The sequence below is a fragment of the Castor canadensis genome, chromosome 5 (assembly GCF_047511655.1).
Source record: "Castor canadensis chromosome 5, mCasCan1.hap1v2, whole genome shotgun sequence".
Classification (NCBI taxonomy): domain Eukaryota; kingdom Metazoa; phylum Chordata; class Mammalia; order Rodentia; family Castoridae; genus Castor; species Castor canadensis.
Genome location: NC_133390.1, coordinates 136,055,022 through 136,199,200, shown reverse-complemented (window position 1 = coordinate 136,199,200; position 144,179 = coordinate 136,055,022). Strand labels below are relative to the sequence as shown.

The following is a 144,179-nucleotide window of genomic DNA, read 5'->3' as shown; positions in this document are numbered from 1 at the left end:
GCCTGTTCTCTCACTGTATCATGGCATTTGAACCCACAGGCTAGGGGTTCAGAGTGCCAAAGTTTCAACTCTCCCTCGTGCGTCACCTCCGCCAAGTGTGGCTCCAGAGTCTCAGCAAGGTCCCTGATTCATGAAGCTCACACTGTCTGCATCTGTGCCCCAGTAGCCATTTTAGATGGAATCCAACTAATTGTTTTTTGGTGGAACTGGGGTTTGAACTTAGGGCTTCACATTTGCAAAGCAGGTGCTTTACCACTTGAGCCACACCTCTATTCCATTTTGCTCTGGCTGTTTCAGAGATGGAGTCTTGAGAACTGTTTGCCCTGAGTGGCCTCAAACTGTGATCCTCCTGATCTCAGCCTCCCATGGTAGCTAGGATTACAGGGGTGGAGCTACTAGTGTCCAGCCAAGGTCAACTAATTTTTAACAAGCGTAACAAGACTATTCAATGGTTAAAGAATAAATAATGCTGGGACAACTGGGTAGCTACCCGTAAGTGAAGGAATTTGGATCCTTATGTCATACTGTATACAAAAATTTAAAACAGATCAAGAACCTAAATGAACTAAAAGTATAAAACTCTTAGAAGAAGTAGGTGTAAATCTTCATAACCTTGGATTAGGCAGTGGTTTCTTAATTATGACTTCAAAAGCACTAACAAGAGGCTGTACTTCAAACCTCCCCATCCCCTTCACCACCTTTTTTTTGGGGGGGGGGAAGCACAAGAGAAAAATAGATAAATTAGACTCGACAAAAATTAAACCTTTTTGCTGCAAAGGAAAGCATCAAGAAAATGAAAGGATAATAATCTACAGAATAGGAGAAAATATTTGCAAATTATATATCTAAAAAGGGACTTGCATTTAGAATAGTAAGGCACTCTTCAACTCAGTAATAAGAGAATCCAATTCAAAACTGGCCAAAGGATCCAAATAGATACGCAAATGGCTAGTAAGCATATGGAAAGATGCTTGATGTCATTAGTCTTCAGGATAATCAAAACCACAGTGAGGGCGCTCGTACCCTCAAGGATGCCTAGAATCAAAAAGACAGATAATCCAAGTAGTGGTGGTACGCTGTTGACAGTGGTGTGAAAATGATGCCGCAACTTCGAAACAGTTCTCAAAGGGTTTAAACATAAGCCAAGTGCATAACTCATGCCTGTAATCCTAGGTACTACAGAGGCAGATATCTAGAGGATGGAGATTCCAGGCCAGCCTGGGCAAAAAGTTTGAGAGATCCCATCTCAAAAAAAAAAAAGCCTGAGGTTGCTCATGCCATCCCTGCTACTCTGGAAGCATGAATAGGAAGATCCAGGTCCCAGGCCAACTAAACATAAACATAAGACACCACCTCAAAAAAAAAAAAAAAAAGCAAAAAGGATTGGGGCTGTGGCTCAAGTGGTGGAACACCTGCCTAGCAAGTGCAAGGTCCTGAGTTCAAACCCAGGGATCACACACACACACAAAGGAAAGGTTAAACATAGAGTTACCACATGATCTAACAATTCTACTCCAAGTAAATGTATCTGTATATCTAACAAAAACTTGTACAGGAATGTTCATAATAAGTAAAAAGTGGAAACAACTCAAAAGACCACATACTTTATGTACCTGTAATCCTAGCATTTGGGAGACTGAGGCAGAAATGATCAAAAGTTCAAGGCCAAGCCTGGGCTACATAGCAAGACTCTGTCTTTAAAAAATAAATAAATGAAAAAGAAATATCCAGGATGGGAAAAATCCTTAGGGAGGAAAAGCAGATCGATGGTTGTCTAGACTGGGGTTGGGAGGAAAGAGGAGTGACTGCTAATGGAAATCAGGAATTGGGGCAGAGATGATGAAATGTTCTAAAATTGTGATGATAATGACACAATTGAATATGCTAAAACATTATATACTTTAAATAGATGAGTTGTAGTCATGTGGTATGTGAATTACATACAAGTCTCATTTGGAAAAAGGATATTGGTAATGAATATATTTTGATGTCGAATGAGTTGCCATGGCCAGCCCTCCCTTTCTTTTTAATAGCCAGGAGAATCATCAGAAGTTAACTATGCACAGCTGTGAAGCCTAGGGCTTCTGGTTGGCCATGTGAGTGCTCTGGCTTTCTTTCAGCCCTCCACTTCTCTGAAATTGTAACAATTTTAAAAGCATTATGCATACTCTTTATCTCTTGCTTGTTACTCACCCTGGTTCAAAAGCTGGGAGTTACCTTTGACTTTCTTCCTTATTCTTCCTTTTTACTCAAATTGCTGAGGCCGTTCCTCTCTCTTCATTACTACCATCACCACCCTCATCTGAGTTTCTGCTGTAGCTGCCTTGATATTTCCTTTGGCAACTTAGGAAGAAATACTTCCATGTGTTTCCTTTTTATTCCTTTCTTTCTTTTACAAAAGGTATAATTTGTTTTATAAGTTTTACTCACTAGTTATAAGACGAGATGCTATTTATTGAGCACCACTTTGCTAACACAATATAGTAACCAGCTCAGCCAATCAGATGTAGAGACCAGGAATCTGTATTATTAGGAAGCTCATTATTAGAACAGTTTATCACTGTTCTAAAAGACTGGTATAGAGTGTGGGAAGACAACTCCAACTCTGAAATTTATGGTTTTATCTATTTGCTGGAAGGGAGAGACAAGGAATGTTATAGGAAGTGTTTTTGCATTATTTGTTGTTCTGAGTTAGTTGTTCTAATAAAAAATATTTTATTCTGTGTTTTTTAAAGCATTGTTTTTTCAATATTCCTTCTCTATCCACCATTATGAAAAAGTGAGAGTAGACTCTAATGGTCATTGCTGTAATTTGAATGTTCCTTTTAAAATTTGTGTTGACTATTCACAAGAGCTAAGCTATGGAAACAGCCAAGATGCCCACTGCTGATGACTAGGTTAAGACAATGTGGTATTTATGCACAATGGAATTTTACTCAACCACAAAGAATGAAATTTTGTCATTCACAGGTAAATGCATGGAACTGGAGCACATCATGTAGGCTCAGAAGGACAAAAGCTGAAAGTTCTCCCTCATATGCGGATTATAGACCTAAAACAAATGCAGTAATGTTATATTGGACATGGGTCAGACACTAAGGGGAGACTGTGCACGGGATGGATAGGGCAAGGGAAGGAAACCAAAAAACTAGAATGTGATTGATGTGTTCACTGTAAAGGGCCACCTGATCCTGGATTTGTGAGACAAAGTATCCCCTCTTTACATCATAAGAAGCCTATGTCAGGTATTTTGTTATAGTGACACAAAGCTCACTAATACAAATGAAAGGCTGTGAGTCAAAGGAATCACAATCCTCTCTCAATTAATCCAAAAACTCAATGCTATTTCACTCAATCCCAACAATATTGCAGGAACTTGACAACTGATAATAAAATTCAGATGGGATTTCAAAGGCCATAATGATCATTTTGAAGAATAAAGAGGAAAGGTCTTGCTGCAGCAGAAATCAAGATTTATGAGGAATTGTGATTAGGCTATTTGGTAGTACTGGCTCACACATAAAAACATGAAGCAGAATAGATGCTGTAAAAATATTCTTAGGTGCAAGAATTGGGTACAGGACAGATGTAATACTAGAAATCCGAGAAGTGTTAACAGATTTTTCAATAAATGGTGCCAGACCAATTGATGATCCATATAACAAAATACAAAATTAAATTTCTACTTCAATAGAAATTCTAGCCATGGGGAACCAATGGCTCATGCCTATAGTCCTAGCTACTTGGGAGGTTGAGATCAGGAGGATCTCAGTTTGAGATCAGCCTGGGCAAATAGTCTGAGGGACTCTATCTCCAAAATAACCAGAGTAAAATGGACTGGAAGTGAGGCTCAAGTGGTAAAAGTGCCTGCTTTGCAAGTGCAAAGCAACCACACACACACACATACATACACACACACACAAAATCCCAGCTGGAATACAGAACTAAATGTGAAAAAGAAAACTTAAAAACTTTTAAAGAAAAACAACAAATGCCTTTATGACTTTGGAGCAAGGAAGAATTTCTTAACCAAGACAGAAAAAGTACAAACTCATAAAGGAAAAAATCACGACATTAAAATTTAAAACTTCTATGTGACAAAATTACTGACAATGTGAAAAGAGAAATCATTGGCTACATGGTGACATTTGTAAGATATGTCTACCAAAGACCTGTATCTAGAATCTATAAAAGACAACACAGCTATAAGAAATGTACAGCTCAGGGCTGGTGGAATGGCTCAAGTGGTAGAGTGCCTGCCTAGCATGCACAAAGCCCTGAGTTCAAGCCCCGGTACCACCACCACCAAAAAGAAAGTGTTAAAAAAAAAAAAAAGAAATACACAACTCAGTGGAAAAAAGCATTGAAAAGAGGCAATTCATAGGAAAAGAAACCCAAATGATTAGTATACATGAAAAGGTACTCAAGGGGTGGTGCATGCCTATGTGAATCCCAGCACTCAGGAGGCAGAGGCAGGAAGATTGTGAGTTCAAGGCTAGCCTGGACTATGATACCCTGTCTCAAAAACAAAAACAAAAACAAAAAAACCCCCAAAACCTCAAACTCATAGTATAGCAAACTGCAAAAGAAACATACAACAAGGTGTCTTTCATTTTATACCCAACAAACTGGCAAAGATTAGGAGCCAGACCCCACTGAGTAATGGAAGGGCTTCAGGCAAGGGGACTCTCACACATGTGAAAAGCATATTAATAATATCAAGGGAAATTATGGAGGGACCTGCCTTGCATTCCTAATGATACACTCAAGAACCACACTGTCCTACACAAATGTCACCTGCTGTGTGTGACTTTTGACTGCTTGAAGTGTGGCTATACCCAGATAAGAAAGAAACAGTGGGTTTGAAAGAATCCAGATTTGTATGAGAGAAATAATGGAAAGAATTTCATTACTTTTTGTATGGGCTATACATTGAAAAGAGTATATCGATTATTATTAATATTAATTTCACTAGTTTTCTTTTCCCATCAGTTTCATTTCACAGTTTCTAAGGTAGCTACTAGAAAATTTCCAATTGCATGTGTGACTTGCATTTGGGGTTTTATTATATTTGTATTGGCCAAAGCTGCTATAAAGAATGCTCAAAAGAGACATAATAAAAAACAGGCATAGTAAAGAATTTAATTGTTTTATTGTTTGAAATAGTAAAAATTTGGAAACAGTGCCAAATAACAAGAAAATGATAAGAAACACATGGCTTAAAGGCTTATGTAGTTAGCAAAATATACATAAAATTGAAAAACAAAACAATTTACCGTGTTGTTTACAGGTAGGGAGGAAAGGAGCCAGCATAGTGGCTCACACCTGTAGTCCTAGCTACTCAGGATGCAGGGAAGATAGAGATTTGAGGTCAGGTAGTGGTGGGGTGAGAGAGAACATCTCAACCAATCAAAAGATGGGCATGGTGGCACATACCTGTCATCCCATCTACAGGCAGGAAATGTAAACAGGAGCATCACAGTCCAGGTTGGCCGGTAGGTAAACAGAGACCCTACTTGAAAGACAACTAAAGCGAAAAGAGCTGAAGGCATGGCTCAAGTGGTAGGACACCTGTCTAGCTATGGAAAAGGGCTCATCCATAGTAAAAGTATAAAAACATGATATGATTTGTGAGATCTTTAAGAAAGCAGCTATGGGGAAGAGAAAGGAAAATACGGTGAATGGGATAACAGGCTGAGAGTGCTTGCCCAGCAGGCACAAGGCCCTGTGTTCAATTCCCATCACTGCAAAAAAGTGAAAATAAAAAGAAGGTGGCCAGAGGCGTGGGTCAAGCAGTAGAGCCCCTGCCTAGCAAGCATAAAGCCCTGAGTTCAAACCCCAGTACCACCAAAAAGGAGGGAGGCAACCTAAGGAGAGGGTGATGGGGGTGAATGTGCCCAAGGTACATTATATGTCTGCAAAAAAATAGCATAATGAATTTTTTTTGGCAGTATGGGGTTTGAACTCAGGGCTTCATGCTTGCTAAACAGGTGCTCTAACATTTGAGCCACAATGCCAGTTAAAAATAGCATAATGAAAACTAATAACACCTGTAAATAAAAGAATGGGGAGGTGGGAGTAATAGGGCATAAACTTAACCAAAGTAAATATGCATGTAAGTAAATATCACCATAAACCTTTGTGTACACTAGTTTTGTTTTTTTTTTAAGAAGGTGCAGGAGAATGGGTGTGATAAGAGAACTTTAATGTATTAGTAACAGCTTATTTCTTTCAACTAAAAAGCATATATTCTGGCCAAAATATCCTCTCAACTTCATGTTCTTATGAATGTAGAAAGGCGGAAAAGTCCATATTCTTCACTTATGTCATTGATAACCACGCATTTTCAAACACTATTCCAATGATTCCTTGCTGTAAAGTCGTAAAAATGGGACCAGAAACTTAAGCATATCATTTTTGTTTTTTTTCTTGTAGACATTTTTCCAATGCATATTTTTGGAACAGTTATAATGTGTTGGTCTTATAATTTACCCTGACTTTTAGAAATCTAGTATTATAAATGTTATTTCTGTTAACAATGGTTAAAAAAAATCTAGCCACTACCTGTGGCTCATACCTGTAATACTGGCTACTCAGGAGGCAGAGATCAGGAGGCTTGCAGTTCAAAGCCAGCACTGGACAAATAGTTCCCGAGACCCAACCTTGAAAAAAACCTATCACAAGAAAAGTGCTGATGGACTGAGTCAAGTGGTTGAGTGCCTGCCCAGTAAGTGTGGAAGCCCGGAGTTCAAACCCCAGTGCCGCCAAAAAAAGAAAAAAATATTCCAGACAAATATGGAAAACTTGCCAACTATTTCTCAAATCTGAATGGTAGTTATAGGTTGCTATGTTGTTCTCTGCATTTTTGTGTGTTTAAAATAGTTTGTAAAATGAACCAAGCCTTGTATGCACATATGAATAATAAAAGAAAAATTGAAAAAAAAATAAAATAAAATAGTTTGTAATTTTAAGGAAGAAATAGGTCATGAGCATTTTGTGCTGCTGATAAAGGATTTGGACTTAATTCTGCCAGTCAATGTTTGGAAGCCACTGAAGGATTTTTAATGGGGGGGGGAGGGGAAATTTCCTTTTGGCTGTCTCACCTAGGCTCATCCAGCTCAGAAACTAATAAAAGTCAAGAAAAAATTACTGTACTCACTGTGCCTGGCATTTCTTTATATTTTAACGACTCTTCTGAGTTGAAATGTGTCTTTTGGGCCAAACAGTCATGACATAATTGTCATTGCAGATTGGGTAGTGACTGCTTGGAGGGAAGTCCCAAAGACAATAAAGTGGCCCCTGAAATGCTGAGTCGCTGGTGCACTTCATGGCACTGTGGATGACTTGTGAGTAAAACAGTGACATTGGCCACTCGGAGTCAAACAGTGGTTTACAATAGGCAGGTTCTGTATGTGAAGTTGTTTGGAGAAACCATTAACTTATTTAGTTCCTTTTTTTTTGTGGCTTGAACTCAGGGTCTACACCTTGAGCCACTCCACCAGCCCTTTTTTGTGAAGGGTTTTTTCAAGATTAGGGTCTCAGGGAACTATTTGCCCAGTTTGGCTTGGAACTGTGATCCTTCTGATCTCTGCCTCCTGAGTAGCTAGGATTGCAGGTGTGAGTACAGATGCCTGGCTTCCTTGTGTTTTCTATATATGCACAAGAATGACATAATTTTTTTCTTTTTGAAAGTGTTTTCAAAAATTACAGTAAAATGCACATAATATAAAATTTACCAACTTAACCATCGCTAAGTGTACATCAGTAGTTGCACACACATTGTGGGATGGTCATCACTACCATCCACATCCAAAACTTTTTCATCTTGTACAACTGAAACTCCATACCTATAAACATTAACTCCCATTTCCCCCTTCCTCCAGTCCCTGGCAACTCCTTTCTAACCTTCTAGCTTTATGAATTTGTCTGCTCTGAGTATCACACATAGGTAAAATGTTACAATATTTGTTCTTTTGTGTCTGGCTTATTCCGCTCTGCATAGCATTCAAGGTTCATTCATGTAGCAGAATTTCCTTTCTTTTTAAGGCTGAAGACCATTCCACTGCATGTACATACTATATGTTATTTACACATTTGTCCATGGATGAACACCTTGGTTGCTTCTGTCTTGACTGTTGTGTGTAATGTTACTGTGAACTGGGATGTACAAATGTCTCTTTGAGACCCTCTTTCAATTGGGGGAGGGGGGTTATATACAGAAGTAGGATTGCTAGATCATATAATAATTCTCTTTTCAGTTTTTTGAGGAACTATCACACCATTTTCCATCACAACTGCACCATTTTACATTTCACCAGCAGTGCCCTAGGGTCCCCATTGCTCTATCTCCTGGCCAATGTTGTGATTTTTCTGGTGTTGTTTGTTTCTGGTGCTGGTACAAGCCCAGGGCCTTGTACATGCTAAGAAAGCTACACACTCAGCCTACGTTTATTTGTTTGTTTTAATGGTAGCCACCCTAATAGGTGTGAAGTGGTATCATATTGCGGTTTTTATTTGCATTTCCCCGAATGATTAGTGACGTTTCTTGTGTGCTTATTGGCCATTTTACGTTTCTCAGTTTTGTTTTGTTTGTTTTTTCCCAGTGCTGGAAATGACCCAGGCCTCACCCATGCTAGGCTACTGCCGTACCACTGAGCTACATCCCTAGACTGTTTTGTGCCCCGGCCTGCGTGGGTGTGCTGCATGAGCCTGACTAAGAGCGATGGGGAGTGAGAGATAAAACACACACAAACACACAGACATACAACATAAAACAGAACGCTGGTATCAGGACTGCACGTTCCTGATGGGAAACATGAGCGCCTACCTGAGCCAGAGAATTTATTTTATTAGGTCAGTACAAGGAAAAGACTCAGGTAAATATCAAGCTTTAACAATTCTTGATGCAAGGTAAAAGGAGTGAGGTTTGGCGGGCTAATTTTCCTAAGGCTATAGAAGCTTAATCACAACACATAAGTTCTAGAATCATCAAGGCACACAGGACACCTTATCTAAGGTATTGATGAATCTGGCATCAGGGAGTCTCCTAACAGTTCTGGTACTTTATCTGGTTTTGCATCGGGGGCTGGTATGCAGACACAGTAGGTTGTATTCTTCCAGGAGATTTGAGAACAAAGGTCAAGACACCAGGTGCTGGGAAGAATGAGAGTAGGAGAGACTGTGCAAGGTCCTACCATGGAGAGGCTGTGGAAGCTCCATTATTTCCCAGTCCAGGGTTCATGCCTGGTCCCCAACAGTTTTGCCCACTTTTAAATAAGGATTTTGGATTTCTTTGTGAATGATTTTTTAAATCTATGTCTAAAGGTCTGAAAGAGCCCTTCCAATAAATATAAAACTAATATTCTAAGTGAAAATGCAGCATATTTTTACCTTCTTAACGATACATAACATTGACATTGTAATTCATCTAAAGTATAATACATCATAGATTCAATTAAATAATTAATGAGGGTGACTTAATGAACTATTGTCAAATGAGCAGAAATAATTTTTAAAATAAGATGCTAAACAAATAAGAATGTAGAACTTCAAATGTATTTAAATAGACTATTTTGAGTCCAGATTTTTTTTTGGCAGCACTGGGGTTTGAACTCAGGGCCTCACACTTGCTAGGCAGGCATTCTACCACTTGAGCCAGCCCCCAGTCAAATCTTTGAGTGACAGTAGTCATAGTTTTACTTTAGCAAATAGATGTCTGGGTAAATGCCAAAAACTAGAAAGGGAGACACTATGTCAATATGCATTTTTTAAAGTTAATTAATTAATTAATTAATTGGTGGTACTGGGGTTTGAACTCAGGGCTCATGATTGCTAGTCAGGCCCTCTACCACTTGAGCCACCCACCAGCTAAAGTTATTTTAAAACATCAACAGAGCTGGTCACTGGTGGCTCACGCCTGTAATCCTAGCCACTCAGGAGGCAGAGATCAGGAGGATCTCAGCTTGAAGCCAGCGCAGGCAAATAGTTTGCAAGTCCCAACTCAAAAAAACCCATCACAAAAAAGGACTGGTAGAGTGGCTCAAAATGTTGACCATGAGTTCAAACCCCAGTACTGCAAAAAAACCAAAGCCAAAACAACAACAACAAAAAACCCAGCAACAACAACAACAACAAAACATCCATCGTAGGAAAAGAAAGAGGGGCACTTTCGCCTTGGTGAAAGCAGATCATATACAATTGCATCAGCTTCTCTACTTCTCACCCCAAAGAATAGAATTGATTCTAGCAGAATTGGCTATAGGGGTACAACTTGCTATTGCAGAGAATTCTTGGACTGTCCTCTCTGTCTTTTCTATTCCTTTGTCACTGTTGCCTGAATTTCCTTTCACTGCATAAAAAGTCTCTTGATTCACAATAAGAGATAACATTTAAAATATGATTGCCTGAGTTGCAGACAACAGTGTCTAGTGTCCATTCTTGCTAAGATTAGGCAGAAAAGGATTTCTTGAAGAATATTTAAATACTTCCACATACTCAGGAGAACCAGTCAACAGGCTTCTGTGTACATACAGCCAGTACAATAAAACCAGAAAAAGTGCCCAAGTTACTGTTGTAGTGAAAATATCACAGCCTCCATTGCCTGCCAACTGTGGCATCAGGGCTCTGCCTTGCTTCCTTGAGGAGAACCTGCCACCTCTGCCACTGTGTTTACTGGAAGTCCTGTCCCTCCACACACAGGTATAGGACTGTCCCATGGTTTACTTCTCTATCAGGGTCTTGAAGAGGTGCATTTGACCGAGAGGTTCTAGATCACGTGGCTACCTCGTAGCTGCAAGAGCATCTAAGGGAGGATGGGAATGACCCAGACCCTTACGTGAAGATTTACCTCCTTCCTGACCCTCAGAAAACCACTAAGAGGAAAACCAAAGTGGCCCGGAAGACCTGCAACCCCACCTACAATGAGATGTTGGTGTATGATGGGATCCCAAAGGAGACCTTCAGCAGCGTGAGCTCCAGCTGAGTGTGCTGAGCGAGCAAGGATTCTGGGAAAATGTGCTCCTTGGGGAGGTGCACATCCGCCTGCGCGAGCTGGACCTGGCCCAGGAGAAGACAGGATGGTTTGCACTGGGGTCTCGAAGTCATGGGACCTTGTGAGCCCAGCAGAATCACAACCCAGGACCCTGACTGGCAGCCAGAGCTAAGGGAAAGGATTCTTCCCGTGCTGGACTCTTCATTTCCTCGGGGTGGGGCAGGGCCCTCAGTGGTCCTCCTGGGTCCAAGTGGACCTGGCTCCATGAGAGAAGGCAGGAGAGTCAGCTGGTTTCTGCCACCCCTTCCTGTGCTGATCAGCCCCTTGGAAGCTGAGAGGTTGCAGCAAAGTTTTAAGTTTACCTTGTGTCAAGGGAGCAATGCCTGGTTTGGGGTGTGTGGGGGGTGGGCTGTATGAAGTAGCATTTGTGGGGAAGGTGGGTGGATATCTCTATTTTTATTTTTAAAAAATGAAATAGTAATGTTGTCCTAAGTGGGACAGGAAGCTTTGCGAGAAGGGACATTCATATGCCTCAGAAGGCAAGAGAGGAAGATTATTTGGACTTTTTGTATGATGAAGGTTCTTATTGGACTTTTCCCTAGGATATTTTGGGTTTTGTTTTCTAGCTATAGGAACTATTGAGGAGGGGCCCAGTGGGTCCTCGGTCAAGCCCTCCCTCTCTAGGGTAAGCTGGGGAGAGACAAGGAGGGAGGGTTGCCTGTACTGGACTGAGGCCCCTGCTCCTGGGCCCTTACAATTTTGCCTCCAAAGGAGAGCAACAAGATACCTACGTGTGTAAGGAAGGGCCTTCCGTGTGGGGTTCCACCAAGGACCTGTATCGAGGGACCCATGTTCTTTAGGGAGGAGTTTTTCCTCTTCTCTTCTGTTCTGTTAGGACTTGACCTGCATACTGTCTTCTCCCCCTGCCCCTTCATTCTGGGCCTCAGGTGGGCCATCTGGTCCCTGTGACTACGCTGGGGGTGCTCCCCCCATAGGTCTCTTTTTTCCTGGTGGGACAAAATACTGACCCAACCCTTAGATTTAGTTTCACCCAAGGGCATCATTGCCCTGGACCTAGGCCTATAGGCAACAGATGCCAGTATGACTGCCTCCTGCATAGTTTCTGGACAGTGTAGTTTCTAGAAAGTACCTTCTCCTCTCCACTTTTTTCTGTTGTGTGTTTCTTCTCTCCCAAACTGCCTTTCTGTCACATTTTTTTTTCCTAAGGATTTCCCTCATTCTGTGGGGCCATAAACCTATTTAGTCTGGAACCAAAGGGACGCCCAGTCCACAGCAGACAGGAGTGGGGCTGGGGATTCCAGCAATGCTGCCTTTTCCAGTGCTCTTCCCTGGTTTGGAGGAGGCTGGACTGGAGCCATGATTGCCCCCCTGGAGCTGAGCTCAGGAGCTGAAGGGGAGAGACTGGGTCTCTTTATTCCCTACCAGATGGATTTAAAGTTCACTCTCACCTTTCTCTCCAAAGGGTTGTTTTCCTTCAAGAAAAGAAGACTTTGAATTTAACAATAACCTTTTAAACCTGAATTGCTTGGATGTGTCCCCTAACTGGGAAAGGAGTTAAGGAAAGGAGGGGATGTTCTGTAAACTGTCCCTCACCAGCTTCCTGCCCAACTCCAGGGTTCAGAAATCCCCTTTTTGCTGACTTTTTCCTTTACTAGAAAAAGAAGCTCCAATTTATTAAAGCCATGGGGCAGTCAGGAAATTTAAATTTTTTCTCTTAAATTAAAAATGCAGTCAGATGTGGTGGTACATGTCTATAATCCCTGCTCCAACTACTTTGGAAGCTGGAGGTAAAGGGAAGAGAATAAAAAGTTCTAGGCCAGCCAGGGGGAAGTTAGCAAGATCCTATCTCAAAAACAAAACAAGAACAAAAGGGCTGGGGGCATAGCTCAAGTGGTAGAGCGCTTGCCTGGCATGTGTGAGGCCCTGAGTTCAATCCCTAGTATTACAAAATAAATAAAACTGCCAAGGATAAAGCAGGTTGCTGAGGAGAGGGATTGGGGGGCGTGGGGAAGAAAGGGGTGAAACCTTCCCAGATGTTTGGACCATAGATATGTTACCAGCTTTTGCCTGTAGCATATTTTATTTTGACCCTCTATGCCCTGATTTAGAGGTGTGTGTACTGTACCCACTTCCCAGACCCTTTGTATATTCTACTTTCTCCGGAATTGTATTTTCTAATAAATGACATTTGAGAAAAAAAAAAAAAAAGAGCATCTAAGGAAGGTTAATCTTCACATTCCTATCTCTATGACATAGGAAGGCAAATAAAAGAGGTTGAAATAGGGAATGTGGATTGAGTTGGCAGACTTAACCATTGTTGCCACACCCCTGGACTGAAGCTCGAGCTGAAATCAAAATAATCCACAAGTATAAATAGTTAACTTTTCTGTTTGGTCGGTTGGTTTTGTTTTTGTTTTTTTGTTAGTCGGAGTCTTGCTATATAGCTCAGGGTGGCCTCAAACTCATGATCCTGTTACCTCAGCCTCCCAAATGCTGTGAATGCAGATGTGCACTATCACATCCAGCTAATAGTTAACTTCTTTTCTTGTTCAACTTCAAGAGAACAGAATCCCCAGGGGAGATTAGGGCATCTTTGGGCATCTGAACTGAAAGAATCATCAACCATAGAGGAAGGAAAGGAATCAGACAAGGCAGGGGCTCAAGGATGGAACAGATGAAAACTTCCCAATTCATTGTTTATTATTAGCAAGGCCTGTTTATATTATTTTTCCTGGCAGTACTGTGGTTTGAACTCAGGACCTTACACTTGCTAGGCAGGCATTCTACCTCTTGAGCCACTCCAGCCCAAGGCCTGTTTATCTTTAACAAAATAGGAAAAGTAGGAATAGTTGTTGTCATCAGTTTCAGATTCACACAATCTAAGCCTGTGCAGGTGACTCATGCTTATAATGCTAGCTACTCAAGAGGCAGAGATCAGGAGGACCGTAGTTTGAAGCCAGTCCAAGCAAATAGTTGGTGAGACCCTATCTTGAAAATACCCAACACAAAACAGGGATGGTGGAGTGGGTGAAGTGGTAGAGTCCCTGCCTTGAGAGCATGTAGGCTCTGAGTTCAAACCCCCGTGCTGCCAAAAAAAAAAAAATTCAAGAAATGTTGAATTTGAATTATAAAAGGTTTCCTTCCTAATAATCTCTGATAAATTATAGTGTTTGGGCTCCATGAAGCTAGACATCAAAGATATCTGTAGAAGTCCTTTATACCTACCTTCAAAATCTGGCATGACTTGACTTTCAGAGAGATAGCTGATAAATTTGTTCAAATCAACTTTATTTAGATAAAATTCACATGCACTACAATGCTCCCATATTAAGTACAGGTTTTATTGTTGATATTTTATTGATGATGATGTTTTGGTTTGATTATTTTGAGACAGGATCTTGATATGTATCCCAGCCTGGCTTCGAACTTGCAATCCTCCTGCCTCAGCTCCTGAGTTCTGGGATTACAGGCATGATCTACCATACCCAGCTTAAGTACAGTTTTGATAATGTTGTCACTACTACAATCAACAATAGTTGGGGATGGAGGTGTGGCTACAGTACCTGCCTAGCAAGTAGTGCCAAAACCAAAAATAGTTAATATGGGCTTTTATGAAAGGAAATCCAAAAAAAAATTTTTTTTGGTGGAACTGGGATTTGAACTCAGGGTCTTATGTTTGCTAGGCAGGCATTCTACTTGAGCCTCTACAACAGCCCTTTTTTGTGTTGGGTATTTTTAAGATAGGGTCTCAACTATTTGTGTGAGGCTTGCTTAGAACCACAATCCTGATCTGTGCCTCTGGAGTAGCAATGATTACAGGTATGAGCCACAGGTGCCCCATTTAAGAACAAGCATTTGTAATGTTCACTTTCATTTTTCTAGCCAGCACATAAAATGGATTCACTAAATGAGTATATTAGGTTCAGTAAAGAAAAGCACATGGGCCATCACAGAAATACCATTCACTCACTGCCCTTGCTCTCATTCATACTTGGTAGGTTATCTCCTGTCCATTGTGGGCGTCTCATGTTGCTATCTTGAGCTTACTCCAAGTATGGAAGTCTCAAGGAAGGCTCAATTTCCTGGATTTCTTACGGGGCAGTTCAGTCCTCCAAGAGTGACATTCCAAGAGCCCCAGGCAGAAGCTGCTTATTACCTAGTCTCAGAAGTTCTAGAACATCACATTCACAGTGTTCTAGCCATTCAGCACATCACTCAGGCCAGCAAGGGAGGTGAATTAGACTCTACCTCTTAAAAGGTGGAGTTGCCTGTGTATGCAAAAAGGGAAACCATTGATGGGGGACATCTTTGGCAATTCTCTACTACAAAGACAATTAAATGGCTTAGTGCTGAAAAGGCTGAAGAAAAAGTAGTCACCCATCACAGAACTGGGCCATCAGAGGATCTGTTTATTTTTTCCAAAGAGGAAGCCACTTGACAAACTGGGCAGCTATTCTACAGCTGCCAGCTCCAGAAACATGCCCTTTGCCACAGTGAGGATGCCTCAGTGTGCCACATCCAAAAACCCATCATGATCAAAAATCCCCATTACAGCTGCCAGCTCCTGACCAAACTCCTCTTCTACAATCTAATCCAGCCGAATGGATGTCCTGTATTGTCCTTGATATCCTGGGACTGCCAGTGAGAGTTCTACAAGCCTGGAACATGAGCAGCAGAAGAGCAGAACAGTACAACCCTGCCCACTTGCCACTCTCCAAATCTCATGCAAATACTTGTGTTGATAAAACCTACCTAAATCCCACGAGAACCCTAGCTGCAAGGGAGTCTAGATAGTGTTGTTTTCAGCTTTGCAGGCTCAGCAAAGACACACTAGAAGTGCTGGAGCAAACAAATGTTGAGTACTATCTATCAGTACAAGACCAAGGATACAGTTGAGAAGCATTGTTCTCAACAGAGAAACCAGTGCTCCCTTCAGCAGCACACATACTAACATTGGAACAATACAGAGATTATCCTGGCCACTGTGCAAGGATGACACGCAAATTTGTGAAATAAAAAAAGAGAAACCAAATCTAGAGGTGATTTCTATGAACCTCTAAAATTGACCTCAATGAATCCTGTCCCAAGGGACCCATACTTGGTTCAGGCCTAAATCCTAACAAGCAAGTGTTGGCTGAAGACTTTACACAGATATGTCCCATAAAAATGTCTGTATTTGCTGTTATTGGACGTAGCTATCCTTGAATTTTTCATTTTGATGAATTGTTATTCTAACTTCACATTCTTTTTAAATGATCAATGTGCTGCTTTCTTCCCTGGCTTTCCCATTACCATGTGGTGTGATATGCTCAGTGTTTAGTTGTGTAACTGATTGATGAGATTTATTTAGGCCACAATTCTCTATTTGTGACAGCTTGTGAGCATCTTCCTTCTTTCCCACCACACACACATACACAAAAAATTAGAAAACCAAACAAATCCTAACAGCTTTTATCTAATTCTCAACCTTTCGTCCACTTTCAGTATCCCTGTCACTAATGGCTATGTCCTCAGCAGAAATGCTTCAGTGACAATCAGATTTTGATAGCTCAAACTGGCAAAAACACATTAAAGATGATCACAATAATTCCAACCCCAAGTCCAAGCAGATAAGGATGATATTATTCAAGAACTTACCCAGAGTGACAGAAACTGAACTCATGGAAAGACTCATTAGCATACAGCAGCTAAGATTTCAACTCTAACTGCTTTTGGTAGTGGTTGTAGATATTTATTTCCAAATCATCTGGAAATCTCTTGCTTCTTAACATAGCTCCCTTTAAATCTTTTTAAACGACATGGGTCGTCATTTGCCTCCCTCTGCTGATGTTTTCCATTTCCTCGAGCCAGTCCAGCCATTGACAGAAAGACTAATATTTGATGACAGATGGTTCTGTGGGCTTCTGGTAAGGCCATATCTCACTTTTGGAATGAAAGCGATAACTGAGTTCCTCTAGAGCCTTATTTATTATACTATTATTGTGCACAAACTCATTAGATGTAAAGCATTCTGCCAGTCAACTTGATCCTACTCTTCCCCAGCTGTCATGCTGGCAGCTCAAAGATGACGACAGATGATACCAATGGCCAGTACCACTGCCATCTCCTGCCTCCCCAAATTTAAAGCCACTCAACTGAGAGAACATGTTGGAGAAAAGAGCTAGGGAGCCACTGTGTGACACCCTATGGTTTAATCACCACTAAATGGCACTCATGGAGTGTGCTGGCTAGGCTTCCTATCACTTGCACATACATGTACAGCTATTGAAAGAAATCAGCTGAAGTCAGTCTTTACTCCCCTCCACGCCCCTCCAATCCCACAGGATTCCTGTCAGTTCCACATGTTGTCTGGATTCTTTCTAAGGACCAGTCTTCCTCCCTTTTCAGGTGTGCTTGTAACCAGTCTCAGTGAACAAGAAGTTCTTATAGGCATTTTTGCAATGATAATGAAATAGTCATTTAAGAACTCATTCTATAGGCGCATTCATTCTGGAGGACTTGTTGTGTCCCAGGCACTGTGCCAGGCCATATATAGAGAGAGATGGATTTCACATGCTCTGTGACCTCAGGAACTTTTCTGTCTCAAAGGGAAAAAAATAGATCATCTCAACTTGAATTATACGGAGTGAGGTTTCAGCTGCTATGACAAGTAGGCCCCCAAATACAGTGGCTTGGGGAATATGGAAGTTTGTTTCACAATTATTAATAGCCCCAGGTTTAGCAGGTGGCTCTGTTCCATTGTTCCATACTTTAGAAGCCCAGGTTTTTTTCCATTTTATTCTTCCACCATCCCCAGACTACATCTGGTCTGCACGGCCAAGTTGGGTTACAGTCATTGGAGAAAGGAGAGAGTAGAAATCCTAGGAAAGAGATTTCCTTTTTTAGGAGTGACATGGGAATTTCTCACATTCCATTGGTGAATACTTAGTTATGTGACCAAACCTAGCCATAAAATAGGTTAGGAAATGATCACTAGCTGTGTAGCCATGTTTCTAGGAAGAAGAAGAAAGTAGATTTTGATGGAAAACTAGCAGTCTTGTTGGGTCTGGAGACTTAAGGCAGATGAGTGAGTTCCCATCCCCCATGGAGAGCACTATGATTCCTGCATCCTGAGAGGGAGTTGTAAATCTGCATTTCTGCATCCTGAAGAGGAGATACCAGGTCTGATAGAGCTGCCATAGGGCTGATGAGCAAAATGCTCTCAAGATTGTTTCCCCTCCCCCAATAAGGGGCAAAACAAACCAGTTCACCTAAGAAAGCCAGCAAATCCTTGGCCAATGAAAAGAACACACCTAATCCAGAGTTAAAACGTCCAGAAAAACCCTAGCCTTTACCTGAGCAGGGAGCTACCGCTTTCTGGCTCTGCTACACTGTTCTAGCTGTAGCCTTTCCTTTCTCTCTAATAAATCCTACTTTATAAACCGGCTTTGGCTCATCAATCAGCTGCCTCACGAGCCAGTTCTCTGGCTTGTGAAGGCAAGGACCCTCGACACCGGCCCCCGACACTTCAAACTGGCATGTAACAGTGCTATGTGCTAAATATTATAGAGGAACATCCTCAGAGAGGCTGAGCCATGCAGTGGTCAAAAAGTTGGGTTCAGGAGCCAGACAGCCTATATTTGAAACCCAGTTCTTTGCACATATTAGCAAACAATATTATTATTATTTGCTAATGTGTGAAAATGCACTTAAGGTATTGGATAGACTGCCTGTGAGTGCCTTAAGTAAGAGGATAACCTGTAGCTGGGGGCTGGTGGCTCTCGCCTGTAATCCTAGCTAGTCAGGAGGCAGAGATCAGGAGAATCGCAGTTCAAAGCCAGCCCCAGACAAATAGTTTTCAATACCCTATCTTTAAAAAACCTATCACAAAAAAGGGCTGGTGGAGTGGCTGAAGCGTCTGCTAGTTCAAACCACAGTGCCGCCAAAAAAAAAAGAAGAAGATAACCTTTGAACTGTGTCTCAAAGGGCCAGTGGGAGTTCAGCAAGGGAACAGCTAAGGATTTAGTCATCCTTGGCATGGGTGAGCCCAAGGAGGTGCAAAACCAGGACTTTATTTCTCTGCGAGCAAACAGAATTTTCCGCATACCATGGGAACTCAGATTGGGCTCCTAAGACTCATATTCTGACCCTTGGTGACACTGAACCCCAGCAAACCTCCTTGGGAGGATGTGAGAGGAGAGAAATTATCAACATGCATCATGAGAATCAGGGACAGGTGTCATGGTAGCAGTGAGGACAGCAACAGAACAACCAGCATTGTGATTCCATGTGACACTAATCAGGTGGATCCTTTAAGTCCAAATGTCCCAAATGATAGTCTTTCTAAAAATATTTTTATTAAAAACATATATATATATATATATATATATATATATATATATATATATATATATGGGCTGGTGGAGTGGCTCAAGTGGTAGAGCATCTGTCTAGCAAGTGTGAGGCCCTGAGTTCAAACTCCAGTACTGCACACAATGGTGATAGGTTTGAGAAACACTTTGTATTATACCCCCAACACATGTGAGTCTCTTAAGTTCTCAGAGAGGTCCTGCAACAAGGAAACTCATTTTCCTATTTTTCTTTTTTTTTTTTTTTTGTAATACCGAGGTTTGAACTCAGGGCCTATATATACCTTGAGCCACTACAACAGCCCCCTTTTTTTTGTAATGGGTTTTTTCAAGAAAGGCTCTCACGAACTGCTTGCCTGGGCTGGCTTTGAAGTAGATCCTCCTGGTCTCTGTCTTCTGAGTAGCTAAGATTACAGGCATAAGCTACCTGCACCAGGCTGTTTTCCCATTTTCCAGTAACAGTTTGATCACAACTCTTCAGCTGAGGTGCCCTGGTATTATAGTTTAGATATTATATAGTTTTTATTTATTATTTATTTTTTGAGTCAGGGTCTCACTGTGTAGCCTAGACTTGCCTTGAACTCACAATCCTCCTACCTCAGCCTCCCAACTACTGGTATAATAGGCATGTACCACGATACCCAGCATTTTGGAATTTAAATGTTCCCAAAAGTTCATGTGCTGAAAGTTTGGTCTCCAAAGTGTTCAGGGGTGTAGCTTTTGGAGGTGATTAGATCATGAAGGCTGTGACTTCATGAGTGAGTTAATTCACTTATGGATTCATAACTTAATGGGCTATTGGGAGACTGTGGAAACTTTTGGAGCTGGCACTTAGTTAGAGGAGCAGATCACTGGGGCTTGCCCTTGAACAGTATATTTTATCCTGGGCTCCTTCCTCTCTCCCCCACTTTCATTTCCATCTCTATCTCCAACTATCTCTCTGTTTTCTGTCTTCCATGTTGTGAACAATTTTCCTCTGTCTCATGCTCTGTCATGATGTTCTTCCTTGCCACAGGCCTAAAATAGCAGCTGGGCCAAGCAACCATGTGCTGAAGCCTCTCAAACTGTGAGCCACAATAAATCTTTCTTGTTTTAGGATGTTTTTCTCTGTGATGGAAAGCTGACCAGCACACCTGGTATGGCCCAAAGAGGTGAAGAATTTGGAAACATAGTCACCTTTTGGGTAATCCTATTCCTGTGGTTGCTAACCTACAAGAATTTTCCATTGACCACAACTCCTCCTTCCTATGTGTTTTACCCATTTAGTGACTCCCATGAGCCTCTCCACCTGGTAGTAAAATCCTTTGATGCTGGCGTGAACCCTGGCAGAATTGACCCAGAGCAGCTTCTAGGCCTAAGCCTCATGAAGGTTGGCATCTTCCTCTTTGACACTTTAGGGGAAGTCAGCTGCCATGTAAGAAGTCCAATTACGCTGAGGCCACCATGTTGTGAGGAAACCCAAGCCAACCACATGGAGAGGGAATATAAAGGACAACCAAGGAACCCAGCCAACTTCAAGTTACGCATTTGGCACCCACCACGGGAGCATACACCCACCACACGAAGCAGGGATGAATACCTGCCCAAAGTGCAGACCAGGAGTAAGCAATTGTTGGTGTTGGCCGCCATGTTTTGGATTGGCATAATAATGTAGCAATGCATGTTCAAAACAGTATGTTTTTCATCTGGCCGAGTGCAGTCCTGAGCAAACCAGCCTGGTCCTCTGTTGTCTTCACTTTCTGTGGTCTCTTTTTATTTCCTGATGCCTAAATGCTCCAGCATGTCCAGAATAAGGACATGTCCTACCTAGTGACAATACTGTTATACCCTTTACGATGATAACAATTCAATAATGTTATCTGATATATAGTCCTTCAAATTTCTTATTTGTACAAAAGTGTTCTTGTATAGTATTTTTTAACTCAAAGAGCTGCTTAAATCTTACTATATTTGGTTTTATGGACTCAAAGAATTATTAAAAGGTATTAAGGAAAAAGATTATACCTAGAAATCCCTGTGTAGTTATTACCTGGGCATATTCTACCTACTTCACAGGTTATAGGCATTAGTAAGATCCATCATTTATTTTGGGTGCACACTATTTCAAAACTAGTCCTCTATAGGTTATAAGTGCTCATGTTATTTTCACCTACAGTCACATCTAAACACCTACTCATTATTTGGGCATATTGGCTTCTTTGTGGGCCTTGTCTATGTTCTTATTTTGTGGTGTTTTTGTTTGTTTGTTTTTTGATGTTACTGGGGTTTGAACTCAGGGCTTTTTAGGCTTTGTGCTTGCTAGGCAGGTGCTCTATGGTTTGAACCAAGCCTCCAGCCCTCTATGTTCCTACTTTCTTTCTTGGTGTATAATTTATTTCTCTGAATAGCAATTCCAAGTGGTACGTTTTTCTTATGAAAACATCTGTCTCCTTCAGTGTGCCTTTTTTAGAAGAGACATGTAGGGGGGAGGGCGGGGACATACTTGGAAAGTGTGAGACTTATAGGGGAAGAAGTAAAGAAAAAGATAAAACAGTCTTTGCAATGTGCTGAGGGAGAGACAGAAAGTATGCCCAGGGCTTTGCAGCCTCTGTTGGTGGAGAAGGTGACAGGACAACTCCAGAAACTGCGCCATCAAGGATATGTAGTCTCTAAATCCCAGTCATGACATTCAGGCCAAAGTTTGGGTTTTGTTTGTTTGCTTGCATGAAGAACCAGGCATACTTGTGCTAATACTTCTTGGTTGCCATATTATCTGCTCTAAATCCAAATAAATTCACATGATTTTTACTGATATTTCATGGAAGGATCCTGAAGGTTCCAAATGAGTTTATCCTGCTTTTATATCAAGTGGAGGAGTCATATTTTTATTCTAATAAACATTAAACTATTTACAAGGATGTTCAAAGGTTTACTGTGATATCAATCCTATTGGATTGGGAGTCCTTTCCCTTGAGTCCCCTGTCTGGAGGATAAGGGACTATGACCCTTGGTTTAGACAGCTGCCCTCCTCCCCCTTCTCCCCCCAGGAAACTAAGGAAACAGAAGGCTAGAAAGACCCCCACAGTCTCTAAGTGGGACCTGGGGAGTCAAGTGTTAATGTTTACCTATTTCTTCCCAAGGAAACAGCTGTCAGCCTGGGAAAGGACTTCAGAGAGAGAAAGAAGGCGAAAGGACACATTGCGGTGTCCATCTTTTACACAGCCTCTGGGGAAGAACCATTGATTAAAAACGGAAGGTCAATATTGTTCTCTCTGGGCAAACTTGAGGGCTTGAAGAGCCTCTCAGCTGGGTAGGACTCTCAAACTCTGCTCTGGAGTGTGCAGAAAAGTGACTCAGCCGCTTCCTTTCAAAGGCTGCTCCTGGCCTGAGCTCATGATTAAATAGAAAGTGTTTGGGTCTTCACAGTGCCCTGGTGAGAGCAGCATTCACCACAGTTCTTAGCTTTATCATTTCCTGAAGAAGTATAAGGTTGAAATCACTCCAATTCTCTCTTTTTTGGAAAATGGGAGATGACATTGACCCATGAGTCCCTGTCGGAATAGCACCGGGTCCCTTGGCATGGCTCTTTCACAAGGCTTGTCCATGACCGCCCCTAACCCCTCTGTTATAACTGCATTCATTTGCTGAGCACAACCAGTTCCTTTTCTATGGCAGCAGAAAGCTTTATTCTGATATTTCAAAATGATGTCAAATATTATTTTAGCTGCAGTTTGAGATCGCAGCCATCTTCTCCCATGCTGCATTTCCATTGCAGGGTGGGGGTGAGAGATTGATTGCCATCCAATAGGAGACAAAGAGGACAAGAAGGTCTGGAGGAAGCTCCTTTTGCCCCGCCACTCACCCGCCAGCCTTAAGCCCCTGGACCCTGACCTCCCTACTAGAATGTTCTGCAGGGCTCCTCATTGCTGTTTGAATTCATCACCACCTGTCAGATGCAACTCAACAAGATGAAAAAGCAGCATCCCAAGAAGACTGCCCTGAAAACAATCAGACATCAGGTTGGGGACCCCTGGAGATGGTAAATGTGAACTCATCTCTGCCCTCACTGTGTACTGTGGACTTTCTGTGAACAGACAGAACTCTCTATTTGGTGCTTTTTCCTGCAGGTGCAGGGTCACCTGAACTCCTGGTTCTGTTCAAACCTGGAAGTGTTTGAGCAAGACCTGAAGCAGGGGACAGTCTCTCTACCTCACTCCCACAGTACAAGGTGCTTCCTGGCTTGGCGGCTTGCTGGGAAGCAGCTGGTTTGTTAGCATGTGTAGCTCTGGCCCTCCTCCCTTCCCCCCTACAACAGGGGTTCCGAAACTTGAGTAGCATCAGAATCCCTCGGAGGGCATGTTGATTCCTGGGCCTCACCTCCAGAAATTCAAATATAGAAGTCCAGGAGTGGGAGACACCTGAAACTATGCATTTCTCACCAGTTCCCAGAAGATACTGTTGCTGCCAGTCTGGGGACCACACTTTGAGAACCACTGCTTCAGTGGCATCAGTTAATTCTATCTTCTCTTACTTTTCTTTTTTGTATATCTGCACACTATAGGCTACCTATGTTTCTAAACCATGTGACATGGGAGACTCTTCTGACAGGTATTTTCTGACTGACTCCTGGTAGAATGTGGTAAGGAATACAAGCAAGGACTCGTGTGCTAAAATTGCACCTGCTACAGCTGGGAGACTTGAGCTCTGAATAGATTTCCAAGAAAAGGTAATCATAGATAAATTGATGCAAAGGAATTTCAGGAGTGAGGGAGAATTTATACTTCACCAAATAGTTCAACTGCCTTTGAGCACATCTTATAAAGAGCCTGTCTTTTCAATTAGGCAAGAAGAAGGAATAAAAGGAATACAAATAGGTAAAGAAACTGTCAAAATATCCCTATTTGCAGACAACATGATCCTATACCTTAAAGACCCAAAAAACTCTACTCAGAAGCTTCTAGACATCATCAGTAGCTATAGCAAGGTAGCAGGATATAAAATCAACATAGAAAAATCATTAGCATTTCTATACACTAACAATGAGCAAACGGAAAAAGAATGTATGAAAACAATTCCATTTACAATAGCCTCAAACAAAATCAAATACCTAGGTGTAAACCTAACAAAAGATGTGAAAGACCTCTACAAGGAAAACTATAAACTTCTGAAGAAAGAGATTGAGGAAGACTATAGAAAGTGGAGAGATCTCCCATGCTCATGGATTGGTAGAATCAACATAGTAAAAATGTCGATACTCCCCAAAGTAATCTACATGTTTAATGCAATTCCCATCAAAATTCCAATGACATTCATTAAAGAGATTGAAAAATCTACTGTGAAATTTATATGGAAACACAAGAGGCCACGAATAGCCAAGGCAATACTCAGTCAAAAGAACAATGCAGGAGGTATCACAATACCTGACTTCAAACTATATTACAAAGCAATAACAATAAAAACAGCATGGTACTGGCACAAAAACAGACATGAAGACCAGTGGAACAGAATAGAGGATCCAGATATGAAGCCACACAACTATGAGCAACTTATCTTTGACAAAGGAGCTAAAAATATACGATGGAGAAATAGCAGCCTCTTCAACAAAAACTGCTGGGAAAACTGGTTAGCAGTCTGCAAAAAACTGAAACTAGATCCATGTTTATCACCCTATACCAAGATTAACTCAAAATGGATCAAGGATCTTAATATCAGACCCCAAACTCTTAAGTTGATACAAGAAAGAGTAGGAAATACTCTGGAGTTAGTAGGTATAGGTAAGAACTTTCTCAATGAAACCCCAGCAGCACAGCAACTAAGAGATAGCATAGATAAATGGGACCTCATAAAACTAAAAAGCTTCTGTTCATCAAAAGAAATGGTCTCTAAACTGAAGAGAACACCCACAGAGTGGGAGAAAATATTTGCCAACTATACATCAGACAAAGGACTGATAACCAGAATATACAGGGAACTTAAAAAACTAAATTCTCCTAAAACTAATGAACCAATAAAGAAATGGGCATGTGAACTAAACAGAACTTTCTCAAAAGAAGAAATTCAAATGGCCAGAAAACACATGAAAAAATGCTCACCATCTCTAGCAATAAAGGAAATGCAAATTAAAACCACACTAAGATTCCACCTCACCCCTGTTAGAATAGCCATCATCAGCAACACCACCAACAACAGGTGTTGGCAAGGATGCAGGGAAAAAGGAACCCTCTTACACTGTTGGTGGGAATGTAGACTAGTACAACCACTCTGGAAAAAAATTTGGAGGCTACTTAAAAAGCTGGACATCGATCTACTATTTGATCCAGCAATACCACTCTTGGGGATATACCCAAAAGACTGTTACTCCAGAGGCACCTGCACACCCATGCTTATTGCGGCACTATTCACAATAGCCAAGTTATGGAAACAGCCAAGATGCCCCAGCACTGACGAATGGATTAAGAAAATGTGGTATCTATACACAATGGAATTTTATGCAGCCATGAAGAAGAACGAAATGTTATCATTCGCTGGTAAATGGATGGAATTGGAGAACATCATTCTGAGTGAGGTTAGCCTGGCTCAAAAAACCAAAAATCGTATGTTCTCCCTCATATGTGGACATTAGATCAAGGGCAAACACAACAAGGGGATTGGACTATGAGCACATGATAAAAGCGAGAGCACACAAGGGAGGGGTGAGGATAGGTAAGACACCTAAAAAACTAGCTAGCATTTGTTGCCCTTAATGCAGAGAAACTAAAGCAGATACCTTAAAGCAACTGAGGCCAATAGGAAAAGGGGACCAGGAACTAGAGAAAAGGTTAGATCAAAAAGAATTAACCTAGAAGGTAACACCCACGCACAGGAAATCAATGTGAGTCAATGCCCTGTATAGCTATTCTTATCTCAACCAGCAAAATCCCTTGTTCCTTCCTATTATTGCTTATACTCTCTCTACAACAAAATTAGAGATAAGGGCAAAATAGTTTCTGCTGGGTATTGAGGTGGGGGAGCGGGAGGGGGTGGAGCGGGTGGTAAGGGAGGGGGTGGGGGCAGGGGGGAGAAATGAACCAAGCCTTGTATGCACATATGAATAATAAAAGAAAAATGAAAAAAAAAAAAAGAGCCTGTCTTTCAAAGTTAACTTATAAATTGGTTATTTCACCCATAGGGCACATTTTCTTATGCAAACAAGCATCATACATAATGACCAGGTACATGCCCAGATCAGTTCATAAAAGTTTACTCACCCCGTAATGTGGGTGCAATTATTCATACCTGTAAAAACTACAGGTAGCAAACCATATTGTATTATATTCTAAACTTGACACGACATTTAAACATAGAGTACAAGTCTCTTGTTCATTTATTTTAGATACGAATTTTGACTTCTTATTATGGAAAATGTCAAACATGCATAAAGTCTTGTTTCATTTGTATGTCTTCCCACTACTCCCTATCCTACCTATATTATTTTGAAGCAACTGCAAGACATCATACTATTTTATTATAAATACTTTTGGCATATACACTATAAACAATAGTTCTTTATTTTTTTGGTGCTGGTGGTGGTATTGGGCTTGAACTCAGGGCTGTACATTTGCTAGGCAAGCACTCTACCACTTGAGCCACACCTCCAGTTCATTTTGCTCTTGTTATTTTGGAGATGGGGGTCTCACAAACCATTTGCCTGAGCTGACCTCGAACCTCTACACTCCCAATCTCAGCTTCCCAAAATAACTAGGATTATAGGCATGAGCCACCAGCACCCAGCTCTAATATCATTTTAGAACATATAGACTTACAGGGCAACTTGGAGAAATGGCTGATTCTAGCACTGGAGCAGGGAATGTTAAAGATGAACCTGGAACACCTTATTGTTCCAGAAAGAAAGTGCATACTCTGAAAGTGTTGGAAACATTGAATTAAAATTTTTAAATGATAGCTGGTTGCCAGTTTATAATCCTAGCTACTCAGGAGGATTGTGTTTAGAAGCCAGTCCAGTGAAATAGTTTATGAGATCCTATCTCGAAAAAACCCATCACAAAAAAAGGGCTGGTGGAGTGGCTCGAAGTGTAGGCCCTGAGTTTAAGCCCTAGTACCAAAAATTTTTTTCTTTAAAATTACAGTAATTTTATCAACATAAAAAAATTTTATCACTGGAGTTCTGGCTCCAGTGGTAGAGTACAAGTAGCAAGTACAAGTCCCTGAGCTCAAACCCCAGTACCACCAAAAAGAAAAAAAAACAAACCAGCTGGGTGTGGTGGTACATGCCTACATGCCTATAATCCCAGCACTTGGGAGAGTGAGGCAGGAGGAGCATGGGTTCTGGGCCAATCTGAGCTATATAACAAGACCCTGTCTCAAAAAACCAAGGGCTGCAGATGTAACTTAATAGTACACCACTTGGCTAGGATGCCCAAAACCCTGGGTTCAATCCTTAGCACCTAAATAAATAAGATCTCATTTGTCTATGGTTATTACACATACATACACTCTGTTCATAAATATGTATATGTGACAACTAATAATGTATACTTTATTTGAAGCATAATTTAACATATTTTGTATAAGCATATGTATACATGTTTGTATATAGTAATTAGGCATTGTTAGCTGGCATTCTGTGAAGATCTTCTTCTTTCCTATTTAACTAAACAAAACATGTAGAAGGAATGCTGGGGTTAGAAACATCACCATTCCGCAGTCATCATAACATTGAGTCAGGCAGGAATCATCAATGAGTATTAAAACTAGCATGAACATTTGATTAAGAACAGGATATTTACATATTCTCAAATTATTCACTCTCCAATCACTCATTAATTACCAAGAGAAAAATAGCACCTTTCCAGTGGAGAAGACTGGCGATGCCACTTTAACAAGGAAATGCATGTTTGCATCACCAGCGATGGGACCTACCAGTCTACATTGACCTGAGAAGCCAGCATCACTTCTGTGATATTCCTCCCCAAATGTGTGGTGTAAGTGAACCAGGAAGACACAGAAGACAAGCCCATGCCAAGGTGCGGTCTATAAGGAAAGAGGCTTCTACTTTTTAAAAAATGGCAAGATCACAAAAGACAAAGAAACATAAGGAACACTATCAGACTGAAAGAGACTAAATTATAGTCACAGCAACTCAGTATAAATGTGTGGTTCCAGTTGGATCCTAGACTGGAAAAAAATGATAGAGAGTAAATTTCTCTTTTTAGAAAATTCACTAAGATATTCAGGAGTAAAGGAGCATTATTATATCTCTAGCTTTATTCTAATGGTTTAGAAAAATTGTGTGTGTAAGAAAGAGAGAGAGAAAGAGAGAGAAGGAGGGAAAGGGAGAAAAGAGGAAGATACACTGATCAAGCAAATGTGGCAAAATGTTTACAAGTCATGAGTCTGAATAAAGGGCATATAGAGTTTCTTTGTACTATCTGAGACTACTTCAAAATAAAACAAATTTCTAAAAGCATGGATTCCCATGTGAGTTTTTAAAATTTAAACTATAGTTCCTCAATTACACTAGCTACATTCTAAGTGCCCCACTAGCTATTGGGCAGTCCAGATTATAGGTCGTTTCATCCGTCACACAGAGTTCTATTGGATTTCATGGAAAATGAGGTGAGCTCTAACTAGCCCAAAGACACCTGAAGCATGGGTCAGTTGGTAAAGCACCTGCCTTTCAAGAGTGAAGTCCTGGCTTCAAACGCCAGTACCAAAACAAAACAAAAAGACACAAGTGTAGTTTTTTACATAATAAGCTTAATGACAATGAATTTGCAGCTGGTAATGATGATGCAAGCCTGTAATTCCAGCGCTTGGAAAGCTGAGTCAGGAGGACCACAAGTTTGAGGCCAGTGTAGTAAATTCCAGACCAGTCTGGACTACACAGTGAGACGCTGTCTCGAAAAGAAGGGAGGGAGGGAGGGAGGGAGGAAGGAAGGAAAGAAGGAAAGAAGGAAATAAGGGAGGGAGGAAGGAATTTTCTAGAATATAACAAGACTCTGTTTGAAATTGTGTTGCAAGTGCCAAGTCAGATAAATACCAATCAATTTGCACCTTGAAAAGTAAGGGAAATCTCCAGTGAAGTAAAGGCAAATACAAAAACAAACAAAGCAGAAAGTGATTTTGGAGTTTTCCCCAAGGTTCCATTGTGAAGATAACATTTGCCTCTGATTTTTGACCCTGCTCTGTGTCTCTGTTTCCACAGATTTGACCTCATCTTCTTCCTACAAAAAGAAATTACCAAAATTCTTTTAGAATTTTCTCAAAATTTTTGTTCCATTAAAGAACCTCTTATTTTCCTATGTTATTATGGAAAATAAAAATGATTACATATAAAAGTATTATGTGTATGTCAATAAATATTCTATCAAAATAATTCTAACTAAAAAAATAAAAGCACAGGTTTTCTTTTTTCCTAATGTAGGCTACCACTAACCCTTTTTTTGTCCTCACAGGTCACTGTCAGTATCATCTTACTCCCTAACAGAATAAATCCACAAAAGATTGGATTTAGATGGCAAAGCAATTTGCTTGCCTCCCAGAGGGCATCATTTATGCTCCTTCTGCCTTGAATCTCTCTATCTTTGAGTACCAACTCTCTTCTGATCTCTCAAGATATCTTCCTAATGGTCCCATCCATGATCTTTGGCCTGGAGTGGGAACCAGGTCTTAAAACATGGAAGTTAATGTTCAACCTCAGGTTATGTTCACACTACTCAGAGACACACTCTGGTTTAACACTCTGACCTCTGCCAGGGTCCAAGGTCATTGGACAATTAACCAGAACCAATACAACCAGAGGATAAGGAAACCAGAGATGGGAATGGACCCCAAACTAGTACTAATGGATCCCAAACTAGTACTAATGGATGAGTAAGCAGACCTTGGCCAAGGGAGGACCACATTTTTACTTTTCCTGGCCCCAGAAGATCAGAATTGAGAGAGAGAGAGAGAGAGAGAGAGAGAGAGGAGAGAGAGACAGAGAGAGAGAGAGATCCTTGGGTAGGGGCCAGGAAGTCTATTGGCTTGCCAGCTTGCATTCAGATGAGCAGACAGGCAGAAGTAGAAGAGGGGAGAGGAAGGGAAACTTAGCAGTCTGGCAGTTGGTGGTGATACAACTTCATGCAGATACGAGTAGTGGTATTGGTCAGTCCTGCCTGTGGCAAACAGCTTTGCACTGGAACAAGACTGGTTCTGGCTACAAACTTGTCTGTAGACCCTGCTTCCTCTCTGGATCAAGACAACTGGCTCCACGGAGATGCTTCTAACCACCTAGTTGGATTAGGCTATGGTTCCAATTCTGGGTCTCTAGAAAAGAACAATTCCAGAAGCCCCTCAACTTTTTACTACCCCCACTGCTATGTATAAACTCCCCAGGAAAGATTTATACCCAAGAAGTGTCCAGAACACACTGAGGAGCACTCACTCTGCAATTTCACATATCCTTTAATGAGTACATTCTGGGTTGTTTTTTTGGGAGGGTTGGGGGATTCTGGGGTTTGAACTTAGGGCTTCATACTTGCTAGGCAGGTGCTCTACCACTTGAGCCACTCCACCAGCCCTTTTTTTGTGTTGGGTATTTTTGAAATAGAGTCTTGTGAACTATTTGCCAGGGCTGGCTTCCAAATGCAATCCTCCTTATCTCTGCCTCCCGAGTAGCTAGGATTATAGGAGTAAGCCACCAGCTTTTTTCTTGATCCAGGTGTGACATAGTGTTTTGCTTCCATATGAACACTCATTCTAAAAGTTTACCTAATATAAAAATGAAAATGCAGAGGAAATAAACACCCAAGTCTTACCTCCTGAGTAAGCACTGTAAGTATTTAGCTACATTTCCTTTCCATTCCTCTACAAAGGTCATTTTTAATGGCCAAATAATTCACAAATACATTCTCATCCTATAATAGTCAAATGATGAATTCTCAGATGTTTTGGCATTTACAAATGTACACTTACACTTAGAAATTTAAAGTTTAGTTGTTTTGGCTACAAAGTGCTACTAGTTACAAAATATTACTATCTATAGTCCTAACTTCCTCCTTTAAAATTGCTATAGAGTATTTTTTTTTATTTTATCGTTTTTACATTTACCTACATGTGTATTATTTGGGCCCCCTCCCCTCTCCCCCCCAGAGTATTTCTTTATATCGGTATATCACCTTGACTTAATCATTCTTCCTAAACTATGAGTGCTGCTTTGAACATGTTTCTACCTGCCTTTTTGTGCACATGGATTTCTCTAGATGCAGAGATAGGAATGCTGGTACAATTTCAATAGAAACTGCCATTGCTGCCCTTCAAAATGGCAGTGTCAACTTTTACCTCCAGACTTTAGGAAATTACCCATTTCCCTGTATCTTGCCAACATGAGATAGGACTAATGCCTATAGTTATGTTGATTTTAAAAAAACTGGCATCACCTGTTGGTTTAATTTGTTTCCCCTGATAATTACTAATGTTGAGTCTAGAGCCAAATTTACTCCTAGCAACTAAGTCACTTGCCTTGGGGACAGAAAATGAGGATGGTAGAAGTATTGCCCTTTAGAATTTGTAATGACAGGACTAATATGTCATCCTTACTAATCGTAAGAATGTCTGAAGAGGACGCACATTCTGTTTGTTGAGCACAAAGCCTGGTTTTACTACTTGGATGCCTATTGACATACCTTTTAAGATGGGAGGATGCATTCGGCTTTGGAACGCAGAGGAGGATGTCTCCCTGTGGCCAGCCCACTTCGGTCCTTATTAAGGGTTTAGACCTGATATGATCATCTGAGCCTCAGCTCCTCTCCTCTTTGCTGTTCCAACAAATGGTTTCTAAAGAACTCTAGTGTGAATGTTAAAGAACTCTCGTGTGAACCTGCAGAACTGATTTGCTAATCATCAAAAAGGACAAGATGCTGAAAAACTTTGTTCTCCAAAATCACAGACACTAGAAACTTCACTCTTTGAAACCATATCAGTAAAAATGTGGTATCTTCTTCTTGCCCAGAGGATCTGAACAGTGAGGGTCACTTTGACCCAGAGAAGCAGCCTCCCTTTCAACCTGGTACTATTTTAAGATTTAGCTTCATTTTGTAGATTCCAAGGACAAAGGACTCCCATCCTTTTCTCAGTTTAGCCCTGGTGTTACCTGGCTTTGTTTTGAGCTTGTTAAAAATTCATATTTTACCCAAACTCTACCTTCCTCCAATCCTAGAATGTTTGTCTCTTCCTCTGTCAGCTGAGGAACTCTCTCCCTTATTTACTGTGTTATATGTAGTCAAATGGTTAACTTTCCTTTTTTCATAATTTCCTCTATTTTATTTGTTCTGATACTACAAAAATTTTACTTACAGGTATTTTCTGATTGTCCAATAAACCACTCCAGAACGTAATGGCTTGAAACAATTATCTATTATTATTTCTCACAGTTCTGTGGGTTAACTGGACTTAGCTTGGAGGTGCTTACTTGGATGTTGCAGCCCCATGAAGGATTCTTGACTCTTTTGTCTAGCACCTGGCCCAAGATAGGTAGAATGGACTGGGACAGAAAGAAAAAAGGAAGAAAAGGAGAATGAGAGAAAAAAAGGAAGGAAGGAAGCAAGGAAAGGAGGGAGGAGAAAAATATGGCCATTTTCCATTTGAAAGAAGCACATTAAAAACATCTGAATACAGAATGGTTAAAGAGGATTGAAATGATGTATTTGACAAATATCAAGAGAAAACTAGTAAAGCTATATTAATGTCATATAAAATTTATTTTTATGACAAAGAGTATTTCTCAAGATAAAGTCTTTTCATAAAGATGTAATGATTCTAAATCTGAACGCCTCTAATAACATGATCTCAAAATAAAGAGACCATGTTTTTGTCTCATAAAGAAAAACAAAGCTGACGAAACTATAAAAAAAATACATGGAATCACTGATGTGTTCTTTTAGAGGTAAATAGTGGTCTTTACCTCTGCAATCAAGAGTTGTAGATTGTGATAAAGTACTTGCTTAGCATGTTGCAAGGTCTTGAGTTTGATCCCCAGCAACACACACACACACACACACACACACACACAGTTGTACTATAGTTGTGTACTACCCCCTTGATGCATGTTCTTCTCTTGGCCTCCAGGATACTCTTGAATTTTCTCTCATCTCATTAACAGCTCCTTCTGAGTCTCCTTTGAGATTCTTCCTCATCTTTTTGAGCCCTAAATACTAGAGTACTATATTAGACAGTTTTCTATTGCTGTAACAAATACCTGAGATAAATCAACTTATAAAGAGGAAAGGTTTATTTTGACTCACTCAGAAGTTTCATGGTTGCTTGACTCCAGTGCTTTTGGGCCTGTGACAAACTAATATATCATGGTGAAAGCATGTGGCATGGTAACCCCATGGCAGCCAGGAAGCAAAAAGAGAGGAAGAGGAGGGGTCCAGGTTCCAATATCATCATCAAACGCATGCCCCTATATGACATAACTTCCTCCCACTAAGACCTAATTTTTAAAGGTGCCACAACATCCCAATTGAACCAAGAGCTGAGAGCCTTTTTCTTCTTTTCCTTTTTTAGTGGTACTGGGGTTTGAACTCAGGGCCTCATGCTTGCTAGGCAGATGCTCTACCACTTGAGCCACTCTACTACTCCAGGACCCAACCTTTAACACATGAGCCTTTAGTGAATACCTTAGGGCTCAGTACTTAGAACTCTCCTCTTCAACACTATCCTAAAGTTACCATATACATATTTGTGACTTTAAATACCAGTCCCATGTTGCTGGCTTCCAAAAATGTTCCAAAATTTCTTTCCAGTGGTGACTAGGTTGGCGTTGTTTCTGTTATCAACTGCTGCATAACAAAGTGCCCTCAAGCTTAGTTGCTCAAAACTACTATTTATTGTCTCTCAGGATTTTGTGGGACAAGACACTTGGACAAGGTACAGTGGGGACAGTGTCTTCTGTGATATCTGGGATCTCAGCTAAACATCTTGAAGGCTGAGTGCTGGATCATCCAAAGATTCACTTACTCATGTACTCCTTCACTCATATATTCAGTGATTGATATTGGCTGTTGCCTGGGGCCTCAGCTGGGAATGTTTGTTAATTAGCTTTCTGTCATTATAACATAACAAAATACTTGAAATAATCAACTTCTAAGAAGAAAAACTTTATTTTGGCACACAGTTCAGAGTTTTCGGTCCATGATTGCTTGGCTCTGTTGCTTTAGGTCTGTGGTTGCACAATACATCATGGCAGGAGCATGTGGCACAGGAGGCCTGTTCACCTTCTGGTGGTCAGGAAGCAAAAGAGAAAAGAGAGGAAGGGGCCAGAGCACCAATATCTCTTTCAAGGGCAAGCCCCTAATGACTGAATTTCCTACAAGCAGGCCACCTCTTAAGTGTTCTACTACTTAAGTGTCCAATATCACCATTAGCTGGCAACAAAACCTTTAACACAGGGACCTTTGGGGGACATTTCAGATCCAAACTACAGCAGGCTATCAGTCAGAGCATCTATAAATGGTCTCTCCATGTGGCTGTGCTTTACTCCGTAAAAGCATGGTGAATGGGTTCTGAGGACAAGGACAGATTAGATAGATAGATAGCACCAGATGGAAGCTATATTGTAACAGGGAGGAGGACCAGAAAAGAATCAACAACTCTGTGTTCTAATAATATAGCAGTGAGGAAGGGATGGCATAGCAGAGAGATAAAACTTAAAGAATTTAAATGTGAAGAAGGTCATGTAGCACTGGGGGGGTGGGGTGTGAAGTAGCCAATAGAGTTGCATGCAACCACATATGGGTTAAACTTTGCTTTTTTGCTTCTGTAACCTGGTTGCCAAGGGTATGTAAGGTAAGTAAGCCCTCTTTGTTCTTGGGGTTCAGCCTTTGGACTCGAGTCCACTGAGTCTGTGCCAGCACAATAAAACGTTTCTTCCTGCTGAATTGCCTCAGTGTCCCGTGTCTCTGTTCAAGATTCCCATAACATTTCTGGATGTACATCCAGGATTGCAAATACAGTGGTTTTTCATCTCCTTTGTGTCCAGGGTGCATCCCCTGGTCTGTCAGGAGAAGAGATTCCACCAGGTGCAAACAGACAGTTTGATCTGGAGGAGGAACTTGTCTTCCCAGCCAGTTGGGGTGAGGGCCTCAGATGAACAGTGGAACCTAGTGAGTCACAGGAACCAGTGAGGGAGTGCCGTCTGTCAGACTGGTAAGAACCCAGGCTCAAATATTTGGCCTGCCCCCAAGTGGCAGAAGGGGGAGCTTGATCACCTCCCAGAGTAACCTGAGTGGTTTTGAGTGAAAGCAAAACCATGACTCCTAGGCATTTGGTGCAGGGTGGAGATGTTAGATGCCTGCATGTGAATGTGTGTGAATAAGATGTACAGAGTCCTGATCTGCTGATTTGTGGCGAACTCATATGGTCTAGGGAGAGCCCTAACAGGGCCTTTGGTCCAGGGTTTATATGGACTCACTATGATCAAGAGATGCCTAAATCCCCATGAGGGAAGTGGCCAGAGATGGACAAAGCAAGTGAGGACCCTGTGTAGGTGGTGCAGGTCCTGGTCGGGTGACCATGTCCAGGTCACCAATAAGGGGCACGTGTTGTTTTCCCTTGTGTGTTAGAGAAGAGGTCCTCCCTTTACCTCTCCTCAAAAACTCTTATCCCTCTGTGTCTGTCTTGATGTCTGGTAACAGGAAGAAATAGGTGGAAATCAGAGTAAAAACACTCCCTTGGAGTGTATGGTTAAGGACTTTAAAAAGGGATTTAATGGAGACCATGGAGTTAACGCCTAACAAGCTTAAGGCCCTTTGTGAAGTAGATTGGCCTGCTTTTGGTGTAGGGTGTCTCCTGGAAGGGTCAATAGATAAAACTGTGGTTAATGAAGTTTACAGGGTAATTGTAGGAAATTCTGGACATCCAGATCAGTTTCCCTATATTGACTGCTAGCAGGATGCTATCCTTAGCTGACCCACATGGCTAAAGCCCTGTCTGAAAGAGGCATGTAGGATTATGGTAGCTAGAGTGGCCACAACTTCCAAGTATAGAGAGAAAACAAAGGAGCCTATTCTGGCTGAGGAACTTGAGGAAATACCACTGCCTTATGTGCCACTTTATCCATTTCTACCACCAGTTCCACACCCTCACCTCCAACATTGGATGGGGAAACTTGAGGGACAGGCACACCTGTAAAATCTGGCCTGGAAGCCCCTGGGGGCTGCCCCCAGTCCTATGGACCCTATGCCCACTCTGAGTCCACCAGTTCTCACTCCACGTCTCCCATTCAATTGGGGGCATCCAACCAGTCTCCATGAGGACTCCTCTCTTCAGACTCGCACTGCCCTGCAGATGTCCCTGAGGGAAGCCCAAGTTCCAATGTTTTATGACCAGGATGGTCAAATACAAGGAGAAGGATGGATATTTGTCTACCAGCCCTTTACCTCCAAAGACTTCTTCAACTGGAAGCATCCTACCCTCTCCTTCATGAAAAAGCCTCAGACTCTTATTGGTTTGATGCAGTCTATCATCCACACTCATAAACTTACCTGGACAGACTGTCGACAGCTTCTTCTGACTCTATTTAATATTGAAGAATTACGCCATATAATGTTGGCAGCTCTAAAGTGGTTAGAAGATCATGACCATGAGGGCACTCTCAATGCCCAAACATATGCTCAAGGTCATTTCCCTGAGGAAGACCCTTTTTGGGACCCCAATGGATGACTGAGATTACCAACAACTTGAATGATATTGGGAGGCATGAAGGAAGGTAGGGAAAAGGCCATGAATATTAGCAAAACATCAGAAGTCCTCCAAACTGGCTGGGATAAGAGTCCCAGCCAGTTTTATGAGTGTTTGTGTGAGGCCTTCCATTTATACACCCCCTTGACCTGGAAGCCACTGAAAACCAGTGGATGATTAATGCTGCTTTTGTTGGCCAGGCTCAGAGGGACATAAGGCAAAAATTGCAGAAACTGGAGGGATTTGCTGGAATGAACACTAGCCAGCTTCTGGAGATGGTCACAAAAGTTTTTGTCAATTGAGATCAGGAGGCTAAACAGGAAGATGAAAAGGAAAGTGGACTTCCTTGCAGCAGACTTCGCTGAACAGTCAGGTGGGCCCCAGAGACCTAATCCAGGCAGAGGCAGAGGCAATCCCCAAGGGCAATGACAAATGCCTCTAGGATGCCCCCATCTTAGGGAGGAACTAGAGCAAAATCAATGTGCCTACTGTCATCAGGAAGGGCACTGGAAAAATGAATGCCCCAATAGGCCAGGGACTCCCCAAAGGCCCTCCAGACCAGAGGCAGAGGCCAGGTTGTTGTGGAAAAATATCAGCCCACCAGCAGGGGAGCCAGCCTGTCAGTGTGGCAGGACTGGAAGGCTATGAGGAGGAATACGACAGACCAGGCTCCATTCTTCTGGGCCCCCAGGAGCCTACAGTCTGAATGAAAATAGGGGGCCATCCCATTGATCTCATGGTGGACACGGTGGGCACAGAACATTCAGTTGTGACCCAACCAGTGGGACCTCTTTCAAAAAGGCATACAACTATTACTGGGGCTACAGGGGATGGGCCTACCACCCCTTCTTAGGGTCCAGACAATGCAATCTTAGGAGTCATGAAGTAAGGAATGAATTATTTTATTTCCCTGATGGCCCTGTGGGCCTGATGGGCAGGGAATTATTATGCATACTGAGGGCACAGATAACTTTTGATTTGGATGGTACAGTAGTCTTCAAGTTGAGAGGACCTGAGGCAAAGACTCATGAGGTTGCACAAGAAGAGGAATAGTGGCTCTATGCCCCTGAGGGAAGTCCTCTTGAGATTCCTGAGCTTCCCTTCAAGATTCCAGGTGTATGGGTTGAAGATAACCCCCCCCACCACGTCTGGCCCAAAATGTGCTCTCAGTAGTGGTGGAACTAAAGCTGGGAGCCAGCCCCATCAGCCAAAAACAGTACTTCATCACCCTCAAGGCTCAGGTTGGAATTCAAAAACATTTTGACAGACTCCTAAAATATGGGATCCTCTGACCTTGTCAATCATTCTGGAACACCACCTTATTACCAGTCCAGAAAATGGGGACTGAGGATTTCAGGACAGTTCAGGACCTCCAAGCAGGAAATTCAGCACCTGTCACTTTGCATTCCATAGTCCCAAATTGAAAAACACTTTTAGGCCTTTTCCCAGCTGAGGCAAAGTTTTTTTTACCTGCCTAGATCTTAAGGATGCATTTTCTGCCTGGCCCCACAAAGCCAGCCTATTTTGCCTTCTAGTGGGAAAATCCTAATACTGGAGAAAAGGGGCAACTAGCCTGGATTTGATTGGCTTAAGGTTTCAAAAATTCACCCACTATTTTTGGAACTGCCTTGGTATCAGACCTCAAAGCTGCCTCAGCTAACCAGAATGGCTGCACATTCCTCCAGTATGTAGAACCGCCTGCTGGCTGGACAAACTCAGGAGGACTGTATGGAAGGGACTTGCCTTCGCCTTTCTCTTTTATGGGAGGCAGGATACAAAGTCTCTAGGAAAAAGGCTCAAATTTCCCAAAAAACTGTCAAATACCTTGGCTTTCACCTGTCCCAGGGGCAACCCAGGCTTGGCCCTAAGAGGAAACAGGTTGTCTTTTCCATCCCAGCCCCTAAGACCTGCTGGCAAATTAGAGAGTTTTTGGGAACTGCAGGTTTCTACCGAATCCGGATCCCTAACTACTCCTTGTTGGCCAAACCCCTCTATGAAGACACAAAGTGGGGAGAATGGGAACCTTTGGTATGGGGAAGAGAACAAGAGAAAGCCTTTAAGGAAATCAAGAAGACACTCACAAATGCCCCTGCTCTAGGCCTGCTGGATGTGATGAAGCCCTTTCTCTTGTATGTCCTTGAGCTTTCAAAAGGGAACAGCTACTGGGGTCCTGACTTAGCTACTACACTCCTGGCACCATCCAGTGGCTTACTTGTCAAAACAACTTGATGCCGTTTCCCAAGGCTGGCCATCTTGCCTGTGTGCCCTAGCAGCCACCACTGGCCTGGTGACAGAAGCATACAAACTTACTGTAGGGCAAGAATTCACTGTCTGGGTCCCCACTCTGTCCTGACACTTGGAGGATAAGGGATATTATTGGCTGACTAACTCTTGAATGGTCAAATACCAGAGTATGCTATGTGAAAACCCACACATCCTGCTGGAGGTTAAGATTCTAAACCCAGCCACCCTATTGCCAGTTGACTCGGGCCCCCTAGAGCATGACTACTTAGAGTTTATGGATGAGGCCTTCTCAAGCTGGCCAGATTTAACTGATCAGCCTATCAGCAATCCAGATGTTGAATATTTCACAGATGGCAGCAGCTTTGTCCTGGATGGCATGTGCTTTGCTGGATATGCAGTAGTGACCCTGCGTGCTTTCACTGAAGCACATCTACTGCCAGTTGGGACTATGCACAAAGGCTGAGCTCATTGCTCTCACATGGGCACCCCATCTCATTGCAGGATTGTGGGTAAACATCCATACGGACTCTAAGTATGCATTTACCATTATTCATGTCCATGGAGCCTTATATAAAGAAAGGGGGCTCATTAACTTGGGAGGAAAGAATGTTAACTATGGACAAGAAATCTTGGAATTGCTAGAAGCTGTATGGGCCCCTAAGTGGGTGGCAGTTATACACTGCCAAGGGCACCAAAAAGGGATATGCAACAATTGCCTGAAGGAAACCGGAAAGCTGACAAGGAAGCCAAACAAGTGGTCCTCATGAGCCCCAACTGTCCTGACAGCTGCCTTGTTCCCATGCTCCTTAGCTGAATGGGACCCATGGTACACACCACAAGAACAGGCTTGATTTAAGACTGAGAAGGGAAATTTTCTATCAGACAGATGGTGGAGGTTTGCCAATTGCCACACCTGAGTTGCTGGTCCCTACATTTGTCAAGCAGTGCCACGAAGGAACTCAATTCAGGGCAAACAGCCCTTGAGACCACCCTGGCCCAGCATTTTTATGTCCCCAAGCTCTCCAGTGTAAGTAAGGCAGTATGTGAAAGATGTAGCCAATGTGCCCAAAACAACCCCAGGCACAAAGCGTGGGTGGAACTCCTCTTAAAAACTTGATCATGGACTTCACTGAAATGCTGTGAGCTTGAGGATGCAAATATCTGTTGGTGTTTGTCTGTACCTTCTCAGAACGGGTGGAAGCCTTCCCCATGCAGACTGAAAAGGCCTGGGAGGTGGCCAGATGTCCGCTAAAGGAAATCATCCCTCGGTTTGGAATACCTGTGTCTATTGGGTCAGATAATGGGCCAGCCTTTGTGGCCAAGGTGGTACAGCTGATGACTAAGGACTCAGGAAATCACCTGAAAGTTGCATACAGCTTACTGCTCACAGAGTTCAGGAAACGTGGAACACAAACAGAACCCTAAAATTACAGTTGGGAAAATTTTCAGGAGACCCATTTGCAGTGGGATCAATTACTATCCATAGCATTACTGAGGATTAGGTGTAGTTCCACAAAGTGGACAGGGCTCTCACTCTTTGAAGTCCTTTATGGACTCCCACACACCTTAATCAAGGGCATATGGGGGGACCTCAAAGAAATAGGCAATCTCATCTTGAGGCAACAGATGTAGGCCCTTGGTTCGACTTTCTCAAAGATCAATGACTGGGTCTGGGAGAGACTTCTTGTCAGTCTGACAATTCCCACACAACCTTACAGGCCAGAGGATGCTGTCTGGGTAAAGGAATGGAATGTCCAACCGTTAAAGCCCCATTGGAGAGACCAACTTGTTGTTATTTTGTCTACCCCTACTGCTACTTTAACTAAAGTAGCAGAGATTGCTCTTTGGATCCACTACAGCCGAGTAAAGTCAGCCTCTCTCGAGTGGGAGTGCATCCCTGATCAGGCTTCACTGTGCAAGATCACCCTCCAGAATGCCAGCATCCTTCCTCGACAGGACTGTACTTCCTGGGAGACAACAGGGGACAAAAAATGACAACAGTCCTGCTGTAGTTACTCCGGAAGCTGACTAGTCTACACACAGCAGAAGGTTGAGGAGTCATCTTCTTCCCCCTCCAGGGATGGGTCTCTTCCATGTTTTCCTGTTGTTGAATTTAATCAGTCCCTTGCTGGGGAACCCCTAGATCTCAAACTGTGACCTGTGTATGCATACTACTTGGGCAGGAAGTGATGTCACTAGGACTTTGCTTTTCCATACTTACTATTCTTGTGCAGGAACTGTCATTGAGTCATGCACTCACAACAATACCACCTATTTAGTAATCAGCATATTTGTAATCAGCATATCTGCTTCAAACCCACCTACCACCCTTTGGAGCAATGGTTAGAAATCCAGAGCTTCTGCAACCCTGGGAACCTCATCAGCCGCACCCAGATGTTTAACCCTGATAAACCAGTGATGCATGTGCAGCCGTAGACCAAGGTGGATGTGGAGGTACAGGCTGTGGCTGTGGGAGCCTAGCTTGGGAAAGAGCCTATACGTCAAATAAGAATATGTGATGGGGAGACAACTCTTGGCCATGTGATGATGTGAGCTCCTATCATTGCCCTTATTGGGGTTGTGTTTCATGGGCTACAGGGCAAAGGGCAAAATATGCAGCTCTCCTTCACAAGGGGACAGCAGCCCCTGACTGGCACCTGTAACCCTATAAATTTCACTGTACTTAAGCCATCTGATTGCAAACAGGGACATACCATCAGTATAAGGATAGATGGAAAGGGTCTTGACCCTGGGACTCTGATGCACCTCAAATTAGTAACTGGTATCTATGAGAGTTCCTCATACCAAGTTTTTCACTTCTTTTATGAGGAAATGAGGAGTGAATTTTCTATCTCTACCAAGGGAAAAAACTTGTTCCTCTCACATGTTGAGTCTATACCCCAGACACTGAATGTCACTTTGTGCTATGTTTGTAGGGGGACCAACATGGGAGACCACTGGCCTTGGGAAGCAAGGGAGCTGGACCCACAGGAGAATTTTAATGAGACTGCTCTCCCAAAACACAGGAAAGGCATCTGGCTCCTAAAAACTTCCATCATCGGAAATTACTGTATCTCCTACTCAAAAGGCCAGTTTTCCACTCCAGTGAGGGATTTAACTTGTCTAGGACAAAGGTTTTATAACAATGCTGCCCAAAAGACCCAATGGTAGGGAGCTCCAAACCACACAGAGCCCTAGCCCTAACCACTGGCCAGCTTCTCTAATCTCAGGAAAGCTTGGAACAATCTTAGCACAAACATTGATTGGTGGGCACTGAGGGGGCTATACTGGATCTATGGGAAGTGAGCTTATATGGAGCTACCTAGTAGCTGGCATAGGTCTTGTGTACTGACTTCAATCAGGCCATCCTTCTTCCTGCTTCCCCTTATACAATGTGAAAAACTGGGAGTTTCCATATATGAAGAAAAATTAAGTAGACAAAAACAGGTGCTTACAAATTGGCAATTGGAATGATAATGAATGGCCTCCTGAGCGAATTATCCAGTACTATGGTCCTGCCACTTGGGCAGAAGATGGGTCCTGGGGCTATTGCACCCTGATATATATGCTCAACTGCATCATCAGGTTGCAGGCTGTTGTTGAAATTATAACTAATGAAACAGCAAGAGCTCTCAATTTGCTGGCAAAACAAAGCACTAAATGCTCAATGCTACCTATCAAAACTGCTTAGCTCTAGACTACTTGCTTGCTTCTGAAGGAGGAGTTTGTAGAAAATTGAACCTAAGCAACTGCTGCTTACAGATTGATGATGAAGGAAGGTCATAGAAGAAATCACAGACAGAATGAAGAACATTGTCCATGTCCCCACCCAGACTTGGAGAGGATGGAATCCCAATGACCTGTCTGAAGGATGGTTCTCTGCTTTGGGCGGATTCAAAATCCTGATGGGGCAATGGGCCTTGTCCTGGGAGCATGCTTAATACTACCCTGCCTGGTTCCCCTGGTACTGCGGTCTTCTGGAACTCTATGGGGGCCACTGTAGAAAGGAAAATGGCCGCACATGTAATGATGTTATGGAAATACAAATCCCAAGATCAAGATGATGCTCTTTAACTCTGGGTGGGTCTAAGCATTCATGTAACAGGGACAAGGACCAGAAAAGAAACAGACAAGTCTGTGTTCTGATAATGTAGCATGGGGAGGGGGTGGAGAAGGGATGGCATAGCAGAGAGATAAAACTTAAAAAAATCTAAACATGAAGGTCATGTTGCACTGGGGGTGGGGAAGTAGTTAATAGAGTTGCATGCAACTATATATGGGTTAAATTTTGCTTTTTGTTTCTGTAACCTGCTTGCAAGGGTATATAAGGTGAGACCCCTTTATTCTCAGGACTCAGTCTTTGGACTCAAGTTGAGTCTGTGCTGGCACAATAAAATGTTGCTTCCTGCTGAATTGCCTCTGTGTCCCATGTCTTTGTTCAAGATTCCCATAACAATATTACGATGTCTAACTTACCCTTAGAAACCATATCTCATGCCTTCTGCCACATTTTATGCATTGGTATCATCACTAGGGCCAGGCCAAATCCAAGAGAGGGGGAATGGTGGAGATAGTGTCACATAATTTTCAGAACTGTTTTAAAACCACCACTGTAAAATCATCAAAGCTTACTGACTATAAACATTTAAGCCTCTATCCAGCTACTGCGGAGGCACAGATGGAGGATCCAAGGCTGGCTTAGTTAAACGAGTGAGACCCTATCTGAAAAACAAAACTAAAGCAAAAAGGGCGAGGGACATGACTCAACTGGTAGAGTGCTTGTGTAGCAAGTATGAGGCCTTGAGTTCAAACCCCAGTGCCGCAAAAAAGGAAAAAAAAAAAACAAACCTGTATATCTTACAGTATGTCAATTATACCTCAATTTTTTTAAAAATGGAGAAATGGCTCTCTGTAACATTAAAATAGATTCTACTCCATAAGAAATATCCCTGCTCCTTTTTGGTCATCAAATCTTTTTTTTTTTTTCAGTCACAGGCCAAAGTGCTTTCTGTAAAAGGTAGAGATTTCTAAGCCTAGTCTCCTTAAGCAAACGATTTCATGATAGATAGAAACAGGTTCCTGCCATTCACTGGAAGAAAAGCTTCTTGATCCTTATCTTTGTTACATTTCTGAAAGCACTAATTAATTTAAGGCATTCTCCTATTGTGCGATACTAAATTCTGGAGTGTGAGTAGCTTCTACATTGTGCAGTCTTAAGCCAGATAATGACTTGTTTTTGCATAACACAAGTGTCCAATTCCACGTTTTAGTTCTTATTCAAGATTTTTGAATGATTCTATTTAAGAAACATGTGTTAGGACAAAGAAACACATTAGTTCATGTGGAAGATTCATTTCAGAAAAGAATATAGGGATTTGCAGAATGGTGTAAATCAGGTTTGAAAAACAGAAGAAATAAGAAATGGTGCTTGCACACTGTGGACTAAATTACTAACGTTATTTTCTCTTTCAAATTGAGATCATCTTACTAAGCAAAATTGGCCACTGGTGATTGTTAAGATGCGTAATTTCTCTCACACTCCCCTCCCATCCTTGTTTTAAGCTTTATGATTAGCATTACCTTGAAGAAATTACAAGCTGAGCCCACAAGACATTACCAGTCCAAATCTTGCCTGTGATGATGCTTCTAATAGATCCAGACTGCGTACAATTCAGCATCACCAAATAGATGATTTAAGTTTGTTTGCTTAAGCAATGAATGAATAATAGAACGGGTGTATTTTCCTTTTTTTCTGTAATTGTCAGGAACCATATAAATTTTCCAGTTTGTGCATCAGTGAAAATCGCATCAATGCACTTAGTCACTTCATGCTCTGTAAGAGCCATCTGCTAGGATCCCCCCTTTATGATGGCTGCAGTGACTCTCATCCTACAGAGGCACTGCATGTTCATATCTCTCCACAAAGCTTTACTTACATTTGTTCACTGAATCGGTGAAGACAGAATGTCCTCTGTACTCTTCTTCCTTCAAAAACAAGATTTCTAAAATCTGAGAAACAGGTTTGGTATGGCTTTCCTTAGAGTCAAGTACAATTTCAAGGTTTATGGTATTTGTGAAGTTTGTCTTAAGAATGTGGTGATTGAGTTTTTGGGAGTTTAGTTTTTTGAGCTCCTTGTATATTCTGGTTATCAAACCCTTGTCAGATGTTTAGCTGACAAAGACTTTCTTTCATTCTGTGGGCAGCCACTTCAATTCACAGACCATTTCTTTTGTTGTGCAGAGCTTTGTCAACCTCTCTCTTAGTTGCTGAGCCATTTGAGTTCTATTGAGGAAGTCATTGCCTATGCCTATTGCTTCCAGTGTATTCCCTGCTCTTTCCTGCACTAGCTTCAAAGTTTCAGGTCTTGTATTAAAGTCCTTAATCCACTTTGAGTTGATACTTGCACTAGATTAAAGACATGGATCTTAGTTTCCTTTTTCTGCAGGCAGATATCCACTGTTCCCAGCAACATTTGTTGAAGAAGCTGTCTTTTCTCCATTGTATATCTTTGGTGCCTTTGTCAAAAATTCGGTAGGTGTAGCTGTGTGGATTCGTATCTGGGCCTTCGTATCTGTTTTTGTGCCAGTACCATGCTATTTTTATTGCTATGGGTCTGTAGTATAGTTTGAAGTTGGGTATTGTGATACCTCCAGCATTGCTCTTTTTATTGCCTTGGCTTCTGAAGAACTTTAGGGTTGATTTTTCAATCTCTGTGATGAATGTCATTGGAATTTTGACAAGTGGATTAAGAAAATGTGGTACTTATATACAATGGAATTCCAGTCACAAAGAAGAATGAAATTTTGTCCTTTGCAAGTAAATGGATGGAACTGGAGAACATCATCTTAAATGAAGTTAGCCAGGTTCAGAAGGCCAAAAGCCCCGTGTTCTCTCTCTCCTATGAGGAATATAGACCTAATACATAGCAGTATTATGAAAAACAGGACATGCAAGGAGAGGTCACACATGAGAGGGAGAGGGTAAAGGAAGTTAAGGTGAATATGGTTGCTGTGCTGTCTACACAAGAATGAACATAGAATCTTTAAACTGATCAAAACAACCATAAGAAAGGGACTAAAGTAGAAAGAAAAGTAGAAGAAATGAAACAAATTGGGCTATACATACAGGGAAGTGCCACAAAGAAACTCCCTTTGTAGCTATCTTTTTTTTGTTTTGTTTTGTTTTTTTCCTTTTTCTTTTATTATTCATATGTGCATACAAGGCTTGGGTCATTTCTCCCCCCTGCCCCCACCCCCTCCCTTACCACCCACTCTGCCCCCTTCCTCTCACCCCCCCAATACCCAGCAGAAACTATTTTGCCCTTATTTCTAATTTTGTTGTAGAGAGAGTATAAGCAATAATAGGAAGGAACAAGGGTTTTTGCTGGTTGAGATAAGGATAGCTATACAGGGAGTTGACTCACATTGATTTCCTGTGCATGTGTGTTACCTTCTAGGTTAATTCTTTTTGATCTAACCTTTTCTCTAGTACCTGTTCCCCTTTTCCTATTGGCCTCAGTTGCTTTTAAGGTATCTGCTTTAGTTTCTCTGCATTAAGGGCAACAAATGCTAGCAAGTTTTTTAGGTGTCTTACCTATCCTCACCCCTCTCTTGTATGCTCTCGCTTTTATCATGTGCTCATAGTCTAATCCCATTGTTGTGTTTGCCCTTGATCTAATGTCCACATATGAGGAAGAACATACAATTTTTGGTCTTTTGGGCCAGGCTAACCTCACTCAGAATGATGTTCTCCAATTCCATCCATTTACCAGCGAATGATAATATTTCGTTCTTCTTCATGGCTGCATAAAATTCCATTGTGTATAGATACCACATTTTCTTAATCCATTTGTCAGTGGTGGGGCATCTTGGCTGTTTCCATAACTTGGCTATTGTGAATAGTGCCGCAATAAACATGGGTGTGCAGGTGCCTCTGGAGTAACCTGTGTCACAGTCTTTTGGGTATATCCCCAAGAGTGGTATTGATGGTAGATCGATGTCTAGCTTTTCCTTTGTAGCTATCTTAAACAAACAAAAGTGTTATTTCTTTTCCCTTTCTTTTGCAAAATTGGAGATCAGGAGGGCAGAACAGGTCCTGTCTGGGGATAGGAGTGATACCAGTGGGAGCGGGGAGAAGGTTGGGAAAGGGTACAAGAGGGTGTGGTGCAAATACTGTGTATACATGAATGTAAACAGAAAAAAGATACCAGTTGAAACTGTTCCAGGAACGGGGAGGAGAGGATAAAGGAGAGTGGTGGAGGAGGTGAATTCAAGTAGGATACATTTGAAGTATTATAAGAACCTTTGTAAATGCCACAATGTACCCCTACCCAGCACAACAATAAAAAAAAAAATGTTGTGTGACACACATCAACATCAGTGCCTAACCCTGGTCCTGTTGAGCCCAATTCTGACCCCTGTGGCTGATAACTGTGTGTCATCATCCACATGGACAAACCTGTGGCTAGTGTAAATTCCTTTGCAGCCCTGGGAGCACCATCTCTCAGGAAGGGCTCAGTGGTGGGTGAGCAAGTAGTTCAGTGGTGTGTGAATGAAGTAAGCACATACCAGAACAGCGGAAGGTACAATCTGAAAAGAGAAATAGTGCAGATGGTAGAAAACAAGATCCTAGACTCAGCAGTGTGAATCAAATCTTATAGAAATCAGGGGCTCATTTCTATAATCACCAAGGATATTTAGGTAGTAATTTCTTACAAAGTTAAGCATACACCTACCATGCAACGTTTATTCCGAGATATTTGCTCCAAAGAAATGCAAATATATTCCACAAAGGAATTATCCAAGAATGCTCAGAGCTTTATTTTTAAAAACTGTCCAAATGTCCATCAACAGGCGAATGGGCAAACAAATTTTGGTATGTCTGTACAACATGGTTACATTTCAAGAACATTATATAGAGTAAAAGAAGGCAGGCAAGAGACTATAAATGATATAATTTCATTTATACAAAGTTCTAGAAAAAAACTGATCTTTAGGGACAAAACCCAGACCAACCATTGCCTGAGGCCAGGGGTGGGAAGGGACTTTTTTGGGTGATGGAACTGTTCTATTATCTTGACTGTAGTGGTGATTTCTAAGTGTATATATTTGTCAAACCTATTACACCCTATAGTTAAAACAGATGCCTTTTAACATGTGTAATTTTTACCTCAATAGTTCATTTTTTAAAAAAGAACTATATCTGAATATGGCTCTACACAAGAGAAGAAACGGAAGAGACTCTCCTAAGGTGTTTATGATCTAGGATGAAGCAGAGGGGCAAACCCATACACGAGCCCTACATTAAAGAACAGATTGGCCAAAGAATCATATGGATAAGAAGTAGAGGAGAGGGAAAGGGAAGGAGAGAGGGAGGAGGAAAGGATTGGAGGGGAGTATGTCTTAGAGTTAATGATATACTATTTTAGTGAATAAAGGTCTTTTGTCACTCTTCCATCGAGACCTTCAATCTCACTTCCTTCATAAATTGACTCCCTACTCACATAACCTTTTCTTTCCTTCTTTTAAACCTGCATAGTAAGTTCTACTTATAAACATGGCCTTTTTCTCCTTGAACTGCTACTCAAACTGCTTATTGCTACTTAATTTTAAATATATTGACGCTTTATTATCTAGGACATGAGCTCCTTATGGAATAGTGGACCCTGGATCTCTCATAGTTCCTTTACTATAGAGCTGGGAAGTTCCCGTAGATGTCCTTGATTTAGTTTTGACTCAAGGTTAACAATTTGGGGTAAGAAAAATCTACAATTCTATTATAATTCTACTTAAGAACTAAGTAGGGAGGTACTGAGGTTTGTGAACCCCTTAGCATTCATTTCACTTCTACTTTAATTGAAAGACCATAATTTCTATTACAAATTCAAGACCCTCTTCAGGAATGTCTGTTCTGAGGTGAAATGAAATGGAATTGATATAGTTAGTTACATGATGATTCTATATCTCAATGATTTCTTTTTTCCAATCAGGAATTTCAGCCAGGGGCAGTCACATTTGTATTCGAAGCCTGCCAACTCTGACCAGAAATCAGGTCTCCGTTTAAGACACACCTTGACAAGTGGATTAGATGTTCTAGTGAAAGGCAGATAAATGTCACTCATGTCACCATAAATAAAAGTCTGGACCTGCTTATCAGCTTGTAGGGTTGAGGTCTTACCTTCAACACTTCTCAGAGTGCTTTACACTTTATTATCCTTTAAACAAGGTCTTTTCCAGCGAGCTTCTTTCATTTATACCTCCAGGGGAATTATTACTGTTCAACTCTTTGAAACATGTGGCTTCTGTCAACTTCCTGTCTGTTTCTTTAAGAGACAATACAACTTGTGGCCTTCGTCAGAAATCTGCCAGAATTTTCTCAAATGTCTTATTAGGGAACGAAATGTAGCAGAATCCTTTCCTAATGCTGGATCTAGGACACCCTGTGCCTGCTTTACAGGCGAATCATGTTCTAGTAGGCTTTGACCATTTGGAGTTATGGTTTAGTGCACAGGATTTGTCACCTAAATCCCTGTAATAACAAGTATTAAAAAAAAAAGTATGGATTTAGATCTGTTTTTCATCCCATGGGCTCTCTGAAACCTAGGTACATACTTTTGCTTGCTAAACATGTCAGTAGCAGCATGGCACATTTCTACTACAGCACCATTTCCTAAAACATGTAAGGGATTCAAGGCCCTCTAAGTGCTTTGCAGCAAAAGGATTCTGGTGGCAGAGAAATTTTAGAGATGAGGTAATCAAATCAAAATGGCTTTAAGGTGGCTGCAAAAATGAAGTCTGCTTAGCTCCATTTCACCCAGAATTCCTGAAGTTGTTACACCATAGAATCTTTTTCACACATTTCAGGGTTCATCAGTCATTGCTACATGTCTTGAGCATTGGAGGTACTGCATTTTTTGATTGATTTAAGGTGTAAGCATAGATTGAGACAGTTTAGAATTATTTTTTTTACTATGTCAATGTATTCTTATCAAGGCCTTAAAATGCATCTTATAGTCACTTATATTTCTATATTACATTTCTGTACCTATGTTTCTGAGCTACACTGTAAGAGGACTGCATACAAAGAAACATGTTCTGCATGTTTGCTTATCAAAGTCATGTTTGTTTGTACCTGCGATTTATACTTGGTGATGCCTTCAGATTGTTTTAGGAACAAGGAGCATTTAAGACAGTCTGAATGCATCAGAATCCTAGAAGTTTGAAAAATTAGTTTTGGATGGGTTCTTGTCACTGTCTCAATCATGGTTATTCAGAGAAACAGAATAAGACTTGAGAGTGAGTGAAAGATTTAAGAAATTGGCTAACATGATTGTGGAAACTTGACAAGTCCAGTCTGATGTGGCACATCAGCAGGCTGGAGATTCAGGGAAGAGTTGCAGATCTAGTCCAAGAGCGATCAGTTGGCAGAATATATTCTTGCTCAAGGGAGGCTAGTGTTTTGTTCTATTAAGGACTTTAACTGATTGGAAGAGGCTCACCCACATATGGAAGATAAAATCTATCCATTTAAATGCTAATCTCATTAAAAAAACAGTTTCACAGAAACATCTGGAATAATGTTTGAATGAATACCTGGGCATTGTGGCACAGCCAAGATATCTAAATTAATGCCATCGCACTCAAGATCTGAGGAGAATTTTCTAATTTTTAAAGCCACAAACTCCCTAACAGACAAGACTTCCTTCCTCCCTCCCTTCTTTCCAGTGCTAGGTATTAAACCCAGGGCTTTGTACACAATAGCCAAGCACTTTACTACTTGAGCCATGCCCCCAACCCTTTTGTTTTTATTTTTGTTATTGAGATAGGGTCTCTCTAACTTTGCCTGGCTGTCCTAGAACTCTTGATCTTCCTGCCTTGGTGTCTAAAGTAGTTGATATTACAGGGGTGTACCATCATGCCTAGCTCCAATGTTCATTTCAGACTTGACTTTAGTGACTTGTTACCAAGTCTCTCATCTTCATCAGCATGCAATTTCATAAGGAATAGAGTTCTACTCCCCACTCTAGGCTCAAGGGGGCAAAGACATTTTCTTCTGAAATGTGACCTCATAAAGACAAAGTATTGTCACTAAGAAGTTAAATATACACTGCAGTCCCAGTACTTGGGACAGAGGCAGGACGATCCCAAGTTAAGGCCAACCTGGGCTAGTTTTTTAGGTATCTTACCTATCCTCACCCCTCCCTTGTGTGCTCTCGCTTTTATCATGTGCTCATCGTCCAATCCCCTTGTTGTGTTTGCCCTGGGCTATATAGAAACTTGTCTCAAAAAAAAAAAAAAGTCAAAAGGAGAGAAAAATGATGTGATTGGTTACTTCAACTGTGTATTGCGGATATTAAATTGGAAAAATTAAAATAGAACATTCCTTTTTCATAATTTTTTTGGCTGTACTAGGGTTTGGATTCAGGCTTCATGTTTGTGAAACAGGGGCTCTATCACCTGAGCCACACCCTACCCCATACATTCCTTTTTTGTTAAATCATTTAAACTAGTTTTTTAGGTCAGGCATGTGGCTCACGCCTGTAATCTTAGCTAGTCAGGAGGCAGAGATGTGGAGGCTGGAAGTTCCAAGCCAGCCTGGGCAAATAGTTTGCAAAACCCTATCTCGAAAAACCCCATCACAAAAAAGGGCTGGTTGACTGGCTCAAGGTGTAGGCCCTGAGTTCAAGCCCCAGTACTGCAAAATAAATAGGCTTTTTTTTTTTTTGTGGGACTGGGCTTTGAACTCAAGGCTTTGCAATTGCAAAGTAGGTGGTCTACTGTTTGGGCCACACCTATAGTCCATTTTTCTCTGGTTATTTCAGAGATGAGGTGTTGAATACTATTTGCTCAGTCTGGCCTCAAACTGCGATCCTTTCGATCTCAGCCTCCCGGGCAGGAGGTAGAAGTAAGCCACTGGCATCTGGCTGAAATCTAGATTTTCAGGGGAACTCAAAGTTTTACTGAAAATTTTAAAGAGAACATTAGATTTTTATTCTCATAATATGGCTCAGAAAGGGCAACTTTTAAAAACATGTCTTTATTCAAAAGAATGGAAAGCAGTCATAATGTACGTCGGAACAAAATGAAGAATCCTATTTTTCTGGGCATTAGAGAAGCTGGGGCAAAGCCAAATAATTTGGACAGACTGATCAATGAGCTATCTGGAAGTAGGGTGGGGGATGGAAATGCTAAAAATGATGCCAGTCACGGGACAGATTAATGATGGAGAAGCATCCTGGAGGTGTAACCCCTTCCTCCTCTTTTCATCCTCTCCTTATAAAAAGAGATCTTTGCCTTGCCAGTGGTACACAGCAGCTGCTCAACAGACATTCACAGAGGAAATGACTGAGTAGCAGCAGTTTAAGCGCTGATAAAAATGCAAACCCAGCCCCTATTCCCACATGCTTGAACCTGTGGGAGAATTGGGCTCTGTTGTTTTTGCATGGCTTTATTAATTTTCATTGCTGTATTCTTTTAGTACTGCAATTAATTTATCCATTGTACTATGGAAGACAGTAGCGTGCTTTCTAGTTCTATGCTACTCCGAACAATGGTGCGCTGAAGTCTTCCACACCTCTGTGAGACTCAATTGCTGGGTAGTAGAGTATATGTATATTTAGTTTTAGTAGATCACATTAAACTTTTTTTCCCCAGAAAATCTACCAAGTCAAACATTAAACTTTTTCAAAGAGATTTTACCACTTTACACTTCCACCAGCAGATGAAAGTTCCTATTGTTTTATACCCTCACCTATGTGTGAGGTATTGGGACTTTCTAACTTTTGCTGGTCTCCTGGATTCATTGTGGCTTTAGTTTGCAATTCTGATTGTTTATGAGATTGAGTACTTTTTCACTGCTTCTTATTTAGTGGCCATTTGGATTTCCTCTTTGGAGGAGTTAGGTTTTTTGTTTTTTCAGCACTGAGGATGGGTCTTCCACATCCTAGGCAAGTGCTTTCTCAATGAGTAACAACATCCCAGCCCAACTTGTTTGTATCTTTAGCTTATTTTTCCATTGGGTTTTCTGTCTTGATTTGTACGAGTTCCTTAAATATTCTGCATACTAGTCCTTTGTTAGTTGTATGTGTTACAAATACCTTTTATTGTCTTCATCATGTTTTGTGGACAAGTTCTTAATTGTATTTTATCAATTTTATCAAATCCCTTATGGTTAGTGCTTTTTACATCTCCCCCATCCAGATGTTCTAAAGATATATTCCTATATTATTTTCTAAGAGCTTTATAATTCCACCTCTCATAGTTAAGACTAAATCTAATTATAGCTATTTTTTTATGGCATTGGGGTTTAAACCCAGGGCCTCCCGCTTGCCAGGTAAGCACCTTACCACTTGTGCCATACCGCTAGCTTTTTTTTTTTTTTAAGTTTAGGTTATGATTTGGATCTGGCATGTACTTCAGAAGCTCCTGTGTTGAAGGCCTGGTCCCCAGATGCAGGCATTATTGAGAAGTGACTGGATTATAAGGGCTCTTACCTAATTGATGGATTGATCTGTTGATGGATTCATGATTGGGTGGATTACTGGGAGGTGGTGGAGAGTAGAAAGTGAGGAGGATTGAAGGAAGTGAGTCACTGGGGGAATGTCTTTGAAGTATGTACTTTGTCCCCAGCTCCTTCCTGTCTTTCTTTCTCTGCTTCTCAGCTGCCATGAGGTGAGCATTTCTGCTCTACTAAGCCCTCTCTACCATGATGTTCTGCTTCACCAAAAGCCCACAGCAATGGGGTCATGTAACCATTCACCAAAATCTCTGAAACCATGAACCAAATGAACCTTTCCTTCTTTAAAATTCTCAGTGAGAATTATCACAGTGGTGAAAAACATATCCAAATTCATCTTTTCCATTTAGATAAAGAATTTTTCTAGTATCACTAGTAAAGAAATAAAAAGTATCCCTTCCTTAATTCCCTCCAGTGCAATATCTATCATTTTTCAAATGTTTGCATACACGTGTGGGTCTATTTTGGGGTTTGTTTCTCATTGTTTCCTTTGTCTATTTCTGCACCAATGCTCTTAAGACAATAAAGAGTATTGTTACTGCCTAAGTACAATTTCGTAAGTCTTATTTCCTGACTTACACAGCATCTTTTCACTAATGAAGTGTATTAACTTCAAAGTCCTAATTTTTTAAAACTTTATTAGTATATTATCATTGCACTAGGGTACACTGTGACATTTACAAAAGTGCTTCCAATATATCTTAGTTAGGTTCACCCCCTCCACCATTATGTTTTATCCTCCCTTCTTAGAATAGTTTCAATAGATCTCATTGTTCCCCTAAATTTGTTTTATTTGGATTAAAAGCAAAACTACAAAAAACTCTTCATTCAATGGGGCACAGAGGCTCATACCTGTAATCCTAACTACTTGGTAGGATTGTGGTTCAAGGTCAGCCCAAGCAAAAGTTAGCCAGACTCCCTTCTCAACCAATTGTTGGGCGTGGTGGCACACACCTGTCATCCCAAACCATGTGGGAAGCTAAGATTGGGAGGCACCATTCCAGACCAACCTGGGCAAAAAAAAAAAAAAAAAAAAAAATCATGAGCCTTCATCTCAATGAAAAAAAGCTGGACGTGGTGCTATATACCTGTCAACCCAGTGGTGGAAAAAAGGATAAACAGGAGGATTGCAGTCCTGGCTGGACTGGACAAAAGTGAGACCCTATCTCAAAAAAATAACAAGAGCAAAAGGGTTGAAGGCATGGCTCAAGCAGTAGAGCACCTGCCTAGGAAGCACAAAGCCCAGAATTCAAACCCCAGCACTGTCAAAATCCTCTTTATTCAACTCAAGAAAAACTGATTTAAAATGGGAGCGAAGTTATTGGCAGGTTTACCTCACATGAAATAGCAAAATGAATGTGACAATTTGCAGGCAAATTTATTAGGGTTCTCCAGAGAAACAGAAGCAATAGGATCTATCTACCCACCTACCTGTTTGGAGAGAGAGACTGAGTATAAGGATTTAGCACAAGATTATATTTGTTCTATTCAGACATTCAACTTATTGGATGAAGCCTACTCATGTTATGGAAAGTAATCTGCTTTACTCTACTGATTAAAAATATTAGTCTCTTCCAAAAAATGCATTTACAGAAACATCCATAATGTGTGGCCAAATATCTGGCCACTCCATGACCTGTCAAGTTGATATGTGAAATTCCATCACAACTACTATATAAAATACATCAGGTATTAACAATGAATTTTATAAGGATCAAGAGGGAAAGGTAGCACTTGATACCAATAATAAGCAGAACAAAAACAAAAAAACCCAAAGATTCCTTTTCTATGATAATTACAATGTTAATGGGGTTTAAAATTAATTATGTCTATGAACATTCTGATTGCTATATTTTTTCATATTGTTCTTCACTGAAGTGTAATTCATATGTCAGTTGGGGGCCTTCCTCTGATCCCTTTAAGTCTAGACAAAAATATTTAAAACCTTTGGCTTCTAACCCTGCAGAAGTTTAAGATCTCATTCAATATTTCTGCAAATTCCCAACAATCAAATTCTCATCTCTTCTGCTTCTTAACTCTGCTATCTCTCCAAGCCCTGTGGTTCTACATTACAGTGACTCTAACATGAGACTCATTCTTTTTAATTTGAAAACTGTATTTATTTGAAACCTTACAAACAAAAATTACGCTATTTTACCATACTAATAGTAAGTCCCACAGAAAATGCAATTGGAAATGTTTTTCTTTTTTTTTAGTGGGACTGAGGTTTGAACTCAGGATTTTATGCTTTCAAAGCAGGTACTGTACTGCTTGAGACACACCTCCAGTTCATTTTGCTCTGGTTATTTTGGAGACAGGGTCTCCAACTTTCTGCCCAGGCTGGCCTCAAACCAGGATCCTCCTAATCTCAGCCTCCAAAGGATTACAAGTGTGAGCCACCAGTGTGTGGTGGGAAATGCTTTTTGAGATACACATGTTTAGAAAAACACTGGTCTTTGTAAAGAGACTCATCTCTTTGACTTCTACAAGAAAAACCCATGCCAAGCGTGAGTCTGACAGACTTTACAGGACACATTGGGCCAGGGAAGGCATCACAACACAGTCCACGTCCTCCTGCCACTTTTGGGCTCTTTCTTCTCTCTTCTTTCTGGGTGCCCAACACTCTAATGTTTGTACCTCTTCTGTATCAACCAATTTTACCACTCAGGTGAATGGCTGTGCATGTCCCAAATTTTGTTATGGGCTAGGTAGGGCGGTTTCCTTTGCAAGGGATAGGTACTTGGCTTAAACCAGCTTAGGGCAAAAGACTTATTTTTTTGGCTCATGTACTCAAATGACAAGCTTATCAACAAAATTGCAAGGAGAGAAGGATTTAGCTACTGCAAAAGTCCCTGGAACCAGGTGCTTAAACCTCCTCCTCTCATTGAGACAAGAAGTCTCAATTCTTTTAGCTTTGACCATCTGGGAGGGGCGTTTTACATTCTTTACTGTTCAAAACCATAAAAATGCTGGCTAAGGACTTTGACTGGCTTAACTTGGTCAGCTGCCTGTCTTTGCCCCAGTGGCCTATCATGTGTGTGTTCCTGTAAGAACACAGAACATCCTAAGGGAACCAAATACTCGAGGAGCAGGGGCCTTTTCTAAGCAAAATGAGGAATTTCACCATAGACATAATATTCTGGAATATTTTTGACTATCAAGTAAAATATGGGATAACCACTTCTGAGTCCTATACCAGCACTTTAAACGAAGTGTCACCGGATTTCAGAGGAGGGGGCAATGAATATTGCCTGCTGGGAAGCACGAAGAAATACTTTCAAGACCTCTTGAGATGAGCCTTTAAGGGATTGAGTGTGATTTGCCAAGCCAAGAGGGGATTCAGGGAAGAGAGACTTCCAGGCTTGAGCAAACGGACGTAAGTAACTCCTTTTCCAAACCTCAACTTTCATATGCTGGAAAAAAAAATGCATTTAAGCCATCGAAAACAAAGGATAAAAAAAAAAATCATGTCATTGCAAGGACAGGAGATTAAATCTTTGCTTGAACTGAAACACAAAATGTGTGATTTAACCCCTTTACAACTTGACTTTCTCACCTGTTACACATTGCACGATGATGATGGTGCCTTCAGAAAACTCAGGTGATAGTCAATACCTTAGCATATTCTAAGTGCTCAATACATGCTGGAGAGATTAGCAATTTTTATACACGTAAGTGTAGCTGGGGGTTATTTTGGGTGATAAATGGGGGCTAGATTAACTATTAACTATTTAAAGATATGTAACTCACTGTTTAAAGTGAGTTTTTTAATGCACAGTAGGCGTTATTGTTAAATACTTAAAAAAACTTTTTTCATAGTCTTGGTATATACTGTGGTACAAAAGAGAAAACAAGAAATAACGAGGGATCTTAAGTGTTCCGCTTTAATTCTATATTGACATAAATGAGAAAGGAAGACAAAAAAGGCAAGCCTTTTCTAAGTGATCAAATGGGCAGAGAGCTCCCTCGGGCCTGCAGAGTGGGGGTAGCCGCGGCCAAAGCGTCACCAGGGAGGCCCCGCGACTCACACGAACTCTACACCTCGCGCGGGGACCGGGACCACACACAGCGAACACACCACGCGAGGCCAGCAGCAGCCTTCTCACCTGGTCCGCCGTTGGATCCCGCTTCCCACAGCGGGCCCAGCGACGCACTGTCTCAGAGGCTCTCGCCTAGTAAATGCCCCTTCCCACCGCCCCCCGCGGTGTCGTCGTGACATCACTTCCGGTCTCAGGCGCGCACGTGGGAGGAAGTGCGGGTACCCGCGGCCCGCCGCTCCTGTCTCTTTGGTTACCCTCGTCCGCCGGCCGGACCGTTGCCTCCAACTGTGTTGCCGCTATGGGAGTCCCAGCGTTCTTCCGCTGGCTTAGCCGCAAGTACCCGTCCATCATTGTCAACTGCGTGGAAGAGAAGGTGAGGAGGCACCAGGTGGCCGCTAAGTCGGAGCCGGGGGTGCCGGCGCGTCTAGGCCGCGGCCCTCGGGTTCCGCTGCCTGGCCCAGGGGAGCTTCGCCTGAGTTAGCGTCGCCCTCCCAACTCCTTGGGTAGCCGCGGTTGCGACGTTCGGTTAGACGCGGGTTCAGGGATTCATGCCCGCGGAGCGGCCTGGGCGAGGCAAGCAGGCTGAGCAGGGTCGGAACTGGCGGGAGGACCGCTCCTCCCCTGCCCCGCTTTTCCCGGCACCGGAAGGCTCCGCCCACTGCTTTGTTTCCTCCCGGGACAGCGCAGTTTCGGTCCCGGAAGGGACTCAAAAAGTGTTAAGATAACACTTGCTAGGTGTGCTGCCTTGGCGATGCACGGGTGAAGATCACTGCTTTACAATCTCGTAAACGCCGGCGGCGAGCTTTTTGTTGCTTTGTTGATGTTTAATCACACGCGGAAGGCTGCATGTTAGAAAGGTCTAGGACTGGACGAAGTCTGATACGTACCCTCAGCTATATGTGTTCCGACTGCTGGATAGATGACTGTCGAAAATTTCAAGATTCTTAGGTGCACTCGAATAATATGCTTTTTTGGTATTAGTTTGTTAATATCTTAGACTTTTAGCCGCTCTTGAGCTTTATTTTTGTCGTTTCCGTGATTCTGCCTAAGTTCGATTTTGTACTCAGAATTATGGATTGGGAAGCTTCGGAGCACATGTGTCCCTCCCCTTGGTTTTTGACGTATTTGGATATCGCTATGACTGATTTTCCTTAGAACTTTTTTCTGTTTTGGCACTGGGGTTTGAACTCACGACTTCATGCTTGCTAAGGCAGGCACTCTTACCGCTTGAGCCACTCCACCGGTCTTCCCCCCGCCCACATCTCCCCCATTTTTTTGATTTTTTTTTTTTTTTCCTAGATAGTATCTCGCGAACTATTTACTCTGGCTGCCTTCGAACCGCAATCTTGTTGATCTCTGCCTCCTGAGTAGCTAGGATTACAGGCGAGGCACTGCCGCCCGGCTAGCATTTGCTTAGGTCTTGAGTTTTACTTACTCCTGTTTCTGGAGAATCCAAAAGCCCTATTTTTTGTGTTTTTCTGGGAAGAGTAATTGCTAAGGTGAATGCTTATTTCCTTTGTAAAGCTTTTGTCAAACTTTATATTCTCATGGACTGTACTAAAAAGCAACAGTTCTTGTTCCACTCTTTCCCGATTTGTATCTCCTTTCCAGAGACGTCCACTTACATACTTATATAATTTATTTATTTGTTGGAGGTGCAGAGGTTTGAACTCAGGGCTCCGCTCTTGCTAGGCACGCGCTCTACTACTTGAGCCACTCTGCCAGCCCAACTTTTGTATTTTGGTTCTGTCTCTAAATATCAGAGACAAATATTTTTGTGCTTGATTTATCAGTCTAACTATGATAGAGAAGTTAGTCACTTGTCCACTCCCCCCCCCTTCCTAATGCAAATCACTATTTCTTCCATTGGAAAGCTTTGTAACTTCAAGTTCTACATCTTTTTTTTTTTTTTTTTTTAATTCCATCACCTGTATAAAAGTTAAGTGTTTAGCTTTTCTACCCCTGGCTGTACCCAGGTTTGCCAACTATACTTCCTTGTTGGTATCCAAAATTGTCAGGGATCTGCTTATACATGTTTGTTTTGAAAAGGCTGAGAAAGGAAACAGTATTGTTGGTTGTTGTCCTGTGCAAATTCCTCTCATGTGCTTCTTATTTCTTATGTTACTTTTCTTTTTCCTAGAGCTGCCTTTCTTTTTCACATTTTATACCCTTTCCTTACCCAAATTATTTTATCATTTTTTCAAGTCCTCTTAAACCAAGGTTTTAGACTCCAGGCCCAGACGCCTGGTATTCCACCTGTTAGATACTAGATATGGCCAAGGACAGGGAAAGGGAGGTTTGGCACATGGCATGGGTATGCCATGGGAAGACTGTGTCAACTTCAGCCATCTTTAGGTTTAAATAGACAAAGAATTGGGGACATGTTATTAAACTTCTGGTTACAGGTATGTTCCAGTGGCTCATTTTCTCAGTCTGTTTTGGGAGGGATTCAGGAGAAGTTAACACCACTGATTGCCTGGCAGGTGGTCTGTCCTGAGGAGGCTGTGTTCTTTAGGGGAAGAGTCTATATTGTTCCTTAGGGATAGATCTGCTCCCTTGTCATGAAGTTGTTATCCTGTCAGTCCTGTCCTTCCTGGAACCTAAGGTGATTGTCAAGTGACTGGTTTATAACAAAGATGGATACAAAAGGAGGCAGGAATGCCAGATTTTTCTCCTGCTTTTAGTTAATCCATAAGCCCAAGTAAGGAGCAAGAACAGTTAAGTAGCTGTTAAATTTTTTCTTCAGAGACTCCTTAGAGTCTTTTTTTTTTTTGAAACGGTTTCACCATGTAGGCAAACCCAGTTGGAGGATTGGATGCTGGTCTCCAATTCATAGTCTTCCTGCCTCAGCCTCCTAAGTGCTGGGATTACAGTTATGTGCCTGGCTTTTGGAGTCACTTATTTCTGTTGCAGTCACGGAAGTAATTTCTGGAGCCTTGCTGAAAGGTGCTTCATGAGATTTTTTTTAGTCGTAAGCACTATTTTATGGACCATCATCTTTCTTGGCTAAAATCCTTCCTTGAATTTTATTCTCAGTTGAATTCTTAGGGAAATGTCATTGTGAGATTTTAGTTTTCTGTCATTGCAGGCCCCAAAATATCTTCATTGTATCCTATACACGTGACTGATCGATAGCTAGGCATGGATCTCAAGTTTGAAAAATTAGTTTTCCATACGACTTTGTAGACATTGTTCTTTTGTCACTTGGTATTGTTGACCACAAGTTCATTATTAGTGTGATTTTTATTTAACCAATACTTTTGTAGTACTTACCATGTACCAGTTACTATACAAAGTACCCTGTAGACATTAGCTTAATAAATCTTCATAACTTCTTAACTGTATGATTATTGCTACTTATTATTATTATAGATAAGAAAATCGTGACAGAAAGGCCAAATATCATACTCAGCTAATTTCAGAGCCAGTGTGAAAGCCAGGAGGACCGTGCTCCTAATTTTTATGACCTTCTGCATTTATTCTTTTGCTTTAATCCGTGTTTCTTTCAAGTTTTATTTTATTTGTTTTTTTTGAGACAGCGTCTTGCTGTGTTCCCAGGCTGACTATGAGCTTCTGAACTTCAGCAGTTTTCCTGCCTTAGTTTCCCTCATGATTGGGATTACAGCCACATCCAGCTTTCTGAATTGTAAGCTTTCATAATGATGGGTTTAGGTACAGATTTCATTGTAAATTTAATTTTCTTCTTTTTTTTTTTTTGGTGGTACTGTGGTTTGAACTCAGGACTTCACACTTGCTAGGCAGGTGCTCTGACGCTTGACCCACACCTAGCCTTTTTTTTACACTGCTTATTTTTGGAGCTAGACCCTCACTTTTTTTTTTCCGGCCCAGGCTAGCCTGGACTGTTGTCCTCCTGATTTCATCCTATAGCTTGGGATGACATGTGCATGCCACCATGCTCAGTTTTTTTCATTGAGCTGATATCTCACAAATTTTTTTCTTTTCTTGCCCTGACTGGCCTGGACCGTGATCCTTCCAGTCTCAGCCTCCTGAGTTGCTTGGAATAATAGGCACATACCATGCTTTAGTTATTTTTTGAATAGAGTCTCATTATGTCTCCCTCATAACTGGATGACAGGTACTCACCATCACACCCAGCTTGTTGGTTGAGATAGGGTCTCACCAACATTTTTGCCTGGGCTGGCCTTGAACCTCTGTTCTCTGGATCTCTGCTTCCTGAGCAGCTGAAGTAAGCCACAGTGGTTGGCTTTGTTTTGTTTTCTTGAGAGAGTCTTGCTGTGGCCTTGAACTGTGATCCTCTCAATCTTTGTCTCCCAAGTGGCTATGATTACAGCAGTGAGCTACCATGCCTGGTGTGATTTGCAATACTTCATTTTTTTTGGCTGGATTGGAATTTGAATTCAGGGCTTCATACTTGCAAAGCAGGCAGCCACACCTCCAACCCATTTTGCTCTGGTTATTTTGAAGATGGAGTCTCCTAAATTACTTGCCTGGGCTGGCTTGAACCTTGATCCTCCCATCTCAGCCTCATGAGTCACTGGTGCCTGACAAGATATTTCTTAATGTAAGAATTTGCAGCCATAAACTTCCCTGTGAAATTTAGGTATCGTAAGTTTTAGTATATTGTGTCTTCATTTTCATTGATTTCAAAGCATTATCTGATTTCCCTTTTGACTCCTTTTTTGACCCATGGGTTATTTAGGAGTGAGTTGTTTAATTTCTGCATATTTGTGAATTTGCCAAATTACCTTCTATTACTGATTTTTAAATTTCATTTCATTGTGGTTAGAGAATATACTTTGTATTATTTCTGTGCATTAAAATTTACTGAGAGGCTTTTTCATGTACAGTTGAGAATGTATAATCTGTTAGCTATATTGTTCTACAAATATTTGATAGGTCTAGTTATTTTTGGTGTTTAAGTCATCTGTTTCCATGTTGATTTTGTCTAGTTCTATCCATTGTTGAAAATACAGTTTTGAAGTCTCTAAACTGTCACTGTGGAATTGACTCTCATTTAAAAAAATTTTTATTTAGTGCATTTTGTGTCCTCTTATTAAGTGCATACATTTTTATAATTGTTATATGTTTTAATGGACTGACTTATTACAAAATGTACCTATTTGTCTTTAAGTCTCTTTTGACTAATCTCAGTGTAACCACTCCAGCAGTATAATTATCTTTTCCCATTCATTTAATTTTATTCTACATCTTTGAATACCAACTTTGTCTCCTGTAGATAATATTTTGTTTTTTTTTTTTTTTTTGAGAAAGGGTCTTTCATATTAGCCTGGAACTTTCCATCTTCTTGCCCCAACCTCCTTTAAGTGTTGAAATTACAGGTGTGTGCCACCATGTGAGACAGGATCCTTTTTGAAAATCTACTTTGTCTTTTTGTTGAATAATTTAACTCCCTCACAGTATAATTTTTATGTAGTTAGACATATTTGAATTTATGTCTGTCATTTTACTTTTTCTGTGTTTTTCTTCCTTTATTCCTCTTTTACATTGCGTGAATATTTTTCTAAAATAGCTTTCTAATTTCATTAGTAACTTTTTCCATTGTTTTTTGAGATTTTTTTTCCCCCCCAAATTCATTGCTCTAGAGTTTGAATTATCACATAGGGTCACTTGCTTTCAACCTAAAGAACTTCATTTAGTATTTCATGGAATTTAAGTATGACAACTACTAATTCTCTGTTTCTATTCATAAGAAAAGTCTTTGTTTCACTTTCAGTTTTGAACAGTAGCTTCCTTAGATACAGGTTTTTTGGTTACAGATAATATTTTTTTCTCTTCTAGTTCTTTTTATACCATCCCACTGCTTTGTGCACACCCCCCCCCCCCCCCGCATCCCCCAAAAAAGTCAGGTGCTAATCTTACTGGGATTCCTTTTAAGTAACTCTACGTGTTTTTGTTGGTTGGTTCTTTCAGTATAGTCTCCTTATATTTTACTTTCAGCATTTTTACTGTGATATGTTTGTTGTGAGTCTCTTTGTATTTATCTTACTTGGTATTTATAGAGCTTCCAGGATGTAATTATTACTTTTTAATAAATTTGGGGTTTTTTTTTAGATATTATTTCTTTGAATATTTTTTTCTGCTCCCTTCCTTCTAATGCTCCTCCCATTATGTGTTTGTTTATGCACTGTGTCCCATATCTCTTTCTACCTCTCTTCATTTTTTTTTTCCAGCCACTTCTTTGGCTTGAATAATTTTCATTAATCTGTCAAGTCTGTTAATTCTGTCTTTTGACAATTCCATCTGCTTTTGAGCTAATTTCAGTTATTATAATTTTCAACTGTAGAATTTTTATTTGGTTATTTTTAAATCCTTTTTTTCCCCTTTGTTGCTATTCTTTATTTGATGAATTGTCATGCCTTAACTTTTTGATCATATTTTAGTTCTGTGAGCACATTTAATGGCTTAAGATTTCTTTCTGTTAAATTCAAAGATTTCTTTCTGTTAAATTCAACAGCTGGTCATGCTCACAGGCAGCTTCTTGCCTGCTTTTTCCCTCTGTGTACGTGCCATAGATTTTTATTTGTTTGTTTTAGATTTTGTTGTTGCTTGTTACTGCTTTTGGCATATCTGGTAATTTTTTTGTTGCAAATTGTACATTTTATAGCAATCTTGGGTACTCCTCCCTTCCAGACCCTACCTGGGCTTGTTATAGTTACTTGCTTGTTCATTTGTTTATTGACTGGATGGATTATTTTAGTGAATTGTATTTCTCTTTATTATTCCTCTGAGGTTCCTCAGGAAGATACAGTTTTGGGCATGCTTTACATACACCCTGAGATAACAGTGTAGGTAGCCTCCCTGCCATTCTTTTCTGATTAAACTCCACCACTTGGTTGTTTTCAACAATGTTCTGGGGCATAAATTCCTCTTAATGGCTCATACGTATTAAGTTTCTGAGGGCAGTGATATTTTGCTATACCCTGGAGAGCTCCTCCCGGTAGTCTTTATCTCCCAGTTCTTCCCTGGAAACTAGCTGGCCTAGTCTAGGCTATATCTTTAGTAGACCCACAAATCTTCCAGTTGCTTTTACTACAACTTTGACTATTCTTGAGAGTACCATTAAGTTTAAACTTCAACATACTCTTTTGCAAATGATGATTCAAAATTTTCAAAGGTTTTCTTGATGAGGTTACATTTGCCTTAGAACCATTTCTAAAGGCTTAAATTTTTTTAAAATTGATTTTCATCAGTTTCAATGGGGAGCAGGTGAGTGGAATTCCTCACCCTCTCATAATGGAAGTTGATCTCTCCAATATGTTGTGATGTCTGGAAGGCAAGGATAAATTTTGTATGATTTGTATATTTTGTATCTTCTGTAGTGTTTGCTTTAGTCCTTGGCACATACCATGTTGGGTACAGTGGAATTGTAGTTAAGGTAACATAGCTTATCTTGGTTCTTCAACCTGGCAATACTGTGACCTTGGAGAAGCCACTTAACCCCTCTAAACATTTGAGTTCTCATTTATAAGTGGAATACTCCAGAACTCAGAGGATATTGTGAGGATGGAGTACAATAATCCATGAGTAAAAGCCCTTAGACCTGTGCTGATCACATTTTGGTGCTCCATAAATATTACTGAAAATTATTAGTCCTTGTTTACTAACATCGTATAAAAATGAAGATCTAACTCATACAACTTGAATGTACACTAATCAACTGCAAGTATTCAAATGCCGTATTTGGTAGCTACATCATGATTTATTGCTCAGTGACAGAGTGCTTGCCTAACATTACTGAAGCTATGGGTTTGATCCCCAGCACTGGGGGGAAAAATATGGCCTGAATTTTTAAGCCATAATAATGTAATTTAAAATTTTCACTAGCTTTTGGCTATTTCTCCCCAAAATATCACCCACATTTTTATGTTTCTTTTCTGTAGCTAAAGCAGCTTTTGCTTAGAATGTAAGAGTAGTGATGCTGGCTATTTGGATATGCCAAAGAGAAGCTAAAGTGCTATTTTTCTGTGAAAAGATGGAAAGTTTTGACAAATAAGAAAAAAATCATCTAAGATCTGTGATAAGAATGAAGCATAATATATACAGAGTCCAGTGCTGCTGCAATTTCAGGCATCCACTGGGACCTTTGGAACATATTGTCTGGGGTAAGTGGGGGCTACTGTACAGACATCACTGTTTGTATTACCTGTTTACATTCCTTATTCATCTTAGCTTTTTGTACCTTCATGCAAAAATACAATAATGTTTGAACTGCCTACTTAGGATACATTTATCCCCTCCTTTTCCCATGAAGTAGAGGAGGAATTGGCTTCCTACTAAGTAGACATACCTTGACTTAACTGCCTTCTGGGTAGGGGTGCTTCCTGTTCCTCTGAGGAATTGCTACTCAGCCAGAGCACTATACTGTCCTTCTGACCCAGGCTCCCGTATTTTCTGGGAATGCCTGTCTCAAGTTGCCTGAGGTAGTTGGGCCTGAATGGGTGAAGGAAGAGGATTGGTGCTGATGGGTCATCCAGAAGCTATCTCTTGAACCCTCTCTCTGGTTCTGGACCCTTTTTGTTTTCACTCACCTTTGGCGGCATCTTTCCTATACCATGTTGTAGGTATTGTATTCCACCTTTAGTCAGAGCTATTGGTTCGACATATTACAGACATCTCTCAGAATTTCTCAGCCACAAGATGTTCTGCTTCTGGTTTTCCAGCATGGTTACACTTTTTTTTTTTTTTGTATGGCTGGGGTTTGAACTCATGATTTTGTACGTGCTAGGCAAGAGTCTTAAATTAAAATGTTTGCACAATTTAAAATTTATTTTTATTTATTTATTTATTTATTTATTTTTAACTGGTCTTGCCATGTAGCCCAGGCTCACCTCAAACTTACAATCCTCCTGCTTTACTGCTACTGAGTGCCAGGATTGTAGGCATGTACCTCAACACCCAGCATATGATCTTGGGGTGCAGTGTGTGCTCAGTTTGTCTTTTGGAGAACCCAAAAGATAATGAAAAGTTACTTGAAATGAATTGGTTTGGGGGTTCAGAGTGGTTCTTGTTTTTTTAATTTTTATTTTTTTATTATTCATATGTGCATACAATGCTTGGGTCATTTCTCCCCCTGCCCCCACCCCCTCCCTTACCACCCACTCTGCCCCCTCCCTCTCCCCCCACCCCCTCGATACCGGGCAGAAACTATTTTGCCCTTATCTCTAATTTTGTTGAAGAGAGAGTATAAGCAATAATAGGAAGGAACAAGGGTTTTTGCTGGTTGAGATAAGGATAGCTATACAAGGGAGTTGACTCATATTGATTTCCTGTGCATGTATGTTACCTTCTAGGTTAATTCTTCTTGATCTAACCTTTTCTCTAGTTCCTGGTCCCCTTTTCCTATTGGCCTCAGTTGCTTTTAAGTATCTGCCTTAGTTTCTCTGCATTGAGGGCAACAAATGCTAGCTAATTTTTTAGGTGTCTTACCTATCCTCATATCTCCCTTTTGTGCACTCGCTTTTATTTTGTGATCAAAGTTCAATCCCCTTGTTGTGTTTGCCCTTGATCTAATGTCCACATATGAGGGAGAACATACGATTTTTGGTCTTTTGGGCCAGGCTAACATCACTCAGAATGATGTTCTCCAATTCCATCCATTTACCAGCGAATGATAACATTTCGTTCTTCTTCATGGCTGCATATAATTCCATTGTGTATAAATAACCACATTTTCTTGATCCATTCGTCAGTAGTGAGGCATCTTGTCTGTTTCCATAACTTGGCTATTGTGAATAGTGCTGCAATAAACATGGGTGTGCAGGTGCCTCTGGAGTAACCTGTGTCACAGTCTTTTGGGTACATCCCCAAGAGTGGTATTGCTGGATCAAATGGTAGATCAATGTTTAGCTTTTTGAGTAGCCTCCAAATTTTTTTCCAGAGTGGTTGTACTCGTTTACATTCCCACCAGCAGTGTAAGAGGGTTCCTTTTTCCCCTGCATCCTCTCCAACACCTGTTGTTGGTGGTGTTGCTAATGATGGCTACATCATAAGATGGTGGAATCTTAGTGTGGTTTTAATTTCCATTTCCTTTATGGCTAGAGATAGTGAGCATTTTTTCATGTGTTTTTTTGCCATTTGAATTTCTTCTTTTGAGAAAGTTCTGTTTAGTTCACTTGCCCATTTCTTTATTGGTTCATTAGTTTTGGGAGAATTGAGTTTTTTAAGTTCCCTTTATATTCTGGTTATCAGTCCTTTGTCTGATGTGTAGCTGGCAAATATTTTCTCCCACAGAGTGGTTCTTGTTTTAGCTACCTTTTGATTGCTTAAAGATCTCTCTTAACAGATGATAGTTGGTACTGCTTTTGCCAAGGCTACAATTTGTGGAATGCATTCCCTTGTAGAACACCAAAATCTCTTGAAGAAAGGAGCTCTAAATTTATATAATTCAATGGCTGTGGTGGTATAATCCCATCACTTGGGGAGGCAGAGCAGGAAGATTGGGAGTTCAAGGCCAGCCTGGGTTACATAATGAGACCACGTCTCAAATTTACATAAATGTGTTCAACATGTCTATACTGTTTTTTTGTTTTTTTGTTTTTTTTTTGGTCCTACTAGAGTTTGAACTCAGGGCTTCATGCTTGCTAGGCAGTTGCTCTTCAGTTTGAATCATTCCTCCAGCTCTTTTTACTCTGGCTATTTTTTGTGATAAGGTCTTTTTTTTGTCTAGGCCAGCCAAGACCACCATCCTCTTATTTTAGGCTACCATACCTAAAGAGATGAAATCATCAGAACTTTTTGCCCAGGTTGGCCTTGAGTCATGATCCTCTCACTCTTGGCCTTCGAGGTACCTAGAATTACAGGCCTGGGCCCAGCTCTTCAGAAGAAAATGTTTGGTTCTTATAGTGGGAGTGACTGGAAATTCTCATGCAGTTACATTCAGAATTCATTGAAGAGCTGGAGTATTTCTAGTGCGATCCTAGACAGGGGTTAGCCTGCCAGTGTTTTTATGAAACACAGACATATCTATTCATGTATATATTGATTATGGCTGTTTTCATTCTATGCAAGCAGATTAAGTTTGCTACTGAGATCATATGGCTAATAATATGATGCTGTTTTCTTTGGAAGGCACAAAGAATAGGTCTTAATTTTCCTGAGTGACCATACCAGGCTGTTAGGTGTAGGAAAAAGGAAGATGTAGATTTGGGGGTGTAGAGGTTAGATGGAGAGGCAGAAAACCTCTTGACTAGAGTTTGTTTTTGTTTGGGGGTCATCAAGCTATTATATTCCATAGACCAGAATAATTGACCTCCTTTCTTTGCCACTTCCCCACTTACTGCTTCTGATCAAGATCCCTTTGCTTGATTCACAGTATCTATGTACAGAACACTGCCTAATTTCTTTGTTCTGTCCTTAAATCATTTTAATGTCCTTTCTCCTCAATTAAAATAAAAATGAAAGCTTAGTTCCATGCTCTTCCTTTCCTCACAAAGGTAATCACTCTTGAAATTGGTTTTTCTCCGTGCCTTACTTGTATATGTATTCATTCCTGAACAATATTAATATTATTTTGTCTGTTCTGTAACTTCTGTAAGTGGTATATTGTATATATTCTTCTGGATCTTGCTTTTTGGCTCAGTCATATATTTGTCACCATCCAGCTCTTGTTCTTCAGATATCATTTGTGTTTGGCAATCCAGTATATGGACATACCACAGTTCATTAATAATTTTCTTCTTGATGGATTTTTCGTCCCCCCAATTAAGCTGACCTTTGGTTTTTATTTTTTTTTTAATAGCTTTCTTGAGATAAAACAAATATTAAGTTCACTTGCTTAAAGTATACAATTCAGTAGTTGCTAGTCTACATACAGTTGTGTAATTGTCTTTATTATATAATTTTAGTATACTTTCATCGCGCCCCCAATCAATGCTGTACTCATTAGCAATCACTTCCATTCTTTCTCACCCTTCTTCTGCCCTCAGCTTGAAGCAGCCATTAATCTAGGTTTGCCTATTTAAGACTTTTCATATAAGTGGGATCATACTGTATAGGGTCTTTTATGACTGTCTTTTGTTACTTAGTGTCATGTTTTGAGGTTTATTTGTGATGTAGCTTATACAAGAATGGCTTTTAGATTGTTTCCAGCTTTTTTTGCTATTGCCTTGTATGTGTTTGGGGAATTGTTATTTAAAGTGACTTTTACTTAATAGTAAAAACTGGATCTTATGATCTTAATCTTTTGTTGAAGCTCTGGAAGAAAAAAGACAAAGGTAATATTTACAAAAATAATTGAGTACCTCTGGGAGTGAGTAAGCCCTTTTGAAGAACTCACACTGTAGAATGACAAATATGTAACTATGGAAATGCTATAAGAGAATAAGCAAAATCGTAAGGAAATGCAGCAAGAGGAGACAGTAATTTCTTAGAAGGGGTGTGTGTGTATAAGGTGTTACAAATCGAATGACTATGATCTGAGTCTGGACCCTGGAAAATGAATAAAATTTCAGGAAGTAAGTGTTGATAGGGAGGAAGAAGGCATTGTGAAAGGAGATACATTATGACAAGGCATTGAGAGGTGAAAGGAACTTTTGGGAGATCAAGCATACTTCAACAATATTATGACAGGACAGGAGACTAGTCCAAGTTCACTAGTTAGCACCTGCTATGGGAATCATTGGAAAATTTAGGCAGGATTAAGACACAGACTCAATTGTGTGTTAGAAACAGAATTGACAGTGTGGGCTGGAAATGAGAGGAGTGTACCACTGAAGCAGTCTACAGGAAGGTGGTTGTGACTGTGATAACCTGATGATTCATGATAGTGGGAATAAGGGAGATGAAGTGGGGAGGCATTTTTTTTTAGGTTAAATTGACAGGATTTATTGATTTGTATGGTGAGGGAAATGAATTTTAAGATTAGTCCCATGATAACTGAATGATTTGGGAGTTTGATAAAAATACCCCACTTTGTCAAAATTAACTTGTGTTAGAAGCCATTTACTTTCAGTAGATGAAATATCTGCTTCAGTTTGCTTCAAAGAATAAAATAACTTTCTATCTTATAATTTAAAGGCTATTTAAAGTGTTTCATTTCCAGTTCAGAAATAAAACAGATTGATACTGTGCCTAGGATTTGTCATTTTTAGACCTGAACAAACTACTGTTAATTATTGCTTCCTCATAGCCAAAAGAATGCAATGGTGTAAAGATTCCAGTTGATGCCAGTAAGCCTAATCCAAATGATGTGGAATTTGATAATCTGTATTTGGATATGAATGGAATTATCCACCCCTGCACTCATCCTGAAGACAAGTATGTAACCTGTTTTGTTACTGATAGCACCAATCACAGAGCAAGTACTATATTATATTACGTTGTTTGCATGTCATTATAGACCAGCACCAAAAAATGAAGATGAAATGATGGTTGCAATTTTTGAGTACATTGACAGACTTTTCAATATTGTAAGACCAAGACGGCTTCTCTACATGGCAATAGATGGAGTGGTAAGTGCTAAAATAATTAGAAACCTCTTTTGTTTTTGTTGTGTCTAGAATGAAAGTCATCTAATTAGTGAAAAACTTTGACTGTGGTGAATTTAGAAAGAAAGCCTCATGTTTCATTCATTCATTCGAACATGTTTTAGTGTTTATTTTGTACCAACAGATATTGATGAATGCCATCACTTTTGAAGAGATTACTATCAAAGGGAGGGAGACCATACATAGATCCATAAGTGAGTTCAGTTTCATATAGACCCTAGATGACACATGCAGGGTGTTGAGGGAAGAGGTGGTTAGGGCTACTGTGGGACTTAGGAGACAGAGAAGGTAATTTTTGTCCCATTTTTTTTAAGGATGAAGAATAATTGGAGATTGGTGGGCAGTAGTGGGGCATGGATAGGGGATAAGTATGAAAATAGGCAGGACCTTTCAGGCACTCTGGTACTTTTGGATAACTGCAAGTGGTATGGTTTGAAATGTGGAGCAATTATTTGGGAAGGCCTTATTTGTCACACACAAAAATTTGGATTGTATCCTGTATGTAGTGAGTAGTGATTAAAATGAATATCAAGGTGTAAGAAAATGAAGATAAATCATAATCCTGAACTTATTAACCATAGACAAGTAGATTTTCTTTTCAATTCAGTACATCCTGATAGTCCTGGATTTTGAAAATCCAGAGAACTTTGAATCCAAGATTATTTTTTCTTTGTAATTCTTGTTTTGTTTGTTTCATTCTGGTTTTTTGAGACAAGATCTTGCTTAGGCTGTAGCGCAGGCTGTCCTGGAACTCTGGATCCTCCTGCCTCAGCCTCAGTGTGCTGGGATTATAGGCATGTACCACCATACCTAGTTATGTGGTTCTTTTTACTCAGTGAACAATCATACTTACCCCATAATTATAGTTAACAGTGAAACGAAAAGTAAAAGAGAATAGGAGTATGTCTTGTTGAGAGCATATTCCAATTCAGCTAAATTTCTTGAAGAAAATCTTTGACTTTACTCCAGTATGATTCTGCTTGACATCCTGGGGCTATAATAACTGCTGCTTGAACACTGGCTGAGTCTTTGAGTAAAGTGAGCTTTCCTCCTTTGGTGCCTTAGAGGACCACCCTAACCCAGGGGAACTGGCATTAGAATGTGGCCTTTTGCTGTATGAACTGCTGTGGTTTCATAGGCTGTTGGTTCATTTGTTACATCTCTTGCTCACCTGATCAAGTTCAGATTTTAGGTTCTCGGTGCAATTAAAGTTCTCAGGAACTTAAATTTGCCTGTTATGAAAGTACTATTAGACATAGTACTTCCCCTTTCTTTCATTTTAGTGTACTCCTTTTATAAGAACAGCTGATTGAAAATGATGTACATATTTATTTGTGAATATTTTGAATAGCATGTGAATATGAAATATTTGTTTTCAGGCACCACGTGCTAAAATGAACCAGCAGCGTTCAAGGAGGTTCAGAGCATCAAAGGAAGGAATGGAAGCAGCAGTTGAGAAGCAGCGAGTCAGGGAAGAAATACTGGCAAAAGGTAGAGAATATGTATCTTGAAGCGAACTTTTTACTTTTTACTGCAGCTCCCCAAAGCCTTTAAATTACTGGTGGATACCTAGGTAGGAGCTGATTAAGACTCAGAAAGGAGGAAGGGAAAGTAGAGGGTGCTGATGTTCACTGGGATTGGTTCTCTCCCAACCCACCTGTGCATTAGGTGTGAGGTATGAATGGTTGTAGCAGAGTGATTTATTTAGTATCTGCTACATAAGGCAGTTTAATAGATCAGGAAAGCCACGTTCATTGGGTCAAGATAATTGCACTTTGCAGTTGGAAAAAAGATGCCATAGCCTGCAATTATGATAAATTTTATTACAGTATTTTAATTTGTTGAAAGTGTGCAAGTATATAGTTATTTGAGCCACAGCTTGTAATTAAGAATCTAAAACCTGCTTGTATTTGTGACAGAATGTTATTTCCACGATATCTTCTTTTCTGAAGATGTTGTGAAGTATTTTTGTTTCCTGGAAAGCAGCTAATCAATGATACAGATGGTATTTAAAAATAAGATTTTAATTTCATTAGCGCATAATTCTAATTCTTATAAAAAGTTGTGATAAACTCAGCATCTTGATTTCATTTTCTATGACACCTGTATCTTTACTATTATCAAGTTAAACCTTTAACCCCGGGGGCGGGGGTTATTCTCCTGTTGCAGAGAAACAACTTCATAATTTTTATGTAACATAAAATTATAAAAATGCTATATTGTAACAACACATAGTATTTTTTGTGTACCATATATTGTTTGCCTGTCTTATCAAAGCTTAATTTGAATTTGAAAGGAGGAAAACCTTATTTTCTTCCCCAAAAAGGTGAGCATTATTCTTTAAGAGATAACAGTTTCATTCTTTTGTATTTGAATTTTTCATTGTTACTGTTCTGGCTTAATGTTGATTAATTTGTCTTGCTTATTGGAAAAACCAAACATTGCGTCTTTTCTGTAGGTGGCTTTCTTCCTCCAGAAGAAATAAAAGAAAGGTTTGACAGCAACTGTATTACACCAGTAAGTAGTCTCAGACTTTGCTAGCTATTGCTAACTCTTAAATGATAGGTTAATTTATTTCTTTCTATCATTTTAGGGAACTGAGTTCATGGACAATCTTGCTAAATGCCTTCGCTATTACATAGCTGATCGTTTAAATAATGATCCTGGGTGGAAAAATTTGACGGTAAGTTTCACATTTTTGTACTTCAGAAAGATTAAAGTGATCATTTGAGGCTGCACTTTGATATGTCTGGTATTATTTATCCTTTTTCCCCCCTTATAAAATGCTAGTTAGCTGTCAGAGAAAAGAAAAGCTTCCAAGATTGTTGAAAATGGGGTACCTTGTGTGGTCAGATTTTATGTAGCTGAATTTTCCTTCAATGCCAGTTTTTTCTTACTAGCACTATGAAACCATAAAATGGGATTCATAATTTCTAAAATACATATGTGAATGTTGTTTTTAGATAAATTTCTGTTATTAGATACCAAAATATATGAATGTCTTTCAAAATGGTTATGTTCTCATAAAAATATAAGTAAAATTTAAGTGAACTTTTATTCATAATTGTTTCCCTTTAATTAGGCATGTAAATTATATTTAATTGGTATCTTATTATTCTTGGGGCTTATATGATTTGATGCTATATCCTTAGGTAGTAGTGAAAGTAAAAACTTGTGAGCTGATCAGTGTTTCTGATGACTGAGTCAGACTTAGATATTTCATTCTTTTCTATTCCATGTAGCAAGTTAATCAGTGAAGCAGTTTTGGTACTTATTACCCACCTTATTCAGAGAAATTTCCCCCTAGTAATATTGTAGTAATAGAATTGTCTCTGTTTTTCCTAAGATACTTGGTTATTTCCATTTTTTTTTTGTGCCAGTAGAAAACTGGGGATGAGCTTAAAATATTAACTTTTTTTTTCATTTTTATTAGCATATATTCATTGTATAGGGAGGATTCATTGTACCAATTCCCAGTAGCCTTACATTATACATTGGTTAAATCACCCTCACCATTCCCTCTACTCCCTCTCTGCCCCACTTGAAGCAATTGAAAGAGGTTTCGTTGTTCTATTTCATATATGTATATGAAGCCCATCACTATATGCCCTCACTTCATCTCCTCCATTCACCCATACCCCTCCCACAAGTATCCCCTTTCTCTCTCTCTCTCTCTCTCTCTCTCTCACTCACCCACACACACACACTTTTTCTTACAGTCCTTTCATTTTTAATTTCAAAGTCGGTGTTCAAAGGGGTTTCTTGATGTATCCCAGCTGTGAATATACTTTACCCTGTTCAGTTCAATCCCGTCTGTTACTCTCCCTTACCCGTTCCCTCCCTCCACCTGAATAATTCGGTAGTTCTCAGTACATGTCATCATGTCCTCTACCTGCACAGATGTAACGCATTTCGATATTGTTAACTATCATTTTCTTTTCCTTTCCCTCCTCCCAAGTGCCATATAGTTGTTCCACTATTACAGACATGTTCTACCTGTAAATGTGTATATGATCATGTTTATTTTTGTGTATACATTTATTTTTTGGATCTAATTTCCATATATGAGAAAAAAGCATGCAGCCTTTGTCTTTCTGAATGTGTTAACTTTTTTTAATAGGTTATTTTATCTGATGCTAGTGCTCCTGGTGAAGGAGAACATAAAATCATGGATTACATTAGAAGACAAAGAGGTAAAAATTCACTAATTTATGTTTTATGGAAAAAATAAAAAGACAAGCTAGGCTGAGAGAGGATGTAGCTTAGTGGTAGAGTGCTTGCCTACTAGCATGTGCAAGGCCTTGGGTTTGATCCCCAGTACCGTCTCCCCCAATTCCACCTCCCAAATAAAAGAAGCCACTGACTAGAAAATATTGGCAAGAAGTGATGTTCCTATAAGTGTACGGTGTATTTATATAAACATGTTTCTCTCCTGTTTAGCCCAGCCTAACCATGACCCAAACACTCATCACTGTTTATGTGGAGCTGATGGTAAGTTCCTTTGGAATTTACTTTTCTTGTATGGCTGACCATAATAAATAGTTGAGTTGGTGTGTAGTAATGGGTTAATCCATGATATAGTTGTGCATATTATTACAATGGGAAATTTCCTAACTGTTTAATCCTTAGTGGTTGTCTGTTGTATCTGGTCCGTGTATCTGGAGAATTTCTTGTTGACTGAAAACTGCCAGAAAGTTTTAGGATAAAATTTTGTTTTTGATGTTTCTGTTTCTGCTTATTGAGGCTTTTCCATCTGTTGATGTAGTACTTCTGCTATGGTAAGGATGCTCTCATTGTTCATTGTTTTTATTCTTATTGATTCGTAGCTGATCTCATTATGCTTGGCCTCGCTACACACGAACCCAACTTTACCATTATTCGAGAAGAATTTAAACCAAACAAACCCAAACCGTGTGGTCTTTGTAATCAATTTGGACATGAAGTCAAGGATTGTGAAGGTTTGCCAAGAGAAAAGAAGGGAAAGGTAAGAACTTTAAGATGGTAGTTGCCTCACTTGGGGGAAAAAATTCATTATGGTAAAATATACATAACACAAAATACACTATTTTAACTGTTTTTGAGTATGCACTAAGTATATTCCAGCTGCCTCATTCTTAAAATGCCACCCCTTCGAGATGTGTCTTTTAAAGTATCTTTTTGGGGAGTGTGGAGTAGTACTTGGGGAATGAATTCAGGGCTTCATGCTTGCTAGGCAGGCGTTTTTCCACTTGAGCTGTGACCCTAGCTATTTTTGCTTGGTTATTTTTCAGATAGGGCCTTGCCTTAAACTCAGGCTGCCCTGGATCGTGATCCTCCTGTTTATGCTTTCCCCATAGCTGGAATGACAGGTGTGTACCACCATGCCCAGCTTTTATTGGTTGAGATGGGGTTTCATGAACTTTTTGTCCAGGCTGACCTTGAACCATGATCCTCCCTTTCTCTGCCTCCCAAGTAGCTAGGATTATAGGCTTGAGCCACTGTGCCTGACCTTTTAAAAGCCCTTTAAAATAAATGTGTATTCAAAAGCATGCACACACTTATTTGTTACACTTTGTTTTTTCTAACATAAGCTATGTCTGCATGAGGTAAGTTCTCATAGTTAATACTGCCTGTTACATACCCTTTTTAGAAGTTGTTTCAAATTACAAATCAAATAATGTTAAAACTTCTTGGTACTTTTTAAGTTAGTCCCAGTTTCTAGCATTTTGGGTTCATTTGGTTATATACAGTTGCCTTTAAGTAGGTTTCTATTTTATGAATATGGTATAAAGAGGAAAAATAGAAAACAGATAAGAAATGTAAGATGACTTCAGATACGCAATAGTATATACATGTATCTTTTCATACGTATTCATTAAGAAGGGACTAAAAGTGTACATCAAAATATTAGCATCAGTTGGGTGTAGGTCATGAGTTGACAAACTAACAATCCTCTAGACTTGACCCATGAGCTAAGAGTGATTTTTATGTTTTCAAAGGGTTGTTTAAAAAAAAAAAAAAAAAAGACATGAAAGATTATGCAACAGAGACTATATGTGTCCCCCAAAGGCTTAAATATTTACTTTCTGGTCCTTCAGAGAAAATAATTGCTGATCCTTAGTCTAGGTGTGATTGGATTTATAGATAATTTTTATTTTAGAATGGTTTGGTGAGCTTTTTAAATCTTAGTACTAGTTAACATTAAATGAATCTTGCTTTAGAAAATCCTTAAATTTTCTTGGATGGAAAAAAAATTACAGGATTTAGACTAGACTTGTTTAATCTCCACTCCTATTCTTGCAGCATGATGAACTTGCAGATAGTCTTCCTTGTGCAGAAGGAGAGTTTATCTTCCTCCGGCTGAATGTTCTTCGTGAGGTAAGTATCAGTAGTTATTGGAGTTAACAATCCTAAATCTGAGTCCCTTTTAATAGCATTAATGGTAGTATTCTTTTTTGGTTATAGTATTTGGAAAGAGAACTCACCATGGCCAGCCTACCATTTACATTCGATGTGGAGAGGAGCATTGATGACTGGGTGTTTATGTGCTTCTTTGTAGGAAATGACTTTCTTCCTCACTTGCCATCATTAGAGATTAGGTATGTGCATTCATATGATTTCCCTCCCCCCCTACAAATACTGTTTTAGCTTTCTTTACAGAGTCTACTGGTCCTAATGCATAATATTTGTCTCCTGGTGTCAGGGAAGGTGCAATTGACCGCTTGGTTAACATATACAAAAACGTGGTACACAAAACTGGGGTAAGTTGACTCTTGAATAATTTCAAAACAGAAGTGTTTGCTTTTCTAAGAAGATCATTTTACATGTATTTTATCACTTACAGGGTTACCTTACAGAAAGTGGTTATGTCAATCTGCAAAGAGTACAGATGATCATGTTAGCAGTTGGTGAAGTTGAGGATAGCATTTTTAAAAAGAGAAAGGATGATGAGGTAAAGTGTTTCTATTGCAGTAGCTAAAATTGCCCCTGTCTCTAATAGGCTGTGATGATCCTGTGATTGTACTTTTAACCTCTTTGAGTATGTGAAACTATCATTGTAGTGTATCAACACTAATGTAATTGTGAGCATCGGTGCTTTGATTGCTTTCTCTGTGGAACTGTATTGCACACCATTTGAGTTACATTGTAATTTTTCCTCCTTCATAATTTTAATTAGGATATAAATCCAAGCACCTGTCTAACCAAAAGAATATGAAATGAGGGTTCTAAGCCTAGAAGAATGCTGACATTGAGCCAGTGGCTGTTATGTTTTATAAGGAGTATGTATGCTCTAGAAGACAGTTTAAGACCTAGGAATTGAATGTAGGAGTTTGGGTTTGATTGCTTCAGCTGGGACAAAGGGTTGGAAGAATGTTGAATCTGTAGAAGGTTGCCTGCAGCTCTTAAGTAAGAAATTGAAACATAAAAAGAAGGAACTAAGATAAAAAGGCACTTTGAGGTTGTTTATATGTGGTGAGTGAGTACTCAGGAAAAAGTCCTGGTTTCTGGCTTGGGCAGTTAGGAATTTGCTGATGCCACACACTGAGTTAGCAAGCACTGGGGGGTGGAGGGACTTAGGGCAGGGACGAAGTAGGAATTGGAGATGTTAAGTTTAGGGATTATAGGTTACCTGAGAAGAGAAAAGTATTGAAAAAGAGCTTTGAAAACCTTAGTTATGGGAGGTACTTATAGCTGTGAATGGGAACTTAGAATTCTTTGGGAGCTTGTATGGAGTGAAAGTGCCACCCACAGAGACCTCAGAAAACATGAATCATTAAGGAGAAAGAGAAACCAGTTCTAGAAAGGTGAAAGGAAATCCCTAAAGAGAGGAGAAGCCATTGGTGCTGCCTGAGGGGCCAAAGTGAGATGATCAATTCATGACCAAGAGCGGGAGGCTTTGGGGAGCTGGTGGGAGTACAGGATAGCAGCCTGGAGGGCCATTGAAGGGAGTAGCAGGGGAGGTCCAGATTGGGCAAAATGAGCAGATAGTAGCTTTTTAGATTGATAACTATCCTTTCGTTAGCTGATTTTATAAGAAGTCATATGGATATTTTGAGCAAATAGCAGTATAATTATAATGGTGCATTGCTAATGTCCTAATCTTGTCCTAAAGACAAGATTTTCTTTCTTGTTACTGTAACTCTAGTGATCTTATTTTTAGCACTTTGGTTATCATTTTATGTAACACAGTGAGTCGACTGTGAACATTTTCAAAAGCTTTCAATACTAGGTAGTCTTTCTGTGACAGCAAGAGTTTTCACACATAAAATTCAAATTATAGAACTAGCTTTGGGAATATCAAATGTCTACTGGAGGGCTGGGGATGTAGTTCAGTGGTAGAATGCTTGCCTAGCATGCATGGGGCCCTGGGTTCAATTCCAGGACCAAAAAAATAAAAGACAAAAAAAAAAAACAGTCTATTGGAGCAGCCATTTTTAATTCAGTCTTCAACAATTATAGTGGTTTCACTTGACTTACTGCCGTTTTTGCTTTCCAGAAAACTGCATACTGTTGTATTGCTACTTGCTATGAAAACTATGTTAGAACAGCCCATATATGTGACTTTTCCAGACTATACCATTTAATATTGATGATAATTTAACATTAGAGGGGAAAGTATGGGATTTGATAGCTAATGTAGTGTTTTAGATTTAATTAATATGGTTTCTAACTGATCTGGTGAAGAGGGCATTTTAAAGCTTTGATCTTTTTTGGTGTCCCTGAAGTCATATCATGGTCATTCAGCATGGCTGGGCATCAGGAGAAACCCTCAGAAATTCACTGTGAAAGTTTCTTAGAGTACACACTTTTGTAAAAACACACTTTTGTAAAAAGTGTGTCCATGGCTTTTGACAGATTTCCAGAGGAGCTCATATCACTAAAAAAAAGATGAAAGATTGGTAAGAGCCAAACCTTCCATATGCTGGTCAGCTAATGTATGACTATTAACTCTTATTAAGTAATTATGTAATAGACCACAACAGACTTGGAAAGAAACACATCAATATTTTTTGTTAAAATTGAACAGTTAGGCCAGAAGTATGTTGCTATTTATTATAGGAGCTTTGATGGTTGGTTTTTATCTTAAAAATATGTATTCAACATGTGCCAGTGTTCTGAGTGCTAGTGATATAGCAACAAGCTGGGGGAGATGGACAATGAACACAATAACCAAGTAAATCTTGTAATGTGGTAGAGGCGGTAAGTGCAATGAAGATAAAGCAGCGAGGAAGCATCTGGGAAGGTGGTAATGAGGGAGTTGCAGTTCTAGAAAAGGTAACCAGAGAAGGCCTCATTGACAGATGACTTTGAATAAAGAGCTGAGGGATTTTGAGTGTGCCATGCACATGTTTGAAGGAAGAGCACTGCAAAACAAGAGAATAGCCAGTGGCAAGGCTCTGTACCAGGAGCAAACCCTGTATGTTCACAGAACAGTAAGGAGTGGTATGATAGGAGCAGGGGGAGGTCCAAGGATGGTAGTACAGATGAGGTCAGAAGAATGACCAGGCACTTGTAAGGATTTTAACTTTCATTGTGTTTCATTGAGGGTTTTTAGTAGGAAAGTGACAAGAACTGACATATGTTATAAAAGGATCATGCTGCCATATGTTGACTACCTGTATGGAGGCAAAGGTGGAAGTGGTAAGCCCAAAGAAGGGTCACTGCTTTTTTGCAGCAACCCTGGGAAGTCCAGTTGGTGGCAGTGGAGACATAGAGGTACTAAACATGTTTTGACAGTAAAACCAATGGGGTTGGTTAATGGATTAAAGTTAAAGTGTGATAGAAAAGAAGGTGTCAAAAGTGACTCCAAGGCTCTTTAAGAAGCTGGATAATATTCTGAGCACCCTTAAGAGAAAATCTGGAGGGAGAGCTTAAGGTGGGGGTGGGACATCCATTTTAGACACGTTAAGTTTGAGGTACCCAGATGGAAATGTTGATTGGAGAGAGGTCTTGCTTGGAAAGTTATCAGCATACAAGATAGTGTGTAAAGCCAGGAGACCAAATGATCACTCCCATGGGAGGAGAAAAGTAAAGATGTGGAAGTTCTGGGCCCAAGGGAAAAACACTGTATTAAGAAGTTGGTGCATTAGGTAAAGCATAAGCAGGAGGGAGGGAGGAAAGCACAGTTAGTACAGTGTTCTGGAAGCCAAGTGACAAGAATGATTTGAAGAAAGAATTATGTAGACAAGAACTGAAAGTAGACTAATAGATTTCACAATCTACAAATCATTGATGACCTAGATAAGAGACATTTCATTGAAGAGGTTGGGACAAAGCATAATTAAAGACATCAGTGGGGGCTAAGAGTGTAGTTCAGTTGGTAGAGTACTTGCCTAGCCTGCACAAAGCCCTGGGTTTTATCCCTAGCACTGTAAAACGTACAGACAGCAACAACAAAATCCATAGTGGTTTCTACATCATAGGTAGTAAAATAGTTGGGTCACCTGTGCTCCACTTATGTACCTTTGTGTATCCAGTGTTCAACCCCTTTCCTCACAGAGCAGTGATACCCAGGGAAACTAGAGAGTGGGCTGAGGGGACCTTGGCATGACCCAGAATTAGTGGGAAGCAAGATCAACTCAAAAGTCCTGTCCAGTTGAAATCATTTTCCCCTTGAAAATGAGTGGATGGAAAGAATCAGTTTGGACTGACTCTAATACGAACTAAATTGGACTAGAATAAGCAATGCTTTCCTTTCTTTTGTCTATTGATGGTCTTTTTGGAAACTAGGAGTTAGTGTTTACAGAATCCCACTTCTTTTTTCTGTTGTGCTATTCAGAAGCTACAGTTAGGAAAACTATCAAATCCTTAATAATCTAACAGTCTATTAAATTGTCTTGTAGATTATTTAAAAAAATGATTATCTTATTTATTAACTACATTCAGCTAAAACTTGAGAATTGTTTTCTTATTCATTTGTATCTTCTCCACATTGACAGCTGTCCAGGGTAAAACCAAGGTCTATGGCATAGCACTTGCATTTTCCTGAAATGTCAAAAAAAGAAAAAAGAAAAAACAATTGTATTTAAATTCAGTCTTTCTTCTGATCTAAAGTTCTTATAAGCAGCACTTTGAACATATAGTCCATTGCCTTGTTTAATCATGTACCTAGGTTGTTGGCATCTTCCTTTAACACTTAAATGGTTTCCTGAATCATTCCTGGTAATGTTTAACTCTGACATTTTTTGTGTAATTATTTGACAGACTATGTGGATTTTATACTTTTAGGACAGTTTTAGAAGACGACAGAAAGAAAAAAGAAAGAGAATGAAGGTGAGTTTTAATTAATTTCATGAGATTACCAATAGATGCAATTTTTGAATAAGGTATTCTTTATAGTAACTTTATTCCTTATTCAGTAAAAGGATACTGGCTTTTTTTATTATTGTTAATTAATTTTTTTTTTTTTTTGGTAGTGGTTCTGGGGTTTGAACTCAGGGCCTCAATGCCTGCACTCTACCACTTGAGTCATTCCTCCAACCCTTTTTGTGTTGGGTATTTTTGAGATAGGGTCTCCAGAACTATTTGCCTGAGCTAGCTTTGCCTTCTCTGTCTCTTGAGTAGCTAGAATAACAGACATGAGCCACCAGCACCTGGCCTGGAGTCATTTTTTAAAGAAACTGTTTCTCAGCTATGGAGTCGGGGATGTACTTGATGGGCAGGAATGACACCTAGTTAATTAAGAATAGTCAGGTACTGTTTTTGTAATAAAAGCAGTCAATTCTGTATTCTCTTGTAAGTTACGAGTACATCTTTGTCAGGTTAATCTTTTAGAGCATGATACGCTAAACTTTGAGGTTACCATTCTCTGAAATCATCTCTGACATTAATCCCTTCAGAATCCAGTTCTACCTTAGTTTGGTGCTCAAAGTACTCTGCTGTGGTTTCCTTCGAGCTGTCCAGCTTATATCCTTCTCATACACATGTCTGTGCTGACTCAATATTGCCATCATTTGTTACTGTCATTGGATGAGGGATGGCAAGGGCGGGGGGGTTCTCTTAGTTTCCAGGTTTCCTCATGTGAAAAGCATTTCAAGGTGTCTCGTGACAGGAGAAAGTTTTAGCAAGGATGTAGTAGGGAGAAGTGGGAGAAGAAAGGGAGAAATACTTCCTACTCCCAACTGCAGGAAACAGGAGTAAAGACTCAAAATGATGGTTCTTACCTGTGACCTTCATACTTTCTGAGTTGGAGAACACATGTCAAGTCCTTTAACAGCCACAATCATTAGACAGTGGTTCTGGGTGGCTAGATGGGTGCTGTTTCTTATTTTAAAGCTTGGCAACAATAGGTGAACTTTAGGACTTCCTTTTGCAAGGTATGCTTTTCATTCTTTCTGTTTTTAATCCCTTCACTGAGCCCTGCAGCTTCTTGGTCTCAAAGGGGAAGGCAGATGCAGATAGCCTTTCTGTGTCTGTCTGTCTTTGTAACCTAAAGTCTAAGAGAGGGTGATGGGAGGGAAGCTTGCTGCTGTTTGTTTTTTAGTTTTTACTGCCTGAGTCTAATGACTTAGACCTTAATTTATTAATTAAATATTAATATTTATTAATTTAAATTTCCCTGTCTCATCTATCTATCCTGCCTCACTACTTCCAAATGGATTCCTGTCTTGCCACTCACTCACATCATGCCTTGCCAAAAAGGCCTTTCTTGTTGGTTTTGCTTCTAGTACTATAGAGTGAACAATCCTTTCTCTTAACTCTTCTGCTTCCTGCTGTGATACATGTTTTTGTACTTAATTGCATAATGCTTTATAGTCATTTAACTTCTTTTGTTTTTGTTTTTCTTGTCTTCTCAACTGGATTTACAAAGTTGTGGAGTTTAGGGACTGCCTTTCATTAGAGTTGAGCAATTTCAGGAAACTAGAAATGAGAATAGTTGAGTTGCTTGTTGCGTAGGTTCAAAACTACTTTGAATAGGAGGGGCATATTTGACTTCTACTTTATATATTATTACTTTCTTTTAGTCAGTATCTGTTTTATCAGTCAGCCATGAATATTACCTGTTACAGCTATAATTACAGCTCTCATTAATTGGAAATAGAGTTAAATCTTAGCAAGGTTATGGGTAAATAAAAGTTGTTTTTCCTAAGTGTAAATCACGTTTGACTTTTTTTTTTTTAAAGCAGTACTGAGGATTGAACTCAGGGCCTCACACTTGTTAGGCAAACACTGCCGCTTAAGCCACTCCACCAGCTCTGACATTTTCTTTTTTACCTTTATTATTACATTATTTTCTTTGTCTGACTTTGTGTTTTGAATGTTTTGAAAATTGTAAACAAATAGTGGGCTAGCAATATGAGACTTAAATTGATTCTATATGTTAGAACAGTATATTGTATATACTTTTAAGTAGAGCTATTAAATATTACAGACTATATAGCTTTCAAGTCAAACTGTAGTTTGACTATAATGTTAAATGGAAATCTGTTTGGTCTTTTAGTGAGTTCAGTAGTTTAACACTTAAAATAAGTACTCTGTTCCATTGCCCACTTTTCTTCCTGTCCTCTAACTGTGTTGTTCTGATTTAATTTTAATTTCTACATTTATTTTCCTTTATGTTAGAGAGATCAACCAGCTTTCACTCCTAGTGGAATATTAACCCCTCATGCCTTGGGTGCAAGAAATTCACCAGGTTCTCAAGTAACCAGTAATCCCAGACAAGCAGCCTATGAAATGAGGATGCAGAACAATTCTGTAAGTAGCTCAATTTTATGTGCATTGAAGAGTTAATGAACATTAGATTCCTCTTGGAGTTGCGTGTCTGAATTTTATCACTTAGCCTGGAGTTGTTTTGTTTTATAGTTTTTTTCAATTTTTTTTGCCTTGAGGTATTTTTAACTTTATTAAATCCATCTTTATCAAGGTGAAATACCTAAATGATGTGAAAGAAAAGTATGTGGGATAATCAGTACATAAGATTATAAAGAAATCTTAAGTGGCTGCAGTGTTCCTGTGATGCACATGGTACATAGTGCTTTCCCTTGCCTCAAAGAACTGGATGGTAGATGATGCTAGAAGCATGACTGGGGTATCCCAGTGTCTCACAGCTGAGGCAAGAGAGGAGGGCATATTTTGCTCCCCTAGTTACCTTTCTTCTTAGGGATCTGTTATAGGCATTTTGCAAAATAGTATTCTTTAGGCTATCAAAAGCAGGTACTCTTCACTGCCCAAATACTCCAATTCCGATTCAATTCCAATTCCAATTCAGGCATGGAATAATTCCAAATAAATATTTTAAGGTATCCCTCACTGTCCAAACTCTTGTTGCTTCCTGTTTGTAAATGCAAGACCTGAATGGATTTGCTATGTGTCTCCCTCCTTGCTTTGTAATCTAACCCGCAGTGGGGAAAAAAATCTAGCCAGTCAGCCAAGCTGACCTTGGTCTACCAGCTTTCTGTTATAATAGCAATGGCCATGAGCACCAGGTGTGAGGGAAGAGACAGTTACAGTAGAAGAAGGAAGGATATGGAAGGTTCAGTTTTGTACACTTTTGCTATGCTATATCCAAGGAAATTGCATCAGTTTGGATATTTAAATTTTATTACTCTGATAGTTTTCCTGTTGATGCTTATATCTGTTATTACAGGGCAACTATGCATGTGGAATTTTTGCTATATCAGAACACTGATTCAACTTGTATTCATACAAATCACGCCTAGAAGTTTTAGGATTTTAAATTTGGAATTTGAGAAGTAAAGTTTTGCATCTCTTGAGAGAAGCAACCTGGATTTCTGTTGTATTTGTTGTTCTGTTTGAGTTTTGTTCTTTTATCTCGCCAATAGAGTAGGACATGGTGGGTCAAGGAAAAGAGGTTGCAGTGAGATAGCTGAGTAGAACATAAAAGCTGATATCCCCTATTCAAGATTATATGACTGCATACCTGCAGAGCAGAACTGAGAGTGACTGATTTTCTCAAATACCCGTTGAAGATAGAGTGCTTTTTTCTTAATCTCAGTGAGGTGTGTACGTTTAAACTTTGCCAATTGTAATTGTTTGGAGAAAGATTCCAATATTCATTCTCCATAGGATTAGATCTGTAGGACTAGACTGGTGATCAATAATTGTTTCCTATGGGAGAAGGAATGAGAAGATCAGTAATTAGGTTGCTTATTTTATCCCATCTTAATCCCTCTTAACGTAATTATTTCTGTATTGAAGAGGTATGGAATTAGAGTCTGCGTAGTGGAATTTTCACTTTTAGAATGTGAACTCAAATCACGAAGCCAAATTATCAGTTCATTTAAAGGGAACTTTAAAGTTACAGAAATTTGCAATTTTATTTTTTCTGAGGTGTTGGGCATAGTAGTAGTCTCTAGTACTTCCGTTGATGGTCAGCATTGTTAACATTTTACTAGATAGCTTCATTTCCTCATATGTGGCTTTAAAGTTTACATTCTGAATTATAACTGAGGCCATCTTCTTAATAGGATTTGTGTAATTATAAAACAGCATTTTAAAAAGAAATTTGTTTGAATTTGTGTGAATGTGGTATGTTCAGAAAAGAATACACTTATTGGTTGAGGCAAGGTAGCACAGATTTAGCATTAAATGGCAAACAGCTTCTTTTTTTTCTTAAAAATGTATTATTTTTAAAATCTAAATATGGAGATTATATCTTGTAAGTCAAGAATCAATTTGAGAACGTATAGAACTTCTTTGTACTTAGACTGTTGATAAAGGTATTACCCTTATATTTTAATCAAGTGCATTAGTGTAAGGTTTTAATAGTAATAGTGATGATTTATTTACTGATTAGCTAACCAAACTATATGTGTCAGGCAAGCGGCAGGCTAGTTAATAATCTTTTGCAGATACTACTTCATTTATTCCTTGCAGTAACCTCTAGAGAGATAGAACATTATCATCCCATTTTAAGATGAGACTCACAAAGGCTAAGTTGCCAGCCCATGCATCCAGTAACAGTTGGACTTGTATTTCAGACTGATTATCTGAGTGAAAATAACCTGCCTCATTTTGTAAGTCCAACAGTGCCTTTCTGAGCTAATGTTTTTTTTTTTTTTTGACTGTATTGGGTGTACACTATCTTGAAGAAAATTAACAGTATACATTTTCAAAAGGAAGATGCTTTAAGTTGTATGTGAGATATAACATTGCTTTGTTTTAACTTGGCTTATGGTTGAACTGGCTTCATGCTAAGGTTTTATAGTATCATTAAAATAGCCTTGTGAGCTCTCAATTTTAAGATATTCACTTTACTTGAAATATCTGAAAGGCTGTGAATAAAAGAAGGAAAACTCTACTGTGAAAATGTTCTCTGCCACTTACTGTTTTGGTCATTGGGCCATTTAACTTCACTAAAGTCGCAGAAGATTTTCCTTTAATTTTTAAATTAAATATAGAATATCTTAGGCCCCGTTTTGTTAATTGAATTTTGCGCAAAGGGAAGCTAATCTAAAGTGTCCTCCAAGTCTTTGCAATATTAATAAAAATCTTTTTTCTAAGGTGACTAATACATTTTATTTATACATTGGATTTTTTTGTGTGTGGGTGGGTGGAACTAGGGTTTGAACTCAGGGCTTTGTGTTTCAAAGTCGGCACTCTACTTGCTTGAACCACACCTCCAGTCCATTTTACTCTGGTTATTTTGAAGATGGGGTCTTGAGAACTATTTGCCCAGGCTGGCCTTGAAACACCATCCTCCTGATCTCAGCCTCCCAAGAAGTTAGGATTACAGATGTGAGCCACTGGTGCCTGGCTTATACATTGAATTTTAAAATAGTACATGTAAAACAATTTTAATCGTTATTTGGCACACCCTTGTTAAGCTGTTGCTTTGTAGAATGGTTGTACTTGGTGGAACACTTATTATCTGAATATGTTCTCACTGGCATTGACTTTTATATCTATCATTATTTTTGTATTATTACACATATATGTTTATATATTATGTGTATGTTTGCCTTATAGCTTTGCCTTTTTTTTCTTTTAAGAACTTTACTATTTAATAAGTGGAAAATGATTGTGATAAAAATCATGAGGAAACCACCAAAGGGAAACAAAATTCAAGTCCTACAATTTAAAAATATGTATAAAATTAAAATTTTCTTCTTTCTTCTGAAGCAAGTTTTCTCTTAATAATGTTAAATCTTTGGGGCTTAAGCATAAGAAGCTTGGTATATATTACTCTTTGGGGAGGAAGGGTGGAATGGGGCAAGATTAGTCTGTACTTTCTAAATATACTTACCATATTTATTACTAGCTTTAAAAAAAAAAAAAGTATCCCATGAAGCATGGTAGGTAATGGAAGTTGGATGTACTTTCTTATGTGAAATGTATAACGAAATCCTTCTATAATGTCATAATTGTCTGCAGAGTCCTTCAGTATCTCCTAATACAAGTTTCACATCTGATGGCTCTCCATCTCCAATAGGAGGAATTAAGAGAAAAGCAGAAGACAGTGACAGTGAACCAGAGCCAGAGGATAACGTCAGGTGAAGCCATTTTTTGGTAGCACTCTGTTAGCAAATTGCTGAAATACATGTGGTCTAATTAATGCTATTTAGCTTAGAGCAGCAGTGCCATCAGATGCTTGCCTGTGATCTTTTTATCCACCAGTAATTAATGTGGAGGGTTAGAATAGTCAGTATAAATTCCAGTGAGATGCGTAAGCTATAGCTGTTAGGCCCAAGTATCTAGATTAGTATGCGTGCAGGTTTTCATCTTCCAAGCCACTTTCCCCTCTGAGACCAGGCACTAGATCACAATGCTAACACGAGGTGTTTAGCTCTGATGATGTGATCTGAATGTTACTGTTTAGAGATTAAATTTTCAAGCTGCTCAGCCTAGAAAGTTCAGTTACACTTGGACAGTAAGGTAGCTTGCTTTCATCTTTTTGACTGAAAAGGTTCTTCCTCAAAATGAAATTTGCAAAAATCATTCTAAGAAATAAATATGAATTTAAAAAAAAACCTCACAAACTTGCACATGCACCATTTCATTTCATGATGAGGAATTTCCTTTTAGCTGTATGTGTGAAATTTATAGATTTTTTTTTTTTAAATTGATCCAGAAGTTTGGGATCATTATGCAGTAAAATTAGTAGCGTCTTATATAATTAAGTCTGGGCTCGTAGTGCAAAAGGCCAACAATCTAAAATTTTTTGGTCATTAAGAATTTAAGAGCTAGTTGTGGTAGTACACATCTATAATCTTGGTACTAGGGAAACAGAAGGCAGGAGGATTGAGAGTTAAGAGGCCAGCGTGAGCTACAGAGAGCCTGTCTCAAACCAAGGATTGGGGATGATGCTTAGTGTCAGAGTGCTTGCCTAGAATGTGTAAGATTCTGGGTTTCATCCTCAGTCCTGGGTGGCGAGGGAGATTTAGAAAATGATATTTCTCAGAGTTAGACAGTGGTAGCCTATATAGCTCATGCTCCTTTTGTAGGATATGGAAAGTATGGTTTGTGTTTAGGATTAGAAACTGCACAAGTGTCCTAATGGTTCTGCATTTTTCTAATGTCCTTTGATGTCAAATCCACATGTAGGCCTGTGATCAAACACCTGATCTACATTTAGTTTCTATCTGTACTTCTGTAAGGCTGGATTCCCTCTTAGAGCATGCTTTTGCTTTGTTTATTTAGTAGTTTAATATGTAACTTGATTTGTTTATATTTTATTGTTTAATCGTGGTACCTAGAATAATCAAGGTAGAACTGCTTCTACCAAGAAATGCTTGGCACTCTTAGTATTCATTTCATCAATATTTTGTTTTAAAACAGTGACAATCTATGTTATGGATAGAGGCTGTTTCTCCTAATTCTATAAATCCTTACTGTGTGTGTGGGGGAGGCAGGGATTAAAACTGATAATGGTGTATTCAGAAACATGACTACAATTAATATGAAATCTGGCACATGTTGAAAAGAACCATTAATGGAGAATTATCATGATGTTCTTGATCGGTCCTGATACACTTAAAGCATTCTTTGTCTTTCTCATGTTCTTTGAATGAAATATTTAAGTCTTTTAGAGAATGAAAATAGATGCTTAAAAAAGCATACACTTTAGGTGAAAATGTGGTTCCTCACACTGTATTTTCAGTGATTAATGATAATCGGTGGAGTAGTTGACATGTACTGGGTTTTACCAGTACATACATGAAGGGGAGGGGGAGAGAGAGAGAGAGAGAGAGAGACAGACAGACAGACAGGCAGATAGACACAGACAAAAGCACATACACAGAGGGAGAGAATATAGTGGTGTAGAATGTGTACCTCTCTATATATCAGTCCCCTTCCTTTAATACATCAACAGTTCTTAGCTGAAAGCTGGATGAAGTACAAGCAAGGATAGAGCAGGTATACACATAATTTCTCCTTGGTTCCTGCATTATTTGTAAGCCAATTTTTTACATTTAGAATAATTAACTTTTTTAAAAAAGTAAGTTACTTGACCTTCTTTGTATAGTTTTAACAAAATGAACTTGAATTATATAAAATGTCTTCAGTATTTAATTATTAAAATCTAGGGATTTTTTTCTTTGTTTTTTGCCAGGATTGCAAGGTTCTTAAACCTGCAAAGGGCTCAAGATAGGAATGAACAGACAAGACACATAATTGAGAGGACCAGAAGGCTGATGACCAACTAGCTAAACTTTATTTTTCTCAGCAAGCTTTATATAAAAGAGGAAGAGACTTAAACATCAAAAATACTCTGACCTAGTTACAGCCTTTCTGTTTTGACCACCCTGCATTCTTACTGCCAGTGTCCTTGACTAAGTATAAATTTCTTTTCAGTCAAGGGAAACCATTTAGCGTTCCTTCCCACCGTGATAGAGACATGGTGCACCTGCAGATTCCGACCTTGTTGGAATGCTGCTAAGCTACAGTGACCTTGTCAGACTGTGGTTTTTGGTTCCCAACAGTTTTTTGAGATAGTGTCTTACTATGTAGCCTAGGCTGGCCTTGAACTCTTGATCTCCTGCCTCAATCTCCCACATGCATGCGATTGTAGGGGTACACTACAACGCCCAGCTTTAAAAAGTCATTTCTAATGGCTAAAAGTGAGGCTCAAGTGTGCCTGCCTAGCAAGCAAAAGGCCCTGGGTTCAAACCCCAGCATTGCCAAAAAAGAGTTTAGAGTTGTTGCACATTAAAAAAATCAAAACAAAACATGTACAGCAGTGTTAAAATTGGAGCAAACACGTGTTCTATATGTACTTAACAAATGATTATGCTCTTTTTTTTAAAATGTAGTTTTGTGATGGTCTTACCACAATCAGTTTTTAGGCTTTTTGATGTTTGACTGTCTTTAAGTTTATAAATCCTATGAAATGGACTTTTTAGAAATAATTAAATGAAATCTATGTTAGCATTACTATTCAATTCCTTCCTATTTCTCCTGGATATTAAATACAGTTGATTTTGGGATATAAATCAGTAGACAATATGCTACAGCCAGTGTATTCAACATAACCTGGCTTTGCCTGGTTTTTAGGTTATGGGAAGCTGGTTGGAAGCAACGGTACTACAAGAATAAATTTGATGTCGATGCAGCTGATGAGAAATTCCGTCGTAAGGTGGTACAATCTTATGTTGAAGGACTTTGCTGGGTTCTTCGATATTATTACCAGGTACAAAAAGCTCTTTTCCTCTAATTCTCTAGCTAATCATTTTACAGAGATTCTGGAATTAGTATAATTGAGTTATATTCAATAATGTGTAATATTGTCAGTTGCTAGTGGCTCACACGTGTAGTCCTAGCTACTTGGGAGGCTGAGATTGGGAGGCCAGAGCTTTGAGACTAGCCCAGGCAAATAGCTCTTTTGAGAGACCCTATCTCCAAAAATAGCCAGAGCGAAAGTGAACTGGAGGTATGGCTCAAGCAATAGGGTGCCTGCTTGGCAAGTGCGAAGCCCTGAATTCAAACCCCAGTCCCACTTTAGAAAAAAAAAAAAAGGAGACGACGTAATATTGAATATCCTGAAATAAAACCCAGCTTAATTTTTTTAACGTTTCTATTAAAAAGGAAATTTGTTTCCATAAATAATATTTGTAGACTTGGAAGCTCCTTAGGTATTAATATATGAATGAAGCTAGCTTTTGTTGTGTTAAAGGATTTTCAACATCAAGTAGTATGGTTGACTAAATTTTGTCTTTTAATATGCTTAAGATTTAGTGTGGTTTTTTGTTTGTTTTTTGTTTTGTGGTACTGGGTTTGCACTCAAGTCCTACATCTTGAGCCACTTCACCAGCCCTTCTTTGTGATGACTATTTTCAAGAAAGAGTCTCTTGAACTGTTTGCCCTGGGTTGGCTTGAAACTGTAATCCTCCTGATTTCTGCGTCTTGAGTAGCTAGGATTACACGCATGAGTCACCAGTACCCCACAGTGTTTTTGTTTTTTTGAAGCAGAACATTGAAATAACTGGGTGATTAATTGGCAGTCAATAAATAATTGAGCAAAGGACAAAACCTGGAAGATACCAAATAAGAATTTGAAAGGAATTTTAATAGTAACATCTCTTCCATAATGTAATGATACTGCACAAAGTGAGTTCTAATTAAACTGATTGGCATTTGGCTTAAACATTTTTGCGTCACATTGGTGAGAGATTAGGTAGACATACTAAGGATTATAACACTGTATAATAGCTGGTTCCATGCTCAGAAAGCAAACCAAGTTAAGCTTTGTGTGACTGGGGAGAGATAGTTATTTGGTAAGTAGATAATAAACATAATGTACTAAGTACTGGCTATAAAATATCCTACTTTCATGTTTTACTACTACTTTTGAGATTTTAAAGTACAGATTCAAAAGAGGTCAGAAGGCATGTCTTTCTCATAACTTGTTTTTGTTGTCTTTTTTGTTATGTTTACTCAGATTTTTTGTAGTTCAAAAAAAGTTACCACATGAAAATGTAATAATGTGAATTGTAAAATTAAACATTTGGCTGTTTAACACCCAACCGCTGTTCCAATGATGTCCTCAGTCATCATCTTTCTCAGTAAATGCCGACTGTAGCTGCTCTTGGTTTTATTTGGTAACAGGCAGCTCTAGAGTTGCAGAATGTCATCTAGTATATTTGTGTTTGTGAATCAGTAGTGCTAACTACTAAAGATGTTTTCCAGTATTTTTCAAGTCAAGGTACCACTGATAAGGAACAGAAAGTTCATATTTAATTGAAAATATTTTAAGGACTCCTGGAAAAAACTTAATACAGGGGACTGTATACCAGAAGTCATGTTTTATAAATAGAATATTATAGGTCAGTAGTGGTGTTTTTTTTTTTTTTTTTTTTTTTTTTTTACTGTGTCCATTATTAACATAGGTTTTTGTTGTTTTTAATGATTATAGGGCTGTGCTTCCTGGAAGTGGTATTACCCATTCCATTATGCACCATTTGCTTCAGACTTTGAAGGTATTGCAGACATGCCTTCTGATTTTGAGAAAGGTACAAAACCGGTAAGCTTCATTAGTTAGAGTGGATGAAATAAATAGAAATTTGGATTAGATAATAATTTGTGGGTCTTTAGCTTTTTTCTTTCTTGCAGTTTAAGCCACTAGAACAACTTATGGGAGTTTTTCCTGCGGCAAGTGGTAACTTTCTACCTCCAACATGGCGGAAGCTCATGAGTGATCCTGTGAGTCTTAGTATTTTAAGTGGGTTGGTGGCTAGGTTTTTGTCTTTTATTTTAATACATTAGTCACATCTCATAGTAAAATACTGAAGTACAGAAACAAAGTTATTTGAGTTCTTTCTGTATATATATGCTTTTTATTCTGGGTTTCTTTTGCTCTAAGTATCTTACCTAATAAATAAAATTGATTTCTTTACAGACTACCCTCAAGTCTTTTTTATTTGTTCTATTCATGTATAATGGCTTCTAGAGCTCAAAAGTATGGCTTGCCTAAAATCACCTTTGAGCTTGTTTTGTGTGGTAACTGAAAAAAGTGAAACCCAGCCAGGAAATAGGAATTATTACAGTAATTGAAACTCTTTACTGCCTGTGGCCCACAATTATCAGTTCTAAAATTACTTTTCTTTTTTTTTAAGTGGTACGGGGGTTTGAAGTCAGGGCCTCACGCTTGCTAGGTCACCTATCTACCACTTGAGCCATGCCCCTAGCACTTTTTGCATGTTTTTGTTGTTAGGTTTTAGATAGGCTCTCCTGTTTTGCCTGGACCAGCCATGATCTTCCTATTTGTGTTTCCTGCATAGCTGGAAACAGGCACATTCCACTATGCCCAGCGTATGATTGAGATGAGGTCTTGCTAACTTTTTGCATGGGTTGTCTTCAAACCTCAATTACTCTGATCTCTCCCTCCCAAGTAGCTAGGATTACAGGTGTGAGCCTCCATGCCTGCTTTAACAATTTTATTTAAAAGATAAATAGTGGACAGGTATGACTCATACCTGTAATACCAGGGAAGTAGAGATCAGAAGGATTGAAATTTGAGACGATCCCAGGCAAAAAATTATCAAGACCCCCATCTCTATATAAGTTGAACGTGGGGTGTGTGTTCCCAGCTATGTGGGAAGCCATAGATAGGAAAGTAGAAGGATCACTGTCTGAGTCTGACCCAAGCAAAAAGCAAGACCCTATCTGGAAAACAAACTAAAAATGTAAAAAGGGATGGGGGCATGGCTCAAATGATAGAGTGCTTGCAAATGCAAGGTCCTGAACACAAACTCCAGTACCACAAAAATAAATATGTAAATAAATAATATTATTCATTTTGTTTTACTACATCTACCCATCCACAATTAATGACTTCATATCTCAACATTTTTTCAACCCCCTTGACAGTTTTTAAAAGAAATTTACCTTATTTCCTCATCAGGCCTAATAAATTGAACTGCAGTCATATCAAATTCTTGGTAACAGAGCTGTGTGCCTGTTGTTTTGATTCTTTACTTTTCTCCTTGATACAGGATTCTAGTATAATTGACTTCTACCCTGAAGATTTTGCTATTGATTTAAATGGGAAGAAATATGCATGGCAAGGTAAAATTTAGACATTATTCCTTTTTTGTTAAAAATTTTAGATAAAAGTGAGCAGCCATGACTTATGAGAAGAAACAGTATTTACAGAATTATATGTAAAACATTTATATTTGTTGTCCATCTCACCAGTTAGCAATGATTAATAATTTTAATAGTAGCATTCTGATAAATAGTAACTTGGGTTGAAATACATTAGTAATTATTGCTTTTGTCTCCTTGGGATTAATCGGTGACACTTGTCCCATTCAATCAGTGGTTTGTATCACCTTTCAAAGTTGCTGAGAAAGAAATACGGTCATATCCACACAGAGATTTACTCATACTCCATGGAAACTTGTGAAAAATATACTGGAAACTTTTAGTTAAATACTTGGCATTGGTCATTACCTGTTTTTCTTATTCCTTTTATTAACAGATTTTATAGAAATGGTAGTATAAGATTAGTACTAAATTTGTGGTGCTATTCACCATTCAACAAATGGTGGTGATTGAATGTCAAATATGCTAAAGAAATCTCCCTTGCAGAGAACCAGTAAGCCAGCTGTTGTTTCACACCAGATCTCCTTTTGGCAAATCATTTTAACCTGTTCTTCCACCATAGGTTTTTCTAGGATAGTAAGCACATCTGATAAAACTATGTTTTCACTTTTCTCCTGATTATTCCCTGTTGTGAGGATGACCAACCAGTAAAATGAATTAAAGAGAATCATGAGCCAGAAGGGCATAAATAACAATAATTTACAAATTGGAAAAATTACTATTTTAAGAGGTTTTAAGGTTGGTTTTTGGTGTACATATAGAAGTAATTTCATACTACTTAATGGAACAGTAGTGGGAAATGCACCCCACTGATTGGAGTTACACGAAGTGTCGCATGCTGCAGTCATATTTTATCATATGGAAATGGATTTGAGTCCTAGATAACTTTCAAAGGAGCTTTGTGGAGCTGTTCTGATTAAAGAGAGAGGAAGCACAGAAAAATGGGGGGTAGTAATGCAAAAATAGTACATTAATGAGTAAATACATTGATGTGTTTGTTAAATAAATAAATAATGAAGTCCTTGCTTGGTTTTATGAAATACTTATTCATCAATTATTTTCTTTGTATCAATTGTTGAGAAAACCTTTTCCCCTTGAGTGATCTTGGCTCTCTTGTTGCAAATCAGTTGGTCATATATGTATGTTTATTTCTGGCTCTCTAATCTATTTCATTATTTTATGTCTGTCCTTATGCCAGTACTCTACTATCTTAATACTGTAGCTTTATAGTAAGTTATGTTGTCAGAAATTGTAACTCCCAATTTTATTCTTGCTCAGGATTGTTTTGGCTTTAGAATCCATATGTATTTCATTATACATTTAAAATTTGATCTTTAACATTTTTGTCTTTTACATATTGTATATTAATACTTTCACTTAGGTTCTATAACAAAAAAGTTTTTGAGCTAAAATTTAGTACTATTAGGAAATATAATTATTCTCCCATAAATATTTTAAAAACTTAGTAATTATAGTCATAATACAGTACTTTTTAAGTTCTTTCTGAGTTGAGTACATCTTAAAATGATAGGAAGGTAAAATATAGCTGGGTAGTTTTTCCACATTTTTGAATGTGTATAGTTATCAACATTACATTTAATTCATACCAATATTGTGGTTTTGTAAAGTTTGCCTAGTATATATAGCATAGTAGTTTGGCTTTTTGTTTGTTTGGTGGGACTGGGAGTTTTGAACTCAAGGCATTACAATTGCAGAGCAGGTGCTCTGCTGATTGAGCCATACCTCCAGCCCCTAAACCACAGTAGTTTTCATTTATTATTGTTATTTTTTTTGTGTCACTAGGGTTTGAACTCAGGGCCTCACGCTTCTAGGCAGGCATTCTACCACTTGAGCCACTCTGCCAGCCCTTTTTTGTGATAGGATTTTTTGGAGACAGGACCTCACAAACTCTTTGCCCGGTGCTGGCTTCCAACTGCAATGCTCTTGAGTAGTTAGGATTACTGCTCCCAGCAGCATAGTAGTTTTGATGGCTGTATATTTTATATATGAACAGAGAATTTAAGCAATTTGATCAAAGTCACAATGACAGAGCCAAGATCTGAACCCGTAAGAGTGTGACTGTAGAGCTCACATTTGAAGCTACTGTTTACCCGAACCTAACCTAACTGTCTTTGGATGATCAAGGGGGTTAAGTGAGGTAATTCATGGAACATTTTAAGGGTTCAGAGATCAGTAGCTGCTGTTCTTATTTTTACTATCATCACACTGAAGCACAATTTGTAGCATCTCTGGAAGTAAAGCATTCTTTTCTATCCTGGTCAGCAAGATTGATTTTATTGGTTAATAATTTTATTGCTATTAGTAGCACTGCAAGTTGCTTATTTATGAGATTCAGCTTCTGAGGTTAATATTGTAGGAAAGTCGCAGATAATTTATTTTAGATTCTAAATCTAATAGACAGAAAAATGAAAGCTAGATGTTGTAATTTCTCATTTATCCTAATTATATGACTAAAATAACTTGAGCAACTCCCTAGTTTCCATGGAAGTATTTACGTAATTGAAATAGCCTGACTCAATGATAAATACTAATATTTTTTACATCACTTCTTTTAGACTCTTAAAAATTCATACTAGAACTTAGTGTCTTTCTTTCTTCCTTTCTTTCTTTCTTCCTTTCCTTTTCCCTTTCAACTTAGGGTCTGCACCTTGAGCCACTACACCAGACCCTTTTTTTTGGTGAAGGATTTTTTTCGAGATAGGGTCTCTTTCTTGAACTATATGCCTGGGCTGACTTCAAACCACTATCCTCCTGATCTCTGCCTCCAGAGTAGCTAGGATTACAGGCATGAGCCATCGGCTCCTGGCTCTTAGTTTCTTTTTAACTTAAAAAATTCTAGCTTACTAAGTAGTAAGATTTAAATATTTTCTTATTTGAAAAATACAGTAGTAAATAATTAATGGCAACTTTGGAAGTCTTATAATTTTCAAATGCAGTTTTGAATGACAGTAGTTTCAAAATGATTTTGTTCTACTTAGCATTTAAACTTGTGATTTGTTTTAATTAACCAAACTACTGTTTCTGGTGTATAATAGCAAAATATATTTATGCCTTGACATCTTTGTTTTTCTAGTAACAGGTATTGTATTAGTGATAAAGTTCCTTGAAAATGATGTGTATAGGTCCAAATAAAGTAATCACCTTAATTATAGCATACTCTAGATGATCATTTTCAGCCTTCACATAAATATCCTGTTCTGTTCTTCACCCCTAAGTTATTTAAGCAAGTCTCTTGAGAATTTTTGTGTATAAATTAGTTAGTAGGCCATAAAGTATAAACAGAGTACTATGGAATTTTGGAGCTAGAAGAGACTTTTCCATGGATTCTAGTTGAATCAAACTTCTTAGTATTTTATTTGAATGATCTTATTTTTACAAAAGAAACAAGGCCTAGGAAGATAGCCAGCTTGTTTGAGGACATTTTAATGAGTAAGGCAAGACTATAGATTGGTGGCCATGTGGCCACTTTTTCGTTTCACTGAAAACATATCACTACAAAGACTCAAAAACATGATTTTCCAAATGAGCCATTTTAAGTATGAAAAATGTGGAGATTTTTTTCTTCTACCCCCACATACAAAAATATTTGCATCTAAGTTTTGGCTAAATTGCAAGATGGAGTTCAGTTACAAAATGTCTTAATATCAACAGTGATTGTCTACTAGAAGTGTTTGGAAAATTGGATAATAAGTTGGAATGAGGTGATCTAAAAGCTGGGAGGTGTATATTTTTTGGTTTCCCCAGGTGTTGCTCTGTTGCCGTTTGTGGATGAGCGAAGGCTGCGAGCTGCCCTAGAAGAAGTCTACCCAGACCTCACTCCGGAAGAGAGTAAGAATTATACTGCCACTTAGTCAGCATTAAGTGTGTAACATAAACTTCACATTTTTGTGTAAAATTCAACTTTTTTTCCCATCTCATTGGTCAGGTTTTTCCTAAAGGGGGTATAAATCACTGATTTTACTTCTAGTGAGTAATTTACTTTTAATGTTAACTTTTCTTCTATGATCTGTAATTTGAGTAGTACTCAAAAGTGACATTGCAAGAATGCAAGAATTTCCTTTGACCTTTTTTTAGCACTACTGAGGCTTCACTCAGGGTCTTCGCCTTGAGCCACTCCATCAGCCCTCTTTTGTGTGTGTATGTGTGTGTGTGTGTCTGTGTGTGTCTGTGAAGGGTTTGTTGAGATCGGGTCTCATGAACCGTTTGCCCTGGCTAGCTTCAAACCACAATCCTCCAGATCTCTGTCTCCTGAGTAGCTAAGGATTACAGGCATGAGCCACCAGCACCTGGCTCCTTTGACTTTTTGATTCTTACATGGTGTTCCCAGCTTGGGGGGCATCATTCATTTCCTCTACCTGCCATTTACTTTCTGTTGTCCCCAAATTTAACTTTGCTTGAAAGATTAGGGTGAAACAAGCATTTGTTCTTTTTGAGTGCTAACTTAAAATGTTATTTTACATAAAAAGCAGCATTTTACAATAAATTTTGATGGGGAAGGAAATTGTAATGGTTATCTCTGAGAAAGTTACTTAATAATAATATAAGTGTAAGAAACAAGTTTTCTGTCAGCTGTCTTTATAAAATTCCTTAGGGAATTTTTTTTCTTATATTAAGAAATTGAGCACTTCATAAATAAGAAAACCTTATCCTTTATCTTGTAATATATTTATCTTTCAGTGATACCTCTTTTGATAGTCACTGGTCTTTTGAACTTTGTCGTCAGAATATTTTTCTTCCATGGAGACATGCCATCCTACATTTAATCGTACTGCTTTTAAACTATTTTTCATAAAATTCATACTAAAATTAAGTTTTAAAATATAGATGCATGCCTTTGTTGTATTCCCCTAAAAATGTTTCTTACAGATATAACTGCTTGATGTGTGGTCTTATTCATTCATTACTTTCTCCTCAGACAGAAGAAACAGCCTCGGAGGGGATGTCTTGTTTGTGGGGAAACATCACCCACTCCACGACTTCATTTTAGAGCTATACCAAACTGGTTCCACAGAGGTATGGTGTATGCATGTATGTGTGTATATGTGTGTGTGTGTGTGTGTGTGTGTGTGTGTGTAGATTTTTTTAGTAAAATTCTGTGACAATAAGTATGTTCGTGGTTTTATGCAGCCATCTTCACTATGTCTTGAACTTTTTTTATCTACCCATACAGAAATTCTGTACCCATTAGACATGGTGCTTTCTGTCTCTGAATTTGCCTATTCTTGGTACTGTATGTAAGTGGAATCAAACAATATTTGTCCTTTGTGTCTGGCTTATTTCACTTACAATGCTTTTTTTTTTTTTCTGGTACTGGGACTTGAACTCAGGGCCTACCCCTTGAGCCACTCCACCACCCCCTTTTTGGGAAGGATGTTTTTGAGATAGGACTCACAAACCATTTACCCAGGCTGGCTTTGAACCACGATCCTCCTGATCTCTGCCTCCTGAGAAGCTAGGATTACATGTGTGAGCCACTTAGAATTTGTGGTGTGGCATGTGCCAAAACTTCATTTCTTTTATGACTGAACAATTTGCTATTAATGTGTATATAGCATGTTTTGTTTATCTATTTATCTGTTGATAGAGACTTGGGTAATTTCCACCTTTTGGCTCTTAAGATAATATTCCTATGAATGTAAGTGTACATGATCTTCCATAGGTAATCAGTAATACATTTTTTCACAGCCGGTAGATGTACCCCCTGAATTGTGTCATGGGATTCAAGGAAAATTTTCTTTGGATGAAGAAGCCATTCTTCCAGATCAGTAAGCATCCATTTATTTATAATCAAAGCAAGTGGAAGGAAATTTAGTTAGCATTTTTCATTTGTCTAATGTTTTGTTTCCTAGTAATGATGAGAAGATTATATGTAAAGCACAACCATGCTGAACTAAAAAAGGCTTGGATTCAAAGTCTAGCTCATCAATATATACCAGCCATGTTAACTTGTGTGGGGATTTCTTGGCGTCCCTAAAACTCTTCAGGGCACTCACATGGTCAAAACTATTTTTATAATATTACTGATATTATGGTGTTACTGGCTTTTCTCACTGTTTCTTTCTTGAGTGCACATTGGAGTTTTCAGAGGATGATGTAATATAATGTCTGAAGAGGTGGAATCAGAAGCAAAGAAGAAAATCTAGTTGTAAGATACTAAGCCAGATCTTTACTGTATCAAAAATGTAAAAACAGTGATACTTTTCTCATTTTTCTTTGCTTTGCTTTATAAAGTATAGCTTTTATTCATTAAAATGCATTTATATTACCACACAATAGGTTTGCTTTTGATTTGGTATTTTAAAAATTTTTTAGTTTTAATTTTTAATAGGCAAACATTGACAGTCAACATAAACAAAAGTTCTTTGAGGTTCTCCATTTTAAGAGTGTAAAATGGTTCAGAGACCAGAGTTTGGGAGCTGCTACTCATGGGTACATACTCACAAATGGAATTGGTGGTCATAATGTTTGTGTATCTTCTTCTTTTGTAGATAAATATTGGATGTTTTTCAAAGTGGTTACATTATATTACAATCATATTAGCAGTTTGTGAGAGATCTTGTTCTGTGTTCTAGCAAACCCTTGGGACATTGTCACAGCTTTAATTTTTGTCAATCTGCTGGGTGCTTATTGGCTTCTTGTAGTTTATAGTTGAGTTTCTCTAATTGCTAATAAGGCTAAATATCTTATGGTTAATTATTAATCATTTGGCTTTTCTGATTTCTGAGGAATCAGTTCTGTTTTTATTGGTTAATCCATTTCCTTTCTTTTCCAGATTGGGGGGAAGGTTTTTTATATTTATTTTTATTTGTTTGTTTTGTTAATTGTGACATAAGCCCTTTGCCTATAATTGTTTTCTGTTTATGAGATGCTAAACAAGGAAGTCGGTCATGTTTTGTTTTTGTTAGTGCACTTTAATGATTTTTCTAGAGCCTAGCAAACATAGCAGCATCTTACTTCTATTGAAAGCTTAACATTTAGAAACAGATGTTTCTTCTCTTGTTTTCCTTTAGAATAGTATGTTCTCCTGTTCCCATGTTACGGGATCTGACACAGAACACTGCAATCAGGTAAGTTTTCCAAAATTCATAGCATTTATCTAGCTCACAGCTCAGAATTTACAAATAAATTTTAAACGATCTCTGATTTACAAGGAAATGGCAGTTGTTATTCTACCAATGCTTTGAGAGTCCCTGTGTTGCAGACCTCAGAGCAGAGCCTCTTGACTCTAAATTATGTATATTGTTAAGGCTATTGATCTAATAACATGGTTATCTGTTTTCTGGTTTCCCCTGACAACCTCTAATTCTTCCTGGATTAGGAAAGTGGGAGGTAGAAAGTTGGAGTTTGAAGTAGTTTGCCATATCAGAGCAAATAGATCTTTTTTTTTTTAATTTCCTTTATTCATATGTGCATACAATGATGGGGTCATTACTACCCCTGGAAATAGATCTTTACACCCTTGTGGCTCACACTGCTTTACTGTATCATAACATTATTTAATTATATTTTATAATTGTGGCCCTACAGAGTTTAAAACCAAAAATATTATGTAATATGTTTTAGTCTTCCTTTCCCACCCATTTTTATAACTTTTCTTCCTCTCAGAAAATAGATTTTACTTAGATTTCTCATTGTGAAATATAAGTGTGTTTATTTCATGTTGTTAATGGATTTAGATAGTAACTAATTGCCATTCTAGAAAGGGTTTACTTAAAAAAAAAAACTATTGAGTTGGGAAAATCTTCCCAGATTAGTTGCTTTCATTTATTGTTGCACGTAATTGTTTATTTTTAGACATAATTTGTCCTGATGCTTTGTCTTTGTTAAGTGTGGAGTACAGACTTTGAAGCCATACTGTTAAGCCCATCACAAACAATCTGGCTGTGACACATTCAGCGTGGACACTGTGTAGTAGTAACCATGGGGTCTCTGGCTCACATTGGCCAGTTAATTCTGCCAGTTCTTTTGTATTCTCACATTTTTTGCTTGTGTTCCTCAGTTTTTCTGCATCTTTTCAAGGGTCTTACTGCCTAGCCCCTAGAAATAGTTAATTCTACTTAACTTTCTAATTAGGATAGAGAAGCTTGCCCAGAGGAGAGTTGCAGAATTAATGGACAAGTCCTGTAGTCTTTGTTTGGATGATGATGATGTTGCTGGCTGGTTGTTTCTGAGCCTGAGGGGGCCTTTAATATTTGGTACTCACTGTTTATTAAATCTACAAGACAAATTCCAGATCCAGGTGCATATTCAAGTGTGTATTGAAAACTAATTTGAAAATAAAAAAAATTTTTAGCTAATATCCTAAAGATTTGTGAAAGACCAGTATTAGCTTTTATTTTGTTTTTTTCTGAGGGGCAATGCTGAAACCAAGATCCAGGGTGTTGCAATGCAGTGTTTTCTGTGTTTGTTTCAGGGCTTATTGTGCATCCCAGTGTCTGCTTTATAAATGAAAATCTAAAAATGCAGAGCCTCAGATTGGCTCCTGTCATTTTTTTCCTCTCTCTATTTGGGGTAGAAATTTTTTGTGGTACTGGGGCTTGAACTCAGGGCCTCACACTTGCTACGGTTACTAGTCAGGTGCTTCCTCTCTATTTGGATGCATCCAGTTGTTTCCTTAAGTTGAGTTTGGATTGCTTATTCCCCTCACATTTGGTCTTATCTATAATATTGAGAAAATGTACAGGTTATTGAACTATCTTAAGTTCCTAAAAGGACCCTTAGAGAGTATCTGGGAGATCTTTTTGTTTTCTTTCAATTATGATTTCATGTCACTCAACATATTAATAGCTTAGCTTTGAATAAAACTGGGCTATCTCGCTTAATTTTCATCTTAGTTTTCCTCCACCGTATCTCAGTGTTTGAATCCCCAGCTACTCAAAGACAGGGCATTGCCACACGTGGCTGGTCTCTTCAGCATCCTTTTGACTTCTCCCTTCCTCTCATTGTTTGGAATGTTCTTCCCTTCTTCTTTCTCCCTGCTCATGGCCTATCCTTCATTGCTTTTTTCTTTTAAAACATAGTACATAGATGAGGTATGGTGGTACATACCTGTCACCCTAGCATAGTTTTAGACCGATATAAATGTTCAGTTGCTCATGATTTTGGAACCAGAACTTGCCACATTTTACCAAAAGTCCCACACTTTTTTCTTCACACAGTATTTTTCAAACTTTCTCTATTTACCTTTTGGATAAATCAGGTAAGGAATAGGAATTTTATCTTTTCAAGGAGATTGTTTTTTAATGTGCATATATATGAAGACAGATTTTAAAATGTAACCATTACTGTAGCATTGGTAAGGCTCATGGTTTGCAGGTAGGTAAGTCAAAAGTGAAATACATGCAATCAGCAATAGACTATAGTGTTAAACTACACTAAACACTGCCTTCAGTGCTGTATAGGACACTGAACTGTTAACCTCTCCTGATAGAATGGCACAATTGTATAAAATCTTTGAAGTGTTTTAAAATGTCAAGTATGTGAATCATTAAAATTTCTGTGCAAGAACAGTTTGCATTATGCTGATTTAGCATTAATTACAGAGTGTTATAAGGGAAAGGTAGTATAAGGGAAAATGAAGCTCGATAAAGTTATTTTTGGTAGTCCTGGGGTTTGAATTCAGGGTCTTATGCTTGCTAATCAAGAACTCTACCTATTGAGCCATGCCCCCAGCCCTTTTTGCTTTAGTTTATTTTTCAGATAGGGTTGCGCACTTTTTTCCTAGGGAAGGCCTTAGATTGTGATCCTCTTACCTCTACCTCCCATTTGCTGGGATTACAGGTGGGTACAATCACGCCTGTCCCCTAGAATAATTCATAAAGCAAATTGAATCAGAAAAAGATGGCATTCTCTTCCTTTTCAATAAAACCTTGCTACGAGTAGAACAGATAGAACCACTATTCAGTTTTCTTATTTATAGCCATGTTTTGGTTTCAAGTTTCTATTTATTTTAGTGTTGGTCCATTTATGAAGACAACTAGGTATTTTAAAAGATGGGGAGGTTACCTGTCAAGGAAGGGCTCCATTATGTTTCTCTTGGGGGACTGGCCTAGTAGGTGGAAGTTAATGCTAAGTGAGTCAGCCTATGTGCCTGCATTTAGAAAAAGTAGGTAAAAATACTTCTCTGGTGCACAGAATTAGATGAAATAGTTTAAATCTGAACACAATTAACACAATTCTTTTACCTAGGGTAGGCAGTCTTTTGAGTCCGTAGTCTGTTCTATTCTTTTGTTTGAGGCTTTGAGGCAAGTGCTTTCCCACTAAGCTGTATCCCTAGCTCCTATAGGCTGTTCTGGTAACTACTTGTTTCTTGCCTGGACTCTTAGAGGTTCAGAATGCTCTTCAACCTTTCTCACTGTTACTGCTTTGTCTCCTCATGTGAAACTACACGATGCCTCCCTTGGGTTCTGATGATGGAAATTGCTAAAGGGTAATCTGTAATTTTTCCCCCTTCAGTTTTATAGCCAGAAGAATTTAGGTGGGCTTGGTGACACACAGCTATAAACCCAACACTGTGGGAGGGGCAGATACAGGAATTCCAAGCAAAGCCTAGGCTTCCTAGTGAGACCCTGTCACAAGAAAAGAATTTAGTATATGTGTTACCAAAGTGAGTACACACACACAAGAATTTAAATTTGAATTATAAATTCGAGAAAAAATGAAGGAACTTTGCCTAATAGGATTCTAGCTTGGTCTATTTGTTTCCCTTCAGGAAGTTTGTTTGAGCATCATTGATGTTATTACATTGGAAAAGTACATTTCTAAAAAGAAAAAGACTTGATAGAGTTTCCTATACATCTTTAGGAACAAATCTAAATATTAATAGTCTCTCAACCAGTGGAGGCTGAACTCATTTAAGAAGAGTGTGTCTTCAAATTATTCTCAGAGACCCTAGGAAAAAGAATGCTTTAATCTTTGAGATTATAAATAGTGTCTTTGTCCTTTTTATGGGCACTTCCAAATTTATCTTTAAATACTTCTTTCTCTTAATGGTTTGTACTATGTTTAGTGTATAGATTACTTTCTTGAGTGTGGTGTGGCTTTTTTGTTTGTGTTTTTTTTTTTTTTCAGCACTGGGGTTTGAACTGAACTCAGGGCCTCATGCTTGCTAGGCAGGTGCTCCTATGGCTTGAGCTACTCCAGCCATTGAGTGTGGTTCTGCAGGAAATCACTGGAGATTATTTTTACTTTAGTTTGGGATATCTTCCCTTCCCCCATTCAGAGCTTGAGGGTGAACAAGTGGGAATTTTAAAAACAATTTTATTAAGAAATAGTACATACAATAAATTACACATATTGAGTAAATAAGTAAATAAATGAATTTGTTTTCCCAAATTTTAGTTTCAGCTATCTTAAGTCTGTTGCTGTAACTCTTGTCCTTAAGAAGAAATTATCCCTACAACCCTGGGATTATTTCTTCTCTGGAAGCTTGTTATTTTTGGCTTTTTGCTTATTTTCTTAGTTTCAAGTCTTTCTGGGGGTGACTTGCTATAAATCTTCATCTAAAGCCTTCACCTGAACCTGCTGACCATTGTGATTTAGTCATGTCATTTCCATGTGCTTCTTAATAGTTCTATCCCCAGTGCATGCTGCAGGCTCTCTTGCCTAGTCTGTGACCTCTTCATGGGTATTTCTCTCTACTCTTTTACAGTTGGGTTGGTTGTTCTTTCTGAAGTAGATGTTTGATCACTTTTACCTCCTTCCTGGCCACTTGAAGTAGCCTTACCTTCTAGTCAAATCAGCCCTTTGTAACCATAACCCAGTTAAAGTAGCATTTCTGCTCACTTTTGTTCATATATGTTGCACTCCAGTCTAGTCCTTTTCAACCGAGAAAGTAAACCTTGAGAGTTTAAAAAACCTATAACAAAATTAACTTAGTAACAAATTAACTTGTGTTCTGTACCTGTAGAATAGTGATAGTTACATATTTTCCTTGAGAGAATTGCGAATGTAGTCACTCAAATCATTTTTTGGTATGACTTAACTTCTCTCAGATCCCCATTGAAAAGGGCTGCTCCAATTAAATTGAGCTTTTCATTGGTCCTGGGAACACAACCATGCTTTTGTTCTCTTCTTTAAAAAATTTTAATTAGCATAAGATATTTGTACTTATTTATGGGTTACCATGTTACAATTCAGTACATGTATACAATAGGTAGTGATCAAGTCAGGCTAATTAGCATTTCTGTCTTCACATATTATCATTTCTATGTGTTGGGAACCTTAAATTCTTCTCTAGTTATTTATATAACCCAATAGTGCTATATAATGTTAGAACTAGTTCCCCTCCCTCCACTGTGTTTCGGTACCTGTTATGTATATTCTCACTCTCTCCCTTCCTCCTCTCCTAACCTCTAGTGACCTCCATTCGACTGCACTTTATGATAAACTTTTAAACCTCCACAAATGAGTGCCTTGTTGTCCTTCCTGGGCTTGGCTTATTTCACCTAACAAAATGTCCTTCAGTGTCATCCATGTTATTAGGTTTTAATTCTTTTAATGAGTGAATAATATTCTAGTATGCATATATACCACATTTTTTAAATTCACTTGTCACTGGGTATTTTGGCTGATTCCACATCTTGGCTTTTGTGAATAATGCTGTGATAGGCATGGGCATGCAGTTATCTCTTTGATATAATGGTTTATTTCCTTTGGTTATATATCGATAAGTGGGAGTGCTGGATCATTTGTAATTCTGTTTTCAATTTTTTGAGGAACCTCAGTACTGTTTTCCATAATGACTGTATAATTTACGTTCTCTCTGACTTTGTTTAAGAGTTTGGTTTTGGTGCTCTGGGCCAGGTGTGGTAGTACATACCTGTAATCCTAGCACTTGGGAGACTGAGGCAGAAGGATCACAAATTAGAGGCCAACCTAGGCTACATAGCAAGACTGTATCTCAAAAAAGAAAAAAGAGTAAAGAGTTCCTCTTTCTCTACCTCCAAAAATATTTTTGTTTATTGTCTTTCTGGTAATAACCATTCTAACTAAGGTGAGATGATTTCATTGTAGTTTTGATTTGCATTTCCCTAATTAGTAGGTGGAACTTTTTTTTCACATGTTTATTGGCCATTTTATATATCTTTTGAGAAATGTCTATTCTGATCATTTGCTCATTATAAATCAGATTTATTGGATGGGAACATGGTTCAAGTGGTGAGGCACTAAGTTCACAGTTCCACCAAAAAAAGGAAAGAAAGGAAGAAACTAAATTATTACATATTCTGGATATTAATCCCTTCCTGATCAGTAGTTTGCAAATATTTTCTCCTATTCTGTAGGTTGTGTGTGGGCCTACACCTTGACATTCCACCAGCCCTTTTTTGTGATGGGTTTTTTCAAGATAGGGTCTTGGGAACTTGTACACAGGCTGGCTTTGAACTGTGATTCTCCTGATCTCTGCCTCCTAAGTAGCTAGGATTACAGGTGTGTGTGTGGAGGGGGGTGGTTGTTGTTTTGTTATGAGTGGTACTGGGGTTTGAATTCAGGGTCTCACACTTGCTAGGCAGACACTATACTACTTGAGGTCCACTTCCAGACTCTTTGGCTGTAGTTACTTTTCAAATAGGGTCTGGTGTTTATTTTTGGGCTAGCCTAAACTACAATCCTCCCCTGTGACTAGAATGACAGGTGTGTGTCAGCATGCCCACCTTTTTTGTTGAGGTGTGGTCTTGCTACCTTTTTTTGCCTGAATTGGTCTCCAACCACAGTTCTCCTGTTTTTGCCTCCTGAGCAGCTGGAATTACAGGTGTGAGCCACTTCTTCCAGCCTAAGTTGTCTCTTAACTGATTTTATTTCCTTTGCTGTGCAAAAGCTTCTTCATTGATAATCTCACTGTTCTAGTTTTGTTTTTGTTTTCTGTGGATTTAGGATCTTATCTTTAAAAAACCAAAACAAACATTTGTTTACATGTTTTTTGGGGGGTTTTTTTGCGTGTCTTTTTTTTTTGTGGTACTGAGGTTTGAACTCAGGTCATACGTACACCTTGAACCACTTCACAGACATTTTTTGTGATGAGTTTTTTCAATATAGGGTCTTGCAAACTATTTTCCTTTGCTAGCTTCGAACCTCGATCTACCTGATCTCTGCTTCCTCAGTAGCTAGGATTATAGGCGTGAGCTACTGGCACATGGCCTATGTTTTCTTTTAGTAAGGATCTAGTTTCATTTTTCTGCTTATGTATATGCAGCACCATTTGTTGAAAACACTGTTGTTTCTCCAATGTATGTTTTTGACACCTTTGTCAAAAATCGGTTGGCCTTAAGTACCTGGACTAATTTCCGGGTTTTCTATTCTGTTCTATACTGGGCTTTGTATGTTTTTACCCCTGTATTAAGCTGTTTTAATCAGAACACTATAGTAATCACTACAGATTTGTAATATATTTTGAAGTTGGGTATTGTGATATGTTCAGCTTTGTTTGTTGTTATTTGTTTGTTTTTGCTCAAGATTGCATTAGCTATTTTGGGTCCTTTATGATTCCATATTAATTTTGTGACTGTTTTCTTAATTCTGTGAGGAATGCCATTGGTATTTTGATGGGTATTGTATTAAGTCTGTAAATTGCTTTTGGTAGTATGGACATTTTAACAATATTATTCTTCCAGTCCATGAGCATGGGATGTCTTTCCATTTTGTGTGTTGTGTCTTCTATGATTTCTTTCATCAGTTTTTTTTAAAATAATTTTGATTGTAGACATCTTTCACTTCCTTGGGTAAATTTATTCATAAGCATTTTATTTAAAAATATTGGATATTGTGAATTGGAGTGCTTCTTTAAATTTCTTTTTCAGCCAGTTTTCTATTGGTGAATAAAAATGCTATTTTCTGTGTGTTGACTTTTGCATCATGTAACTTTACTAAGTTTATCAGTCTCAGCAGTTTTTTGGTAGAGTCTAGGGTTTCCTGTGTACAAGATTCAATTATCTGTAAACAAGGATAACTTGATTTCTTTTTTACTTTAAATGCCCTTTATTTCTTTATCTTGTCTTATTGATCTGACAAAGTCTTATATACTATACTGAATAAGAGTCGTGAAAGTGGACATCTTTGTTTGATGCACCTTCAGCTTTTCCCCATTTAGCATGATGTTTGCTCTGATTTTTTCATATGTATGCTTTATTGTGTTCATTATTATTGGTTCATGTATGTTCAGCATCCTTGCATCCCTTGGATAAATCCCACTTGATCATGGTATATGATCTTTTCTGTGTGCTGTAGGGTTTGATTTGATAGTATTTTGTTGATAGTTTTTGCATATATGTTGTATTAATAGTTACTTTTGTGTCACTGTGAGGAAATTTGACAGAAACAACTTAAAAGAGGAAAGAAAAAGAGGGTTCAGTTCATGTTCACTTGGCCCCATGTGCCTGGGGCCAAGCGTTGCATCTTGGTGATGGGAACGTGTGGATAAGGCAGCAGTTTACTTCATGGCAGACGGGAGGCAGGAAGGGGAGGGGTGATGCAGAGAAGGGACCAAGACAATATATAGCCCTAAGGACATGTCCCATTGACCTACTTCTTACTGGTAGGCCCCACCTTCTGAAGTTTCCAGAACCTCCCTAAATAGCACCTCCAGTTGGAGACCAAGAATTTAACACATGAGCTTGTGGGGGTCATTTCACATTCAAACCATAAAATATGTTCTTCTGGAATATTAGTCTGTCGTTTTTGTTGTTGTTGTTAATGTCGTTGGTATCAGGGTAATGTCGGGCTCAGACAAGAACTCAACAGAGTTCTTTTGAGTTTTTTGAGAATAGTTTGAGAAGAATTGGTTTTAGTTCTTAATAAATGTTCTGTAGAATTGAACAGTATCTTTTTTCCATTTATTTTTTCTGCCATCTTGTAGCTAGTCCTGTTTCTCCTTAAACCACAGCCTATCTGGTGTTTTTCTTAACCTCAGGTGAAAGAATTTCTTTCTCCCTCCCCCATACACATACACCTTTAACCCACACTTAAAAGACATATGCATATGGAAAGCATGTGTATGTATATACATGCTTTGACTTAGCATCTGTTCTGACCCTTTTATTGTATTCTGTAATTTTTTTCTTACAAAGCCATTGTCAGACATTTTTAATTTCACTAATTAATAGGGGATGCAAGCTTGGGGCCAGTGTGTGCACCAACTCCCACTGTGAAAATTGTGTTAAATGCAGATGGCACTCTAACAGTTTGATAAACTGCTAAAAAGTCCTGCTGAAACAGTTAACCTGCTTTGAGACATTTCAGTTGGAAGTCTTGTATTACTGATTTTCTCTGTTTTGTATGTGGAAAGCCCTAATAAGCCCAAATACATAACAACCAATTTCTCTGTCAACCTCTGAAACCTTTATCACTGCCTTTCCTATGTTGCCTTATCTATACCACCTTGCCCAGTAAGGAACAATTGAGGGATAGTTGCAAGTACAGGGTGAGTTATAAGAAGAATCAGTTGAGTAAATCAAGTATTGTTCAGCTGTTCTTGAACTTATGATCTTTGTATTGTAAGGGTAAAGCTCTAGTTTTATAACTTACAGTTGAGTCTGATTGTAGAAGCCAGGCTCACACCTATAAGCCCAGCACTATGGAGGCTGAGGCAAGAGGATGAGAGAGTTCAAGGCCAGCCTGAGCTCCATAACAAGACCCTATCTCAAAAAATAAAAAATAAATACATAAATCTGACTGCAATGAAAATTTCTGTATAACAGATCTACTTTAGCTGTTAAAGTGGCAATATTGCGGGGATAGGGAGACAGCATATTTAGCTGTTAGCTGTCTCAAAATGTCAAACAGTTTCTCAGAATTTTTTTTTATATAGACTTAACCATAATCTGTAATCATTGGAAGCATTTTGGAAAATATTTTTTAAAAGATCACAAATAAAGGAGAGACTGTACAGAGAAAATCATTGATAACCTCTTGATAAATATGTTTAATTTGTGTGTATTTGCCCAGTGTAATTAAGTATTCTGTTACTAATTGTTTTTTTAAACTACCATCCGAGGAGTCCATTTTTTAGGAAGAACTCTTTAACCAGATCACTATTATTCACAGACTTAGATTTTATAATCTTTATAATCTTTCAACATTGTGAATAAGGATGTTATAAACATCCTCAAGTATAAACCTGATACATAACTAAACTTGTAGAAGAAGCATTGCTGAGTCAGAAGGAAGACTTGTACATGTACTTCCAACCTTTGGGATAGATACCTATGCCCACTACTACCCAGAAAGGAAATTTGACCCACTTTATATTCAATGCCTGAATGCACAGCTTTGAAAAACAAGCATTTATAGTTTTCATATGGTGTTTCATTATTTAAAAAATGTAATTTAGGGAAAACAGATATAAGATTCCAGCTGGGAAGTTTAGTGAGGTTTTTTTTGCTTGTTTTCCCTCATAAGTTTCTTAGCTATTTGTGTATATTTTTATTTTCTGTTCTAAACATTTTCAACCTGTCCGATATTATACTAAAATGTCTCAAGAGTTGAGGCAATGTCCCTAACTTCTCTGTGACCATTAACAGTTAGCTAGAACATGGCTTTTCCTATAGAGAAAGTTATTTGAAGACTATGTATTAGGAATCAGGCAGTTTGGTGAGGAAGCTAGCCATTTGGCAAAGTCATTGGCTAACATAATATCTAGACACTTTTGAATTTTACTTAGTCTGTTTAAAAATGAAATACTTCAGTGTCCTTGGTAATTATGGTCAGGCTGGTATAATCAAATCATTAAAATTTTTATTGTCTTTCAGTATTAATTTTAAAGATCCGCAGTTTGCTGAAGATTACATTTTTAAAGCTGTAATGCTTCCAGGAGCAAGGTAACAGCAGTAAACTACTTAAGTTTATTTTGTCTGGATTATGTTCATCTCTATAACTAAATATTATATTTTCAAATGGTCAGAAAGCCAGCAGCAGTACTGAAACCTAGTGACTGGGAAAAATCTAGCAATGGACGCCAATGGAAGCCACAGCTTGGTTTTAACCGGGACCGGCGACCTGTCCACTTGGATCAGGCAGCCTTTAGGACTTTGGGGTGAGTCATACATTCCTATTCCTTATATATTTTCCTTTTTCTGAATCATCCCACAGAGAAGTCAGTATTTATGCTAGAAATATTGAAAAGAACATAAAATACAAGTCTTGTAGATAATTACTTTGATACTTCTCTGTTTTTCTCTATTTTTAGAAATTCACTTCTGTTTATGGATTGCTTTGTCTGTTGCGTGAGACAGTTTTTCCATCTTTCTAACACTTATTTCAAAGGAGTAAAATACTCTCTTTACCCTCAAGATAGTTTTAGCTGAATTGATCTATGGCAGAGAATCTGTGTAAAGTATTAACTAATACATTAGTACACAAAGTTACCAACCTCAAATTTTTCTTTACCCCAAGTGCTTAAACAGTGGTATCTATTTTATTGTTGCGTGAATTGGCATCTCCCTGTCTGCTAAGATATATTTGTTGACTTTTATTTCCTTTTTTATGTAAATTTCTGATTTTTATCTTGGCTTTATTAGCTACTGGGTTATCTTTTACCTAGCTACTATATAGAGGGTCCTTAAAGCAATAAAAGATAAAACTGGGATAGAAATATTAATGAGTCATGACTCAAGAATTAATCATAACTCATAAACAGGTTATTTCCAATTAGTGGGAACCTTAAGATTCAAAAAGTGATTTTGGCAGAAAGTTATCATTAACATGTAATTTATATTGTGAATAGTAGGAAGGACAATGTGGCATAAAGGTTGAGAATATGGGCTTTGGAGCTTAATGTCTGGATTCAGTGACATTTCTACCATTTAATATATTTGTGAAAGTTACTGAACTAATTTATGCCTCTGCTTCATTTTGTGTGAAATGGAGACAATAAGTAACACTGACCTCATGAAATTGTCAGAAGTAATGTCCTAATTTAGGAACTTAGGATAATTGCTAATTACTGTCATTCTTTTTGAAAGTCTTCATTCTTAATAGTAAAAGAAATACTAATTTGGAATAGTTTTAAGATATCTTTTTGCATTATTCCAACTATTTTAGGAAGTCATATTGAAATGCCTCTAAATAGGGGCCTATGTCCTGAAGATATTCTTAGTCTTTAATCCAAATTCTTCTTTCTTTGAGTTTTTCCTGAGAAGATAATTTTAAAAGAGCCTAAGTATTTCTGGTACATTGAAATGTATAATACTAGCTTAATGAGAGAAAACGTTTAGTGAATATGAGGCATCAACACAGTAAAATATTATATAGGTATACATATTATGAAGAGTAAAGAAAGATATAGGGCAATGTTTGGTACAGTAAACTGAAAATAAGATACAGAGTAGTAATATGTACAATGATAGTGACAGCATGGGTTCTTGAGGGAAAATCTACAATATGTAGAAAAAATGCTGGTGTTTTTCATAAGTAATTCAGTATTTAAAGAATTACCCAGTTAAGAACCATGGTGTGACAAATGAGCATTTACTATCACCATTGCCATGATGTACAGTTTTGAACTTCAATTATATACTTTGTTAATTATTACTATCAATCAGTTTTAACAGTAAAAAGATGGCTGCTAGCATTTGTTTAATTTGTGTCTACTTGATGTGATAGATTTATTTCTGTATATATTTTGTGTATCTCTCTATTTTTTATGCGTGTGGGGTTTTTTTTACAGCCATGTTATGCCAAGAGGCTCAGGAGCTGGCATTTACAGCAGTGCTGCACCACCACCTGGGACTTACCAGGGAAACTTATACAGGCCACTTTTGAGAGGACAGCAAGCCCAGATCCCAAAACTTATGTCCAGTAAGTTTTTACTAATTGGTTGTTTCATATTTTAAAGTAGGTATCAAGCACATGTAGGTTTCTAATCCTCATTGCTAAGAAGATTTATCGTAGCAGTGCAGAGACAGTGGACTTTAAAATATGTGAGTTGGAAGAATTATAAGACAGTACTTTATGCAAAATCAATTTTTTAAAAACATCTTGACTGTATATAGTTAATTGAATAAGATAAACTGCCTTTCCTCCTTATCTTTACTTATTAATCAGTTTCTTTGTTAACATATGTAGAAAGAAGTTCATGGAGTTCATTGGTGTTTATTCCATTATACAGGTATTGAATACTTATCAGGTGCAATAGATATGAAATTTCAACCACTTAGATACTAAAAGACTAAAGTATTCCTTTCTTGATCCAAATTGTATTGCAGTACTACCTAAGATAAAGCCAGGCATTGGTTTAGGTGTGAATGTACCACTTCTGTGAAGACCTTGGCCTTTCTTTAACACCTTACAACTTGTAGGTATTTCAGATTGCTAACCACAAAAATAACTAACATGTTTTTATTGTAATGTGAAAGGCAGAAAATAGTTGAATATCCACCCTGATTTTAATTATATTACCATTTATGTTATTTTTGAACTCCCTGGCTGTGCCCACTTATCAAGGAAGTATAAGTCATGTGTCAAGTTCTCAAAAACCACTGTCTTTATGAAGTCATTTTACTGGTTATCTGATTACTAACCAACCACAGGAGGGCAATACAGTGGAGAAAACACAGTGTGGCAAGATTCTAATATTTATTAAGTCTGAGAGTCATATGACTTTCAATCTGTTTTCTGCATGTTTGAAAGATTTTTATTAAAATTATATTTCAGAAAGGTGTGTGTGTGTGTGTGTGTGTGTGTGTGTTGGTGTGTGTGTCTGAGGATATGGATCAGTGGTAGAGCACTTTTCTGGCATGTACAAGGCCCTGCATTCTACCTGTACCACTACGGAGTGGGGGTGGGGGGTGCTAAAGTGCCACTATGAGCATGGTGAGATGCTATCATGAAAACTAAGGGCTTGGGCAGTTTTATTTTACTTTAGTAAAGCACAGAGGGAGTCCAGAGTACAGGGAGCCTTTGGAAATATTCATGGTACTTTCATAGCTGCTTTCCTTCTGAGATTTAGCAAATAACATATCTGAGGTTTCCCATATATTTATTATCAAGTCATACCACATACAATAGGAGAGTCTAATCACTTTGAAAGAGCTATCTGTGCCTTGAGATTTTACCAGTAAATAATGAGAACATACCCAGCTTAGTTTAAAAACCAACTGTTACCAACATGTTCTTTTTCTTTTCCCTAGACATATCAAACTTTATTTTTTTTTCTTTTATTATTCATATGTGCATACAAGGCTTGGGTCATTTCTCCCCCCTGCCCCCACCCCCTCCCTTACCACCCACTCTGCCCCCTCCCTCTCCCACCCACCCCCTCAATACCCAGCAGAAACTATTTTGCCCTTATTTCTAATTTTGTTGTAGAGAGAGTATAAGCAATAATAGGAAGGAACAAGGGTTTTTGCTGGTTGAGATAAGGATAGCTATACAGGGCATTGACTCACATTGACTTCCTGTGCTGTGTTACCTTCTAGGTTAATTCTTTTTGATCTAACCGTTCTCTAGTTCCTGGTACCAACATGTTCTTTATCAGCTCTCTTTTCCTCTTGCTCTTCCATTTACTTCTGTCCATAATGGTACCCAATTAGAAAAAGAATTAGCCAGTATTTCTCAAGATGATAGTTATAAGGAATTTCTGAGTTTACTGCATTGAGTAAACTTTGAAAGATCTGAAAAGAGGTTTGAGTAGCAAGGGTGAAAACATATGTTCACCATTAAGCTGCTTTCTTCTATCCCTTGTGTATTAGTTTACTTTGTATTACTTTAATGAAATAGCTGAAGCAGACTACATAGAAAGAAAAGAGGTTTATTTTGGCTCAGTTCTTGGAGGTACATGATCAAGGGTGATGACTTTCTTGCTGGTAGCATCCCAAAGTAGTGCAGGGCATCCTAAGGCAAGAAAACAAGGAACATTGTTTTTTCTCTTTCTTCTTATAAAGTCACCAGTATTCAATCATGAAGGTTCCACTCTAATCCTAATCACTCCCAGAGCACCCTCATCCAACACCACAGTCGATAGAAGTTTCCACCTTTTTTTAACTCGAGGTCTTACTATGTTGCCCAGGCTGTACTTACACTTGAACTCTTGGGCATAACTATGAAAATGAAAGGAGTGTTCAAAAATCATCTTGCATATTACTTTAGGAAATGTTTCCCTAGATCAGTGGTTCTCAACTTTTAGGGACTCATAGGCATGTAAATCTGTAATCGCAATGTTCCCACTCCCCAGAAAATTACTCAGTATAAGGTTCATGTAAACCTTGTTCCACAGTCTTTAGAGTCCATCCTGCAGGATCCTGCTATGGTAAGAGAAAGAAAGAAACCCAAGAGTTCTTTTGTCAGCATCACACCAGAGGTAGAGAATTTTACACTCTTAGGGTTCTACAATTCTATAGCTGTTGGTTGGTCTGTCTTTGGAAAAAGACAACTCTTGTTTGTCTACACCGGTATATTTCAAATGTTGATGTCCCCTCTCCATTGTTAGTATTTTGGGTAAATAGCTTTTCATTTTCCATTGTTGTAGCTGTTATTAGATATAAGTTAGTGTTTACTTTGTATTTATTTTTTCTTTCCTGTTTTAATGAGATATGTGTAGTGTCAGTTCTAAACTTTGTAAACATTGAAAATCCCTAATCCTGCCACCTTGAAGTCCTAAATTCCTGATTGAGAAGCACAAAAATCAGTGGTCATTCTATTCTGAATTAAATAGCATTAAGCATCACCTCAACTAACAGCATAAGTGCGTGTGCAACTTGTAGTTCGCATCATGTGCAGGAGAGTTGTTAAGAGAACATAGTCCTTGGCTTTACTCTTCACTCTTGACAACCCTGTGAACTTGGACAGGTTTTGGTCAGTGCTGGTTCCTGTTGCTGAAATGTTAGACAGTGTGAACACGTATTTTACAGAATTTCCCGGCTAAATTAGTTTCAGTTATTAAGCACTTAAAACAGTGCCTTACATATACTAAAGTACTATGCTGGTATTAAGTAAATGAAGTTCAGCTTTCCTTTTTATAGAATAATTTGGTCAGAAAGTTTTAGTAAAATTGAAATCTAATCAGTCTTTTAAAATGTTTTTAGTGTCATAAATATTTTCTCCATATATTATAAAATTATACTCAAAAGAGGCATTTGGTCAAACTGCCAATTCCTTATCGAGTGTCTACTGTTAGTGTTTCTTATTGTTAGTCTTTGATTTGTCTTTAATGTGTCAGTTTTTGGCTGATGAGCAGTTGTTCTGGTACTGATAACTTGTTGGAGTCAAGTACAGCCCTGAGTACTCAGTATGAATAAAGTATTTCATACTGTAGCCCAGAGAACCTGATATGTGACTTCTCTTCATTATGGTTGGTAAACTTATCAATTAGCTGCATTTGAAAAGTGATTTTGATTAGTGCAATCAGTAAACATAGAATCTTTCTGTGATTGCCATGCTGATTAGGTAAATTGTCACTTGAGAAGCTGTTGGCAAAGCCTTGGTTTATGTGGCCTTAGAGCTCTGGAAAAGAGATAAGTTTTTAAAGACCAAAGGAAAAAATTGTCATTTTTTTTTCCTCTCGCTTGTACCTTCTGAAGTGCAATTCACTATCTCACAATTTTTTTCTCCCACTCAAATGGATTTTCCGTTAGAGCCATACAAATGAATGATAATAAGTTTGTTTTACCATCTACTTCATTACTTATCAGCCAGAAAATATTTCTGCTTTATGAATACTTAAGGACTATACATGTTACTGAGAGCCACATGCAGAAATTTGTTTAAAGGTAGCCTTGAAGTTTTTCTTCGCTCCTTTTTTTTTTTTTTTTGGATTGAAAGCAAGGAATGTTTTTAATAATTATATGATAGAATTTTTTTAAAGTTTTAGAAAATTTGCTTAGATTTTAACAAAATATATCTTTGCGTTATGGCTGAGTATATGTGCAAAAACATTGTTCTGGAGGTGAGAAACGGCAAATGCAAAACAGAGGGAAGCAGTGGATATAGTAAAAGTGGTGGAACGGGAGCTCTTGTTGCTATTTTCTAGCACTTGGAGGTAGATCATTAAAAAAAGTTCACCTTTCTCCCCCGCATTATGCTTAGTGAACTTTGCATTCCAGTTCTACTTGAAGTATTCTGCTTAATCTAACGTGAGGTGTTTGAATTGAATGCTTATGTATTGCTGGTAGTGATTGCTTTCCTTCCATTTGCACTGCTTCTAGGAGAAAATATGTACTTTTTTCTGCTTTTATTTTTCATAAAACATTAGGTTAAAAGTTTTGGAAGGTTTCTCTTAATATATGTATGTCTTTTCTTCTTTTGACTTTAACCATATGACAGATCCAGTAGAGAGCATGCATTCTGTGACTATAAAAAGACACCATAGAACCAGAATCACAGAATTAAGTCTTAATGATGAAAAGGAATGTATTTCCAGAGTGATCATGGTAATTTTGGAGCATGTGAATTTTTTTTGTCATATTAGCTAATTTTGTATATATAAAGGCACTAAAATACAAGAGTTCTGAGAACATTGTAACTGATTCTCACCAAATTAATTTTTGTACACCAATGAGCTTCAAGTTTAACAAACTAATTATTAGAGAAGGCACAAATGTTGATTTTTACTTTCAGTGAGTTGCTTTCTCATAAATAAGTTTATTGAAAATTACATATATTTAATAAATATCTTAGGTTTTCTCATAGAAAGAACCACACAAATGATTGCTGCTCCTTGTAAGAATTTCTGGATTTCATCTCTTCTAGTTGTGAATTTCTGGTAGTTTTTAGTCTTTAGTAGTGATTTACTTTGGGAGGACATTTCTTCTCACATTTTCTGTGGATTGCATGATAATTGGTTTCCTGAATTCCCACTCGGGTTTTGAACATGCATTACATATCCGATGACCAGCGTGATGCTTCCTCAGGGTTAATTCTCAGTTTGACCGCTAGTAGTTTGATTTTTAAAAGATTAGAAAAAGGAATTTAATTCAAATTGACTAAAGGTACCACCTTTCTTTCAACTCAAAATGAGATTCTGCCTGGAAATAACAGTTGGGGAGGGCATGCTGCTCCTTTCTGAGAGTCATCTTGGGCTTGGCTGCTGAAACTTCATGCAAACAGCCACTTCCTTGTGGCCCACCACTCACATTCAGATGGAGAGGAAGCCCAGAGCAGAGGTAGCCAGTTGTGTTACAGTACAGTCATTATGAGCTGCTACAAACTTCATTCAATCCATGTTCTCCTTTGTGGGAGTCTAAAGCACAGTTCTAACTCCTCCCTTCCCTCCCACCTTTTTTTTTAAAACCCAGATTACCTTTTTTGGTTCTTAACCAGAGATAAGCTTTCATCATTCCTTTAGGAAAGTAATTTTGAAAAGCATGTTTCTAGTTTGTGTTTCCATTGAAATGTGAGCCTGAATACATTATGGTAAGCCTTGTTGTCCTTGGTCTCGGGAGTCTGGAGGAGGTTACTGTCCTTACACAGTGAACTCATTAGACAACTTGTAGAACCAGCTGTTTTAATTAGGTCACAGCAGACCTCACCAAAGGCAGAGAGGTGACTGCAAGGCTGGAGCCAGGAGCTGGGGTTGGTTGATACTGACCTCCTGATCTGTGGAATGAATATCCTGACTGGCCTGGCCAGCTGTTATGAGTTCTGTTCCTTCCCCCTGCTCCCCCCGACCCCAGGCCCCCCTGTCAATTTAATGGTCAGTTTATGTAGAAGAGCAGCAGCCATTTAATTGTTTCTTCTAGTTAGATGTTGCTAGTTCAGCTTTGTGTTAAAGGGGAAAGGTTTGGCTATCAGGAAACAATAGAAAAGTGGGTGGTCCCGTCTTTAACATGTCTTCCTGGTTTGTGTTGGAAAGATTGTGTGCTCTCTGCTTTGTTAGAGCAGTTTGCACATTTATGAGGAAAATTTCAGGATTTCTATTAAAGTTACATTTGTTCGATGTATATTTATCTTTATTCACACATACCTACAGTGGGTGAAACAGAAATGTGTGAGTTTAATGGCCAGCGTTCCCAAAGCTATGTTTTGTTAAGGAAAAATTAAAAAATTTGCTGATCCTCTTTAATTTTTATTAGTTGTGTGGGTGTGTGTGAGAGAGAGAGAGAGAGAGATTATGGTACTAGTTTACATTCTAAGATAATTTTTTTCTAGTAACTATTAATTATAACATGGGGGTAGGTGAATAGTGATTACTTTTTAAAATCTTCTATTAACCCTTCCCTGTTTCTTTTCCAGATATGAGGCCCCAGGATTCCTGGCGAGGCCCTCCTCCTCTTTTCCAGCAACAAAGATTTGACAGGTAATACTAAAGCAAACATGGCTTTAAATATTTTCCCACATCAACATTTGGGGATTGTTGGCTGCTTAGAAATCAGATACCCTTTCTTTCTCCCACCAAAACCAATTTTTTTCTTGCATCTGTCCTTTAGGGGAAATATGTATGTATGTATATATATATATATATATATATATATATGTCAGTTTGAATTAAATTATACTCATGTTTATATACTTTCTTTGGTTCTTGGCCTTTATTTTATTGAAGCTTTTGAGATACCCTGAAAAATGCAACACAGAGAGCTTAAAATTGTTGTTAGGTTTTAGTCAAGCTAAACAAATTTCTTTTTAGCAGGGTTGTGCAGCTTAATGAGGCATAACTAATGGTGTTCCACTTTATCATTTCTGTGCCGGCAATGCAGCATTAGTACAGACCAGCCATTGATTCTTGCTACAAACCTCTTGAAGTCCTAATCAGCTTCTTTGGTACAACTTTTTCAGAGCTGACAAGCCTATTGTAGGGCAGTGTCACTGTAGGTCAGTAGTTATTAGTTGCCACTGAAAACAGTTTCTTTAACTACTTAAGACTGAACTGAATTAAACGCAGAAGGGACTCAGAAGAGGATTATGGGATCTGCAGTCTAATAAGTACCATGGACTAGGAAGAATGTGACATGGTTTAATAACAGGGGATGTTTGACATGCGTTCTTTCATTGATAAGTTGTGTGCTTCTAAGTTAGATGGACTCTCCATGACAAGATAGCTAGGCATATTATGAATAATTATATTAGTATCTGTAGAATAATTTTTAAAGGGGAGCTAAATGTGTCATCTCATGCTAGTTTTACCAACATCAGTAAATGCAAAAATAAATGGAGCCCCATCTCAGTAACACTGCTTTTTTCACCTTCCCTTCCAATCCTGTTTTACCTTGCTATTTTAGCATTCTCTGATCTGTTCATATCTGAGTGCATAAAGCATATTTACAAATAGGTTTATAAATGCTGCTCTCCTGTTAAGAAAACTGTATCTAAAGACTCAAATTTCATTTTATTGTTTTTGTCGAGAAGATCAAAAGAATTATGTTAGTTAGTTTTTTATAGCATGAGCTACTTAATGCAAGGTATGCTTTAAATTTAATACGACTGATAATGTGTATGTTTATGTTTTGTTTTCAGTATGATTGCTCAGAGCACATGATATGTGCTGTTTCATTTTTGTCAAAGTAGCACCATTTTTAAGGAAGGAATAAATTTTTCTGAGTTATAGACTTAGTTTTAAGTAATTAGAACTCTATTAATAATTTTTCATGAACATGATTTCATATATTCCTCCCTGCAACCCTTTGAAGTAGTTCCTGTTATTTGTACAGTTTTACAGATGAAGAAACTGAGGTGCAAAGCTTACCTGAGGTCATTCTTTCATACTATTCTTTACCAAGACTTTTCACTAGACCAGAACTCCTCAGAATATTTACTCTGAGTGTAATACAAAGCCACAGGGACTTCAAAGGAAGTAAAGACTCTGCTCCACTTCTGAGGCGCTCTTTATTCAGTCTCAGCAGCTTTCCTTCTTCTGTACACATGAGGATCATCTTTATTCCTTTCCTTGCCCCGCTATTCATCATTTTTTTATTCTTAGTCTACCCTTCCAAGTGTTGATATTATCCTGACTAAGTTTTTGAACCTAGCAGGTTAGGGTTTTTTGTTTTTTGTTGTTGTTTGTTCATTTTTTTGTAGTACTGAAGATTGAACTCAGGGCCTTCCCTTGCTAAGCAAGTACTTTACCACCTGAGCCATGCCTCCAGTCCTTGTAGGTTATTTTTTTATTTAGTCTTAGGTACTGAAAACCATGTCTGAAAGCAGAAGCTAAGCATAAACATTAATAGAATTCTGTCTTTCAAGCCTTAAATCATGGTCATTTAAGAAATAATCATTTTAATGATGGGACATGGTACTGTGTACCATCATAGCTACATGGGAGGTGACAGATACAGGATTGCAGCCCCAGGCCAGCTGGCAGGGGGGTGATGGGGACATAAGACCCTACCCCAAAAATAACTAAAGCAAAAAAGGGCTGCGGATATGGTTCAAATGGTAGAATGCCTGCCTAGCAAGTATCAAGCCATGAGTTCAAACTCCAATACCAGCCATAAAAGAAAGGGAAAAGAAAGAAATACACCATTTTATTTTGAAAGAAACTGAATTCTGCTGTCTTAAGCTTCTCCATTAGCTAATAAGTAGGTATAGCTAATAAATAGGTATATAACATTATTTGTTTTTATAGCAGTAGCCAATCTAGTCATTCAGACTTTACGAGACACATAGAAAAGCTGTTTTGACTTTGCCAAGACGTTACAAGTAAGTAGTGGAATTATTATGAGAGCCAAGTTTTACTGATCCTTGGTTCAGTGTATTTTCACTACACTATTCCCAGTGTTTTTGAGAATCCTTTTAGAAAAGAAAACTGAATGTATCTTGTTTCCTAAATCATAGTGTGATTTTGTGAATTATTTCCTACTTTGGAATAGTATTTGTAATCTGTATATTCCTTTGATTAAAAAATGCAGCCAGAGACCAGGTGCTCATGTCTGTAATCATAGCTACTTGGGAGACTAAGATCAGAAGGATCGAGGTTCAAGGCCAGCCTGGGCAAATATAGTTCTCAAAACTCCATCTTCAAAATAACCACAGCAAAATGGGCTAGAGGTTTGACTCAAGCAGTAAAGTGCTTTGTAATTACAAAGCCCTGAGTTCAAATGTTAGTCACATCCAAAAAAATGCTGCTGGAGCCAAGCATGGTGGCATATATCTATAATCCCAGTAACTCAGGAAGCTAAGACAAGACTGTGAGTTCAAGGACAACCTGGGCTATATAGTGAGACCCTGTCTCAAAAACAAATAAATTAAAATACAATAGAAACATCCTCCCTTCTATTTCTCTACACGAAGACAGCCCTAGTGTTAATAATATCAGTACTATGCAAAGATGTCCCACATTTTGTTTCTTCTTGCCCTGTACAGGGCAGCATTTGTTTAGGTTTTAATCTGTGGCTGTTCAAATCAATTAATCATGTCAAATAGTCCAAAAACTGTGGTTAGCTATATGTATAAATTAAAACTGTCTAAAGTGGTAGACTTCACACTGTCGGCTACTTTCCAAAGCAGTAACACTAACTGCTTCAATAAAAGATGCCTAAGTTTATAGTTGCTAATTTTATTAAAAGGTCAGGTAGGTCAAGCTATGTGCTTCCATCTCAGGTGTTAAAAAACATATTTCCAAATTTCAGTTTGTTTGTATTGGTAAATTAATATAATTAATACAGAAATAGGATTACCTTGTGGGGAGTAAAGACCTTTCTGGCAATAAACAGAAGAAGGTAGGTAGTACATGCCACTGTTACTTCTTTCTGTTTAATTTGCATTGCAAATGATTTTTATCATAAAAATTAATCTTTGTCAAAAATACTGTCACTGAACAGAAAGGAAAATTGTATTTTTACAATGTTGCTTTGTTCCTAATCTGTTATTATAACAAAATCTTTTAAAGTAGTTTTACAGTGTATATTACTCATGCCAACAGTTTTCCTGAAATGCAGTTGCATGCATTTGATCATTATAAGACCAAAAAGAAAAACTGATCACAGTTAATACAATGTGTAAGTTGCAATTTGGCTTATGACTTTTGTTTAAAAGGCCATGTATTAATGAGTCTCCTTCGTCACGGTGCAAATCTTAACCCCTTACCAACCCTCACCTCTGCAGAGACCAGAGCTCTGCAAGACCTGTCTCTTGCTAAAACAGATGAGGCATTCTTGTCAGAACTTATTTGCACTACCAGTGAACCTGAAAATAATTATAAGCCCTAAATATATGCACTTTTTTCTGAGATACAGACTTTTAATTTTATTTTGAATCACAGCACATTATTAGTGCTCTAGTTTTGGCCACCCACTATAAAGTTATTCAGAGAGCTACTCTTAAGAAGGTAAGCCCCAAGTGAAAGGAAGAGAGAGGATGGGTTTAGGCTTAAATATATATAAGAAGAATATAGCCCCTAATGAGCCCAACTTCAGGCTCTTTATCCCTAAGATTTATTTTTTCCCTCTTAAGAAGCGAAAACCATATATGCTGGTTATAGCTCTTACTGGCTAGTCCAGTATCTTAGTGAATTTAAAGTTTTATTGAATTCTTCCGAACAGCACCAATGGCTCCAAAGTTTCTAATGCTGAAATACACTGGAGCATTTTGTTTCTCTGTTTATTCTAAAAGTTGAGGAAAGTGCTGGAGAGAGACTTACGTCTTTAATGGTGATCGGCTTTAGAAGGCCTATCTTTGCTACATTATATGACAGTTTTTAATTAAGTTATGATTGAATGCCTTCTACCTGTTGCTTTGCAAAATTAAAATAGGCACTTGAAGACAATTAAAACATTTCTTTCAACTAGTAATCTGGGAGAGCAAACTGGGTTATAATAGCTGTTGAATCTGTGTTCCCATGTAAACTGTACACCAAATGCCAGTCAGCCCATGCCAATTAGTGCTCATGTTGCTAGGTCACCATGGTCAATTGAAAGCTGCATCAATAGAACTTGAAAAGGTTTCCTCCCGATCAGACCTTGTGACATATTGAGCAGAATAATGGATGGGAAAAAACAGCCAAGTCCCCTACCCTGGATTCAAAATACTCAGCAGTAAGAATTCATTTGCAACCTACAATTAACTAGAAAGAATGGATTCCAAGAACAAGTCTGGACATTTTTTTAAAATAAAGCCTTATTCTCCTGTCTTGTACGTGTTTACTCTTTGGATAGCATCATAAATGTAGCCAACTTGGTGATCTTCAATTCAAATCTACAAATGACTGAAAAGGGAAATTTCACAATTAGAAATGAACGAAATATTTAAAAGTCAGACCTTCTGAATCAATTGATTTAAAACACCCTTTTAAATAAGTGCTAAACTGGGCATGAGGAACATAAAAGTCATTCTGATACTATATATTACATATGACAAATTCGGGCAAATTAGATTGTCCCAATATTTGGAGATGATACCTGCCTATCTGTTTTACTTTGTTCTGTAAAACAGGCTTGGCTTCTTATGCAAGCATGGTCTCTTTCCACAGGGGTGTTGGAGCTGAACCTCTGCTGCCATGGAACCGGATGCTCCAAAGTCAGAATGCAGCTTTTCAGCCAAACCAGTACCAGATGCTAGCCGGACCTGGTGGCTATCCACCCAGACGAGATGATCGTGGAGGGAGGCAGGTAATGCCGTGTGGGTTGTGAATGAATAGCATGCTCTTCATTTTGCATTTGAGCATTACTCTTCAGGATTCGGTATTTTCTTACCAATATTTCTGGAGAAGATAATTTACACCATAGTAACTCAGATGAACTTGTATCCATCATTAAAAAACGTATTTAAGGTAAGTAATTGTCTTACTAAACAGTACCCTGAAGATACCGAAGAATTTCCAGCCCAGAAGCCCTTTTTATCCATTGCAGTCCCTGATAATTAATACAGATGCAGTCAGTAACCAAAATACATTGGTTTTCCTTTAAGGATATTGTTCTCTAATAGAAACTAAATTGATCATAACAGTTGAATTTCCGGGAAGCTAAAAGGAAGAATCTTTATTCATCTTAGAAGTCTTCGAACTTGATTCATCACTGATATTCTTCCTCGTGGAAGGAAATTCCTCCTTGAAGACTTTTCATCTTTTTTTTTTTAACCAGAAATGTAAACAGCTATGTCATTGAATGAGTTCCATAATTCATAAATAAATTTAGTAGATGTAGGCTTCATTTTCTTCTCAATACCATCCACTTTTAGCAACATGTGAGATTGAGGTCTATTTAACATAATTTTCCCAGCAATTTGACCCCTTGGACAGTATTTACATGCTCTTTAATCAAGTCTTTGCTAGAGAATTAGGATTGGAATGCTGCAATTCAGAGTGTGTGGTGTTCATGGAGTTTGGCACCTGAAGTGGTTTTTAAATTGCTTACCTGGTGTTGCCTGCAGGCCTTTTTCAGTGCTTCACATATTAATTTTCTAATTTAGTTCTTGCCATGTATCCCTTTTAATGTAAGAACTCTGACAACTAAGCAAAATCTTTCTTTACCCTTTTTAAATATATTTTTTCAAAAGTCTCTGTCAACTTTATAAGAAAGTAATCATCTTAGTTGCAAATAATTTTCCTTTTGAGAGGATTTCATTAAAATCATTTCATAGAATTTTACTTTGAATTTTTTCAGCCCAACACCTCTAAAAAGCTACACCAGTCAATTGAGGCTGTCTGTTGTACTAATGTGTAGATGGCACTAGGCAGTTTACACAACAACATTTTTGAAATGAGGACATCATTATAATTGGAAGAAACCTTAGAGAGTGGTCAGTCTAGACCTTATTTTCCAAGTCAGGAACTGAAACCGTATACAGTTTAGCAGCAGAGCTGGAGACTAGCTACCTGCACTGCTAACCCTAATTCATCTTCTAATTACCTTTTGTGGAGGAAATCTTCCCTTTCAAGGAACTCTGCTGTTACAGGAGGTTAAATTCTGTTTTACTTAGAAGATACAAACCAGTTGGTAAATTTATGATTCTTTTTGGTCTTTTGCAAATATGCTCATTCCTTTTTTTTTCTGTCTCATTTCCACTGAGATAGTTTTTATTAAATCACAATTATTGAAGCACTATTAAGTTGCAGTTCATTGTTATATAGAATCGTGCCTTCATTATATTTTTAGTGAAGTTTATGTGACCAAACAAGGCCTTAGCCTACATTGTGGCTTTGAGGGTCTTGTGTGTACTGTAATTAAACTACCAAAAGTGCTCTGAATGGCAGAATGGAGGGTTGGTTGTTCCATTTTAGAACCCTAGAGGACTATAAAGGGGTCTCCTGGTCCTTCTCTCCTCTCTCCTCTCCCCTCCTCCCCTCTCCCTTCTCATTTCTCTCTCCCCCCTTTTTCCCTTTCCCTCTTTCCTATTCCTCTCCCTCCCTTCATTCCTTACTCCTCCTTCCCTCTAGTCCTCCTTCTCCCCCTCCCTTCTTCTTCTTCCTTCCCTTCCTCTAAGCAAGCACTCCACCATTATGCTACATCTCCAGCCCCTAAAATCGGAAGGGTTGTAACATTTATCTTGTATATACAGAGATATCATTTGCAAACCTACTAGGACATGTTATAAATGTCACCACTTACTGGTTACAGAATAACCCTAATTTATGCTTAATGCATTACTATGTATTGCTAAACACAGATATATCCCTGAAATTAATTGTTCATTAGGACTTAGCTGACTATGCAAGCCTCTTGCCTTGATTAAACAAAAATTGCTTTCCTAGTGTAATGTGTTACAGATGATGTGGGTACTTTACCACAAAGTGACTTGGATTGTTTAGAATGGTAGAAAAATTGAGAACCACTGTCTATACATATTGTTTACAGAAAACATTTCACTTTAGTTCATTTGTGTGCATTTTAGGGAATTTCGTAGGTGTGGTTGTTAAGGCTTGTTTGACCAGTTTTCAGCAATAGCCTCTGCACTAGTCTTCATCTTTGCAACAAGCTGTAGTAAAGCTCTGAATTCGAAGTATCTATTTATGGAGACTTTCCATTTGCAGTATGTTAAGACATACTTGGCTTTCTTATGAGGTGCTTTTCCAGAGATGTAAAAATCAATTTCTTTGCAAGGATATTAATCCAGAAGACAAACTCTTTCTTTTGTTTATTTTCAGGGATATCCCAGAGAAGGAAGAAAATACCCTTTACCACCACCCTCAGGAAGATACAGTTGGAATTAAGCTTTTGTAAAGCTTTCTCAAATCCTTTCATCATTCTACAGTTTTATGCTATTTGTGGAAAGGAGATTTCTTTCTCAAGTAGTAGTTTTTAATAAAACTACAGTACTTTTTGTGTATTTCTTTTAACTGTGTATATTTCTACTGATCTGATCTCACTGTTTTATGTTGCTTTCCAAAGATGTGTGTTGCATAATACAGTGAATCTGAATTTATTATTGCTTGTAAACAAATTGAACAGAATTAGGAGTACTGTTTTTTTCATTATGGTTAAAAATTGTACCAGCTGTGAATTTCAAAACACAGTGTATTCTAGATCATCTAAGATCCATGCTGATTTTTAATGTGCAAGAATTAGGTATGAACATTTGAGCTGGAACCCTCAATAAATTAGAGTATATATTGTTCAATATTTCAGAAACATTTCATTAATGTACTTGTCTTACAGAAATTTCTGAACTTCAGTAAAAAAAAGAATAAAAATAAACTTTAAGAACACTGGTCTCTTGTGTTATTCTTTCACAATGTTTTAACTGAATCTCCCCCCTTCCCCTCCCAATGGGGTTTGAACTCAGGGTTTTGCACTTAGCTGCACTTCCAACCCTTAATTTTGAGGTACAGTCTCACTTTTTGTCCAGACTATTTATGCTTCCCCCAGTTAACTGGGATGACAGTTGCACAACACCACTCTTAGCCTTTTCTGTTGAAATGGGGTCTTGTGAACGTTTTGCTTAGGCTGGCCTGGAACCATGATTCACCCTGTCTTTAGCCTCCTGAATAGTTGGGAGGATAGGCACACACCCCAGCACCCAGCTGTTGGATGAGGTGGGGTCTTGAGAACATTTTGCCCAGGTTGGCCTCAGAACTGAGATCCTCCTGAGTAACTAGGATTACAGATGTGAACCACTGACACCCAGCCATCACCTGAAAATCTTGAGTAAGCATTGTTTTGGGTAGTATTAGTGTTCGAACTCAGGACCTTGTGCTTGCTAGGCAAGTACTCTACCACTTGAGCCATGCCTTCCCCCAGCATTTTTGCTTTAATTTTTCATGTAAGGTCATAGTCTTTTTCTCCCTTACCTGCCTTGGATTGTGATCCTCCTCACTCCACCTCCCAATTAGCCTGGGATTACAGTGATGTGCCACTGTATCCGGCCTAAGCATAGTTTTTATAAAACAACTTTTGCAGAAGATAATTCATTTTCACAATTAGGTTCCAAAGCAAGTTAATGAAGTAGATTTTAAGCAGATATGATCAAGACAAAAGCTTTATTAGTATGTTACTGATGAAGTCTTTGTGAGAATAAGTTTACATTTTCAAAAAGTTCACATAGATTCATGTTAAGGACTTGTTCTTAATCTTAGAAAATTTTAATTCATAGCTAAATAGTCTACTCAGCATGTTTTTCAATGTTATTTCACAGTAGAGTTCAAATTATGCCCATTTTTCCCTCTGCACAATTAAGCATACTATAATTTCTTTTAAGAAACACATTTATGTGCTTGGAGTTCACACATACCACCTTCATAGGCATTTTCATTTGATTACCAAAACAGACAACACATTCAAAGATTTGTCTCAATTTTTCCATTGTATCCTAAGATTGTAAGATATTTCTCTTTGACATTCTGGCATTTTTGTACTAATAGTCAACTAAAGCACTCTTACTAATCTTAGCTTATGTGGAAAAAAAAAAATCCAGCCTTACCCTTGAATAGGAAGGTATTTTGAAGCTGTTGTGTTCATGACTGATAATGGGTGCATAGAGCAGGATTCTTTTATTTTTGAGACAAAACATCTCCATTAGGAATTGCCAACAACCATTATATTACATCATTACTTTAAAATGATAATGCCTTCTATTAAATTTCTCTGTAGCTTCCAAATGTTAAAAACGCATAGCCATCCAAATAAAAGTGTTGCATATTCCAAAGGAGCCCCTAAGTGTCTTACTGTGTATAGCTTCATAGGAACCTCAAACCTACACTTGTCTAGCCTTTTATTTTCCCAGACCTTTAGTTTTGGTATGGTTTTAAACCTTCATGAGGCCGTCGTTAAAGTAATTCAGATTTTGACTGTCTTAAAAGTGTTGTTTTGAAGACTAAGGAAAAATGATGAAGCTAGATTCTGTCTTCAGAACAGGTGAGTGTGCCCCAAGGGCGTTTGCCCAGCTCATTGAACCCTGAGCCCTAGGGTGCTGCTCTGTTGCTTCACCCTTGTTCCTTCTCTCCTTATTCTCTGGTCTCTTTCCAACTTGTCCCCACGTTTAAATCTTTCGGGGGTGGGGGAGGGGAGGGAAGCCATGTTTCAACTAAAACACTCTGGAGCTTTAAAGTGGAATATTTAAGAGTTACATCTCCTCAAAATTCGAATGTCAAAGTCAACCGGCCAATTTTAAGCATCTAGTTGTATATTGTCTTTAAATAGGGCACATTTTTTTCCAGTCTCACAAAGACTTTTTAAAATCTTAGAACCCGGTGACAGGCTGACTACTGTGGCACTAAGGGCCGGTAGTGAGCAGCTGTCTTCCCTTTAAAGATCAAATGGGGTAATGTATGTTAAAGTACAAAGCCCCATGCAAACTGGTATCAGATTGCCATTGAACGTTACAAAGACAAGTTGGGTGTAATGACCAATAGGTTAATTTTCCTTCGATGATGTGCGACGTCAGGAACAGGCCGGGGTGGGGCTGGAAGTCCCGCCATCGCTTTTTTTTCCCCCTTGCTGGGCTCCTTGAATGGAAGCCGGGGGCACCGAGGCTGAGCTATGGGGTGCAGAGGTGCAGAGACTTCGCAGCAGGGTACCGGACGGGGGCTGTGCTTGGGAGCCCGCGGCAGGACCGCAGAGTCAAGGTCATGCTAGGTAGACCAATTCTCTCCGGATCCGTCGTGTGCGTGTGGGGCGCGTGCCCTGCGCCCGTAGCGCGGCGCTCACCGCGCTCCCCCGGCGCCCCGCCGTCCGGGTCGCGAGACCCCGAGGCCAACCAAGCCCCGCGAGCTGACCGCGTGGAGTAGGGTGGGCTCGGTAAAGCTCAGATCTCCGACCCGCGCCCGCCGCAGCTTCTTAACCAGCCCGGTTTCATCAGCTCAACTCCCTGTCCAAGTGCAAGCGCCGAACCTGTAAGAAAATAACGGAAATGTTTCCGCCCCCACCCCCACCCCCGAGGCTGCAGTTTTAAGTTCCAAGTCTGAGTGAAACCAAATTCAGCTAGGCTTAGAAATTTAAAATCTAGACAGTCCCTTAAGTCAATTTATCCCCAGTCCCACATCGCAGAGAGGCTGTCTAGCTCCGTCCCAATCATCAGGCACCTCCTGCCCACCTCAAAAGAGTAAGGGAACTGAGATCCCGCCAGACTTTATTCCTGGTGATCCAGTGCTCTGTTTCTAACCAGGAAAAAAGTCAACTGAACAATGAGCTAGCAAACGGCCCGTTCTCCGGGCATGTTTCACTCAGGGTTAAGTCCATGGTGCCATGTTTCCCTGTACTCTATGGAACGAAGATGAACAGAGAGGAGACTTTAACTTGTGTGTGTGTGAAATGGGACTAGAGCTGTTCAGTACTGAAAAATAGTTTGCACAGCTTAAGTTTAGGCAATGTTAGTGGTTAGACTGTTATTAGAAGTTACCTAAACAATTACTGAAACCAGAGGTTACATCGAATTTTTTAAAAGACATTTTATTCAATGTCAGGTAAACATTCTAAAGCAAAAGCAAGGAAGCAAGCAAACAACAACAAAAAAATCTTCTCCCAGAACTTCAAAAATAATAATAGTGACGTTGAAATCACAGAGGGATCTCAATACTTACGGGAGAAAGCTACCTCCTGACAGGATGCAGATGCAATTGCCAGTTTGGCATCTTCATTGAAATTTGCCCAGATGTTCACCAGTTCTATCAGAAACAAGCTACTTATGTTTTATAAAATGTGTCTGAGTTCCCTGTCTCACTGGGTTTAGAGATGGCAAGTAACATCGTCTCAAAACTGGATTCAAATACTTCACATACAGTGTTTTATCCACAGACGTTAGTGTTACCTGGAACCTTGGAGAATAGACCTGCACCTGGAATTTATGTTGCCACCACATAATGCATGATTGACTTATGACAAATTTGTATCTAAAAATCCAATCTATGCGTCTTTTTACTTTAAATTAGGGTTCACAAATTTATTTGCAAAGTCCTTCTAAGCCATCACTATTTAGAGCAGTTAACAAAGCAAGTCTTGGAAGGTGCCTGTATTTAGTGAACTCCTCAATCTCTGATTTGCTTTAAATTGAAAGTAAACAGTCACTAGCTAAATGGAATTTAAACATTGACTACTTGTTCTGACCTTTAGGTTGTGGTTCTAAGCAAAGCCTTAAATAGAAGACAACTGGGTTACACCCTCACCCTTCCACATACAAAACACCCTCCTGTGTTCTTCAGAATTGCACACACTCACACACAACGATTTACATCCCAATGCAGATTACAGCAAAGTATCTGCCATTCCCCTCTGCAACTTTCATTCTGCATTTTGGTTCCAAACCTTCATTGGAAACGATGATACCCAAAAACATGTAGGAAAATGTCACATCTGCCAAGTTAGCATTTCTGAAACCGAGGTTTGCTGTAGCCTCTACCAAACGTCAAGGGGGCTTTGTTCCGCCTAGACCCTGAGCCAGCTCTCCCTTTTGGTTGTGGAGACCCATCCTCCTCTTCACTTAATGAGTTTCACCTAGTCTAGCTGTTTGTGTTTTTATGAGAGATTTGTGAAATACTGACTACAAAAGGAAAAAAGTTCTTGCTTTGCATTAATCAGGTGGAATTCTATAGTAAAAACATTTTCTTTTAATGTTTCCCCTAATTTCAAGATGTGCACATATAAACTCAGTAAATCTTTGGGCATAGAATGTTAAGCCCTCTGCAGCAGTTACTTCTGGCCCGGGTCTTTTACTGCTTAAAGCCATGCCGAAAAGAAAAGGTATGGCTATAGTAAATACACTTTCAGAAAATATTGAATAAAAATTGTTTCTTCTTAACGATGACTTTATTTTTGACAGAGGTCATCAGTCTACGGGATTGTTATGGAAAAACATTACCAAAGAAAAAAAGTGTTCATGAAGATTCATTTTCCTTAAAATGTATTTCCGGGTGTTCTAGACTATAAGGTATTGTGTTTTTTGTAGGTATTGGGCTATAAAAAAATTATGGCAAACCATGTGGACTTTTAGAACATGTTTTCTAGAAGTAATTTAGAATTACGTATAGAATATAAACGAGCACTTTGACACATCAGTAATAGTCTTGTCTGCTTGGTTAACCTTTGTTTCTAAAGTCAATCTATTAACATGCAAAAACCCAAGCTGTAAGATTTTTCTGTAGGTTTATTGCACCATTCTTATACTAATATGTCTGCTGAAATTATTTCTTCTAATGTAAAATGTTTTTAAAATTAAACCTCATTTTCCAAAAATGCATTCACAGTCCTTCATTAAAGGGCGATTTCTTTGCTCCACTCCCAAAGGAACTGGAGTTATTTAAACCAAAATCAAAACAAAACAAAAATAAAGGATTTACTTTATAAAATACAGTTTAGGGAAAGTGCAAATTTAACTTCTATAACAGCTTCCTATGTGTATTCACTTTGTACCTTCAGAAAAATGTTCAAACAATAAAATAAAATGTTTCAGCCCCAAACTGTTCTAAAACTTCAAATGTAGAAAAGGTTTGGGGTCTCTGGCAATCATTTGTTTCGATCATTTGTAAAACATGCTTTACCCATTTTATTTAAGTTTCATTAACTTTATGAGACGGCATTATGCAGTTGTATCTTAGTATTTTTCCTCCAACAGAAGTTACTTAAATCATGAGTAAACTGTTGTCACATTAATGCTAACTAGTTTTAAAATTGAAAAAAAAAAAAACCTCTATACACTTAATGAAAAAGAAATGACCACTTGACTTTTTGAAAAAAGTAGTTAAGGTTCTTTTAAGTTATATTTAAATATTCATTTGAAACACTGGAAATATAAATTGGTATATTAAAGAGTAAATACAGCATTTATACAATAAAACACCAAAAAATTGGTGCAACTCCTATTAAGTTCTAAATACGATGGAAAAATTATAAATATCTGTTACTTTTTCTTTATATCTTGATTACAATTCAATAAATCACCTTATTCTCTTTCTTCTGCTTGACGGTGGTTTGGAGTTAAGACTGATGTCAATTTTAGCAATTTTACTTGGTTGTTCTAATAGTTTATCAAATTCAGAACAAAAATACCTTAAATACAATGTCTACTGAAGGATAGGGAGTATTTATCAGTTGATAGTTGAGAAGCCAGATTCCATATAAAAGTAGTTTACAACTGTTCTTTCTTATAGTGAGCTGCATCCTGGAGGGGGTGGGTCCCCTTCTAGAATAACATACAGTCAGCTGTCAAATAATAACCAAGATATTCTGAAATCAGCAATACATTTTCAAAAGCTGTCTCAATCCATATAATCAGTATTATGATTCTTTTTATTTCCATTACTCTATTTTTACCTAAATGGCAATAACTCCTCCGCCGTGATGCTATGTACATGATCCACCTTGAACTACAATTCAATTTACTTTCAATCAAACATTAATGAAATTGCACTTAGGAGGGAACCTCTGAAAATTAATCTCCCAAGATAAATACCACTTGAAAAAGGATTCATGGTGAAAGTGGGTATGGTTTTGAGCTACGAACACCAACAAAGTTTCCAACTTTTAAAACTCTGAGAGCTTTGGTTAGGAGTGTGGTGGATGTGGACTCAGCTTCTCCAATAATTTAGGAACTTCTGGAAGGAGGAAGTCACCACCTCAAAGCGTGCTGTTACATCATTCAGTCCTGGGATTGTCGTTGTCTCCCCTCAACCTCAGCAAAGAGGCTCACAGACCGCCCCTGTCGATGACCCATTCGTTTTTGATCTCCGAGGGCTCAGGAGTCAGTATCCGCTCGCTTTTGCAGTGGCAGGACCTCCCCGGGAGACGCCCGCGCTGTCACCACGTCCTGCCATAGAGCAGGTTGGCGCCGAGCACCCCTCCGCCGTAGTCCCCGGCGGCCGCGTCCAGGGCCGCCAAGCCGCCCCCGGGGCCATGCAGCGCGGGCGGGCTGGGCGACAGCTCCTCCAGCTCGGGCGCGGGCGTCGGGGCCTGCGGCTGCTGGCCGGGCGTTGGCGTGCCAGCGCCATTCTGGCACGGCTTGCCGTCCTTGACCAGCACAGGCACGGCCACGCGGCGGGGCGACGGCGGCGGCGGCGGCGGCCCCAGGCCGCCTTCCTGCTGCAGCTGCTGCGCTGCCTTGTCTTTGGCCTGCCTCTTCATCTTGTAGCGGTGGTTCTGGAACCAGATCTTGACCTGCGTGGGCGTCAGGTGGATCATGCTGGCCAAGTGCTCGCGCTCCGGCGCCGACAGGTACTTTTGCTGCTTGAAGCGCCGCTCCAGCTCGTAGACCTGCGCCTGCGAGAAGAGCACCCGCCGCTTCCTGCGCGGCGCTGCCGCGTGCAGTGGGTTCAGCGATTTGGCGGCGTCCGCGATGCCGGTCAGCGACCCCATGCCGGCCACGTTCACGCCCGCCGACGGCCCCATGAACCTGGAGACTGGGGGTGGGGGCCCAAGGAGGATGACCAGTGAGTTCCAGGGACGCCGGCAACCGCTCCCGCCGCCGCCCCGCTCTTTTCACACCGCAGTGGCCGCGACGGCGCGGGGTCGCCGGCTGAATCCCGTGACTCCCTGGCGCGCTGCGGCCGGGACCCAAGCACCCGTCAGAGCTAAGAGGCCCAACCACCCGCGCGCGCGCGCCCGAGGCCTGGGAACCCAGAACCCCCCCGCTCCCGCTCCGTTCCCCCACGCCGTGGCTCAGGACCCCTGCGCGCCCCACGCTGTGGCCCGGGACTCCCGCGAGACCCACACGTTGATCTAGAATCCCCGCGCGCGCCTACCCTCGCGCGCTCCGACCCCAGCTCCATCCAGCGCCCTCACGCCCGGGCTGTGGCGGGAAAAGCCCGTGCCGCCCGCCTGCCCTCAGTCCCGCGCTCCTGGCCCCCCCGCTCACTTGACGAGTAGCGCGGGTCCGGGTTGGCGCCGTACCAGCCGGTGGCCGCAGCCGCCGCGCCGCCCCGCATGCCGTCCGTGTAGGCAGGCAGCTCGCCCATATTGCCCAGGCCGCCGTTGCAGTAGCCGCCCATGGCGCCGTGCGGGAACTGCGAGACGCCCGGTGGCATGTGGTAGGTGGCGGCCGCCGCCGCCGCCGCTGCCGCCGCCGCCGCCGCGGCCGCCGCGTTGTGTCCCGCCATGGCGTGAGGAGGCTGCATGCCCGCCACGGCCGCCGCCTGCGAGGAGGGGCCCGGGGGTGGCGCGCGGTAGGCGGCGGCGGCGGCGGCCCCCAGGGGCGCCCCCAGGCCGGGCGGCGCGCCGTCCATGGAGCCGCCAAACTTCTTGTAGGTCTCCTCGATGGGGCTCAGGATGTCGGACACGGAGAAGGGCGTCGTGTGCTTGGGGCTCAACGACATGGCTCGGCGGGCCGCCAGGTAGGGGGGCCCGGGGCGGGCGCGGGCGGGAAGCGGCGGCCGCTGGTCGCCGCCACGTCGCCGCGGTGGCAGCGCCTTCCGAAGAGGAGTCGGCGGCACGGCGAGCCCCCAGAGCGGCGGGATCTGGGGTTTATTTTAGTCCAGCGCCAGGTTTACGACAGACTCGGGGGGCGGAGCAACATCCCAAACGAGCAAACAATGGTCATTGACATCTTTTTCTCTCGCCCCCCCCTTCCCCATAATGGAGGCAAAAAAAAGGTAAAGGGGGCAGTTGGGTGTTTCTTGAAAAGATCACCCCCCTTTGCTTTCTCCATCCTTCGCGCCTCTATCAGTGCCAGTTGCCACAGCCCTCGAGCGCCAGAAATAGAAACTCGGGTGGTGTCGAGGCTGGACGTGAGACTCCACGCTCGTCTCCTTCCAGACCTGAGTTTCGTAAAGTGACTTCCTAGCAAAGTCCAGTGTAACTGGGGGCTGGGGGGGGCGCACTGAGTAAGTTTGGGAGGGGGTGGTTTGCAGGGCTTGCCTGCTGCTTGTCGGCTACCAGCCCCTCACTGGCTCCATCATCTAAAGTGTTAAAAAAAAAAAAGGGGGCTCTTGGGTCCCACCATAAGAGTGCATAAAGAGAAGAGGTACAATGACCGTTCTCTGCCATTGTAGGGCTTCCTAATTTATGCATCTTTACATCCTTAAGCATCATTTTATAGGCAACCAAACGGATACTTCCAAATTAGCTCAAAGTATCCAAATCCAAAGAAGAGAGAAAACACACACACAGACACTGGCAGATACGTAGATGCTAACTTGTAAGTATCCTCTTCTTTGTGGGTGTGGAAGTTCAACAAGGAAAGAGAGTATGTTTTTATTTGCTAAAATGTTTCATGTTCATTCTGTACCTGTAAAAGTTCTTCACTGCTCTCTTTCCCTTTGTTCCTCCCTCCCAATATCTGACTTAAGATATATTCTGTTACTATTTTGATCAAAAAAAGATAGAAATAATTTAAAAAGCTGAAATTTCTAATATTTCTACTAGTTTGCAGTGGGTCTTTTGTCCTTGCTGGAAAAATAACCTATTGAGAAATATGAAAATGAGTGCATAAATCAGGTGAAAATGTAGCTTCTCTTGAAAAATACAAACCATAGATAAACTGATGTTTTAAAAACTGTGTCATCTTTTGATTTGCAAATATACCCGCATGGCAAAAAAATTTAGACAGTATAAACTCTCCATTCCAAATGCTCAACAAGACAAAGTCTAAGACAAAAGAAGTGTGTAAAGTATATTGACTAAACTTTGAAAACAATCTTACAATTTAAAAAACATAATAATAATGGGGAAATTAAGATAACAATTTTTTAAGTTTTCCTGAAAACTGGAGTAGGAGAAAGAAAATCAAGAATGCTTCTTTAAGCAAGATGTTATTGTGTTTGGAAAAGGATGTGTGAAAACTACCGAAGTTTAACCTGATAGCACATGTTTTGAACAGGAGAACAGTGTTGTGTTCTTTTCTGTTTCTTCAGTGCTGTGGTTGGAATGGCCTTTGTGGTTTTGTCTTACTGTTTTAATCATTGTTTTGATAATTTCAATGTAATTTTGCAAAAGAACCTGCCCTTTGTAGGGAGAAAAAGCCACATGGTCTGCTTTGGAAAGAAAGTCGCAACTAGAAGAGTCATTAATATTTTAAAAGAACAAAATGCAGCGTTACATGAGTTTGTTTACAGACATCAGTTATTGACTTAAGAAGATTAGTGTTGTTACAACTTTAACATGCTACTTTTACAGTTCTTGAAACACTTGGGCTAGGTCTTCATCCTCACCTGCACTGGAATTGCCTACTTATTTTTCTTAAATTAATGATACACAAAGAAGTCTTTATGCATGTATTTGATCAGGTGCTGGAATCCTTTTGAAAACTCCAATTTGGTTCTTAAGTTTTTGTTTTAATTAAAATTGTATTGCTTACATTTTTTGGCTTAAACATAGTAGAAAGTAATTTTAAACTTTCATCAAAGACATAAGATAAGTAAAAATAGTGATGTTATAACATCTGTGACTATAAAAGTCACTTATAAACCATTGTATTTTATTTTTCAAGTCCAACATATATAAAAAATGAAACAATTATCAAAATTTCCATGTTGACTAATTGTCTGAATTGAAAACTATATTTACTATTTTTCCAGATACTATTTACTCCGTTTTCAAGCTCATGTTATTTTATTTATAGAACTTCTACATAGCAATTTACAAGTGGTGATACTACACCTTGCTGTTTAATTTTATTTTTAACTGTATTGGGTTTTATTATAAAAGCATTCACAACTGGAAAAGTCTCATCTTTAAATAAAAAAGTGCTTTATCATAGCTGAAGAATCTCTGCAGAGAGTCACTTTCCAGCTGCTCAGAAACATAATCAGCCAAATAGTACTCCCTCACTGGGGGTGAACATTTCTGAGGGAGAAAATCTACAGTTTTCAACATTTCTTCCTGTCAATTTTTTTTGTCTCATTCTAAACACTGCATACTTTCATGCTGAAAATACTATTTGGATGTGTGCAGATGGTTTTGAAAATAGATATAGTCTTGAGAATGTGTATGTACATTTAAAGACATAATAATTGGATTGATATTCCATTGAAACTTTTTTATCAAATTTATTTCATAAGATTATTTCCTATCCAAATTGCAGTGAAAATTTATAATTGATTGATAAATACTGTTGACTAAATTGGGTTTCATAGAAAAAAACGTGCTTCACAAGAATGTTTTCTTGTCTTAAAAACAATGCTGGCACTCAGAAAAGAAAAGAAAAAACAAACAAATTCTCTCAAAGAGAATACCGTGAAAAAGGGTGGCTCCCCTCTCCTGCTTGTCTTCTGGGATTGTCTCCACATCTTCATGCTGCTTTTATACACAAGGGAAAGTGTTATCTATCTGATTTGGTATCTTGTTTTGTTCATAGTTTAGGTTTTTTATAGTTTTACATATCACATTTAACACTGAAACTTAATAAGATAGGCTATGGCAGATAAAGAAAATTTTCCTTGGCACAAAGATTCAGTAGGCTTTCTTGGCTTTTTGACAAAAATGTGGTATTTGTTGAAAACCTCTGATGTGTTAGTTAACCTTAGGAACAAAAACATTTGGCAAAAAAAAAAAAAATCTGAAGAGCACGCCTCTCCAGAATTGGGATTTGCTGTTGTCAGAGAGCTCAGCAAGAGGAGCCTGGGAAGAGTGGAGAGAAACCTTACTATGGATCACAGATTGGCTTTGAAGTGGAGTCCCAGCCAGGGCTGAGAGGGAGACTTTGTCTTTCTAGGGTAGCAAATAGGTTGCCAATGGGTCCTGAATTTCCTCATCAAGTCAACCTGTGTTTGAAAATATAACTGCTTGGTACTCAAGAATGTAAGTGCCATTTAGAAATGAGACCCTTGCTGCATTTGTAGTTAGTTTAAAATAGTTGTGAAATAATTTGACTAATGAAATTCTCATGTTGGAGAAGTGGCTTTGAAATACCATCTTTGCATTTGGGAAAGAATGAAAAATCAGGTCAAAGTCACTAGTATTTTGTAGCAAAATTTGAGGGTATAAAGGAAGGTGAAACAAAGTTTATTTTAAATATTTGCTAATTGTACCAGTTTCTGAAATCTGGTTTTCATATTTTTAAGTTCCCCTGAATGCTTTTTGTTTTCAATATTTGTTTTCATTATTTTAAGTTCCTTTCAGTAACTTTACTCTTGTATTTATTTATATGACTTGTTATTTCTCTGTGACACAGTATTCCTTTTGTATTTTCTGTATAAAATGCAAAATCATTAAATTTAATTACTCATAAAAAATCCTGACTGATCCGTTTCTGAAATTCGTATCTTTTAGATGGAAAATAGTTTTCTGGCCAATGACTACATTTTCAATTAACACAGTTATTAGGGTAATGTGAAGATGAATGGTAGGTGTCTAGGAATTATCTTTGACTAAAATCATCATAATAATGAAGTCCAATTAAGTGATTCCTAAAAAACAAAACAAAACAAAAAACCCCAAAACAAACAAAGAGAAACAAACAAGAAGCCTCCCCTTCTAACAGCAAGCTACAATGTAGAGAATAACATTAGCCTTCAACAGGGAGTAAAAATAGGATTTTCTCCAATCTGCCACAATGCTCTCACTTTAGGATTATAAGATTGAGCTAGAAATTTGAAGTTGTCTGTATTTGAAAACTTTTGTTTTAGAGTAAATAATACATGCTGTAGGGGAAATAATGGCAACATTGAAATACAATTTTTATTCGTGAATAACAAGTTTACTTATATATCTTGCTTACATAGAAAGCTTAAAAATTTAAAAAAATACAGTGACATTTACATTGAACAATATCTTTGACATTTTTGCCTATTTTGGAATGTCATTAAATGTCTATTTTATGGAAAAAAGAATCTTTTGAATTTTAAGCATAACTGTATCTCTATTGTTTTGTACGAGAAGTTAGTTATTCTAAATGTTCTACCCAATCTCCACATGTGACTACATGTAGCTTTTTAAAATGTCTACTTTCACAATTTTTTCAACCTGCTATCAATTTTTCCAAATCTGAGATGTTCATTGATTCTAATGTAAGTCTATTAAAGATGTGTCACCTTACATTTACAAATTAATTTGTAATCACCAAGGAAGGTATCAGTTTTTACATCTGAGCTAGGTAATTGGGTTATTTGTTGCCATCACTTAACTGAAAGAGAATTTCAGTTTTCGATGTTTTCACAAATTGATTATGAGGCCATTGCAGTCACTAGTAATGTTTCACTGTGTGCGTTCAAAAGGAATAACTTGGGCAGTACTACACTAGAGAATGAAGCCCCAATTTTGTCTTGTTTTGCTCTCTGTACTGCTAATGTTGAGGTGATATTTAACACATATTTATATATACCAATGTGAATCCCAGGTTGAAAATTGTGGTTAAAAGAAGCAACAAGTTTGTGTTCACTTCATAAATTAGTAACTGTTGTAGCAGATTTCAAGCAATTTAATTATTGGTTCAATAATTTGTATTAAAAAGCCTGATATGAAACAACTTGCTTTGTTAAGTAAAAAACTTCAATTATACAGTAAAAGAGGATTTTAAAAATTGAATGTATAAATTTATAATGTTAACTTTTTAATGATATAAATAAATGTTCATCTGTGAAGGATATATTAAAGTTGATTGTCATTCTAGGACTTAGAAAATAGAATAATTTATAAAGCAGTTGTTTCAATACATTCTTTATAGGCTTTATTTACATTCTTTTTTTTTTTTTTTTTTGAGACAGGGCCTTACTATGTAGCCCTGACTGACCTGTAGCCCAGGCTGGCCTCAAACTTGTGATCTTCCTACCTCAGCCTCCTGAGTGCTGGGATTACAGGCATGCACCATTACCAAACCAGCTTCTTTATATACTACCATTATAGATGTGGTGTAAACATGAAATATTCTGAAAGATATGAATGGAAAATATTTCATGTATCAAGTTTTACCCTTGTATAAATAGTCTGATGGGTGTATATTCTAGGGTTGATTCTCTTAAATGCAATATTTCTTTAGAATAATCAGGGGTAGTGCATATATGATTGAACTGCTGTTGGCAGAATGCCTTTACATAGCTCTTAGCAACAATTTGCAGAGATTAAAAGGGTAGTGGAAATGGTGGTTTAGAAATTGCTTTCTAAAGACACTGGAGAATTGAAGAGAAACCTGGGGTTTCCAGTGCCCTCTGAAATCATCTTCACATAAAACCCAGGTTTAGTGGGTACAAGTGTCATTTAAGTGCTCTGCTCATGAAAAAAAATTATGTGGTATAAAGAGATTATTTGGTCATGGCTTTTAAATGAACAAATTAGGGTGTTTATTTTATACCCATGTCAAAAAGAGAAATGGAGAATGTTTTGTATGTTCAATATATTCTATGTGATTGTTCTTAACTCTAAGGGTAACAAATAAAAATAGGTAAACACTCATGAAAATCAAACACTTTTCATGCCCCAAAACATCTGAATCACAAGCTCCAGGTATAGTGGTACAAGTCTGTAATGCCAGCACTTGGGAGGTTGAGGCACGAGGATCATAAGTTTGAAGCCAGCCTGTTCTACATAGTGAGTTTAATGCCAGCCTAGGCTACATAGTGAGACCCTGTCTCCAAGTGGGGGAAAAAGACCTGTAATCCCAAATTGTCCTTATATTGCCCCATTTCTGTGTGTTGAAGGCAGTTGTGTCTTAACCACAGTTGTATTTTCACACAGAGAATCACAG

General features: G+C 38.9%; 2 protein-coding genes and 1 non-coding gene across 5 annotated transcripts; 2 read left to right on the top strand and 1 right to left on the bottom strand.

The window, feature by feature from the left end:
* The first annotated feature begins 15,934 nt into the window (after positions 1–15,934).
* LOC141423646 (U6 spliceosomal RNA) lies at positions 15,935–16,038 on the top strand. Its single transcript, XR_012448484.1, has one exon. It is a non-coding gene; the product is annotated as a U6 spliceosomal RNA (small nuclear RNA).
* A 42,002-nt stretch (positions 16,039–58,040) lies between these two features.
* On the top strand, positions 58,041–129,849 carry Xrn2 (5'-3' exoribonuclease 2). Of its 3 annotated transcripts, none has more exons than XM_020184673.2 (30): positions 58,042–58,231; positions 70,988–71,115; positions 71,198–71,309; positions 72,725–72,836; positions 73,804–73,862; positions 73,939–74,028; positions 75,466–75,538; positions 75,786–75,836; positions 76,172–76,329; positions 77,628–77,702; positions 77,790–77,923; positions 78,028–78,085; positions 78,169–78,276; positions 82,554–82,598; positions 84,888–85,019; positions 88,659–88,777; positions 91,779–91,914; positions 93,637–93,744; positions 93,834–93,923; positions 95,216–95,288; positions 99,093–99,176; positions 100,264–100,361; positions 101,034–101,113; positions 102,359–102,415; positions 113,090–113,158; positions 113,242–113,373; positions 115,006–115,136; positions 121,506–121,569; positions 126,676–126,814; positions 129,289–129,849. In XM_020184673.2, the coding sequence occupies exons 1-30, from the start codon at positions 58,157–58,159 to the stop codon at positions 129,352–129,354; spliced, it is 2,856 nt and encodes a 951-aa protein (XP_020040262.2). In that variant the 5' UTR covers positions 58,042–58,156; the 3' UTR covers positions 129,355–129,849. The 3 variants fall into 3 exon arrangements, with proteins under 3 accessions (XP_073930326.1, XP_020040262.2, XP_073930325.1); XM_074074224.1 differs by having other exon boundaries at positions 93,816–93,923; XM_074074225.1 differs by lacking the exon at positions 78,169–78,276 and having other exon boundaries at positions 58,041–58,231; positions 93,816–93,923.
* A 6,517-nt stretch (positions 129,850–136,366) lies between these two features.
* Nkx2-4 (NK2 homeobox 4) lies at positions 136,367–137,889 on the bottom strand. The gene is made up of 2 exons (XM_020184672.2): positions 137,421–137,889; positions 136,367–136,965 (listed from the first exon to the last, which is right to left on the bottom strand). Exons 1-2 carry the CDS (start codon positions 137,875–137,877, stop codon positions 136,367–136,369), a joined length of 1,056 nt encoding a protein of 351 aa, XP_020040261.2. The 5' UTR covers positions 137,878–137,889.
* Positions 137,890–144,179: the final 6,290 nt, after the last annotated feature.

What these genes read in the sequence shown, in the direction of transcription:
- Xrn2 (XM_074074224.1), top strand. Translation starts at nt 58,157, where the DNA reads ATGGGAGTCCCAGCGTTCTTCCGCTGGCTTAGCCGCAAGTACCCGTCC. An exon ending in CTGGGTGGAAAAATTTGACG is followed by an intron (nt 74,029 to 75,465) that starts GTAAGTTTCACA and finishes TTTTTTTAATAG; the next exon opens with GTTATTTTATCTGATGCTAG. An exon ending in CTGTTTATGTGGAGCTGATG is followed by an intron (nt 75,837 to 76,171) that starts GTAAGTTCCTTT and finishes ATTGATTCGTAG; the next exon opens with CTGATCTCATTATGCTTGGC.
- Nkx2-4 (XM_020184672.2), bottom strand. Translation starts at nt 137,877, where the DNA reads ATGTCGTTGAGCCCCAAGCACACGACGCCCTTCTCCGTGTCCGACATC. An exon ending in GGACCCGCGCTACTCGTCAA is followed by an intron (nt 136,966 to 137,420) that starts GTGAGCGGGGGG and finishes CCCCACCCCCAG; the next exon opens with TCTCCAGGTTCATGGGGCCG.